General features: G+C 38.5%; 4 protein-coding genes, 1 long non-coding RNA gene and 1 other non-coding gene across 6 annotated transcripts; 2 read left to right on the top strand and 4 right to left on the bottom strand.

Moving 5' to 3' along the window:
• Nucleotides 1-634: 634 nt before the first annotated feature.
• Nucleotides 635-16,581, top strand: LOC140233404 (ribonuclease H2 subunit C-like). The gene is made up of 6 exons (XM_072313514.1): nt 635-745; nt 3,066-3,230; nt 4,792-4,860; nt 11,371-11,414; nt 11,891-12,010; nt 14,490-16,581. The coding sequence occupies exons 2-6, from the start codon at nt 3,074-3,076 to the stop codon at nt 14,556-14,558; spliced, it is 459 nt and encodes a 152-aa protein (XP_072169615.1). The 5' UTR covers nt 635-745; nt 3,066-3,073; the 3' UTR covers nt 14,559-16,581.
• A 3,533-nt stretch (nt 16,582-20,114) lies between these two features.
• LOC140246821 (2-oxoadipate dehydrogenase complex component E1-like) lies at nt 20,115-45,686 on the bottom strand. Its single transcript, XM_072326152.1, has 21 exons — nt 45,435-45,686; nt 43,749-43,866; nt 42,876-42,946; nt 41,929-42,032; nt 40,878-40,985; nt 37,545-37,656; nt 35,988-36,149; nt 33,741-33,814; nt 31,802-31,948; nt 30,676-30,867; nt 29,761-29,952; nt 29,088-29,265; nt 28,038-28,099; nt 27,532-27,652; nt 26,762-26,901; nt 25,922-26,078; nt 25,182-25,384; nt 24,635-24,780; nt 24,019-24,182; nt 23,135-23,220; nt 20,115-22,304 (listed from the first exon to the last, which is right to left on the bottom strand). Exons 1-21 carry the CDS (start codon nt 45,667-45,669, stop codon nt 22,200-22,202), a joined length of 2,877 nt encoding a protein of 958 aa, XP_072182253.1. The 5' UTR covers nt 45,670-45,686; the 3' UTR covers nt 20,115-22,199.
• Nucleotides 45,687-49,349: 3,663 nt separating this feature from the next.
• LOC140246815 (uncharacterized) lies at nt 49,350-60,673 on the bottom strand. The gene is made up of 6 exons (XR_011902565.1): nt 60,457-60,673; nt 58,998-59,022; nt 57,563-57,616; nt 56,407-56,481; nt 51,304-51,400; nt 49,350-50,382 (listed from the first exon to the last, which is right to left on the bottom strand). It is a non-coding gene; the product is annotated as an uncharacterized lncRNA (long non-coding RNA).
• Nucleotides 60,674-66,304: 5,631 nt separating this feature from the next.
• Nucleotides 66,305-79,442, top strand: LOC140246806 (uncharacterized). Its single transcript, XM_072326139.1, has 13 exons — nt 66,305-66,408; nt 68,024-68,263; nt 68,733-69,245; nt 70,102-70,810; nt 71,384-71,521; nt 71,798-71,948; nt 72,710-72,919; nt 73,889-74,201; nt 74,886-75,088; nt 75,573-75,704; nt 75,998-76,180; nt 76,680-76,805; nt 77,363-79,442. The coding sequence occupies exons 2-13, from the start codon at nt 68,059-68,061 to the stop codon at nt 77,531-77,533; spliced, it is 3,054 nt and encodes a 1,017-aa protein (XP_072182240.1). The 5' UTR covers nt 66,305-66,408; nt 68,024-68,058; the 3' UTR covers nt 77,534-79,442.
• A 31,494-nt stretch (nt 79,443-110,936) lies between these two features.
• Nucleotides 110,937-111,010, bottom strand: Trnat-agu (transfer RNA threonine (anticodon AGU)). The gene has a single exon. It is a non-coding gene; the product is annotated as a tRNA-Thr (tRNA).
• Nucleotides 111,011-111,918: 908 nt separating this feature from the next.
• On the bottom strand, nt 111,919-118,964 carry LOC140246795 (mediator of RNA polymerase II transcription subunit 6-like). Its single transcript, XM_072326130.1, has 6 exons — nt 118,938-118,964; nt 118,230-118,389; nt 117,360-117,534; nt 116,321-116,432; nt 115,943-116,055; nt 111,919-114,136 (listed from the first exon to the last, which is right to left on the bottom strand). The coding sequence occupies exons 1-6, from the start codon at nt 118,948-118,950 to the stop codon at nt 113,771-113,773; spliced, it is 939 nt and encodes a 312-aa protein (XP_072182231.1). The 5' UTR covers nt 118,951-118,964; the 3' UTR covers nt 111,919-113,770.
• Between the last annotated feature and the right edge of the window lie 2,932 nt (nt 118,965-121,896).

Below are 121,896 nucleotides of genomic sequence, written 5' to 3'. Positions count from 1 at the left end.
AATTTCGCGAATCTTCGCGAATCGCCTTTGAACCGCGAAAATAGCAACATGTGAAAATAACACGCAAATAAGTAAGTTCAGTTAGGCCCTCGCAACCGCGAAATCAACAACACGCGAAAATGTCCTCCAAGTAGCAATTCGCGAAAATATCTGTACGCGAAAATTTCAGCTCGTACAGTATAGGCCTACTATTGCCCAGTCATATTTTTAATCAGGTGTCACGTGTTATTACACAAAACTCTTGCCTACCGGTTTATAATTGTGAAAACGGTGAACAATGGCAGATCCAGGCGGGGGTTCACCTGGCACACGCCCCCTTACTTTTGTTTTAACAAATTTATTTAAAAAAAAAATTGAGGGGTGATGTGCGTGCACCCCCCCCCCCCTTTAATTTTGTAAAGGCACCCCCTCTTCATGGAATTCCTGGATCCGCCCCTGGTAATGTCAGCGGAACTACTCGTACTGTTGTTACTGATAAGAAGTTTACCTTATGCATATGCATGAACTATCGTGTGGCGCGCGCGCGAAATTTTGTATTCCCACCGTTGACTCCTACCTGTGGATGGGATTCACTTCCGGGACGAGCGAAGCAAAGTGAAGAGGACAATCCACGACAAAGTTCTGGTACGGTGAGCTCTCCGAGCCGAGCCCGCCCCACTGTACGTACCCCGCGCTCCGATCCGGCGAATGGATCCACGCTGAGCCTGGTTTTTAGCTTCTGCTCCGCTACTTTGATTTTGAAGAAGTAAGATTTTCGTGGAGAAACTTGAATGATTGTTGGTCAGTGTTAGTCTGTTACATGCCCGTGTACAATTTACTCCACTCTGTAGATGTCTAACATAGCTATGCCCATTGACCGAAAGATCGGTCTGTATTACAGTACAGTAGTAGTAGGCCTAAATTAGTTTTATTATGGTCGTCGGGGAAATGTTCCGCGGAGACTGCGTCTGGCTTCACGGATCCCTTCCTTAACATATACACGGAGGAGAGCGATAACGTCAAAAAAAATAAAAGACTCCTCTGGACAGACCTTTCTGTCTATGCCCATTATTGATTTTCAGTAAATTTTATTTTCAGTTGGTCTGCTAAGTTACTAGTATTTCTTCACCCGAGATGTCACTGTCGACTGATCGGCCGTGTGTCGACTTCTGAACTTGAAGTTCTGTGAGACTGTAATTTTACTTTTAGTACGTATGGTACTGGTAGTTTTATCAGTTACAGCGACAGGTGTATCTAGGTTCTAGTTAAATTTATATCATATTGTCTATGCATGACTGATGACTAAATAAACCGCAACAACAGTAACGTCAACTTTATTCTTCGTGCACTACGAGAAATTACTCAGTATGTTTTTTGTTGCTACAATTGTACAAACGGGTTGAATTCTATATGCTAAGCTGGGATAGGCACTTTGCAATTTCCCCATCGATCATCCATCGCATGCGCTAGAGATGACCGCAATTATCAGTCAGGGGTGGGGTGGGGTGGGGGGGGGGGGGCTCCCGCTCATAAGGTACTTCTGTCCCCATCATGAGGCCCTTGGCCTGTAATGCTCACACGGCCTGCTCCTCTTCACTTCTCATCCATCTCACATCTGACATATAATTTGTTGCAAGTTCGCAGAGTGATTTTTCTTTCTTTTTTGTTTTTGTGTTGTTACGCATGCCTACTCTCCATGATAAAAAAGTAGAACAAATTCTGTTTCTTCATTTTGATAAAAATCAAGTTTCAACAACCGAGATGTGCAGCAACCAGGCACCGCACGCCACAGGGCCCTGGGGCCAGCGGGTTCGCTCAATGCATGCAGGGCTGCCGTACATACCTATCACCATCAGCCTGATCGTACTGGGTACTAAAATTTTTGGTGCTCTTTTTTGCAGCTCTCGACTCCGCTCAGTAATCTCACTTCTCCATGCACAAATCTGCTCTTGAAACTGAAGTCTAACATCATTAACATTCGTAAAGAAAAAAATCAATAAAATCAGAACTATAAACATGATCTTGTGCATATTCCAAATTACTATTCCACACTGATACAAGTCGGTGGGTACTTGAATTTGTCAGCAAATTAAGCACTTCATACATTGGGTTCACTCTCTTCATGAATTCTGCTGTCCACCAGCCTTTGGGCACCTTTTGTGCAAGCGTCCCGTGCATCCAGCCTCTTGGGCCTATGCTTTGGTTGGTTGCTGCACATTGGTTGATAAGCACAAACAGAATTTTATTTTTCTTTTCATCATGAAGAGTGGCCATTTGTTTGAAAAAAAAAAATCACCATGCAAACTTCCAACAATTTTTACATACATGTATGTCAGATGTGAGATGGATGAGATCGAGAAGTGAAGAGGAGAGGGGATTGCCCAGATGGTGGACTGGTATGTGCATCACCATGATGATGCATTGTCTATACACAGCTCTGTAGCCGTCCAGAAATCACTGTGCTTTGCATGACATCTGGTCGGACAAGGTTGGTATCAGCAGTCCTAATATATGCCAGGGAGGCATCTCCCACCTCCCTGCCTGGTATCAGTAAGGTAGATATGTAACAAAGTTAGAAATCTAAATTATGTAAACCTTTGCTATTAATCTTTTGTGCTGCTTTTCTCTCTCCCTTGTGTTGATTTGCAGAGGTTGGAAGCTCTGAATAGAATATCTGATTCTGTACGTAAAATTAGATCTTAACCTAGTATAGCATGTTTGGAGGTAATTATGAGCTTTAAGTTAAAGATTGATCGGAATTAAAACCTTTTTGCTCTCCTGGGGCCTGTAGCATAAAAGTTACTATTATGGTAACTTTGCCATCCAATGGTAACTACCTTGGCAACAATACTGAACAGCCAATCACAATCAAGAATTCCATGGAAGTTACCATTGGATGGCAAAGTTACACACTAATAACTTTTATGCGACGGGCCCCAGGAACATGTTATTCCACAACTCAAGATATGTAGATTATGTGCATGTTGACATATTCAATCCTAGTTAATTCACACAGCTCTAAGTTAAAGGGCCTGAAACCATTTCTAAAAATCTTTCTGTGTTGATCTTCTTTCTCCACCCATTAGCATTCACCATGTCATTGTCCATCAGTGCAAAGTCCCTGTATACAGTGGAGCCGGCATCGCTTCATTTGATTCCATGTACAATCGAGGCCAACAGTGAGGCCAACGTGTCACATTACTTCACTCCAGCCATCCGGGATGATGAGAACCAGGGCCAGGGAAAAACAGGTTTGATTGAGAACTTCTTGCCACTTCATTTTACCGGCACTTAACATTACATGTATATTCATCAGCATCCAATGAGAATATGTTTGTCCAGTAATCATTAGAGATTTGAAATAATCCAGGACCAGGGGTACAGAAAAAAAAAGTATTGTAATTATTACTGAGCCTGACGATTTGTGTCACATGAAAAGTAATAACTACAGGTAGATTGTCACAAACAAATTGGACTAAATTTCAGTGTAAGCTGCAAGGAAAAGTTTTGATGGCCAAGTTCGATGTAGAAACGATGTTTACTTCATGACCGAGTAGATTCAGGTTAAGACAGATGGATGTTCACACATTAACTATCATAGTTTTTAAGCTTATTCAGTTTCCTGACCAAAAAAAAAAAATAAATAAATAAAAAAGATAAATAAATGAATAAAAAACATATAGTAACTTAGTAAAGCTAATGTTCAGTGTGGAAGTTTTTTAAACAAATATTGATCACTATGAGACACAGAGTGCAGGCTACCTACCCGAGGTGAATTTGGGACATTTGTGTTCAGGAAATGGTTTTGAGTAACAAGGTGAATCAGTGTTGAACTCTTGAAAGTCTTACTAGACTGATCCATGACATTTGCTCCTACTACAGTTGCTCCCATGATATCTGCATGATAAGCCAAACATAAATTCTACCCACAAACCTAATCCTAATCCTCACATCAAACCAAACCTAAAACCCTGTCACAACCCTAACCCGAATTCCTTGGAGAAAATAGGACCGCAGCAATTGTTGCATGAGCAAATGTCGTATCACCCTCACATAGCAGTTAACATTTGTTTTGTGTGCCAAAATATACCAGGAATCTAAACAAACAGAGACAAAGACATATTGAGTGGATTTCTACAGCTAACTGGCAAGCATCAGCACTGAGTGAAATTTACCAATTGTAAATTGGCTCATTCATGTATGCACCGAGTAATAACCTGTGCTGTAGAAGTGCTGTTCTGGCACAACAGATATTACAAAAGCTGTAAAAATGTCAGGAAGGAATATACAGTAAGTGACAAACAGTGAAAAAGAATTACCTTGTGATATCAACTTCCATGAGGTCAGGAGATGCATCTTACACTTTTACTTTGGTTGTTTTTATGAGATCTTGCATAGAATCGAGCATACTGCTTTCCATTTCAATTTTCAGCCAGATGAATGGCGTCTAGATCTAATATGCTGCTGATCAATAGGTTTTGATGAAGAGTATATGTATCAGTAAGTACACTTTATATACCCTCTTCACAGGGCATAATACACTGTGATATATGCTACATATTATTCGCTATGTATTATCATTATTTTTACAACAATCTGATATTCAGATATATGCCTGTATACCCCTGTATGTATGTTACATGACATTGTACTGTATATCGCAATTGTATGGCCAAATAAATAAATAATAATAATACATTGTAGTAATAATAATTCAAAGTGAGGATGTTGTTGTACTGAGTGTGGGTGCAGATATCATCATTGGTCACTATAGGAGTTAAGATTCACTGATTTCTATTCTTTGTGCTTCAGTTCTTCAGACATCATTACGTGGGAGACTTCTAAAGGGCCAGGAAATTCTGGTTCCGGATGGTTACAGAGGTGAGAAGCAGAAATGTATGACCATTGTATTTTTATGCCTCCGCCAACGAAGTGGCTGGAGGCATTATGTTTTCGGGTCGTCCGTCCGTCCGTCCCGTTTTGTTTTTGTCGATATCTCAAGAACCGTGTGGTGGTTTTACATCAAACTTGGTATGAGAGTATATCCTGGGGGGATAATACTTTGTTTGGATTTTAGGGTCACAGGGTCGAAGGTCAAAGGTCACAGGTTATTTTTTAAAATGTGATTTTCAGGGTATTGGTACACTTTAACATAAATGCACAGGAAGGATAGTACACTGTTAGCACAATTCCCGCCATGGTGTGACTCAATCTTATGGTAGTGCTCTGATCCAGCACCTTACAATGCAGCACATCTATATGAAGGTCTTGGTTTCACTTTATTCAGACTTCGGGAATTTGTGATGATGCATGCAAAGGAAACAAGCCAAATAGCTCTATCACACACACACACACACACACACACACACACACACACAAATACAAATCCAACTCAATAAATTGTTGATGGTTTTGCAAGCTCTGTTTGATAGCCAACTGTATGTTTTCCATCTGAAGAGGGCTGCATACCTCTACAGAGTTCATAATAACAAGCATTGAGTCACTGAACTGTACATGTCTTTCAAGTATTGTTCAATGGTGTGATCTTTCTCCATTGGCTGGTTCAATCAAGTAGCATACTGTACACATGAATGTATGCCATTTATACATGCATAAAATTTGCTATGTAATGACTGCAGATCTGACACCGTAACAGAATGCCTGATCACATTTATATATTCATATATAATAATATATATATTCACATACAATGTATATATTCATATATTCATACAATCAAATATTCATATATTCATATAGTCCTATATGTAGTATGGACCTGTTGATCATTTGTGATTATTTGTAAATATTTGTAATTATGCAGTTACGGACAAGCCTGATTTCACATAGACCATGTACAAAGTACAGCCGGGCCAAAGGCGGGGCCTAAGGCCGGACCCAAGGCCTTGTTGAACGAAGCTTTTTAGAAGCCTTTTAGAAACTCCCATAGACATTACATTGTGCTGTCATTACGATTCGGTGAAAATATTCATTCGAAATTTTGTCCTTGACTAAAACCATTAATGAACAGTGAATTATCGCGTTTTCCCACACCATCCTCATCTACATTCAAAGCCAATCCATTTTTATGTGCTTTGCGCGCAGAGAAGTGCGTACTAAGTGTTCAGTGCGCGAATTATACTCGGTCGGTTTAAAAGAAGGTGGTCGATATGTAGTAGGGCTACTATACACTAACTATACACAGTCATGACTTGCTGTGATAATGATGTGATAGGCCTGTGCATACACATATTATGTAAATACACTGTACAGGGCTGTGCATATTATGTAAATACACTGTACACTAACTATACACAGCCCAGTCGCTGTATAAATCGCGACAGGGCTAGGGCTGTACCTGAGCAGCCCACAACACAGAGCAAACACAAAGCAAATACAAAGCAAATTTTACGATAATTTTTTGTCACCTCAAACGCATCAAAGACAATCTTTATTAATGAGACTTCATACCGTACCTGTTTTCCTGGGGTTATTTGTGGGAATTCTGCGATCTGGGTACTATTCGCAAATCTAACAACATGTGAAAATATCAACTCCTGGGGGGTGTTTCACAAAGCCGTTCTTACAGTTAAGAAGGACTTAAGTGCGACTGGTGATCAGTTCTTGTGCTGAATTATTAAGATTCTGATAAGTATAGCACGCAAGAACTGATCACCAGTCACACTAAGTCCTTCTTAACTTTAAGAACCGCTTTGTGAAACACCCCCCCCCCCCCCCCCCGATCATGTAACGTGCATGTGTACATTTCTGTGTTCACTGCTGTATATTCCAATATTTCCATGAACATGAATTCAACAACTACCTGTACTGTTATATCCTGTAATATGAGCTGCCAGGACAAAACTCACATATGCTCTGATTCTGTATAGCAATCACTTTCAAAGCAATGTATTGATACATTTCTGCCAGCTAAAAATTCTTAAATGTTGGTTCACCCATGTGAACGGGTACAGAAACTGAAGCCTAGGTGGTGGGTTAAGCAGAATTGCTGCTGTCCTTACAGTCCCACTCATATGTTTTCATGTTAGTCTAATGCTAGTTTGTGGCAATATGAGAGTGTGCCAAGCAGTTTGCCAAGCAGGGATTCAGCTGGATGTTGAAAGTGATTAGCCATTCTGATACTTTAATTTAACAATACCATTTAACAATTCCATACCACCTAAAACCCCAATCCTATCAAATTCTTTAGAATTTCTGCTATCAAAACAATGATAGGATAGTCTGCAGACAAAGTAGATTTTTTTCTGTCACAAATCTGCTGTTACTGTGTTATTACCTCCGCCAAGGGGGAAGGTTATGTTTTTGTTACCGTTGGTTTGTTTGTTTATTTGTTTGTTTGTTTGTTTATTTGTTTATTTGTTAGTTAGTTAGTTTGTCTGTGTGCAAAATAACTCAAAAAGTAGGTAACAAATTTGGATGAAACTTGCAGGAAAAGTTTAGATTGATACAAGTAACAGATGATCAAATTTTGGTAGTGATCTGAGAATTTTTGAGGAATTTATGAAGGATTTTTGATATTTTGGCAGGTAGGGTCAATGAACTTGGGAGTTCAGGCTGCGTGTATTTGAGGTTTGCATGCGCACACTAAAGTGCGTGCTCTAGTTTCTGTTAGGGCGAGGCGCGCCGTGCAGCTGAGGGTTTATGATGTAACAAAGGCTTCTATATTAGGAAATTGGGCGACTTTCAGCACATAATGCTATAAGTATGGGTGCTGTTCGTTATTCCGAAGGTTCGATATTCCGAAGGTTTGTTAATCCGAAACACACAAATTCCCTATACCTAGAGGTTCGTTAATCCGAAAATGAAAAAGGGTTCGTTAATCCGAACATTTGTGGCGTTATTCCGAAGGTTCGTTATTCCGAAGATTTGTTCATCTAAAAATGAAATTCGGAAAAACGAACCTTCGGAATAACGAATCTTCGGACTGAAGAGCCTTCGGAATAACGAACCTTCGGAATAACGAGCTGTAACCATAAGTATATGTATGGGTGGAAATCACTTCTATGGAAGAACAAGATCAGTGATGGAAATGAGCTAGTAGGGCAGATATGTAACAAAATTTGGCCGAGATGCTCACATCCGGCGGAAAGTATGAAATTTTGCATACAGGGGTAATTTGGGGTGCTGATTTCAAATATTGCCGGATCCAAGAGATCAGACCACGGGGTCGGCCGCCATTTTGAATTCCAATATGGCCACTATCACAAAACAAATTTAAAGATCCCTATCTTCAGTTCTGAATGACCTGTGGCAACGAAATTTGGTACACATGAGCGTTTTGACATATTTAATTTGTGATGATGACAGATTGATTTGAAGTGTCTGACAAACATCGAATGGCCGCCATTTTGAATTCCAATATGGCCGCCTGGACAAAATATTCAAAATCCCTATCTCGATTTCTAAGTGGTGAGTGACGATGAAATTAGGTGTAAACAAGTATTTTAACATACTGAGTTAAAATATTAACTAATGTGATGTGTCTGACAAACGCAATGCCTGCTATTTTGAATTCCAATGTGGTTACGAAGACAAACACTACGACTAACATTCACGGGCATATCAAAAAGTGCAGCAAAAAGGAAGCATAATGCACCTTTCACTGACGTCACAATGTAAATACAGCAGCGCGCACCCAATCAGTTACAAACGCGCGCTCAATCAGGTAGCCTAATTTACAAACCCGAGATAGAGATTTTCAACACTCCAACATGACAACTTTGTATAAAAATTCATATTGGCTGCCGTGCAGCTTGTCAGACATATAGAATAAGTCTGTTATTGAAGTCATCATATCACCATGCTTTTATGTATCAAATTCCAATGGCTTGTGCCATTCAGAACTGAAGATAGGGATCATTGACGGCGGCCATATTGGAATTAAAAATGGCGGCCGACCCCATGGCCAGATCTCCTGGATCCGGCAATTTTTGAAATCAGCGCCCCAAAATACCCCTATATGCAAAATTTCATACTTTCCGCCGGATGTGAGCATCTTTTTCACATATCTGCCCCACTAAGCTGCATGCTTGGCGGAAGTCTGCGCTCTCAGAGTGTTTCAGTAGTTTTGAATGTCTTCCTCTGTGAAAAATGTGAAATCAATGAAAGGAAAAAATATGGTACCTGGTAAATATTAATAGCTGTGCACATTATTCACACATGTACTATACAATGTATGACAGTAGCATATATTCACTCACAAAAAAACACTGATACATGTAAAGGAGTTAAAGAATCAGCAGACATAGTTTTACAAGATGTATTGCAGAGTTCAATTAGTAATAGTATTAGTATTAGTAGTAGTATTAGTAGTAGTAGTAGTAATAGTAGTAGAAGTAGCAATGATAATAATAATGATAATAGTGGCTACTTGTATAGCGTACAGGTCAGCTTTTTAGTGCTCATGGCGCTTCATAAATGAAAAGATAGATATAACACATGTTCAAACATGACAACAGAGAAGAAAATGGCAAACAACAACAAACACATACCAGATAAAGAATACAATTGTTCCGAACATTATAGACTGCAATTATAGTCCTCAGTGTGAGAGGAATAGGTAACGTTTTGAAGTTTGGATTTGAATGTTTCTGTAGATGACAATTATAGCTGTACACACGGAGAAAATGTTCCAGTTAAAGAGGAACGTAGTCATACAAAGTGTATGTATTTCACATTTTTCAGTATTTTCAATCTTTCATATCCATATGCAATGGGCATAATGGACTCATTTGCATATCATTTGCATAGTATGCTATCATGGGGTGTGAAAGTATGCTGAGTGTTGACATATAGGTCATCCACTCATTGTATCCCCTGAACAGAGTTCGGAGGATACTATGGATTTGGCCTCGTTGCGCCGCGTCACAGAGATTTTCTTGTGAGCACTCTACTGGCTGCAGTTCTTCTTAGATCATCTTTAAATTTAGCATGAAGGTGTGTTACGGTAAAACGAAGATGCCTATTGTTTTTGGTGATGGTGCCCTCGCTTGTTCCGTCTTTATACATGAAAAAGTAAATTTAACAGGGTCTGTTTGAGTTTGCGACGCTGGCCTTGCTTCGCGACCGATTTTTTGTATGCCTCCGCCAACGAAGTGGCCGGAGGCATTATGTTTTCGGGTCGTCCGTCCGTCCGTAGGTACGTCCGTCCCATTTTGTTTTTGTCGATATCTCAAGAATTACCGTGTGGTGGTTTTACATCAAACTTGGTATGAGGGTATATCCTGGGGAGATAATACTTTGTTTGGATTTTAGGGTCACGAGGTCGAAGGTCAAAGGTCACAGGTTATTTTGTGAAAAAAAAGGTTGAAAATTCATGTTTTTTTTTTCTCCATATCTCGCAAATGGTTCAAGGTATCTTCATGGAACTTAGTATATATGCTTGTTCCAATGGGCAGTGATTATCTAGGGAAGTTGGGGGTCATGGTTCAAAGGTCAGGGGGTCAAAGGTCAAGGTCAACTCCTCAAAATATCACTACTTTCCTTATATTTATGCAATGCCTGAAGGTTTTTTTTTTTAACTTGATGTATGCATGTATTACCCGATATATATTCTGTGGGAAGTTTCTTGCCAAAAGGTCAAAGGTCAAGTGAAAGTGTTGAATTGCACTTTTTCCTCCATATCTCAAAAGTAACTCAAGTTATCATCATGAAACTTACATATTTATGCATGTTCAACCTAACAGTGATTCTCTTTGGAACTGTGAGGTCAAAGGTCAAAGGCCAGGTTTAGATAATGCTATTTTCCCATTTGATAATGAAATTATACTTTTTCTCAATACAGCTGTACCTTGAAAATTACTCAATGCATAAACTTATAAAAGGGTCAAAAGTCAAGTAAAAATCATCAGTTCCCCAAATACCTGCACTCTGACATTTTTAATCATTCATCCAATTGAACCTAGTTCTAGGAAAGTGAACATTCAGCACATTTGTGGCAAACCTGTCATTTTAATATTTTGCCAATTGTGTGAAATTGTCATCACACATTGTCAAGACATTGTACTATATAGCCCTATTAGGAGAACCATGCATTATGGCGGAGGCATATCAGTCGCCGTAGCGATATATCTAGTTTTATTTATTTATTTATTTATTTTTGTTGTTGTTGTTGCTTGTGTATTCTAGGATATATGTGTTTCATATCAATGGCCACATACAGCACATTGGTATATAGATAAATAGAGCTGTTACTCCCGAGGGTTTCATATTTGTTGTTTCATAGTTACAAAGTGCAATATTATGCATTGCAATTTGTTTAGCACTGTATGTGCAAAATTTAGGTTGTAAGTGTTCTGATGGAAATTGCTGATGTATACACATATTTCCGCATTGTCACATGATTAACATAATTTAAATTACTATCTGCAGGTGTTGTGCTGAAAGAACCAAGCAAGCCCTTTGTGGAAGAGGAGGCAAGTATTTTTCATTTAAAAAAAAGAAACAAATGTATATACATAGACAAGAAGTAAGGAGTGATTAAGACTAGAACCTGATGTGTATGATTTCCATTCAATCTCAACAGATAATCATTTAATATGAACAGAAAAGGATAATTTTGGAGTATAAAACAAAAACACCAATATTTACTGCTTAAATCTTTGTTGAATTTCACTCTACTTTGATCTGGAGGATCACTTACAGTTAACTGGTAAATGCTACTTCATTTTTGGCTGAGCAATCACTTAGTAAATTGGGGATAATATCTGCAAAAACAATGTCATATAGATTTTCACTACAATTTCTGGATGGTCCCTTTCACCTTAGATGTAAAATATGGAGATGAATTAGAAGTCACATGATATTTTGTGCAAATTGTTTCCATGCTTTCATCACAAAGGTGTGGACATGTATCACCATCCTATGCTCATTTTTCTTCTGATTGTATCAGGATCGTAGTCTGAGAGCTGCACAAAGCTTTGATAGATTTACTTACTGGAATCTGGAAACAGCGCCCTCTGTCAACGACCCTCTACAGCAGGCAATGGCTTGGACTCGTATTGCTGAAGCGGTATGTTTCAAATAAAGTGTAAAGCTTTTCCATCGATATGTTTGAAGTACATGTTTGAATGCTTGAGCATATAAAGGAAATACAGTGCACGCCCATTATAATGAACACGGTTTTTACGAAATTCCGGTTTCAACGAAGTAAAAATTTGGACCGCAAAATTATCTGCTCCTTTGTTTGTCTGTATTGTTTATTTGTTCGGTTATAACAAAATTTCGATATAATGAAAGAAAATTGGCGGTCCCGAGAACTTCGTTATAACAGGAGTCCACTGTACATGGATTACCGCAATATGCTTCAGGACGAGTTGATTTTCTTCATGATTATTCTGCCCTCACTGGATGAAATGTTACATTTTGTGTTAGTTTCAGCATATTAAATATTCTCATGCAACATTTCTCTCAGGCTATAAAATGCTAGAAACCTTGTGCTCCTGTGGTTCCCTTGTTATTATGTCTCCTATCCTTCAGTTTTTATTATGCCTCCGCCACAAAGTGGTGCCGGAGGCATTATGTTTTCGGGTTGTCCGTCCGTCCGTCCGTCCGTCCTTCCGTCCGTCCGTAATGAATTTTGTGGACAAGGTAACTATCAAAACCTGTTAAGGTATCCTAATGAAACTTGGCATGTATGTGTATTAGGGGGTGAAGTTGTGCCAAAGAGATTTTCCCCAGTGACTGCTAGAGTGCGGAGTCTTCATACGCCCTGTACTATTGTTTTGTGAGCGCAAGGGGAGCATTGGATGACAACGAGGCGGTACAACGGTAGGCTCACCCCTCGTGCTAACACGCTAGCAAAGGAGCAACCGAGGAGCAGCCAAAATCAAGTGCGTACTCGCGTAAAAGTTCAGAAGTTCGCGTAATACGCGCTGTAGAAATGTATACATAGTACGCAAAGTCCGCCATTGTTAAGTGAGCTATGGCGGCCCCCATGAAATCACTGACTCCATTGTAGAGTCCGCCCTCTAGTGGTGGGGAGGAGAAAAATCTCTTTGAGTTGTGCCTATCAACTTTTGGGTGCACATGCTCAAGGTCAAAGGTCAAAAGGTCAAGGTCAAATACATAAAATTTCACTATTTCCACCATATCTATTGAATGCCTGAAGATATTTTCTTGAAACTTAGTGTATACATGTATTAACCAATTAAGACTCTCTGGTGAACGTTTGGGTCATGAGGTCAAAGGTCAAAGGTCAAAAGGTCAGGGTCAAATACATAAAATTTCACTATTTCCACCATATCTATTGAATGCCTGAAGATATTTTTTTGAAACTTAGTGTATACATGTATTACCCAATTAAGATTCTAAGGTGAAAGTTTGGGTCATGAGGTCAAAGGTCAAAAGGTCAAGTAAAAATATTAAAACTTCTTTTTTTTTCCATACCTTGGAAAATTGTTCAAGGTATCTTCATGGAACATAGTATATACATATACTGACTGGAAGTGATTATCTAGAGAATGTAGGGTTCATGGGGTCAAAGGTCAGGGGTCAAAGGTCAAGTGCAACACTTCAAAATTTTACTATTTCCCTCCTATCATGCAATGCCAGCAGGGTTATTTTTTTTTTACACTTGGTGTATGCATACATGTGTAACCTAATAGAAATTCTCTGGAAAGTTTTTTTTTTTCTTCTTTTTTTGCCTCAAAGGTCAAAAGGTCAAAGATCAAGTGAAAGTGCTGAACTAACTTTTTCCTCCATATCTCGGAAGTGGGTCAAGTTATCTTGAAACTTAGTACATATTATGCATGTTCTACCTGAAAGTGATTATCTTATCAATTTTAGGGTCAAGGGCCAGATGAAAATGGTAACAATTTACTATTCAATTCAGAAATTGCACTTTTTCTCCACACCTGTACCTTGAAAATTACTCAATGCCTAAATGTATGAATGGGTCAAAGTCGAGTTAAAGTCCTTAAATCCCTAGATACATGCTCTCCTATTCATCCAATTAAACCTAGGTCAAGGAAGGTGAACATTCAACATATTTGTGACAAACTTGTCATTTCAATATTTTGCCAATTTTGTGAAAATGTAATCACACATTGTCCACATGTACTACCTAGACCTATTGGGAAAATCATACATTATGGCGGAGGCATACCAGTCGCCAAAGCGACATTTCTAGTTTGCTTTTGATATTCAAACAGGAAACTTGTATTTATCATGAATGTCACAACATAGCCTGACAGTGAATGGTATATTTTGATGAACATGGGGCTTGCTGTTGCGTTATGTCATATTGATGTTCTGGTCTCCCTATGTAGGTTAATATGGTAGGTCTATGGTAGACAATAGTACAGTCAGATGAGCTTTATGTATGACTGATATGGTATGGTATCTTTTATACGTCCAGTAAGTTCCAACTTATCATTATGCCATACTTTTGTCTGATCCCAACCTGCAGCCTAAAGATATTTTTCAGTAGGAGAGCTATTGCAGTAGTTTAAAAAACTGTCCTTCCTCCTTTTCCATTATGTGCCTTGCAGCTGCATAGTCCTGTTCCTAGCGGAGGTTGCTCCCTGGCATCACAGGGTAGCGTCGCTGGATGCAGATGAAGAGGAGGAGCCATGCAAGATTGGAACCGTAGAGACGATATTGTTGCAAGCTTGTCATCAATCTGTATGCCTGAGCTTACACAGACCGAATTGAAGAAGTGCTTACTAGTACTTGGCCCTTGTGCCCTTCATGCCTCCTGGGACTTACCCATAGGCTGTTGCCATATTTTCTCCCGTCACACTTGAACCCAGCTATACCCTTCATCCGAGGTCAGCCTCTGCATTCCAACATCAGGTGTTCCTTTCCTTCCTTTTTACTGGTGCTCTGCTGCGGTGGGCTTGTCCTTGGTTGCCAATCATGCTTACCTCTTTGTTGACACCCTATGATGGGTGCCAAAGTGTAGTACATTTGTGCTGAACAATTTGAGGGACTGCATGGTGCCAGATCTGACCAGGAGGATTGGAGGATCACATCAGAACTATGCTCATCCCTCCCCCCCCCCCCTCATCAAATTTGTGACTTCACTTTGACAATGGAGCAAACGAATTTTGAATCAACTTACCAACAGTCCACTCTGTCTGAAAAATGTGCTGAAAACATATTCACTGGATTTTGAATGTGTACATACTACTCACTTCTATATTTTGCACAAAATGTTATAAAATGGAAGCAAGGAATTAGTTTCAGTCAAGGGCAAATGATGCTTAGCTGAAAGGCTGCCGCTATGTGCATTTGTTTGTCATAGGAATACTGAATTTAGGGCATTCTTTTCAAGGAAAGAGGAATGTAACAGTAACATCTGACAATAGCCAAGTTATATAGCCAAATATCAGCTGTAGTGACTCGTGTATTCCTGTCTGTGTTTGTAGGTATGCTTATATGAATTTGAGATTGTTTTTGTTTTTGTTTTTGTTTTTTTTTTTGAGGGGGGGGGGAAGACTTGGACATTATAATTATACGTACATGTAGTTATTAGTAACAAACTTTCACTGTGTGCAAAAACTGGTTTAAAAGCCAGACTTTGTCACAGGGTAAGCACACACAAAAATGCACCCTCTCATTTCATATTAATCAATATACACAATAGCTAATGGCATGAACTTTTCTCTTTTACTCAAACTTAGGTGTAAACATTGAGAAATTGATGAATGCTCCCTGTTTTTGTTTTATGTATCAATTTTGATAACAAAGAGGTATGGCCTATTAGCTTATATTGTAGCTGCAATTACTTGAAGTTTTGCCCTCAAGTGCTGATAGTGCACGTAGACCCACGAGTACGTTCTGGTATGTATGTTAGTTAATTGTTGGTGCTACTACACTGTATTAAGATATCCTATGAAGCTAAGAAAATTGATGCTGCCTGAACATCATTACATTAAGTTTTACCACTACTGTAAAAATGGATATTTTCGCATAGATAAATTTTCGCACTCTGCCGCGCAAGACAAGTTTTGCATGTTTTGAATTCCAGGTCTTCTATACATCTAAGTACTAGAGCATATGGAAAGCATAATCATTCATTTGCTTTTATTTTCTTGCTGGTTTTTAGTAGCACAAAATGCTTGAAAATTTCAACACTGCGAAAATGTCTGTTTTCACAATGTACCATTTGCAAAGACCTCATCAGTAAAATCTCAAAATAATGAGAATAAATATACAGGGTGAAGGCTTGGCCAAGTTTACCCCATGCTTTATACCAACCCGCAAACATCATTTATTCCAGATTGCAAGGTTAGAAGCATTAGCGTGACAGAAATGTATTTATGAATAAAAACGGCAATCCACTGCATGGTGCATAAATGGGATGATGTGAAATGAGTTCACTCACAAACATTCAGAATAGGGCAGTGCTTAAAAAATGTAAACTAAGGATTTGCGTGTTTTAAGGGAGAGGAGCAGTACTAAATGATTTGGGTGATGCCGAAGTGTCTAAAGTCAAAGCCACCAGTATTTCTGATAATGCTATAAAACTGCAGTTTAAGCAAGTGCTGATTAAACAAAGAACACTGTGTACATGTTGACTCTCTTATTGCTTGACGGCCATAGAGCACCAATAAACTGAACAGGACATTGTGTTTCAAAGCATATTTCCAAATGATGGATGATTGGAGAATTAAATAGTTTTCAAACATTACTTGGAAGCATTTTTCACGCCATTATTAAGCGTGTACCCTTCAGTTTTGAAAAAGTCATCACACTTTAACTCTATAAAAATATGCCATTTACAGAGTTTTGCACAAGGCACATTAAAAAGCAAGACAATGTTTAAAATTCAGATTCCTCTATATTTTCACCAGTGCATTGTATGCATGTAGACTTTTCAGAACAATCAATTTCAACAGGACATTGCTGTTGCTGATAACTTAGTGTTGTACATTACATCATTCATATTATAGTGCATCGACTACTTCAACTACTGTAACCTCAAAACATGAAACTGTATAAAAATATGTAATTATCTAGTTAAAGACTTGTGATCTGCAATTCATTTTTCACTTGCATACCAAAAGCCAGCCACCTGCTACTCTGCACGTCACCAGCACAAATTATGTCAAGCCAACATACAGATACTGTACTTGAAGTGCAGAGTTGTGGATTATTGCTCTTTGCACTGTCGTGATTTCCTCAGCAGTGGAAATCTGCATCTATCTTTTCGGATCATGTACATTGTACATGTACACTGTAGGCCTACATCCACATGCATAAAAAAAAAACAAAACAAAACAAAAAAAAAAAAAAAACTATGATCACAATCAGTTTTAAGAATACCTGTTATGTTATCTGAACTCTAAGCCTGAGCTTAATATGCAGGTTAGTACTTCAATAGCTGCCGATACAACAATTACATGTTTTTAAATAAAATTTTTAAAAATCCATTGGTTAAACAGGCGCGGAGGAGCACCCCAATTTGCATCTCATTATCGCCCCGTTCTATTTGAATTTCCAACGGGCATCCACGGCTGCCCGAAACTGTGTGCATGAAAAAGTCAAATCTTTACCTTCTCCTTGTGCCGCTATGCGTGCCGCCAGTAAACTCAAACTTCCCACACTATCTAAGTTTTTAAAAACCTTCCTTTTGATGAAAAAATTATGAAATTTGCTGCACTAGAACTTGAGATATTAAAGCGTTTTGAAAATCACCTCTCGCAAAACATGCTCTCTGTTTTTTTCCGACTGGACTATGGCCGGGCTCCAATGAGTCCGAAATTGACAACATAAGTTTATCAGGCCTCAATCCATATATGGTGAAAGTTTTCGCTTGATTCCACCTGTACTTTTTGAGAAATCAACATGTTTCTACAGGGTTTGGAATAGAAAATTGTAGTAAGCGAAACAATTGAAAATGACATCATTTCTTTTCCCGTAATATTGAGCAGTGCGTGGTACGTGAGATTCAGGATTTCGTGCTCAATGTTGGTTTGCATGTGACGCAGTCAATTTTGCTGAGTGTCGCACGGCGGTGACTGCTGAGCTGCTGCCGCGCACGTACGCTGCATGCAGCAAAGCGTTGTGTGCTGTGACATGCAACGCTACAGTCACGCGATTATATATACATGGGACCGACCTGTACGCTTTGCGTTCGTGTCATTTTTGACATCACCTTCTGGTTTTTTCCGACACAACCATGGCCGGGAATATTACGGTATGACATTTAAAATGCAAGCAGATAAATAAATTTCGGTGTACTTTGTTTGAATGGCGCTTTTGTTCCACAATCACACTTCGTGAATTTTAGGATGATTTTTGAGGCATATTTTTGGTAATTTTGCTCGCCAGGTTTTCGCTAAAATTTCACATTTTATCATTGTCAAATCCTATAATATGTTATATGTGCATATTCGGACATGTTTTCAAATTCAAACTAACTCAATTTTAATCCGAAAATAGGTTTCCTTAAATTGTTATTAGCTTGAGAAGTTGTTTACTTTTTCTCAACTACGCGAGTACATGTTGTTTACTTTATGCAAATGAGGCTCGGCTGCCGATGGATTTCTGCTAGATAATTGGGGTGCTCCACCGCGCCTGTAAACTGCAGCATTTTTACATCTTGTCACATTAATTGACATATGGCATATTACATCAGGAATTGCTTTCACACTCTAATTAAGTTCAGAGCCATTTTCTGTCTCTAGTGGTACCAGTAAACCCAGCAAACCATAGATAACACTTCTGCATGGAGAATGTAATGCTACATTGTAACATGGATATGGTGAAATCTGATTTACATACATAGTGCAAATACAATGTATATGTAGGCTAGCAGCATGCAGAAGTCATGATAAAGGCATTAGAATGATTATTATTCCAGTGCTTGATATCCTTTCCTGTTTGTTCTGCCAAATGTTGCTCTCTCAACATCTAATGAAAGATTACAACTCGACTGCTGTGACTTCTACAGCTTTGTACATCAGATAGAAAAGCACTACTACAGTAATTTGCACTGCCCTGATACATTTACAGTATATTGCAGACTCTATAAAGGCTCACATTTTTCACTTACTATAAAAATGTCGGTGCATAAAATTTGACAAGAAAAAGCATACCCACACTGCAAGCGGCATACTGACTAAATTTTAAAGGAGACCTGACCTGTAGATGCTTTTCAGACTTTTACATTTGAACAACTACAAATTGGTTACACTGGGTAAAGAATTTCAGAACTTATAGTGATTGGGATGAGGAATAAGAATGTTTTCAAAATTTCTAACAAATCGCAATGAACAATGATGATGACATGGCAACCTCATTATAAGAACGCATGAGTAGGAGCTCAAGGAAGCAGAACAAAAGAAGAAGGCATGCATAAATTCCACACAGATAAAGCATGTGTATTGTAATGGAATTACATTGCTTTATTTCTGAAATATGTGAGCCCCCTATGTCATCATCCTTGTTCAATGCAATTTGTTTTGCGGTTTCCAGGGTAATGGGTTTTTCTGTGCAAGAACCACAATAAAATCCACAAATCTTTATATGAAGCTGTCAACTTATATACTACCTGATGTGAAATTATGAAAATCATCTCGACTTGCTCTTTAGCTATGATACTTGAAGAGGGGGATACAACATTTATTGCCTGAACTAGAATTGTATTATGATTCTAATGAATACAATTCTAGTGAGGGCAATTGATGTTGTATTCCAAAAAAGTGGCAAGTCCTTGTTATTATTCTCAAAACAAACAAATAAAAACAAACAAACAAACAAACAAACAAATATCAGCTATATCACACGCAAAGAACAAGCATTACTGAAAACAAGTGACCTGGGGGTCTTGCGCTCACCCATGTATTCTTCCACACATTCTTACTGAATATTACCCAAGAAAAACACATCAAAACTTGGAGCTTTGGGGACCTCAAGGAGAGCATGATTTTGATTTGTATATTCTATCACACTGACAATAAGATGATAAAATTTGATCTTGCATTTTCAAAAGAGTATAAAGCTGTGAAAACTGGCACCCAATTTGGTTGTGGCCCTAAGAGGGCCAACCCTGGATCTACCATACACAATCTTGAAAGTACTTTCACTATTTTAACATTTCAAAGATTCTCTAATGTTGGGGTTCTGGGCCCCTTACCCCCCCCCCCCCCCCCCCCCCCCAAGTCGGTAGGGTGCCCATTTGTACACGTGCATTTTCTATTGTCCTACCAAAAGTTTCTGCCAAGTTTGGTAAAAATTTGACCAGGTATTTTCACAAGAAAGTGAAAACTGAGTTCCAATTTGCACAGATGTATTTCATTATGTAAGGCTTATATTCTCATCACTTTGTACTGCAAAGGGTGTATGCAAATGAGCCACAATTATGTTCTGTTTGAGACAAATTCACCATAACAGAAATATTGTACAATTTAATAAAACTAAGAAAATGTCAGGTAAATTACTTCTAAATACGCATAGCACAAAAATTTACCAGTAAATGCCATGGCATGCACATTCAGCACACATTGCACTATGCCAGCATTCATTTCAGCATTAAACAGATAAGCTAATTGCACCTAACTTGAATTAAGTAGTCCCATCTACAATGGGCGGTGCATCCTAAATCTGAATAGCCAGTCTATTGAAATGGCTTTCATAAACTTGGCGTGGATGCATGCTCTCATTTCTTCAAAGGGATCATTAGAACAGAAGTGGAAATCTAGTGTATCCTAGTTGACTAACATCTCAAAATGGAAAGATAGGTCTGACTAATCCAGTTAAATCAAACCTGCATAGACTAAACACAATGCCTTCAAGGGCACAGCAAATTTACTGATTATCTTCTTGCATCAGGGCCCTGTTTTATGAAGTTAAAATCGATTATAAAGTTGATTTCAACTGTAAGTCTATGGCAGACTATGTGGTAAGGAAATTTAAAATCGATTTTATCTTTTGATAAAACGGGGCCCAGGTCACACAATTCATCAAATGTTAAATTTTCAACAACACCATGAGGTAGCAAAAATGAGTGTTTGTATAGATCTCCATGTGTATGACGGGATATTATAATCAAAGCTCAATGTAAGACGAGATTCTTCTGAAAGCTCATAAATACAGCAAGTAATCTTGTCACAGTAAGCCATGACAAAGTACACTTTTTTTAAAATGCCAAACACAGGTTTTTGTTGTTTTCTGGTCCTCAAGTAACATTACATTACCATATCTCTCTAATGTTGCATGAACATAATCACCTTATACAACATTATTGAAAGATGCAAATAAAGATTCCATGAAACAAAGCACAGCAGCATGGATTTGGCAGATCAACTTTGGCTAAAATGACATTGGCTTCTCACTGGATAAATTACTCAATTTCAGACAATGTAAAATATTTACTTTGCCCCTAGCCGACTGATTACCCACATGTGCATGCTACTCATTTCCAATGGCTTTGAAAATTCTTGATAATACAAGAACATTTTGTCATTCTAACACAAGGAATTACCTGTTATAAAAGTTAAGCCTCTGAAGTGTTGACATTAATCGAAACAAAAGGCACTGCAATCGCAGCTGCCCCGGCAGGGCCATGTATCTGCATCAAGATGGACAATGCAGGCAAAATACCCTGTCCAAAGAGATCCTAGGTTTGATAGTGCATCATGTGAAATCAAAGCCAGGATCTCTTGCTTGAGAGTAAAGAGCCATATCACATCATTATACTCATTTATCATATAGTAACTATGTGAATTATTCGTGATATACAGGCCTTCATTTTAATTGAACCTGATTTTGAATGGCTCACTATCATTCAGGTATAGCATTGAGAGATAATAGAGATTCTTTGAACTGACTGCAGGTGGCTGATTGCAACATACAATACACAGACATCAAATCATTTGTTTCCCTCTCTCAATAGATGTATGTTTTGTCATGAGAAATTTAATGCAATCATGATTACATATCTAAAATTGATAAAAGACACCCACTCCATCGCATTCTCACCATTTAAATTGAGCAAGTACAAAAAGTCCCAAACCACACTCCTGCACATAATCATATATACACATACACTCACAATATCAACAGATAAGTCTTTACTAGTTTGACATATTCAATCTAAAACTTCAGCCCACTTCTTGTCGCATTCCACATAAATCAAAAGATATCAATTCACAGTCCACTGCCTGGGCAACCACCACTGACAATCTTGCTACACAGAAGCAGTACATGTCAGGTTTAGTTTGCAGTTATTTTCCATTAGAGTCTGCAGCTATCTACATCTGAAATGTCCGTGCCATGACTGCCTGGACCTCCTCCTGGTGGAGTATACTAGTCCCCACTGCAGGAACTCCAAGGAAATCTCGTCCAGCATAGACCAACTGCCAAGGAACAAATGGAGCAAAGAATAGATGAAAATACCAGGGCAAGGACAGGATATGGAATTAAGTTAGAGTATGGCAGCTTTGAACTTAACCCGCGCTGAATGGAACAGCAGCAGCGCACTTCATACTGTTCGAGCTGAAATTTTCACGTACAGATATTTTCGCGAATTGCTACACGGAGGACATTTTCGCGAATTGCTACATGGAGGACATTTTTGTGTGTTGTTAATTTCACTGTTGCGAGGGTCTAACTGAACTTACTTATTTGCGCGTTGTTATTTTCGCAGTTCAAAGGCGATATATATTGTGAGGTTTCTATTTTCGCGAATTTTGCGAGTCAGGTGCTATTCGCGAAATTAAAGACATGCGAAAATGATTCTGATCCTGATATGAATGTGACGCACACCATGGACACGTATACATTTTTCTGTTCAATACAGCAATCCACGTAGCGAATTTGGCCACTCGCAAAATCGTCAGGAAGTCTCGATTCGCGAAAATTTAGACTTGCTATTAGTATATATGGCGTATACAGTGTGTGTATGAAAACTTTCAACAACAACAACAACAAAATGTCAGTAGAAAATCAGAGGGGTTGCAGATGTATGCTATGTAGGATACCTCATAGAGAATGAATTTTAATATAATGCTACACTGCAAATTTTCTGTGTTAGGGCACAAGCAAATAAGTTTTTGCTACAAAGAAACGTTGCACATTGCTTTATTTGACCAAGTGTGTAGTAAAGGTAGGTTGGGTCACCAGGCGGGATTTACAAGGGCTTGTGAGACCATGACATGAGCCTGGCTACCAAACGGAGAGCACTCACCCTGCGGCCCACGAGATTCTCAAATCTTGGAGCCACAAAGGACCAGGCTCCCATGTTCTTGTGCTCCTCCTGACTCCAGATGAATTCTGTGCGACAGATAAACATAAATTGATGAAATGTATAAAGTTACACATCTCGAGTAATGTCAAGATCATATTATGGAACTGAACAAGATTAGCAGAGAGCATGCACTGACTGAACACCTTGTGCAGACACAGAAATGCATTATGGATGTGAATCTCCTGTCTTCTTGAGCAAACATGGCTGTGAAGACAAGATAGAAGAGCCTTCTCTGCAGCCCTAGCTAGTAACCTGGAAAGCAAATCATTAACCTTTGAGCAACAAAGTCTTGCAATCTTTTCATTGACCACAGTAAGGACTTTTGCTAACTTTCTTGCAGAGATGCTTTCTAAACTGAAAGGAGTGACATGAAAAGATATTTTCTATATGTTAATATTGCGGGATTATATATTGGGAAAAAGAGATGGTAGGTAGGCTCATCACTTAACCATCATGAGAAGACGTCAGAGGCAGAAGTACATATCTTAGTCTGTGGTTAATTTCACTGATTATGAAGATTGGAAAATGTAGTAATGTTTCACAAAGAAAGCCAGAACACCGATTACACAAAGTAACCGATTTCCCATATTCCAAATACACGTAAAACATGTGGTAGACTGAGGTGCCTAACACACTGCAAAGTTGGCTACTAACATCACCTATATGTACTCCAGCAATGCCCCAAATAGTAACTGCCAATTATGATTGCAGCTAGTAATTCACTATGGTGTAAACTTAAGCAGACTAATTGCTGCATCTATTGGATCCCCACTTTGTATATTCTCACATCATCAATTCTGAGCGATGATGCTAAACATCCTCACCTTTAGCATCGGTGTATCTTGCGAGGGCGCTCTGAAGGGCGTCGGCTGGGAACGGACATAGAGACTCTACCCTGATGATGGCCATGTGATTGGCCTGCCTCGCTTCTCTCTCCTTGACCAAAGCATAGTAATGCTTGCCACAACACAGCACCACTTTCTGGATGCTGTGTGAGAGTGAGAAATAATGAAAACGCATGTTTATCTCTGGCAATGGCTCAGGCGGTCACAGTATTTATTGCAACAAGTATCACTAGGTGTAGAGGTATTATCTATATCATCTAGCATATCACGGCATTTTTACTTGATGAACGTGATTTGGTAGGCTTTTCTTTGTTTTGTCACTTGATATGGAGCATGAATCTTTCATCGAACTTCAATCCAATGAGCTGTTGGTTAAAGTTACGATCACAGTTAAGATATGGGCATAATCAATTGTCTTCATCTAACAACTTCGTAATGCAGAGAATGATGCTTACTACTGTAAGGGTGCTTATCATCAAGATTTTCAATGCAAGTTTGAATATATCAATACAAAAGTGTCTTTGGTAACTAGTTAACCTCCATGTCATTTTCACAAATAGTGCAGGGACAGATAAACTGAGGTTAGTAACTTTACCTTTGAGGGTTTGTGGTTGTGTCATCAATGACTGATTCAAAGCTGGTTCCAGGTCCCATTTCGCCAAGGTCTGACATGGCTGCTGGGAGGCGAAGGAGGATCTTTGGTGCAGCAACAATCAGAGGCTTGCGGTAGTTACGAACCATCTAACGGAGACATACATAGTATCAGAGCTCTGAGTATTCCACATTTTGGATTACAATGCTAATCAGTGAAAGAAGTGGGTGCCACGGTATACCAGGTAAATTCTATCATATTTACCTCAAGATAGTGATGCAACTTTATGGAAATGGGGAAACCTCTACATGAGGCAAGAGGTACTTGCCATATTTCTTTGATTATAAAAGATTATCTTGCTATGATCATCCACATGATTTTTTTTTTTTTTTTTTTTTGTGTGAGAATGCAAACATATTAGCATGGATGATGGGAAGCTGAAGTATTCTTAAATCTCTAATTCTATGACAGGAACACTTCTCTCCCTTGTAATATTACATATTAAGACAATGAAGAAAAAGAGAGAGAGAGAGAGTGAATGAGATTTTACCTGTCTTCTGAGAAGATGGAAGTACTGAGCTGGTGTAGTAGGGTTGGCGATCTGCACATTGACATTCTCTCCGTCAACACGCTCGTCGCTGCTGTCACAGGCCTGCAGGAAACGCTCTAGGCGACATGAGGAGTGTTCAGGCCCCGCACCATCAAAACCGTGAGGTAGGAGCATGACCAGTCCACTCTGCATCTGCCATTTCACTATGGAAATAGAATTTCAGACAAACAGACAAAAATGAGACCACGCACATGTCATTGTTGTCAGCCAGTCCAGTATTGTATACAACAGAGCACTATTGAAAATTGAACAAGGCTCTGTACGATTATGCTTGAGATCACAAGTTTGAATCCTGCTCTGCGCACACGGTGCTTTACCTTCTACTTATCTCTTCAACCAGGTGCTCATACTGCTACCTTGCAATGTTAGAGTGATGATAATGATGGCGGTTCCCTAATGAAGAACAGCTTTTTACAGTGAAGAGGCCACACCAGGTAAAAACAACCGAACATTATGATTATGCACTTGACATACAAACTCCTGAGAACAATACCAATTTCATGAAATCAGACAGCCCACTGGAGCAACAGGTTGGTTCAGTCAGCATCCCTCCCCTTTCCTTCTCTTAGCCCTTTCTGCACCAGGGACTTCTGCACCAGGGACAGTGTGTACTTGAGTGTACTAAGGGATTTTCTGTGCCAATAGGCGCTCAAAATACGCAAAGGGTTAAATCAACTCACATTCTCCTGGCATGACGTAGGTGTCAATGATGGTCTGAGCAGCATTAAAGAAGTCCCCAAACTGTGCCTCCCATATCACCAATGTCTGTGGGCTCTCAATGCTCATGCCATACTCAAAGCCCAGCACAGCTTCCTCAGACAAGGGGCTATTTGCCACCTGAACGAACAGAGGAGAACAAAAAGACACAAGTGTACAACTAGTCATTAGAACAAAAACACAAATAAACAAAACAAGACCAAAAAAAAGATATGGTGCAAAAGACCATGAGAAATGAAATTGTTCCATCTGAACATGGGTGAAAGATACATTTTTTGGTACATAGAAAAAAGTGCAAATATTTGTAAATGAATGTTGACAAATACTCAGCTACAACAAATGCAAAAGTTAAGGTAAGACAATGGAGAAGATTGGCAAGACGGCAACATCCACTGCTTCTATGGTGGGATGCTAGTAATTAAAGTGGCCCAAATAAGGGTCCCATCACTCCTACTAGGTTGTAGCCATCACCTTCAAGATGAGGTGTGTTTGCAAAAAGGTATTGAGAGGATTTTCCATGGGAGAACATATGAAGTTTGGATGCCTCAGGGTTATTTCCTATCCAATATACACACATCTTTTGAATGAGATTGGGCCCCATGGCATTTTCTGTAAGATAAATCTTACCACAACATTAACCATAATTGGAAACGGTACTATTCCTGAAAGGGGTAACTGGCTATCTGTTCAACTAAATGCTGATGTAGTTGGTTACTATTCTGACATTCTTGTATTGTGTCAGAGGATCCATTAAATTCCTCTATGATAATGTATTGGAGGGTAACTTGGCCTTGGTGCCGTACCTCAATAAAGCCCTGATGGGGCTGATGGATGTAGTTGAGGGGGATGTGCATGCCATCATTCTCCTGGTCCACCAGCATCACATGCCGATGGCTGAACGTGCCCCGCCCAACATCCTGGCCACTCAGTCTCACGTTGAACCCTAGGAAGAAATTGATGATCACAATGACTATTGGTTGGGACAAGATGGCAATGAGTGGTTACATGAACCAATACTTACTCTGATCTACAGACAGCTGAAACACTTGTAATGGGAGGAAAATTTACACCATATGAGATGACATAAACACTATTCAATCAGCATCATTCCATTGAAATGGAATAATCTTGCACAAACTGCTTATATGAGCTTCTGATTTCAGATGCTAAGTCCTACAAATCCTTAACCTGCCAACAAAATACGAAAATAGTCAAAGAAGGCTGAACATGTACAGATGAAACATGAACCACGTACTGAAATGAGTCACTATTTTGAATGTGCACTAACCGTACACATCTCAAGGTACTGAATATATTTGAGAGTGTTAGTCCTTTTTTTTTGTGTGTGTGGATCCACCACACCTTTATTGCAATATACCATGTTCAAAGGGGGGAGGGGGGAATCTGTAGTAGTCACTTCTGTTGAATCCTATCCTAGCAGTATGTAGTAGACCTATAGTAAACAAATGAAACTCGCATACAGTTGTGCACCTCTGGGTCAATTCATGAGCTGGTTTGTCTGCTCAAAACTTCCATACCTTGCTTTGTTTAGATCATGATGGTTTGATCATACCTTGGTAGAGGAGAGATCCAAAGGCCAAGCTTTCCGCCGTAGCCCAGTCTATCCTAGCTCCATCCTCCAGCTTCTTAAGTCTGGCATCCACAAATGTCTTCTTCAGGTGTGCATGTGGGATCTGTGGGGGGTTAACATTTGAAATATCATTAATGAAACACAAAGACAGCCGTTGAGATTTGCTCTTCATGACTGTTCAATGCTGTAACATTACAAACTTTAAATACAAAATGATGTTCATTAAACATTATGCACTGAGAACATTTCAACAACTGTTTTTTCAGAAATGCCCTACATTAATCAATATGATGCGAGATATCAAGTCCACATGTCACTTCAACTTCAATTTTGATATCATATTTATGACACGGGAAACTCCAGTTTAATACCTATTTCACTGACACCAGACTTAAAATAATGATTGACATGTCTACGCTGAATCATTACAATGTGCATCAATGTTTACTTGAAAGAAGAGTATATTGTTTTCCAGTGACGATACTCACAAATCCTTCCGGCACTTCCACTGACTTTGCTCCAATGAACTTGAGTAATTCTGTATCGGTGCCTGTTCAAACGACAAACATAAATTGTTCATAAACCCACACTGATGTAGGAAGAATGACCACACTAAAAATGATAATAACAAAAATAATAAAATATAATAAAAATAATAAAATAATAAAAAATAATAATAAAGAGTTAATAAAATGATGACACAGATAGATATGACACAATCCTCCACACACAACTGTCTGGTGCATTAACCAACAAGTGTGAAAACATTCACTGCGCATCAGCATTCTGCTACACTTTTCCACATGTCCAGTTATGTAAAAATAAGTTTGTATACCACTGAATTTTGTTACCATTCCAAGTAATCATGAAAACATAAATCAAGCTTTTAGAATCATGAAGCACAAGCTCTAAATATAGTATGCCTAGATATTCCAAGGCTGTTGTGCTTGTTATCTGATACAAGATGAGCTTGGTGGTAAGTATAGCAGGATGTATGAAATTCTTGCTGACATTTTTCTGTCACAAGAGACTTCAAACCAAAGATTTCCTGCCTCCTTGTACCAGGATGAAAAAATCCAGTACACCTGATGGATGAATACTTTCATGTTGCCTTTAAAGTCAACTTGACTTTCTGCTTTCTATCATAAAAGACTTCAAGCACCTCTTGCTAAATTCATCACCTTGGGATAATTTCAATTTTTCCCTGCAAGAATTCAAATCAGGTTTTGTGTAGAATGAAGACATAATTTATCACACACACAAAAAAAGAATGTATGTAGTTTAAAAATACATGACATCAGATTTGCATTTACAAGATGTCCCAGTTCTCTACATTTTTATAAAATACAAGGCACAGCTAGAAAAATAAGTGCTGACATGAAACATACATCTTCTCCTTATTTAGTTTCTTTTCTTTGTCTGTATATTTGCTTTTCATTGTTGTTGGTTTTATTTTTTTCCGAGGGGGGATTGTTTTGTTTTGTTTTTTGTTTCTCAATCTTCCCTCCTCACATCTTCATTATCTACCAGCCACTTACCTGTATTCCATGATTCTATATGGGATGGGGCTGGTACACAGGATGACCAGCGCCCTGTGCGAATAGAATGGTAGGCGTGGTCTTCAGTCTTATCCACCTGCCCAAGACACTGGTTCCACTCCTGAATCTTGTCAACAACGTTTCTCTTGATTTCCTCTTGATCTACCCCACCCTCGCCCTGCAAGTTCAAACACAACAAAATACACAATACGCTCATGCTTCAATAGTATTGCAGAATACCTCAGGATGTTTTTAACCACATACATATCAAACAGACATATTAACCAGTTTATGGGAAAACAAGAACCTGCAATTCACCTCTGTTCAAATTCCCAACATCATTTTATGATTTTGGGTTCTTCATTTCTTTTTTTTTTTCTATGAAGAAAAGATGCATAATAGCTTCATCATTGCCATAATAAGCATTTTCATTAACATTTCCATCATCTTTACATTTCATAATTTTACCCCTTCATGTTAAACTTCTTCATCTTCTTCATCTCAAATAGCATCCTAAACTGAATTCACCTTATTTCATTTTTTTTTCATTTTTTTTTTTTTTTTTTTGGGGGGGGGGGGGGGTCCATGGAAAATTCCTCCTTGAGTGACAAAGATATCATAAAGTATAAATGCCTTGCTGGCTGCAAGTGCTCTATCATGTTGCATTACTCACTGTGGCTCTCTTGATGTAGTTGTCAGGGATGCTTTGCCGACTCCTGATGGCCTCGTACATGATTGGCTGTGTGAAGGATGGATCATCCAGCTCATTGTGACCTAGCTTCCGGAAGCACATCAGATCAACGAGGACATCCTTCCGGAATCGCTGCCGGTAGCTAACAGCTAGCCGACAGGCTTTCAAAACAGCCTGGCAGGCGTGGTGGAAAATAGAAATGTATTGAACTGACTACCAATAAACTGCTGCTGATATTGTTTTTATATCATGCTTCTAAGACTTTGCATTATCAGTGTCGCCTTCAGTAGATATGTGCGTTGTGCAAATATATAGTCACTATGATTATTACTATCAATTAGTACTATTAATTGATTCACAGACCAGCCACTTTGGCTGACTGCTGACTCCCCTACACCTACCTTTTCCAACACATGCATACCATTTTAATTTTATTTAAAATCACTTTTATCTATTCATATCATGTTTGTAAGTGACACAGTTGAGGAGATTGTGGAGGTACAACAGCGACTGGATTAAAAATAGTGTAGATGGCCTGATTCCACACACGTTTAGCAATGAGTAATACAGATCAGTTTGAGACTTTCCTGAAACATAACAGGTAGATTTGACTCCATCTTCATTGCATATTTGTGCTTCAATATGGCAAGCTTAATGGAAGGGTATGGTATGCTCCTTAGTCCACTATTTCTCAGGCTTGACTTTAATAGACAATAGACAATAAGTACAATGAATATATGCTAGGTAGCTGCCTGTAATTGCAAATTTATATCTTACTTCCATTTCCAACTTGAAAGAAAAATCAAGTTTGAGAAAAAGAGGAAAACTTTGAAACTAATTTCACTTTTCAAAATGTTGTGCGAAAATCCTTCTTCCACCGACTACATCTCAGCATACCTCTGGATCCTCCCCATTCACATGTATGACAGGGTTCCCATTCATCTTGGCGATGTCGCTGACATACGGTGAAGAGCGCCCTCGCTCTCCTGGAGTTGTAAATCCCAGCTGATTGTTGATGATGAGGTGCACAGACCCACCCACAGTGAAGTGGGGTAAATTGGCCATGGCAAAACATTCAGCTATGACTCCCTGCAAGAAGATCACATGATTGCACAAATGGCTCAAAACAACAGAAGGTAATAATAATAAAAATGTGAAAAATCCTTGTTCTAAGGGAGCACATGCCTCAGCTGTCTTGGTGGCAATTGTAACAAGAATACTAATCACTTATTTTAATCATCACTGGTGATTTGTTATACATGTCTCACCCCCTTCCCAATATTGTACATGCTATCAATAACTAATCACAATTTTGCATTTTTCATTCATTAATGGTATGTGATGCAAGAATTTTTGAAAGAAATGTTTTGTCCTTAATAACTTTTGTACGCATTCCCCAAAGTTTTGTTTCAAAGAAACAGAACTTACATCCCATCTTTTTTTACAATGCCATGTCTCCCCTCTCCTTCCACATGAAATCAACTTAATATCACCAAATATCTGTGGGACGTGATGCAAGTACCAATCACTGAAGATGTGATTGCTGTACAGTGCGCTTCAAAATGTGCTATTCCCCTTTTTCACATCATTATCAAGGTGATTACGAAAAAAAAGAAAGAAGTGTTACATGCTACAATGTTCATTTCATTCTGGTTTTCACAGGGCCCTTGACATGCAATTCAATGCTGACTTCTGCTAATGTAAGTTGGTGCACCTGAATACGGCAAGGTTCATACCATTAGGTAAATGCTCACATGAACTGACTCTACTGTTGAAGACAACACAAGAGGCAAGAAGTTTTTTTTTTTCAGGGATGGTGAAAGAGAAAAGAAAACTAAATGTTATAAATATTTGATATCTATTTCAATAAAATGATTTATGAATTGTAATGTGAAGACCTTTTTACATCAGCAGAAATTAAATCAAGCAATGGAATTTCACTAGACTGGAATTGGATGTCAGGAGGTCTCTGACAGATAATTGCGGTCCACATGAAGCAAAAATCGCAGACAGTAGATGTTACCTGTGCCACGAACGCTGCATCCCCATGGAGAAGGACATTCAGGACCTTGTCCCCGATACAACTTGTAGAGTCCTCTGGCCTGTAGTCTCCTTCCTGCTTGGTCTGTTGCCTTGCCCTGGCCTTGCCGATGCCCACCGGAATGTTGGCCTGCGTGTGAAAGGACACAAGTCTGGATTAGACACAGACACTTTTGTCTCTTCGCAGTCTGAATCATGAGTGCGCTAACTTCATGTGACGTTCTTGAAAACAACAGTAACTGGACTGCAATATACTGATGAAGTATGGTTCAATGTGTGTAGCAGCAGCACTAGCTGTCTTCTCTCTGCTTCAGACAGGTCTTATTCATTTGCTGGATTGCGAGTACTTTAGAATATACCAGTTATGTAAATTGATTTTTGTTTTTGTTTTTAATGATGACTCTATGAACTATATGATTCCCAGGTAATGCATGAACTAGGCAAGAACTGTACTCCAGTACAGGAATATGATGTGAAATGAGATCATAACTGAAACATACAGAAGATGATCAACAACAGATAGAATGAAACAAACACACAACAGTGGCCACATATATCATGTCCATGTGCATTTCTGCAGCAGGAAATATGAGGACAATATGGCATTTCATGTATCATAATGCAAGTTTCAACATTCCCTTTTAAAGATCATTACACGAGTGTTGATACACAATATTCATGACTGAATGTTCTCAGAATTTGCAGGATTTTGCCCACACATGAATCTGTGACAGAAACAAATATACGTTCCCACTATCTCACCAAAGTACATGTATCTTGGTAAACCCATACCTCCATCCACCAAAGTGTACGATAAACATATGAAAGTAATCAATCAAACTCTCATGATCAAAATTAACATTTGGCACATGTTTGACATGTGCTTTTACTTCACAAAGTGAATTTTTCACCAGTCACTAATTGACTGTTCAAAATAAACAATCATAACAAAAGAGAATAATCTAATGCTATATATCTTTTCTCCACTAAAGTACCTTACAAATCACATTTTTTCACCAAAGGCGGAGATCCATTGCAGCGTCAATTTTGTTGAACTCACACAAGGGTATAATGAAACCAAATATCATTACCTCAGAATTTAACTGTCCCAGATTTGGGCCATTGACTGACAATGCCATGATTTTCAAGTGAACATTTGCTCATATATCATTATTTTAGGACAAAGACATTTAATCTGCCTCTTTCTGATTGTGCAACTAAGTCATTTGACCATGTCTTTGTCAGCATTAACTATCTATAAACAAAACATATCAACTGAGTTTCATATACAAGACATCATAGTTGGCACATTTTTTTTTTCTAATGAATTGGAAACTTTGACTTTAACACCCAGTTTATTTCTCTCACTGATATCATTGCTAAAACACATAAAATAATTTCAAGCACAAATGTCTTTCAGACTGTTTCTTACATATGACATCTTGCAAATATCGTTTTTACTAAAACTTGAATTTTGATAATTCAGAGACATGAAATTACAATCAGTCAAATGAAGGAATTGCTAAAGCATGTGATGCATGCACTTTAAAATGCAATAATGAAAATTGATAAAATATAATTTGACAATGGATGTTTTTCAGTTGTTTTACATCTGGGCCATAGGGGGAAAATGTAGCAGATATATCTCTGGTATCACATACAAACACTTTTTTTTTTTTTTTTTCACTCGAAAACCACATCACAGTTGAGCACAGCAAATACAAAGAGAAAAGCCTTTAACACTGAACTTAAATTTGCTCTTGGAGAAAATTATGAAACTAAATGAAATTTTCTTGTATAGAATAAAGCATCAAGGGAAGAAAAAAAGAAAATACGCCACAGAAAATTTCACGCCTGTCATTGACTAGGCAACTGGTATAGGTTTGTGAGAAAGAACGACTCCACAGCATCCAGAGTCATACCTCCAGATGGGATGGATTAGGAATGAGAGAAAGATGGAGCGGTTTGCCGTCCACATCCAAGTCCACTGTCGTCCCTGTGTGAACACACCAATGACACAACACATCGTGATTGAGGCCAACCCATTCCGCAGAGGGAATGGGTTGCATTTACACTCACCCTATATTTCTCCATCACCCAGGTCAAAAGTCAAATTACATTGTTTTCACATTTATGTCTCATTCATCGACACAATTCAAAATCTCAGAAAAGAGAGTGTAGTAGCTGATGAATAACCTTTGTAAATTCCAAAATAAAATGACAAGGTCAATGCTGTATGTCGCTAGACAGGAAGCAGCATATTTTGCCTTGTTTGTCTATCATAGTACAATGCACTTGGTATAAAGAGCTGGTTTAAACAACACAGAGCAATTTAAAGAAAAAAAAGTCTGAGCTACCTGAAATAATTATGTGATTAATCACACAGTGACTGTTCAGTTTCACATTAAATTGTGAGCCATGCTGAATTTTATTCCAAAGTTGCAGGCATCCTGATAGAATTAATTATAGTTTGTGAGATGAAAGAAATAGGCATGCCTAACAGCCTGTATAGGGTAGCTTGTGGAAGACCCCATGCCCCCATCCAATCACATTTTAGCACATTTTCTTCTCTTGATAATGTATGGCATTTACATTCTGGGAAAAGATTTTATGACTTCATGACTTAGAAGGGCTTACAACTGAAAGAAAGTATTCCAGAGATTGAACAACTCTGTATTTTGAAATAAAAATTTGTGGAAAAGCTCCTATTATTGGTGGCAAATGACTGAGATGCTTTCCGTTGGTCAATCACTACATTGAAGCATTGCCATTAGGGACTTTGCTCTATCAGTAGATCAGACTGCAATACTGTATATTCAAAATGTCACAGCCATGCTTCATGGAGCATTTTACAACAGCAGCACCTTATAGTGGAAAAGACTTTTGATAAAATAAGAATTGCATTTCAGAAACTTGTCTAAAAAGCAACTGAAACTAATCTTCTCATGGAAGTGTGATGAAACTGCATCACTGCTTTCTGGTACAATTTACAGTCACCACACCACCAAGAAAACAGAAAAATTGAGCGCAAAGAAACCAGAACATTTCATGTCTTGCTGGCATGAAACAAAGCAAATACATCAATACAAGATGCCTTTATAATTGAGGTGTCAAGGGAGGAAAACAAAATGTGATACCCACAGATTACACATGTAAGAGCACATTGATTGAATGACTACCATTACATATTTCCTTGTAGTGGATAACAATTAAGTCATACAGTGCTGTTAAATGGATGTAATGATTTGATTTAATGCCCTCAAAGGGATCTTGTGTTCATATCATCACTGCAAATTACCATAGCAATAAGTCTAGAGTTTTGAGAACCTAATAAGCTTTTAAAAGTAGTTGTCCATATTCTTAGAAAACAAAAAGGGAAGAAGAAAAAGGCAAAGAAGTTCGGGGAGGGTTGCTTTTTAAATTTATATCTTTGCAAATTATCAATACAGATGTCTGGATACTACATACCATATTATTCTGGGTTATTTATGCACACTGAGCATAGCAATTCAAATTCTTTCCAGCAAAGAAAAGTAGTTTACATGTAGTCAATCTTCAACTGAAGGCCAAAGAAAGGCTAAAGAAATATGTTCATTACATATACAATATGACCATTCCTTCAGGTAAATCCCATTGAAACATTGCAGCACTTCTTTTTTATTTTTGGCAGAAGCCACAATGCCCCTGGTAAATTTTTGCAGAAGTGGTCTTCTGCATGTACATGTAGATGGGATTTTACAATTATTATTTTTTACAGGTTCATTTTTTTTCCTCAAAATGAAACCTGCATTTATATTTCATTGCATAAACCTTACATGATTTTATTGACATTCAGAAGCAAAGACAAGAAACATATGTATGATTTGTGGTCACAAAGTTACATCTATGGCAGACATAACACTTTCCTTCAAAAGACAAAGGAATGATCTAGTTTCTAGTTTTTGTTGTACTCCCATCATATAAGTGGATTTAAAAGTTGATCCACTGTAACCAATAACTTCAAAATGAACCTATCAACAACAATAGCAGTGATAAATGTCAACAAGATAGTCAAATCCTAATTTCTTAAATGACATACAAAAACAGTCTGCAAAGATCAAAAAGGGAGTTTAATAATCAAATAATATACATCAGTGCAAGAGGAAAACACGTCCATAAAAATCACTTACACAGGTGAGTGGGTATATCTCCACTGCACTGCATACCAGGAGCAAACTCAGGCCTCCCTTTCAGCTTCTTCAAGAGAACGGTGGGGGGAAATCCCAGTGGCCCCATCAGCAGATTCAAGCGCCCTCTATGGGCCATCGCAAGAATGATATCTTCCACTCCGTCTGTACAGAGATTGGTCATGGTCAAATGGTGACAATAGAGTCTGACTGACCAAGGAGAAACCTTATCAGAGTGTTTACAATAGTCTTCCACAGGGCCAGCCATCATGATTATCACAACCTTACCAAATAAAGATTTGTATACCTGGGTCAAGATGGATATTATGGATAAGATATCTTGTTGAGAAGGATGTACTGTATTCGCCGGTGACAAGGCCGCACTATTTTTCACAAAAATAAAGCAGTAAAGTCGGGGTGAGGCAAGCAAATTATTGTCTTTCCGAAGTATAAAAAAGAAAGCACAGCGCGACTGCAGGATGGTGTGCATAACCACTGCAGCAATTGCAATCCTGCACATATCACACAATAGCACTATCTCTGCAATAATCTGCTATATAATAGTATCTATGTGTGTGAATGAAGACACCAGACTATTGAATAGTGTGTGTGTGTGTGTGTGTGTGTGTGTGTGTGTGTGTGTGAGTGTGTGTGTGTGTGTGTGTGTGTGAGTGTACACATGCTTAGTCATTCCTCACTAATATTAGAGTCCTACACACAGAAATAATCATTCAAAATCCTGACACAAAGTTTGCATCAACCAGAAACACAAACATATTAGAAAGGCCTTGGAAAGATGGAGAATTTAAAAAAATTCTCAGAAATATAATGTAGAGAAGTATTGAAATTTTGATAAGAATGAAACCCCTTCAACTTTTTTTTTTCTGTTTTTCATCACCAAAGTCGGAATGCGGCTTATCCGGCGCTTATCCGGCCTTATCGCCAGAGAATATGGTACTTATGTCCTAGGCAAGACTGGAACTCCAGATCTTTCATTACATCATCACAGATGTTAGCTATCAGAAATAATTATGGAAAGCCTTTACAGTAAATGAACAATGCATGAAATATTGCATGAAATGCATCAGAAACATTCTAGTGCTCCTATTACCACCAATGTTAAGAGACAAACAAAGAAACCGAATAAAAAATTATCACGGACAAAATAAGCCATCACTGAAACATAATCAACATATTCTAACAACTGGCTGGAAACAATTCAGGAAGTTGAACAGTATTTCAATAATACAGACTTTATGTTCTGAGCTAGCTGTTTTTACCCTATTAAACCTCCTGTGTGAAGTTTAGGATTTGTAGTGATTGAATATCTGGAAATATCACAGTAGAGAATTCTTTTTTTTCTCTCTCTCTCATTTTAAAGCTTCTCTACGTACAATGTATCGGCAAATAGTTTTTGAGTCCTTACTCTTACCAATATGCCCGATTCTGGAGCTAGTAACACAATTAAGCTACATGGAAACACAGATACATGAAGTGTACACAGAGATGTTTTCTTCTAATTCATGACATTTGAACGTAAAGCACTTTCCTTTTTCTCACCTTCCACAGCCTGAGAGAAGAGCTGATGAAAGAATGCCATCATACTCTCTGCTCCTTCTCCTCCGTATCTCTTCACAGTCGCAAACTTGATGGTCAAGAACTGATCAAACGCCTGTAAGTGAACACATTTTATGTGCACAGTGAATAGAAATTCACCAGGTGAGGTGACACACCCTCAGCAAACTTGAAAAATTGCATACAAATCTTCTTGAATTTTATACACACTTTATTCTGTTTGCTTCAATAATACAACATACTTTGTATACAAAATCTGTGCTGTTTTTATCTTCTTCTCTGCAAACATACAAGTTTCAACTTTAAGTTCTATGGCCCGTAACATATACTGCTGATAGTATAATACATGTTATAGCTATATATATTCAAAATGTTTAAGATGCTTACCAGTCAAAGACGACATTTCATATGATAACTAGAAATGTCGCTTTGGCGACTGGTATGCCTCCGCCATAATGCATGATTTTCCCAATAGGTCTAGATAGTACATGTGGACACTGTGTGATTACATTTTCACAAAATTGGCAAAATATTGAAATGACAAGTTTGTCACAAATGTGTTGAATGTTCACCTTCCTTGACGTAGGTTTAATTGGATGAATAGGAGAGCATGTATCTAGGGATTTAAGGACTTTAACTTGACTTTGACCCATTCATACATTTAGGCACTGAGTAATTTTCAAGGTACAGGTGTGGAGAAAAAGTGCAATTTCTGAATTGAATAGTAAATTGTTACCATTTTCATCTGGCCCTTGACCCTGAAATTCATAAGATAATTACTTTCAGGTAGAACATGCATAATATGTACTAAGTTTCAAGGTAACTTGAGTCACTTCCGAGATATGGAGTAAAAAGTTAGTTCAGCACTTTCACTTGATCTTTGACCTTTTGACCTTTGAGGCAAAAAGAGAAAACTAGAAATGTCGCTTTGGCGACTGGTATGCCTCCGCCATAATGCATGATTTTCCCAATAGGTCTAGATAGTACATGTGGACACTGTGTGATTATATTTTCACAAAATTGGCAAAATATTGAAATGACAAGTTTGTCACAAATGTGTTGAATGTTCACCTTCCTTGACCTAGGTTTAATTAGATGAATAGGAGAGCATGTATCTAGGGATTTAAGGACTTTAACTTGACTTTGACCCATTCATACATTTAGGCATTGAGTAATTTTCAAGGTACAGGTGTGGAGAAAAAGTGCAATTTCTGAATTGAATAGTAAATTGTTACCATTTTCATCTGGCCCTTGACCCTAAAATTCATAAGATAATTACTTTCAGGTAGAACATGCATAATATGTACTAAGTTTCAAGGTAACTTGAGTCACTTCCGAGATATGGAGGAAAAAGTTAGTTCAGCACTTTCACTTGATCTTTGACCTTTTGACCTTTGAGGCAAAAAGAGAAAACTAGAAATGTCGCTTTGGCGACTGGTATGCCTCCGCCATAATGCATGATTTTCCCAATAGGTCTAGATAGTACATGTGGACACTGTGTGATTATATTTTCACAAAATTGGCAAAATATTGAAATGACAAGTTTGTCACAAATGTGTTGAATGTTCACCTTCCTTGACCTAGGTTTAATTAGATGAATAGGAGAGCATGTATCTAGGGATTTAAGGACTTTAACTTGACTTTGACCCATTCATACATTTAGGCATTGAGTAATTTTCAAGGTACAGGTGTGGAGAAAAAGTGCAATTTCTGAATTGAATAGTAAATTGTTACCATTTTCATCTGGCCCTTGACCCTAAAATTCATAAGATAATTACTTTCAGGTAGAACATGCATAATATGTACTAAGTTTCAAGGTAACTTGAGTCACTTCCGAGATATGGAGGAAAAAGTTAGTTCAGCACTTTCACTTGATCTTTGACCTTTTGACCTTTGAGGCAAAAAGAGAAAACTAGAAATGTCGCTTTGGCGACTGGTATGCCTCCGCCATAATGCATGATTTTCCCAATAGGTCTAGATAGTACATGTGGACACTGTGTGATTATATTTTCACAAAATTGGCAAAATATTGAAATGACAAGTTTGTCACAAATGTGTTGAATGTTCACCTTCCTTGACCTAGGTTTAATTAGATGAATAGGAGAGCATGTATCTAGGGATTTAAGGACTTTAACTTGACTTTGACCCATTCATACATTTAGGCATTGAGTAATTTTCAAGGTACAGGTGTGGAGAAAAAGTGCAATTTCTGAATTGAATAGTAAATTGTTACCATTTTTATCTGGCCCTTGACCCTAAAATTCATAAGATAATTACTTTCAGGTAGAACATGCATAATATGTACTCAAAGTTTCAAGGTAACTTGAGCCACTTCCGAGATATGGAGGAAAAAGTTAGTTCAGCACTTTCACTTGATCTTTGACCTTTTGACCTTTGAGGCAAAAAAAGAAAAGAAAAAAACCTTCCAGAGAATTTCTATTAGGTTACACACGCATACACCAAATGTAAAAAAATAACCCTGCTGGCATTGCATAAATATGAGGGTAATAGTAAAATTTTGAAGTCTTGCACTTGACCTTTGACCCCTGACCTTTGACCCCATGAACCCTACATTCACTTCCAGTCAGTACATGTATATACTATGTTCCATGAAGATACCTTGAACAATTTTCCAAGGTACACAGAAAAAAAAGATTTTTACTTGACCTTTTGACCTTTGACCTTTGACCTCATGACCCAAACTTTCACCAGAGAATCGTAATTGGGTAATACATGTATACACTAAGTTTCAAGAAAATCTCTTCAGGCATTCAATAGATATGGTGGAAATAGTGAAATTTTATGTATTTGACCCTGACCTTTTGACCTTTGACCTTTGACCTCATGACCCAAACTTTCACCAGAGAATCTTAATTGGGTAATACATGTATACACTAAGTTTCAAGAAAATATCTTCAGGCATTCAATAGATATGGTGGAAATAGTGACATTTTATGTATTTGACCTTGACCTTTTGACCTTTGACCTTGAGCATGTGCACCCAAAAGTTGATAGACACAACTTCACCCCCTAATACACATACATGCCAAGTTTCATTAGGATACCTCAACAGGTTTCGATAGTTACCTTGTCCACAAAATTCATTACGGACAGACGGAAGGACGGACGGACGGACGGACGGAAGGACGGACGGACGGACAACCCGAAAACATAATGCCTCCGGCACCACTTCGTGGCGGAGGCATAAAAACACATGACATGAATGCCCTCATATACATGGCCCTCCAATTACAATTTATTACAAATTAGTGTTTATTCTATTTGAACAATGAACAATGAATGCAATCAAAAACATACCTGAGCTTCAGCCATACTCTGTGCTATTTTCTGCTTGGTACCATTTGACACAGTCCACTGTACACTCTGCTCCACTTCATCAGCAAACCATTCCTTCTCTTCACTTGTCTGTTTCAACAGAATGATAAACATTTAAAACATGCAAACAGTCTTCTCTTCACAATCTCCATATGTCATGCCTCACAGTGAAAAAAACCCCCCAAACTCAGTATTTTTTCAGGACTTAATAATGCAGATTGGGAAGAATAAATTCTTGAGTACCGTAAGTGCAGATTCCATTCTGCCTCCATAATGGTTTAAAGGCGAGGCATCTTTCAATATGTATCTTTCTACCTACTACCAAGTCGTGGTAGCTCTACATAAATGCAGATACTGTGGACTCCCATAATAACAAAGTCCTTGGGACTGGCAATTTTCTTTCGTTATATCAAAAATTTTGTTATAATAGATCAAATAAACAATAAAAATAATACCACGGATAATGTTGCAGTCTGAATTTCTACCTCATTGTACCTGGAATTTTGTTATAACTGTGTCCATTATAATGGGAGTGCATTGTATACATATTCCCCCCCCCCCCCCAACAGCATGATGCTCTTCATATTTAATCATTTCTAATCATGTAAAAAGTTCTTTATTGCTTGGCCTTCAAAGAATTATTCACCAAAAGATATGATTTATAATTTTGATCTGTAAATGAGATGTTTCTATCAGTACAGTACCCAGTGTCCAAACGAATATGAGGCTTTATGATTTCAAACTATGATTGTCACAATGTTCATGGAAGTAAAGACAAAAAGCTTTTCAAAAGAATGAAATAATGCCGACAGTCACATTTCCTACCCGAAGCATAAAACAACTCAATTACAGTGCGGCAACTGTTAGGTCTATCAAAACCTGTGTGAACCAAAATCATTAAGATAAAGGGTAAAAACTGTGACTTAAGATTTAAACACATGACTCACCATTTTTAACATACTTTTATGGCAATCATTTTGGGTTCTATTCCATGCTCTTTGCAAGAAATACTCAAATACAGAATAGTGCTTACCAGTAGGTGAGAATATTCTACAGCCAAAGTGCCACAGTATGTCTTTTCAAGGTGATCAAGAATTTCTTGGAGCATTGCTGTTTCCTTTCCAATGTTCAATATACCTGCAACAACGAAAATATTAAAAACAGAATGCCATCTTATTTTTGAAAAAGAAGATGTACTCTTGAAAATAATGTTCTAAAACTCCTTCAGCATAGGTTCTCTTCAGTTAATTTCTGGTCTTTAATTGGGTGTCAGACTCTTATTTTTTTTTGCAAGTCTCTTGGCATGCAACACACATTCCCATTTCTGTTCTCTAAATTACATTTCAAAATCAGAGTTTTGTTTTTCACACACAGGCACTAAAAGAGCAATTTGAACAGAATCACATAATATTTTGAATGATATTCAGATATGCTTTTGTTTTCTATCTTTTTTTGTTTGTTTGAGGGGGAGGGGTGATTTCATGAAGAGAGCACTGTTCACTTTTGGTATGTGCCAGATAAGTTTGTGCGGTTATCAAAATGATTAAATGTAATCAATGAAGTGAAAAATAATGATACATTTGAGCCAATTTGTCTGTCTGCCTTGGAAGAGAATTCCACATGGTTTTTAACCACCAGACTGAAAGACACAAGAAACATTCATAGCAATTTAAAAATCAAGCGAACAAAAGGTGAGAAAAAAACAAACAAACAAACAGACCAAAAATCCACACTGTTGTCAGGTTTCACATTTTGTTATCAGCTTCATCTGTTGCAAACCAAATAGGAATTAACACATTGTGTAGTCTTTGGAATAATATCCTCATTTTGATTCAATGATTCCACAACATTTAAATTCACATTCACTACGAGGTACCATGCAAACAATAACCCACTCAAATTATGCTCTTCTCATACAACTGTTACAACAATTATCATCAAGATGGGCATCATGATGATACCCAAGATAGTATATAGTACCTGTTACATTGTATGTTTCACTGCTGTCAGCTGAAAAACCATACAAGCTTGGGTCCAACTCAGGAACAGCTCTGAAAAGATAGGATATAATCATGGTTACACAAGCCCTTTCTCCCAGACTCCTGTTGCTAAAGTTGGCAGCTAAAATCACTAGTGATTGCCAAAATCCTCAACGCAGCTGCAACCAAGGCAACAAACCAGCAATTGTTCTGGTCTGAAAAGCCTGACATGTATTTGCAAGTCAACCATTTCTTTCAATCAAATACAGACATGCACACATGTCTATTTAATCATGCCAAAGTAAAAACTAGAGTATTATGAAGGGTTTAACTGCAATGCATCAAGGCGCATCTAAAGAAAGGAAAGAATATGGAACAGAAATATACCCAGTACTTGTTACTGCTTTTGTTTTTCAATTTCTCAAACCAATTGGTCAAAGTACTACAGGTAACATCATGGGGCAATCAAAATATATGTGCTTCCAAATAATACCTTTCAGTTGCCCTGGGCTTCAGAAGATCATAAATTTCTAAACCTGGCTATCAATGTATCATAATACCATCACTCTTGTTTTTTTAAGGCAAACATGAGTTGTAAAAGATCCAGAAGACAATCTATACCTGAACAAACTCTTCATTTGAACCTTCAAAGATCACCACAAAGATTCTTCAGTGTTTGTCAATTATTTTTTACTCTTTGAACCACATCAGCAAGAGTTAAACATATACTTGACCAATGGATGGCAAAGAGCATTTTTATTGAAAGTATGTATGAAATGTCAACATATCAAATGTTCCAAGCATTCATGGGAAACTGCACAGAGGCATTGAAACTTTAGTTTAGTGATCATTTATGACAGCATAAGATCAGTACCTGGCTGTCTGTAAACCCAGTGGGTCCAAGGTGGCTCTTTTGTGTCCATGTTCTCTGTAAGCTGAAACCAGGCGCAGGAGGTTGGCATTGCTAATTCTGTTCTGGATCACTGTTGAATCTAGACAGATGATTAAGCAGTATAGTACATTAATCATACTGGTAATGCATTGTGTGTGCAACAGTTCCACAATCCAAGCAAAAGAACTGTAGATAGTATAGAAAGGGTTTTGAATACTTAACATTACAGACAGTACAGGAAAACCTTCACAGGTGAAGAAAGCAATGATGAGACTGGCATCAAACTTTGAGGCAGTATATTGCATTTTGCTAAGCTCTTTCAACAATTCCACACCTTTAAAATATCTTACAAGCTATACAAAGCAACTTGGTGTTTCTCCACTTCAAGATAGAAGGAACTTTCTGATGTGTTGAAGTATTTTGAGTGGTTAAAAAACATATTTGCAGGTTTTTGAATTTGCGCTGCACAACTGCTTTTAATTAAGAATCAAGCAAATAAAAAATACAAGGGGTCTAGAGCAGTTAATGTTGCAGCTTGAATTTTTACTTCTTCTTCTTCTTCTTCTGATTAAGTCTGCCTCCTTCAATAGACTGAAGATTCTTGCAGACTGGTGCTATTTACATTATAATACAATTTATTTACAGATATTTACAAGCACATAGAAAAGTTGACGAAAAAACTAGCCATTGTGATCAACCGTTAGACGGTTTCGAAATGATCCCACAGATGGCGCTGAAACAATTTCTGACGACAGGGAATTCCAGTTCCTGACAGTTCTTGGGAAGAACGAATGGTGATGCGATTCAGTTCTTGAATATGGTACATGATAGGAGTGTGGTTGCGAGGCTCTCGTTAACTGAGTAGCCTGTTTGATAATATAGTCCTGTGCTGAAAGAGGAGTGAGATTAATGTGTATTTTGTACATCATAATTAGCCTGTCATTTTCTCTGCGCTGTTCCAGAGTGGTCCAATCAAGTTCTTGTAGCATTTTGGTGACACTCGAGGTGTTATGGTAGCGATTTAAAGTGAATCGCGCAGCTCTTCTCTGGACCATTTCCACTTGGTGGATTAGGTTCTTGGTAGATGGGTCCCAAACTGTGGAAGCATACTCAACAATTGGTCGAACCAACGTTTTGTAAGCTGTGGCTTACAAAACGTAAGCTTACTTCGTTGCTTACTTCGTTGTAACCCAAATTTCATTAGAACCCTATAGTATAATCGTGTTCATTATAGAGTGCAATAAAAATGTAAAAATTTCATTTTGGCCTTGGGTGTGTTGTGCGTTGTTTTTATTTGGGACACCCTACTGTACTCGAATACTCGTGTGCCAGTACAATGGCAGTATAAAACTAAAAGTTTATGGAGTAAATTTAGGCCTAATGGTAGGTTAGTGGGAAAGTTGACCGAAAGATCGGTCTGTATCTGGTCGTTGGGGAAATGTTCCGCGGAGACTATGTCTGGCTTCACGGATCCGGAAGAGAGCGATAACGTCAAAAAAATAAAAGACTACCTCCTCCGGATAGACGGATCTTTCTGTCTAGTGTGGGAAAGGTACTGTGACTGGAATCTAATTAGTTTACTAAACTGCACATGAATCAATTAGATAAATATGTTTTAACTAAGTTCATATCCAAAAAGAAACCCAGGATAGCCCTCTGTAGTGTTACCTAAAGTTGGTGAGGTGTTGGACACCTCATTTTCTTCCTCTCGGTGCTGCAAACCACCAAGATTGTTGGGCTTCCAAGCGGCGGCACAAAACCCATACACATCCCGACAGGCACGGTATCTCCGGCGGCTCACCACGGTCGATGGAACGTGACGTGCTAGTTGGATGTACCTTGCGGCTGGTTGGCTCAGCGCTAAAGACAACCGCGCCGAATGACGAAGGACGTGATACGACATGACGATGGGAAAACGGAGTCAACGTGTTGTAGTAGGCCCTTTACAGTACTTAGTAGTAGCCTAGTATTTGTACTAGAATGTCACTCCCATCCTAAGTACACTCACTGTTACTGTCACCTGTAACTGTATGGCCTGTGCAGCGCCTGACATGGAGGAGCCTGAGTTAATGAAATGATTATGTAGAGTTTCGGTTACAACGATCGTTCCTCTTTGTAGATTCTTGATCTCAGCCTTGGCCTTGTTGAACTGCCACCTTGACCTGCTGTAGCTGCGCGTATGATGCGAGATATGGGCAAAGATCGTACGTACGGTCAACGATGATACGGGGATCGGATGAGATGGCTGAGCGTGAGAAACATCGACAGCTATCAAAACAACACGCGAGTACAACCCATGTACCACTGTGCATCGCATTTCCGGCCGCGCGCGCGCCGCATTGATCATTGCATGCATGCTCGTGGTTGTCATATGACCACGCACTAATCCCTAGTCTTAGCGTAAGGCATCAGTGCATGGACTCTGTTGTAAACTTGAATGTAAACAGGCAACAGGACGGTTTCTATTCAATCTACTTAATCATATCGAATATATGTTACATCATAAGCAAAATTACAAGTCAACGGCAAATCAAGACAATAAATTTTGAGAACAACATAACATGACAACTTGCCTCAGTCTGAAACAGAGTCTGGCAAAAGCGAGGGTGTGTTGGGGGTGTGTCGAGTAAAAGCTAAAGAGGACTGAACCACGGAGGTGGTTACTATTACTAGTATTGTTGCTGTTGTTTTTGGTATCGCATGTTTATTCATGATCATCGGATACTAGTACTAGTACTAGTATATCATTAATCAATATCACGGCGGACGTGGAATGGGGTGGCATGGGCGGCATCCCTCGCATTTTTGGCTTGAAAAAAAAAAAAAAAAACAATTTGGCATATTGTTATATAAAGAAACTTTTTTTTTCTTTTTTTTTAACTGTTAATCGTGAGATCTGCATATTGCTTTTGTGTATGAAAGGAACTTCCGAGTGATGCCAAAAAAGCTTGAATCAATTCAGAGGAGAGCAACAAAGTTGGTAGGGGCCTATCTGAAGTTAAATCGCTGTCATATTCTGAGAGACATCAAGTCGGTGGAGATTCCATCCCTAGGCCTATAGCGTATCAACAAGAACGCTCAGATAATATGATTGAAGTGTTCAAGATTTTGCATGATATGGAAGACTTTGATCCAGCTGTTCTCTTTGTTATCAATGATCACATTGCATGTGGTCATAAGTTTTAGTTGTATAAAGGAATGTGTAAAACTAGTACCGGTAAGAGGTTAAGCTCTTTTATCCAGAGAGTAGCAAATTCTTGGAAGTCTTTGAGTGGAAGCTGACGAGTTAAAGCCTAAGCACAGTGATCACGACATGACAAATTCAACCCAGAATTCATGAACCGATCATCCTGTGGATATATCACATGGAACTCCTCAGGCTCAGGATTGCATCCTTTGAATGGCCCTCTACAAGTCTTTGACTTACTGCAAGGGCATCCCCTTAGGTAATTCAGTTAGTTCAAGTAATGCAGTCAATAACAGATGGGAGCAGCTGAATTTTGCTTACAAGTATGATCTAGGTTCTTTGGAAGATACAGACAGACAAACAGACTGGAGTTTGAGACAAGCAGTCACCACTGAAGTCATAGGCGCCGGAAGTGGGGGGGCAGGGGGGGGGGGGGGCGGCCGCCCCCCAATACAAAAAGTGGGGGGGCAAAACGCATTTTTGCCCCCCCCCCCAAAAAAAAGCCCCCCCCAAAAAAAAAAAAAATAAAAAAAAATAAATAAATAGAACAAATAAATGAAAATAGATAAAATAAGATACATCATAGAGTATATATAAATGAATAAACGCGAAAAAACATAGCTACAAATGGCAGTTTTTGGACTGTAAAATGTCAAAATTTCCAAGCTCGCTCGCTCCGCTCGCTCGCATTCAATCGCTATGCCATTCTCCTAATGTTGCTGCCAGTAATTGCCAGCAGTTGTGCCTGGGCCGCCCCCCCCCCCTTAATTTCCAAAGCTAAAAAATATATATATATATAGCTACAAACGGCAGTTTGGGGACTGTAAAATGTCAAAATTAATCGTCAAATTTATTCGTTATGCCATTTTCCTAACGTTGCAGCAATTGCCAGCAGTTGAGCCCGGTGCGCCTCCCCCTTAATTTCCAAAGCGAAAAACATAGCTACAACGGCAGTTTTTGGACTGTAGAATGTCAAAATTTATTGAATGGTTATGCCATTCTCCTAATGTTGCTGCCAGTAATTGCCAGCAGTTGCGCCCGACGCCCCCCCCTTAATTTCCAAAGCGAAAGATATAGCTACAAACGCCAGTTTGGGGACTGTAGAATGTCAAAATTTTCAAGCTCGCTCGCTTCGCTCGCTCGCATTGAATGGTTATGCCATTCTCCTAATGTTGCCGCCAGTAATTGCCAGCAGTTGCGCCCGATGCCCCCCCCCCCTTAATTTCCAAAGCGAAAGATATAGCTACAAACGGCAGTTTGGGGACTGTAAAATGTCAAAATTTTCAAGCTCTCTCGCTCCGCTCGCTCGCATTTTATTGTTATGCAATTCTCCTGATGTTGCTGACAGTATATAATTTATCGTTTCACACCGTCATTCCATAATCCATGTAAGGAAAACTTACAATGTTGCTAATGACTGCGTTGTTGAATGTATCACATTCCGTAATGTATTGTAGTCCCATTATTGCGCACGCACATGCATACACACCGTCAAAATTACTTTTCCACAAGGTGCCCACCCCCAATGTTTCGACCCACCGTACGCCACTTTACATATATACACACACACACACACACACATATGTATATATATATATATAGATGTGTGTGTGTGTGTGTGTGTGTGTGTGTGTATTGTGTAACATATGTATGGTCTATCGTGAGCCCCCTCCAATATTTGCCCCCCCAATCCAAAACTGCTTCCGGCGCGCCTGACTGAAGTTACCATGTAATGATATTGGGACTTCAAAATGACCAGTTAATGACCAATAACGTAATGAACAAAGGCTGAAAAAGTACTGTTGAGTTCCAGTGAAAAGTTCTTGGATTGGCTACTTGAAGACCTCAAATTCATTGTAGTTCACTGAAATGCATCATGTTACTCTATTCATATACAGAATAAAGAAGTTGATTGGAATTATTTGGGGGGATTGAAATCTTGGTCTTTAATATTACACAAAAATACTTTTTTTATTCCCTTGTATGAATCTCTGATGTCTTCAATCGTTCAAGTTAAACACACACACACACACACACAATTATTTTACAGACAGGTATAAGGTTAATTGTCTCCACATCAGGTGTACTGAACATTCACCCTACACACTCAGGGGCGGATCCAGGAATTCTGTAAAGGGGGGGGGGCGCAACTAATATTTCTTGTGCCACTTCCAGGTTTCATTTCATTTTTTTACTTTCTATTTCTTTTTCTTTTAACGAAAAAATAAAGGGGGACGTGCGCCCGGTTGCGCCCCCCTCTGGATCTGCCATCGATACTGGTATAGTTTCTACACAGCACATAATTGAAGAGCCCATATTTATCACAGGTTATCTACTGGTATCTGCAGACCAAACCATAGTTTCATCACAAGAACCATTCAGTTTCACATCTGATATCATGGGTTTTGTCTTCTCTCATGTTCACTTTATTACATGCTGACAAAAGAGCTGCATCACAAACAGAAAAGTTAAATGTCTAAATCACAGCTACTGCAGTACATGATATCTACTGGCATCTACTTGTACAAGTATGTCTGCACACATGACATGCAGAAGTCTATAAATAAGGCAAGGTCAGCTACACTGTATAGTTCTTATTCATCCTACATTTGCTGCTTTGAATGAACAGCTGAATCAGATTTTATTTCAACGCTTTGTGGGGGCATTCACACACACAAAAAAACAACAACAACAAAACAAATGTAAAATGCATAAAAGCTAGTAAACATGAGGCATTATGCAGAGCACAAATCAACATTCTTCTACATGTAACAGGAATGAACATAGTTGTGCTCTAAAGCATGTTCTAATAATTCAAATTTCAAAGTAATTCATATTGAGAAAGCTCTCCAGTCTTAGAATTCCTTGTATCCACATTTCCATGACTTTATATCTATTGTAGTAGTGAAGTTGTAGGTGGGCTAAAACAGAGGGGAAAAAGGCAGCTAACACTAAAATGAAAAGAAAAACCCAAACAAACAAATAAACAACAAACAAACAACACTATTAGTGTATGACTACAACATTCAGGTCTGTTCACTACATAAAAGTAGCATGTCTCTCCAGCTTACACTGGATTTTGGGTCCATGCTTATTTAGTTTTCAATCATTTATTTTTCCCCCTTTATTTCAAAGCATCCAGGTGCAAGGTACAATTAACTTCTTCAGTGATGTGTACCGGAACAATACAAAAGTGATGCACTGCATTACTGTCATCACAAGTTGTCACGTTGCCAAACTTCAAGAAACATTAAAGGAAGAAAAATCTGAAATGACATGAGAAGTGATGTACAGCTGAAATCCATCAAGCTTGGGCAGTCTGGTGTCTCCTTCTGGAATATTCGAGATGAAACCGAGCAGCTGGAACTACTTTTGAGTTGCATCCGTCATGATAAGGATAGCCACAATGCACGAGCTGGAGCTGTTCAGCTGTAAAATGCAAGGAAATAAAGAAAACAAGCAAAATAAAATATCATGCTGAGCACATTCATACATCTTCGCAATGTTGTGGTTTATGCTTTATCATTCACATGAGCTAAGTTTGACAGATTATCGATATAACATCAAAGTGAAACAAAATAAAACAACATCTTCTGCTATATGAAACCTTTTGCAGCTAATCGCAGAAGCGGATCTAGAGGGGGGTTGGGGGGGTTGCAACCCCCCCCCCAAAAAAAAAAAAAAAAAAAATCCGGGGACCATTTTTTTTTTTTTTATCTTATCTTTCTTTTTAAACTTGTAATTCTATTTTTTTCTATTTATGGCAATGACCTCTATACCAAAAATAGTGGCGTTTTAGATGCAAGAAAACGCCATTTTCACACACAGATTTTCAAAAATTCTCCCTACTGTGGGAGGGGGGAAACCCCCCTCCCACAGTAGGAGGGAGGGGGGAAACCCCCCTCCCACACCCTCCCCCCCTCGCTCGCTCCGCTCGCTCGGGCTCGGTCGCTACACTCCCTCGCATACCGCCCCCAACCCCCTCCTTTATAAAAAGCTAGATCCGCCCCTGAATCATAAGAGCTTAAAAAGAAATCCTACCTCCATTTTACTTATCAAACTAATTTCCAGGAAAACAGTTTGTAAAATAAGCTGAAACCATGCATACAGAATCAATATATAGACTAAAGTATGGGAATCTTTGAAGCTTTCAGGAGTTGACTTCCTTATAAAACAAAACAAAACAAAACAAAATATAAAAGAAAGAATTTTGGGCTCATCACTGCAATCATTGAAACTGCATGAAAAGCAGCATCATTCACATGCAATAATAAAACAAAGGAAAAGCAACATTGAATATCTATATCTAAGAGCAAATTGATATTATAAAAACATATCCTCCAAATGTACCTGCATAGATGAACTGAAACATTAATCACAGAGCTGCTGCTACAGCATCAATAATCCTTTTCAGTTTTGCCTCACTGTCGACATAGCCATCCCCTCCCTAAGTGGAAAAAAGGTGAAATGAAGTAATGTACAAACAGTTAGATTTGACTTTGGTGAAAGAGCTGTGCCAGGTGACATTGTGGAGAGTTTTACTGAAACTCTCACTATAAATTTCAGTTGACTTTAATAATGAATAAAAACAAAGGAAACAAACAAAACAAAACAACAAGTCTTATAACAAATACATGTATACATAATTGGGAGCTTCACATTACTTGTTTGCTGTTCAACAGTTGCAAAAGGTTAGCGCAACGTCCATCTGGCGCTGCTCAGTGGCTGCCGGGCCCACGATCAATTGGGCAAAAAGAATTTCCATTCTTGGACAATAAAATTTGGAGTTTATATCCAAAACAGTGATACTGGTGACTGTTGCATATCGATATGTAGATTCAATGTGGTGATAAGGTTATACTCTAGTTGCCCGAGAATTCTCTTATCAAATCTAACAGAATTGAAAATAATAGAGAGACTGGAATTAATACAGAGAGGGGGACAGCAGTTTTTTTTTTTTCTTTGTGTCTGTATTAAGAAGATAATAATAAATGTAAAAATCCAGGGGCAGTAAATCACACCACCCATATTTTCCAAAGGTATCATCCTTAGATTCTCCCTGTTTACACAGAGGAAGGGGGAATCATTACCCCACAGCCCACTTTTTTTTAGGTGATACGCTATCAGCGTATCACCTATTGTGATTGTCAAAATCTCTCTTTATTTCTTTTTATTCTTCTTTCTTTCTGGACAATTTTGTGTCATCAATATCTCAAGAATGACATTACGGAATAACATGACATTTTCAGGGAACATGTCTCATGACAATATCTAGCCACAATAAGGTTTTCATGACAGTAACATATCTATGACGTCGTCTAGGCGCCATTTTGTGATTTTTGGACCATGTTACATGATCGATCATAACTTCATAACTAAAGGTCATTTCTGTATCATTTTTTGTGGACATAAAGTTCAGGTCACGTTCTATCTTACTTCTTTTGATGCTAATTACCTAGGACATCATTAAGTGCGCGTAAGCGCGCGTCAAAATTTTAAAAGGCTCAAAACAACTTTCCAATGGGAAATCTCGAAGTTTCAGACAATTTTATGCGTTTCAAACAATTTTGCGCGTGCGCGTCCGTCCGCGCATTTTCGCGCGCACAGCGCGTCAGCAACATGAAAATACACTTTTTTTGACAGATTTGGATTCCTGATACTTTGAGCAACAATATCCATTGATTTCTAATCGATTCCTACAAATAACAAAGCAATGCACTTGCGTCAAAGTTCAAATTTCGCGTGCGCGTCTATGTGCAAATATAGTGAAAAAACATGTCTTTGTTTATTTCGCCATAGCTCTTTAAAACGTCAGGTGACCCTATGTTTTTATTGCATATTACAAAAGCATATAAATTGGACATGACGTTTCAAGTATCATTATTTCCATAATTACATTATGACGTCATCATATCGTCATCTGAAATCAAAAAAGTGGAATTAATTTTTTTGAGGTACTGTTTCTGACATTCATTTGCTCGTATCTCTGTTGTTTAAGCTCAATATTATCCCAAATTCAGATATGTTGTACTTTGAACATTTGCCTTTCAAGTCCATGTCATGGTTTTGAAATTTGATGACGTCATCATGCTTTAAATTGTGTTTAAAGGTAAAGACGCAAAATCGGACAAGTTTACGTGTTATGTCTATGGGAGGTGATTTTTTTAGAAACCATGCATTGACTTGACAACGTTTAAGCACCTTTATCTCAGCTGATTTTGCTTCATTTCCTCTGAAACTTATTTATGTTGTAGCTGTGACAATAAGCTGCAGTAATCATGCATTTTATTCTTTGAAATCTCCTCATGAGGTTGACAATTTTGCAATTTAAAACTGAAAATGAGAATGGAATGCGGACCAAACGATTCCTGATTCATCTTTCACGTACATAAGCTTACGTTCCTCTAATTTTCTCGTCGAGACGTATGGCTGAGTGGTTAGAGGCGTCGTCTTAGAAACGTGAGGTTGCACACGTACGGGTTCGATCCTCACAAGAGCACGAAAGAAAATAATAATTTTTTTTTTACTTTTTTTCTTCAATGGAGTACTACACCTTCGTCCATGTAGAAATCACGTTTGCATGTAAACACACCTATACGCACACACTCACACAGTATACCTTTGTTTTGCGTTGGAGACAGCATTACTTCGACTGCTGCAAAATTGTAGTTTTGCAGGTTGGGCTTTTCAAACTGATATAGTATACTGTAACAAAATGAAATTTGTTCATATCAATTCAGTAACACAATGTAGTCGTGGTTACTTTGTGCTGATTTATACATGTAACAAGCTATACATTGTAAAAAAGGTATTCAGTCTTCTGTATTGATGATTATTTGTCAATTAGTGGTTTTTGTGGAGTTTCAGATAGTGATAAAAAGTATGGATGATAAGTGCAGCGATAATTCCTATAGTTAGTTCAAAGCTGCGTTACAGATGTTTGATACATACATTTAGCATTGTGTGTGTGTATATACGTGTGTATACAGGTTGGCCATATGACACATTCTAGACAATTACTCTTAATTGATTAGCAAACGTGATCAGCTATGGAACTGAATATGGTACTAATGTATGATGTTAATGATTCTAATTAAACTGTGACGAGTTTAAAGGGATAGCGTAAATGTGTGTAAAAATAAGGCAATTATAAGGATATTTTAGGGCAATTTGATAACCATCCCTATAATAATTTCATACAGGTACTAATACCTGCCTCTTAGTCTGTGACGGATCGTCATGTCAATAGCAAACTGACAACGTACGTTGAATGTGTTATATATCGACCAACTGTCCTTCAAGTCCATAACGTTCCCCATACTTCCTCGTCGAGACGTATGGCCGAGTTGTTAAAGGCAACGTCTCAGAGACGTGAGGCTGCGGGTTCGAACCCCACAAGATCACGAAACAAAATACATAGCTATTTTACTTTTTTTCTTCAATTTTGTATTACATATTCGTCCATGTAGAAATCACGTTCGTATATAAACGCACCTATACACACACACAGACACACACACACGCCATATCCCTCTTTTATGTGTGTTGGAGACCACATTGATTCGACTGCAGCAAAATTTTGCAGGTTGACTTTGTCAAACCGATCATAGTATGTAATGACGACGACTGAGGTGTTGTACTTTGAACAATTGTCTTTCAAGACGATGTCATTGTTTTGTAATTTGATGACGTCATTACACTGAAAATTGTGATTAAAGGCAAGGTATCAAAACCAGCCGATTATAGGTTTTATGTCTGCGGGACGTATTTTTCCCAAGTTGCCAGAAATGGCATAGCGACCTCAGTCGTTACAAGGCCGCTTTTCCGTCTAGCAATGCAATAGATGTTCACACGGCCACCTTAGTTGAGTGGGCATTGACTTTCCCCCTGTTATATCTATACATTGTTGGTTTTTTTTTTGTCTTACCATTTCCGTGGATGACCCGTGGCCGAGTGGTTATAGAAACGGTTTCGCATGCACGCTCAATATAACTTCAAGGTGCCTATATCACATTCTTTTCTTGTCGATCACAGATGACCGTCATCTGGTGACCACAAGCGTATCACCTAACTCGTCCTCAATGTGACGAGTTTTCATGTCTCGTTTTCTTTGTGTCTGTATTACGAAGATAATAATAAATGTAAAAATCCGGGGGCAGTAAATCACACCACCCATATTTTCCAAAGGTATCATCCTTAGATTCTTCCTGTTTACACAGAGGAAGGGGGAATCATTGCCCCACAGCCCCCCCCCCCCCCCCACATTAAAACCAAACACACAAAGAACCAAACATGCCATGGCCCCTGTGTTGTTTGTGACTGATCTTGAGTTTTACAATAATTCAAGTACAAATCTATGCAACAATTGTGTTTTCCAATTTTTACATTATTCTAGTTGAAACCAATAATACTGTAAAAAAAGTCATGTGACACCATTAATTTCCACACATTTCTAATCTAATTCAGCTTCCACTGTTTTGTTTACATGCATTGCCTATACCATATTTTGTAATGTCAACATGCACATATGTACATTGACTTCTAAAGTGAAGACTGATCGAGGTGGAGTAGTTCAACACTACTGGACACTGCAAACTCCTCTGTGTTTTCATTCCTCCATGTAGATTGCTGCACATCAGGCTGCAGAATGACTCATATGATTAATGAGCAAGTTGGGTGCATCTTTAAAGATACTGAGGCTTTTCTCTGGGTTAAAGTACAACAAGGACACTCTCCTCATTATCTCATAGATCACTTGTAGATGAAGTCATATGTCCGTTTCCTCTCCCTACCCAAACAACAACATCACAAACCTGGAATAATAACAATAGTGGTCACTAATGAAGCACTGAAGCTCATTAGGAATGATGCTCATGGTGCTGTTACCAGACCTCCCAACCTTTCTGACTGAAAAATAGGGATGATTTGGCTCAAAAGTAGGAAAGAAAGAACAATTCCCATAGGAGTGTGTAGTACAATTATCAAGAAAAATAGGAAAATCCTATGGCAACAAGAACTACAGTCAATCTCGCCCAAGTCAAATCTGTTTGGACTGAAGAACTAGCTTCGACTTAGAGAAAATTCAACTTATGAGGGGTTAAAATCAATATAATAAAAAGAGACGGGGACTTGAAAAGAACTTTGACTTCAGCGATTATCCGACTTATGTGAGGTCGACTCTATGTGGACTTCAGGTGGGCTGTACATGTACTCATCCAAACAGAAACTGAAGAAGAAGAACAGTGGGATTAGGACAGAGTGCATACAATAAATACCCACTAAGGGTGTATTCAATTCTTTCTACCTTTTCAAGAATCTGAAACTGAGTACTTCGCTGTCCAAGCTAAGATGATCATCTCCTGTTCAATATATTTCTGCATGTTTCTATATCACATTACCAGTACATCTGTCTGTAATAACTTGGCACTCACAGATTATTTAAATGAACATTACCTTCTTGGAGTGGACGAGCTTGCCATTGACAAACACCTCTAGCTTCCCCGTCACTTCTGGGGTTCCTTCTCCAATCTGTAGGGTGGAACAAATGAAATACACAATGAGCATAGATTCAAAGATCCCTTTTCAATAAATGAATGAATGTATTGATGTACCAGTGTGCATGCAGTCTTTCATTTGGGTGAAATACTCATGGTATATAAGTAGCAATATTTTTGTGATGAATGTGGCTTTTTCTGATATTTGTCATTTGAAAAAAAAAAATTCTGGAGGACTGTTTGTATTGGTTTGTTTGTTTCATCATCATCTTCTTCTTCTTCTTTTTTTTTTTTAATGGTGCACTGACATGAAGCTGGTTGTATTTCCAGGCACATGTAACAGGCAAAAGTGGGGTCATCCACAAGATTTGAAGCCATCAGTCAAACACTCCCTATGCACCAGCATGTGAAAACTACACTCTTGAACAGCTTTAAATAATCTAGTCTTCCTCAAAGAAGTCACCAAAAGAGCAGCTTGACCAAAACTTACCATTTTCAATACGTTTGTGCTTCCGTTTGTGTGTTGTTGTTTGTTTGTTTTTTCAATTCAGAAGGCACACATACTCGCACATCAACTCATATTTTTCTTTCAATTCATTAAATTCAACCACAATAAATATACAGAAGACAAAGTCAAGGCACATTGTTCAAATAAAAGACAGAGAGAGAAAAAAAAAGACCATAGCATTATTTGCTCCATTTTCAGGGGCCATACTGACAGGTAAGTTTAAATTTACAGGGCGGTGAGTTGGCTCAGTCGGTAGCGCGTCTGCCTCATGATCCCAAGGGCCCGGGTTCGAACCCGAGTCTGGACTGAGCAATGTTGTGTGTAATCATACTGTCCCCTCTAGCAAGAGGCAAAACACTCTGTCCCTTGGACAGGACATAAAATGGAGGTCCCGTATACGAGAGAGAGTCACAACTCATGCACGTAAAAGATCCCACTTCATTCATTAGAATCGCAAAGGGCAGGGTGTTTAACCTGGTGAAGTGGTCCCACCTCACATCCAATTGGACCCCATGGAAGACCAGCTTAATGTAGCTGAATATGGGCTATCCAGCCATCTTCTTAAATGGAAGTGAACAAACAATTTGAAATTTAGACTGGAACTTACCATTTCTACATCATCCCCAAATTCATCCTCCAGCTGTCCAGCCAGCCGTTGAAACTGGGACCAATGAAAAAGAAAGAAAGAAAAAAAGGCATGGTCACAATAGTAAATCAACTTGTTGAATGCTTTAAAATTCACAATCAGTTGTTTAAAAATTGAAGTGCACATGCATAGGCCCAAATACTATCTCTCTAGACTTTTATGGGTTATTACCAAACAACATAACACACCAAGAGACAATAATTTCATTCACTTTCTGTCCATTCAGGGCAAAACATCAATAAAGACAAAGGGTGCTTAGCAGCCATAACACAATCAGTATTCTAATGAATTAGAACTTCATCAGCTATGGATTTTTCATACAATTATAGTCATTACAACCATTTAATTATGGATCCTTGGGCCACAAAATAATGTGCACACACAGTCATCTTGAATAGGATACAAAATCTAGAACTGAATACTTATGCATATTGATACACAGTGTTCAACATCTGCCAATTAGCATACAGATTGCACTAAGTACTGTAGTCAATAAAATCTGTTCCTACAATATGTACCAGTATATACAGTATATATGTACCCTTTATCTGATACATGCTTGTACACCCTCATGTCATCTTACAACATACAGTTCGACCTCGATTATCCGACCTCCTTTTATCCAGAAATCTCTATTATCCGGACGCGTTCACGCATTGAAGGACTTTTTTTTTTTCATCCAAAAAATTGAGAAAAAACAGTGACTTTCATGGATCTATTTCACTAATTTCATAAGATGTGCATGATAGGTTTCTCAATATCTAATGAGGTAAAACATGTATGATTTTCACATAAAGATATACTTTATTTTTGTGAAGAAGGGACTACAATATTGCGCAAGCTAGCATGGATTACACCACCGTTGCGGGGTACGCTACCTGCAGCTGCCAGTGCACTGGGACGGCAGCTTGGACGGCAGCTACATTAACATTGTGTCTCCCATATCCGGCCAATTCGCTTATCCGGATGAGCGCCGGTCCCGACATGGCCGGATAATCGAGGTCGAACTGTAGTCAAGATATTTTCAATGCATGTTTGCCTGAAATTTCAATTTCAATACATGTGACTTATTACTGTGTTGATAAAATCCATGAGGGAAAAGCTAAGGACTAATCTTATCTTCATAAATATGTAGCACAGAGATAATATTAGCATACATCACAGGCTAGTATAACAGCATTTCAAGTAAGCAATCTCCAAAAATATCTGTCATCCTTTCAAACAAAAAGATAAACTACCATTAACCCCCCTCCCTAAAAAGAAAAAAGAAAAAAGAAGAAGAAGCTGCCAAATAAACACATGTCATTCTTCATCAATTGAAGACATCAGAAATTTTTAGTAATTTAATATGCTCATAAAAGTTCGGAACAGATTAAAGAAAAAAAGGTTAGTTTACCTTGGGGCGATACCCTCATGCTCCACTGGAAGGAAAGACAGTGAGAATAACGTTTATTAATCAAATGTTGCATGAAAAAGGGGTTCCCAGTGTGCTGACATAATATATCAAAACATATAGCTGGAGATAGCTCCATGAAAGTCAGCTGGATGCAATGAATTTACTACTAATTGTACTTCTAAAAACATTGGGCATATCAAATTGATAAAAACAAGTGGGTTCAATTTTACATAAAAGTAGGCCCCCTATAATAGACAACTTCACTTTTTTGTTTATTTTTTTTTCTCAATTGCAAATTTTTGTAAAGCTGCAAAAGGTAGCATAGTCATTTAATAACTGTACATAGCACTGTCGCAAAGAGACGCTGTGCTTTGCACAGCATCTGGTCGGTGGTGTGCTATATTGATGGAATTCTGTGTGATACATGTAGCTCAACCAAACGCCGTGTAACACTAGTGTACAGCAACAGGGCTGTGTTTAGTAGTTACACGTTTGTATCTGTGTGATTGCCGCACACACTGAGGCCATCAATATAGCACACCCTGAGGCCAACAATAGAGCACACCCTTTCCAAACTGACAAAATGCAATGTCACCAATGTGTGCCTAACATAAATGGGCAAACAAGGTCACTCCATCTGCACAGAGAGAGAGAGAGGGAGAGAGAGAGAGAGCAATGTCAATGTTGCAGAAGGATCGAGAGAGATAGAGAAAACAAACAGGAGTGGCTCATAGTATGTGTGAATACACATGCATGCATGCACTGGGGAAGTAAAGTCCCTTTTTGAGGCAAGTTGGGTGCAGGTGGACAAGACAAAAGAGCAGAATCAACCAATAAATAAATAAATGAATATATATATATATATATATATATATATATATATATATATATTATACATATATAACATATATTACGTGTCGGTCCATTGTTGATTGGTGAGGGAGAGAAAGGAAAGAAAAGGTACGGTATGGGGGGGGGGGGCGGAGAAAGATAGTACAGTAGGATTGTGAAGGTACTGTAAATTTACATTCACATGCAACATATAAATTACCTAGAGTCTAGAGAATCTACTTAGTTATTGAATATACGGTACGTATAGAAGCATGAAAGCGTACCGTAGGCCTTTTTTTTTTTTTTATGCCTGATCGCCATCTGAACCACATCCAATATATTATTCACTGTGTTCACACACAAGTACGTCTTACGTCAATCACCAGTTAAATTCCTATAACTATTTGCTACAGTACTCATGCAGGACGTAAATCATCATAGAGAGCAACCTATCCATTGCTATTTTCATATCAAAGTCGTTAATATTCTGCATCCTTATACTAAGTATACATCTCCATCGATCACACATGATAAAAATGTCTGGAGGAGGGCTGCTACGCCTATACGGATATCAAACCAACCGTCATGATCAACAGCGGTGTCGCTTGCAAAGTTGCAGTGTCCTTACCAATAAATCACTTTAACCTTGACCGTCATGTTGCCGAACGTCGATCGCTTGACAGAATTCTTGAACGGAGAAACCCAATCTTCAAAATGCCTCTTTTCTGTCTGGTACCCAAAGTTACTACGACCTCGCAAGTCGCTGCACAGCAAGTCGCTTTCTGGCTAGGAGAAGATGCGGTCTTTTATCCTGACAACATCCACACATCACACGGCACTGGTTTTTATGGCATTGCACTGACTTGCAGTACGTAAAGCGTGCTAGTGCACCACTCTTGAGAAGGTCGTTTTATGCCAGCGCCTAGCCGAAGCGAAGGCGCACGCGCACTCTCTCGCATTATCCGTGGTCAGCAAAGTGCAATGAGCATAATGACTTCTTGAGGAGCGGGGATTGAAGGCCAGTGAAGAGGAACAATATTATTACTTAGTACATCATGTATTTGCTTTGGAGAAAAACAAAATGTGGGTTTCCGGCATCCTTTAGAGTTAGACCTCACAAAATAATGCATATAAACTGATACTTGGCCGATTGTCACTTAAATTTCGATCTATAAGAAAACTTTATCTCTAACATTTGAATGATCAGTTCGCCTCCCTAGTTCAGATGGGCACCACCGCCACCACCCCCCCCCCCCCATCCCCCCAACCCCCACCTTCCCGGCGCGGTGCCCAATCATGCGGTGTAGTATTCTTCATTAACTTTTATTCTCTAGAACCAGACGCGATAGAGCAGTACATCATATATTTCAGGAGTGTTCATGGCAAATTCGGGGGTGCCTCCCTTGGGGCCGGCCCGGGGGAGGCAAATCTGGGCCCAATTTTCACATTTCAGCTTTTCCTTAAAGGCATAATTTACCATTTGCAGATGAAAGCATTAGTGCTTTAAAATAGTTCTAAAATGTGAGTTAGGGATAGAAACAACCACTGTCAAAATTTGAATCCGTATAATCGATGTTAAGTGTTGTTAAATACACAAAATGTGAACAATAGTTATAATAAAAAATGTTTCCAGACTAAACCGTATACAGTTACGGTTTACTGAGAAAAACCCTGATATCTCCTTATATTTTAGGTTTTATTGCAAATATTTCATATGGTAGGATGTTTTATGATACAACAGATCTACACGTATGCATCAAATGTGATATCTTGAACATTTTTTAAATCACTGCTCCCAAAGGTAAACTGGACCTTTAAAGGGATCGTATAGTTTTGGTTGAGACTTAAAGGAGACCTTCGGATGATTTTCAGGTTTTGACATTTGAACAACTATAAATTAGTTATACTGAGGACAGAGTTTCAGAATTTGTGATAATTGGGATGAAGAATAAGAATATTTTCAAAATTTAGAACAAATTGCAATGAACAAGGATGATGACATGGCAGAGTCACCATAAGAATGCATGAGTTGGGGTTCAAGGAAGCAGAATAAAAGAAGAAGGCATGCATAGATTATACACAGGTGAACTCGCAAGCAAGCGGTATTGTAATGGAATTACACTGCTACATTTCTGAAATATGTGAACCTCCTATGTCATCATCCTTGTTCAGTGTAATGTGTTTAAGGTTTTTCAAAGTATTGTTTCTCAGCTGAAGAACCACAATAAATTCCACAAATCTATACATGGAGTTGTCGATTTATGTACTACATGATGTGAAATTATGAAAATCGTCTGGAATATCCCTTTAACTTCAGGTTTTTATCATTTCTGGTGAGATAGTGAGAAACCTCTTATGAAATATGAAAGAGCATGTAATTCCATGATGATTTCAACGTTATTGATGAAAATTGATTTTGAAATGGCTGAGATTTCCAAAACAGAGTGATCCTAATAAAGTGTGGGACTCACATTTTACTACGATCGTTTTGTTTTACTTTGTTTTTGGATGTTTCAGCTATTCTAAACTCGATTTTCATCGAATAAACTTTGAATTCCTCTTAAAATGTTATGCTCTGTACTATTTCATAGGAGCTTTCTTTCTATCTCGCAAAAAAAAGTTAAAGCCCAATTTTCATCTCCACCAATACTGTACCATCCTTTTAAAACCCCTTGATGTATTTTCACCAAACTTTGCAGGTAGCAGCCCTAGAGTGATAGAATCTTAATTTGTTCAAATGGGCACCATGACCTCTCCCCACCCCGTGGTGGGGGGGGGGGGGGGTGCAAGGTGGGAGGGGTTAGAGGCCACAGGTGCCAAGTTGGGGCCCATATTATGTCACATTTTTATCTTTATAGTTCTTTTTGAAAACCTTATGATGGATTTCCACCAAACTTGACAGGCATCCTTCGGGTGATATAGGATCTGAGCGTTACGGGCCCGAAAGCCCCCCCCCCCCCCAATGAAAGAATCTTTAAAAATCTTCTCTCGAATCAGAAGTGAAAGAGCTTATTATTACAGCTATGCTTGTACATTGGTGACTGTTGTTGCAAGGGGGGGGGCAGACCAAATTGGGGCCGATTTTTCACATAATCACTTTCTTTTTTTTTCTCGGCTATATGCGGAAGGAATGCACTTGGGGATCTTCTTTTCGAAACCAGAAATACCATGGGTAAATACAATATATAGGCTCTCCATAATATTTAAGTGATGGCCAGGAGTGATCCCCTGACCTCGACCACTGGGGTCGAGGACCAATCCACCATTGCGAGCTAGTATGATACTAAACCAGGTTCTCATTCTGATCTTCTTTTAATTTGAAAACGGATGGTCAAAAGTTCTCAAAATTTCTCAGGTATCGTTGCCAGTGACACGAATAGAATACGTATGCAAATAGACACCCTGCCCTCCCGAAGATCCCCTAACCCCCCCCCCCCCCCCCATAAATTGTCATGTTCTCCTTCCAATAGTATGTAAGAATGTGTGGTGAGCTTGGGATACTCAGGTGAACACGAGACCCCCCCCCCCCCCGGCACTTCTCTTGTTTAAAATCCCCGATATACATTCCCCATTGTCGGTGTTCCAAGTCCCGTGTGACTCATGACTATCTGTGAATCATGATTCTACTTGCTGAAGACACTTTTTTTTAAATTCTTTATTCGAATTTCGTTCAATTTCATATCACAGAAACTGAAACGTTCACAGAAACAAAAACAAAACATTATACAAAGACAAACTGCATCATACACGAACATTGTACAAAATAATGTCAATCTTACACTATAAAGACAAAATGCAGTAACACAAACATTGTGCAAACTAATGTCAAACTTACATTGTAACTCTTTTAACCAAGGAAACGAAATCCGCTTTTTTTTTTTTAAGCACACATTCTCGCAAAATGCCCGCAAAACGGGGATATAATAGATAATTTGCTCAAAAAAGGGGCATATTCCATTGCTTCTCAAAAGAAAAACAAGAAATCGAGGCCGTTTGCCAGAAAACACACACGCACATGCACACACACACACACACACAAACGCCAACATGCACCCCCACCCACCCCTATGCCTTCAGCCCTCAGGTTTTATTAACACTGGAATAACTCTGACGTGTAAATTACCATTTTTCTCATACAATAAAATACGTCCTAATCATAATGTGGAAATGATGTGGAAATGGTAGAAGCAATAGAGGGAAAAAATGACAACGATGTGACAATAACTCGCAGATACGGCAAAATCAAGACAGAAAAAGAAAATCACATCTCATCCTCGCTATACATCATATATTTCCTTTTTAACAAATGCATTCCAACTGTTCCTCTTTTAATCGCTGTCTTATTTTCTTCTTCTTTACACATTCTAAAATACTTCATAACATCATTAGACTTTGGTACCTCCCCTTCTGATCTCGCTAAATATAAAATATATTTAATCATCAATATAATTGTATTCCATTCTTTGACTTTTAACGAGTTTCCGGATATACCTGTATAAACAACTTTCCAATTCATATTTCCCAGTTCTTATAAATTCAATTTCTGAATGATAATTTGCCACAATTCCTGCACTTTAATACACTCTCAAAATAAATGTGAATATGTCTCAGTGTGAATATGTGAATATGTCACACACACACACACACACACAAACACACACACACACTCAGCTCACAGGAAGTCCAGAGGAACAGGGAAGTGAGACAACCCCCTGAGAGGACACGGTATGAAACTGGACAAATGGTATCCTTGGCTTGATGTTAGGAAAAACGTTTTCAGCAATAGAGTTGTCGATTTGTGGAATAGGCTTCCTAAATGTGTCATCTCGATCAGCAACGCCTGTAAATAATTTCAAGAACAGATCGGACAAATACTGGTTTAAAACAAAACAAAACAAAACAAAACTTGATCTTGTCTAGGTCTAGGTTGTATATTTTTAATGAGCACCTCTCCTTTCCCACACACTCAACTTGACAAGTCCTCAGACCAAATTTTGAACGATTAACAGGCATGTTGTCCTACATCATCGTTAGATTAAAGTAAAGTAAATTAAAACACAGACAAACATACGATCAAGCGACGACTTTCCAGAACGTTCTTTTGGCACATTTGCAAAATGCCCTTTTGCTGGTGCAATTGCAATCAACGCTTCGGCTAGCTTTGCTATTCGTTGTCGGTTCAACAGCATGTGAACCATGCAGTATTCGTCAAGAAATTCGCCTAAAAAAAAAAAACAACAACAACAACAACAGCAGCACCTCCTGCATGTCTGTACATGGCCGTGTGTAGTGTAGTGTAGTGGCAACGTGTACTTCCGTGTTATGGTTTGGAGATGATCACAACATTGCGCAATGGGGCATGTATCTATGGATCGCAAAGTGATTCTAAATTGAATATTAAAGTTTTAGCTTTCACATGGGGACCGTTTCATGAAAGTTGTCAGCCCTGACAAGTTGTCAAGCCCTGACAAGTTGTCAGTCTCTGACACTCACCATGGTAACAGTCAGTGACCAGAGCTTCTCAGCCAATCAAATCCACAGATTTTGCTGAAATTGTCTGAGACTCACAACTTGTCAGGGCTGACTAAATTGATGAAACACCCCCTGATCGCTCACCAGACCCTTTCAACTCATGCAGTATCACATCATGCACAGTGTCATGTAGTCATCCTCTGCATGGTGCCTCTTCCGGGTTTCATCACCTAACAAGCAAAAAAAAAAAAAAAAAAAAAAAAAAAAAAAGGGGGTCTACAGCACAACTTCTCTAGGGTGCCACTTTCGGTTTTTTTTTTTTTTTTTTTCAGCTGACAAGCACACACACACACACACACACACACAAAAAAAAAACACCACTTCAAAGTTTCTATCTATTTCTTTCTAGTGCCACTTACACACTTCCGGGGTAAAAAAAATAAATACATATATATATATATATATATATATATATATATATATATATATAATGAGTGGGGGGGGGGGGGGGGGACCCAAAGTGGGTGACACCGCGTATTCCTTTTGTAAAAGCCCCTTGGCCTTTTCCCAGCTAGAAATTACAAAGCAGTGTAAAATTTGAATGGACGTAATTGTATGTATCGACAATAACAGTTCCATGTTTTATTCTTATGTAGAAGAACAATTTAAGATATGAAGTTAAATATTAGTTTGTGGTGTCTGTTGGATTTTATAGTTTGTTTGTTTGTTTGTTTTTTAATTTAACGATTTGCTTTGTCCTCTGCTGTAGCTAAAGTGTGGATTTTTTATAGTGACTTTCTTGGCGTTCCATATGAAGTTCTTGTTTTGGACACAAATAGAAACGTACGTATGATTAGTGGTAGTCGCGTATAAACGAGGTAAGCGGCATTGCGCCACAGCGAGAAAGTTTAGTTCAATTTTGAGGGAACACCGGTGCACCGCAAAGATATAAACACTGATGATACCATGTATTTCCCGACACTTTTTACCCAGCCCCAGGCTGTGGAGCACGCGAATGCACGAAGAAGTAACTGGATTGATTGCTAGGGCTCATTTGTGTGGCACCAGCAGGCCGAGAATTACAACTTTTACAAGTACTGTACTACAAGTAAGTTAATTCTTATTTCTTCGTAGTAATCATTATTAAAGGCGATGGTAAATTACATTAACAGACTGATCAAACGACTTTAATAATTTTGCATAGACTAATTATATCTAGTCTAGTCTAGACTATACGTAACTAAACAAATTAGGCACGTGTCATGTTAATGTTCGGGTTCATATAGCCCTAACTTTAAATAACTTAAACAAGAGTCGATAGCATAAGAAAAAAAAAAAAAAAAAAACTGCTCCACCATCGTACAGCCATACAGCCAGATCCGGAGGAGTAGCTCGAACCTGGGAGAATCCAAATACAGCATGACGTAACAGTTAGTTAACATACTAATACTACTTACTAACTATCTTAGCGATATTCTGTTGACAAGTCTGCATAAGGGGTTCATGTGAGTATGAAGCCTGACTTGTTGGGGGAACATCCCTCAAAGCACAGCCTGCAGGCTGAAATATTTGGACTTGACGATAGGAGAATGCATCCTTCATTCATCTATGTATGACAGTGGGTCAGTGACAGTGTGTTGCATTGGTCCAGATATAGAAGCTTCAGCCTGCACCTGCTTCCTGGCCCTGGGAGATATTTCACTAAAAGTTAATGTGTATGACTACTTTGACCAGTCTTTGTAAAAATGTTTAATGGGCATTGGGTGCTTTCAAGTTGGGTGCTAGTGCTAGTGTTAGTGCTAGCTCCAAAAAACAGTGTTAAATTGAGCTCAAACACCGACGGTCAGATTAACAGCGTATGATTACAGTCAAATATTAAAAGATGTAGCCAGAACTGCTTAGTTTAAGACACATAGAACTTCTAGTGAGGAAGACAAATTAAAATGCCACAAATTTTATCCATTCCCCAAAATACAACTATCTTGATTTTGCTCCCAGGCTCAGATTTATATAGCCATATCTGGAGTGTTCGTGTTCTTTACGTGGGCGACCACTGCATTAGCATAGAATTTGCATGTAAAACGTGCATCTATTATAGAAGTGAATACGGGTCTCGCAGAGCAACGCTAAACACCAGCACCGAACTTGAAATGAAGAAAATGATAATCCCTAGGGGCTAGTGTTAGTCAATGGGGAAAAAAGCACATAAATCGCTAACACAAACGGCAGAGCTCGGTTCAGCAGACGACATTCAACACCGAGCCCAGCACCAACTACCGGAAATACGTCATAATTTTGAGGTCAACTCCCAACACCGATGTGATTTCAAGTTCGGTTTTATCGCCAGTGCTAGTGCTGAGATAGCACTAGCACTAGCACCGAACTTGAAATCGCCCATTGTACGTACACAATAGACTCTTTGAGTCTTATTTACTGAACTGCCAGATAATGTGACCATACACCCAATGGTGAATTGTACATTTGCAATTTAGAGATGAAGAAGAAGCGAGGGTGGGTGGAACCAGAATTTTCAGTAGAACGTCTAAAACTTTTCCAAAGATGCTCGTTGAAATTTTCAGACTATGACGTTAGGATGAGAATCCAATTTTCAATTGTTCGATTATCCCCATCCCCCACCTCTACAGACTGTACTACACCCTCCCTGCCATTAAAAATGTTACAGATACTGTTTCCAACTCCCAACAACTCATTTTCTTTTTCAGTTTAGGTAACGAGACTGTGACATCGTTTGGCCAAAATGGTGCAGCGTCGGGGGAAAAAATTAGGTGTTGCAACAGGGCAAACAATGCGGAACTGGTTGTGCGTCCGCCGGAAGTGTTGCCCTCGCCTCAACCTTAAAGACCAAAATGTCATCTTGAAGTCCCTCAATTTTGGGTCTAATAGTGTGTTGAAGGATTATGCCACAGCAGTTGATGATGGGGGTTTGGAGACAACCAGGGAAGGTGAGTATTTTCCTCCCTTTGACTAAATGCCCGAAATCACCTGAATGAGCAATAATACTGCAAGAACTTGGTAATAAATGGAATTACATTTAAGAAAAAGTAACAAGGTATGATTGTTTGGGGGGGGGGGAGTGAATATCGTAGCTTTTTTGTGCATTTCACAGGATATCTTTGGAAATGAGCCACTGAAAATCAAGTGATTGTCACAGATTTCCAGTTTGTGTAATTTTGCACTAAGATTTGATTGCTTGTTTTGCTTCAGATAGCCTTCAGATAACTTTCTCTACTTGAGGAAGCTCTGCTTCATATTCAAATGAATGTAAATGCATTATTTTAATATTGTCTAGTATTGTCATGAGGTGAAATATATACAATTCAGGCTTTCATTTTAGACACACATGAACAAAGATATAACATATATAATGTGACTTTTGATTGATGTGAGTTCTTTTATTGATTTCCATGCCAGATGTCTGGACCAGAGAGGAATTAGTCTTGTACTCTATGAATAAGCGCAAGAGATGGCTCCTGCCCGACATCATTGCAGAGAATATTGCGGATGAGGCATTTCATGAGGACTGCAATTACAGAGTTGTCTTGGTTGAGCGGCACCTCTACTCCCGCTTCAGCAGCAGCACAGTGGCAGATTGCAAAGCTGTCCACAACTCGCGTGCCTCACAGAAGTGCAGGAAGGCTCGGGGAAACAGGTTCTCTTATGAAGACGACCTTCGGATTAGCCAGGCAGCAATACGTAATAGAAGAGCAGAACTGAGAGAGCGGCGTCTGGAGCGGGTGCGCACGGGAAGGAGGATAGAGGTTGAGGGCAGGACCCCACGATGGCGCAGACACCAGCCAGGGCTGATGGAACCGGGAGAAGCAGAGATACGATATGAAGTTATTACACCAAGGCGCAAATATCAGTACCCTTGGAACACTGAGAAGGAACAGAACCTGGAAGATTTAACAAGTCCTGGATGGTTTCGTAAGTAGTTCTGCATTGCATTTTTCCTTTGCCAGTCTAAGCAAAGAAATTTAATGTTTTCATTTTAAGTAAATGTGAATAATATATATTTACTTGTGATGGTAATGCACACAAAAATAAAATTAAATATGTAATCATAATTTCTACTTTCTATGTAATCATTATTCTACTTAAATGTATGGAGTGAATAAACATAGCGCATACATACCTGTTAGGTCTATAGAATCATCTAAAGATAATGTCAAGTGATCAACAAAATAATTTCCAGACCTGGAGTTTAGGTTTGTTTGTTTTTTGTTTGTTTGTTTGTTTGTTGTTTTTTTTTTGGAGGGGGGGGGGTTCAAGGGAAAATGGCAAAAAAACATGCACAAACACACACAAATTTCAAAACAGAAGTTAAAACTGTAGTGCACACACACAGCAGAATGTAAATGGGTTGGTATTGCATGCAGTTTGCATTCATACATTCTACACAAAAGTTGTATGTGGCAGCCATTGTGGTGAAGGTACAGTTTGTCCTTACTTTATTTTTTTTATTTCACATGTCTAGTAAACAAGTGATTCTTATGTACGGAAGAGAAATGAGATGACAAAGTCAGATGGAAAATGAACCATATCTAGGCATTTCAACCAAACATAGCCATACCTCCAAGTGGATATACAGTATATTTACAAATATGAAAATGTCATCAAAAGGTAGCCACATTCTAGTACTGTGTATTGTTCTTATTGCAGTTATATTGCAAGTTCTGAGCAATCACTGTTTTCTTGAAGCATTCTAACACTGAAACATGCATATATGACTTCAGCTGATTTGTATGAGGTTTATATTTTTGTGGTTTGGTATTTCTACCAGGATGGTACAGAAGACGTGAAGCAGACCTCGTAGCACATCCGCATGTCAAAAGGAAAAAAACAAATCTGTGGGATGACCCAAAATGGGACGGAGAAGTCTCTGACAATGGTTATGTTAATGAGGAAGATGAAGTACTATTTTCAGCCAGTGATACAGACGAATGCAACGAGTACATCACACATGGAGAAGACCTAAAGACATTTCTTGGTTCATTCATCACGCAAGGATGTCGTAACAAATGGAGAAATGGTGCAGGCAGGAGGAAATCGAGACTGCCAAAAAGAAGCGGAGAGTCTGAGTTTGTAGACTGTTCAAACACTGCCACGTCGCATCCGACAATGCAGTATGGCAAGGGCAGTGCAATCTATGCGCCCAAGGAAGTGTTCACTGTGGACACTGTTGACTCTGAGGACGAGGCGAAGCGTAGCACCTCAGATGCGTCTGACAGTGGCTTCGACTCTGATGGTTCTCTGCCCACAAACCTGCTGGAGGATCCTGTTGTCTCCTGGATAGACCTTGGCAGGGTTCCTTCAGGCGCAGTGCTTCCCAACTCGCTGAAAAGGGACTTTGCGAATGGCTACGTGGAAGGAATGGCTGACCCAAGGAGGTTTTCTGTGGCTGTCAAAGGAAGCAGCATTGGGTACATCACAGCTGTGTTTACAGTTCAGGAAGACCTCTCCAAAAAGCCTTCTGATGCTGTTAATCTGAGGTAGCTGCAGACAATTTGTGATAATTTGTGTTGTATGGTATAAGATATGATTTTTAAGTAAGCAGTCCTATACAGGTGACTCCCATTAAAACAAAGCTCTTGAGACCAGCAGTCTTTTGTTATATGTGAGATTTGTTATTCACAAGCAAATAAAGTTTATAAAGATATGTAGATAATTGATTGTTACTTCTTTGTAATGAAATTTCTTAAAACTATGTTTGTTATAACAGGAATGCTCACTTTATACAGGTTTAAGAGTACATGTATGAGGATTTTTTTTCTTCTATCTTTTATGTACTTTATGCCATCTCACTGTTATTTCGTCTTCTTTTTTTCGTCTATGTATCTATTATCACTCATGTTATCATTATGAGGAGTATCATTACTGCATATTAATGCACTTATGAAAAATGAATCCTGCAATACTATGTGACAACTCTGTTTAGAAATTAGACTGCACGTGAGACAGTCAACTTGATAGAATACAGTGAATGTGACTGATATGAGAAACAATCTTCGTTGAAGACATGTCTCCTGATAACCTATCTCCCCTTCCCCCATCCCTTCTTCCAGGATGCGGCTTTGCAATGCAAACATTCCACTGGATGAGCTACACTCTGCAGGACAGGGTCTGTCATGTCCAGAAACTGACCCTTCGTCTCTTGTGCCCTTATTGCAGGAGGTGCAAAAAGCTGTGTCCTCTCTTGAGCGGTAAGCTGCCATTTTTTTGACCTTCTTCTGTGTTGTGGATTCAGAGGAGTCATTGTGTGTGGGTTTTTTTTTTTTGGGTTGTTTCTTTGAAAAATTATGCTTATGCAGTCATTGTAATGAATAAATTAATCAGAGATAATTTATTTTGGCATGTACTCTTGCAGAATAGATGACAAAATTATTTGACTTTTGCAAGATTTATAAGATTTTATTTACAGTTACTCAGTGTGGGGTGTGACATAACTTGTATTATTGGTCATTTATATTGCACAACAGGAAAGGAAAAGAGAACTGTGTTTTTCCAGCAATAGTGAAACCAGGCATGACATGGAACATATCACAGTCTTTTATGGGATGGACTACAGACTTTGGCACAACTGAGGATGTCCATTTACAACTTGAGGCGGAAGCTGTCTCACAAGAATTGGTAAGGACGAAATAGAAACCGTTCAAAAGTAATGACAGGCTTATCAAATACTTCTTCTATCAGCAGCAATCACCTGAATGTATAGATTAAAAAGACTAAATAGACTGAAAGACTAAAAATGCAAGTACATTGAATTTTACATACTGTGATGATTTTCATACACTGATCCCTTCTAGCCCATAAGTCTGTGAAATAACTCATCACTCTCTGAAAGTAAACAACAATAACAGCAACAATTTGACACACTGTGGCCAAAAGAGGAGAGGGTTAGTTGCTATTAGAAGACAATCAATTATTATGCCAGAGTTTCCTACTAATTGACCAACTGCAGAATGAATAAATATGGAGTAAAGGAACATTTTCAAATGCACCTTGTACCCTGTAAATAACAATAAGAGACACATTACCATCATAATTTGGATGTGAGGTCACTTTCCATGTTTGACCACACTATCTGGATATCAAGTATTCACAAAGTGCAGAATTTCCAGTAGTTTATACAAGGAATTAATAGCTATCATGTGCAAAGTACTTAGATACTGCCTGAGTATGCATACAACTCAATACTCACATGTGTGCAAAAGAAACAGCGCTGTCTAATTGTTTCGACAAAAATTTGTGTTCATGTAATACCATGACATGTCCAATTTAAGTAGCCAAAATATTTGGAACATGGAATTGTCTGTCATTTGCGAATCAGCTTGTAGGGGCATTCAGCACTCGGGTGGGAACTGATATGTGCCATCTTTATATTCATATAGGACTCCACAGTGTTGGAAAACAACTGCACCTCTGAGGGTTCAAGAGAGGACTTCTGTGGAATCTGCTATGAGAGTCGATCAGCTCCCTCTTGCCTTGGTTGTGATGGAGGATTGGCCCTGTTGCCGTGCCAACACTGGTTCTGTGAAGAATGCTGGGTGCAGCATATTGTGAGCAGGGTCCAGATGACTGAGACGGTCATTCACTGTCCAGTGAGTTTCAGAGTAATTTTTTCTTTATATGATACACTTGGATTAGACCCTTCTTTTGGGTCATAAACAAGAAATTGTGATAGAGGTTCATTGTTATGCACTGTCATTCATTTGTCTTTGTTTATCTAAACACTACCCAACAGCAGCTTGCATGGAATGGACAAATTTTGATCATGTCTTAATCATTAATGCATTTCTGCCGAGGAAGCTAAATTTAATAGTAATGACCTAAACAAGAGAGCATTAGTATTGACAAAATGCTAAAAAAAAAAAATAATAGTAATATCTGCTGTATATACTTCATGTGTGAATGACACATGTAATATGTATGTGCTATAAGTTTTGGAAAACAAAAAGTACCTGAGAAATTAAGATTTAGGTAATGGCATATCCTTGATGTCACAAGAGAGAAGTTACATTGAAATCAAATTTATCTTAAAGCTGTGATGAACATCAAGCCCCTCTACCTTTGTTTTCAAAATGCAGTTCTTAATATTTTGTTGCTTATACAAGGGAGATTTTTGGCAGTAGTGTTACATGTATTTTGTGTGCTATATTGTGTAGGGTTTGTGAGCTTTTCTTCATCATCATCATGCATGTCCTCATCAGTCATGTCCTCATTAGTCAAGACATTTGTATATAAGCATCCATTATATGAAGTATTGGGATTGTATGTTTCTGCCCATAAGTACAATTGTGTTTGATAATTTTTACATTTTTCTGTATTAGATGTAAGATGTAAGATGTAATTATTATTATTACCTCTCTCAGATCTTTGTATAAGTTTTTGGTACTGTGTATGGACCATAAACATGGGCCCATTCTTTTAGGGTCTGTGAAAGCTGAGAAGATCACATTGAAGATGGTTTTGTCTTGTTTTGGTTTGTTTTGTCTTGTTTTTTTAAGTCTATGACAGATGAAGTAACGTTTCTTTGCTGACCCTCATGATAACTTTTCCTTTGGTTATAGGCGTACAAGTGCCAGACAGTGGTGGACAGGACCACATTGCTCTCGGTGCTGCCAGACAGTCTTGTCAGCCTCCACCTTGCTCGTCTCCAGGACAACCGCATCAGCCTCCACAAGCAGTGGAAGTGGTGCCCAAACTCCCGCTGTGGTCGCCTCGTCAAGGTTGGAGTCCCAAAGTTGGGTTCAGCCAGCGTTGTAGGGGTGCCAGTCCTCTGTGAGTGTGGATTGAGGTGGTGCTCCTTGTGTCAGAAGGAGGCACACTGGCCGGCAAGCTGCAGGCAAGCTGCTAAGCACTGGGAGGCTCTGGATGTAAAAGGTAAGAACTGCTCCATCTCTTCCTTAGTGGTGACAGACTGAGAAATGCATGTAGGAAATTATATTTGAAGGTTTAGACTCATCTGGTCAGACTTGTTTTCTTGTAATATAACTGTGGTACATTATACACTCTCAAAAGTTGGGTGAGAATACATTTGCTTCATATCATAAATGGATTATCTAAATGTGTTTATTTATGAAATTTTTCTCAATTTACCACTTGCCACTTTTTGCATATTTACTGTATGGAAAAAGAGAGACTGTTACAGTTAGAAAACAGATGTGTTACTATGAATAAGTTATGAAAACCATACATCGAAGAGAGGTTTCACATTGAAACTGAACATGTGGAATCCCTCATATTTGGAAGCCCACATACTTTGTGAAATTACTGTTTAGTAGATGACATTTATTGATTGTATTTTTGTACCAGTTTAGAGTGTAAACACTCATAAACCCAAACCTTTGGAGAAACTAGACCTTAAAGAAATATCAATTGACTTGTTCTGTGTTTTGAAAAAATTACAAAATAAAATGACCAAATACGGTTGCAAGAGGGCAGTGGGCTTCTTTGATTTTACAGCTAATTGGACCCTTGCAGACATGAATGAAAACACCCTTTAAATGAAATCTTTTGCTTGAGATACTAAGTTGTTGGTCACCATTGGTTGTACATCCTTTACAGCTGAAGAAGACAGTGAGCTGGTCAGGAGTGTAGATGTGAAGAGATGTACCAAGTGCCAGTACCCCATAGAGAAGTTCCATGGCTGTTCTCACATGATGTGCAGGTGTGGCTTCAGCTTCTGCTGGGAGTGTCTGTGTGCGTGGGAAGAACATAGATGGGATAGGGCTGGCAGTCCGTGTCCCAAGAGTGCCGAAAATTTGGAGGTGAGTTCCTTTTTCTTTGCCGCTGTGAATTCAGGTATCTTACAGCAGTTGTTGCATGAGATGTTCAAATGTCCTGGCACTTTATGCTCATGTTGGGTTGGGCCAGTTTCATTGAATATAGATATATATGTAAATATATTATGTTATATCAATTTTTCTGTTATTATTTTCACACCAGTTCAGTGGAGAGTAAAATTTGCAAAAGTTCCTGTATTGAAATATTCCACATTTTCAGTGCTGGACGTAATCTAATTGCAAAATGATAACACAACAACAAATTTTGTATTTGACCAGAAGTGGGTAAGCAAGAAATTGTTCACTTTCAACTTCTTTAGGGAAGTCTTTTTTTTCTGTAAGAGAGTCCTTCAGAACGGGTATCATAGTGAGTGAATGTAGAGTAATCTGATGCATGAATCATATAATTGTTCACCAGTCTCAATGTACACTTCACATTCTTTTTGTGTGTGTCCATTTACCCTTTCAGACGATATGGCTCTTCCATCGGCGCCGATCTGCAGCCATCTTCAGTGAATATGCCATTGAGAACCGGTTAAAAGTGAAGCGCAAGGTCATCGTTCGGAAGCACAGAGTCGCCAGGGCTCTTGCCACGAAAATGGTAAGCCTGATTGGTGTGCTTGTGTGTTTGTGAGCTGTAAGCAGAGGGTTTGATAGAGATTGTTGTTGGAAAGTGTCCATAGTTCTTGTGAGGAAAGTGTTCATGTGTCCAGCACTTGATGTGAGCTTTGAAAAGCAAATGGCCATCTAGCCTAAAAGAATTTCACCTAAAAGTTGAAATTTGACACATCTTTTTTTCTTTGTGCTTGTGTCTCGGAGAGTTTGATGATCCAGTTAAAATTTCTCCATTCATACCACTCATACTCATCTCTTACTCTGTGTTGTCTCCTCCAGTTTTTGAACTCGGACTGCAAGCCATCTCCCGGACTTCAGGATGACCTCAGGGTCATCACAAGTGGTCACTTCAGAGGTGATGGACAGGAAAGTCTGATGACATGGTGCAACAGTGAAGAGGAGCAGCACAGATTGAAAGAGCTCCTCGCTGAAGCGTATAACATCGTCATCTTCTCAGTGGAGGTAAGAGCCAGTTTTTTGTACTTGCTTCCATTCTTGTTTACTGTAAAAGTAGATATTTTCACACAACTAATTTTTCACGCTTGGCTGGGTATGAAGAGTTTTGCGTGTTTTTAATTCTGTGGAATCAAGACATCAACGACTGGAACATATGGCAATCAAAAATATTTGTGTGCTTTTATTTTCACGCTAGCTTCTGGTTGCGCGAAATGTGCAGAAATTTCAACACAGCCAAAATTTCAACTTCTACAGCAATGTGTGGAGCACACATCAGTAGAAGTGTGTCAACTTTTTGTATAGACGCTGAGCTTCATTTTGAAAGGTCATTTTTGTTATAAAGCTGTTGCCATTTATGCTCCATTATGTGTAGAATATCTTTTTAAAAACTTGAAATACAAAAGTAAAAGCACTCTTTATGCAGTCATAATTGTTATGTTGTCATGATTGTTATGTTCAGTTATTAATTGTGAGTTTCAACGTTGCTATCTGATTTCAAATGCAGATCCGAGGACTGTTGGAGTACCTGTGTGTCTTGCTGTGGAAAGGCCCAGTGAAGCTGAGATTCGGGCAGAGTGGGTGGAGACAAATGGTGACGAGACTGATGTTCATTATAGCCCAGATTGAGGAGGTGAGTGCAGTGACCTAACCTGGTGTACTTTTCATGAACTTGATAACTATGGTCAGGTGTCATACCATCCAAGACAATCTACCACTGAATTTAATTATATATGTTCATTTTCCATTCATGGGTTTGATTGACCTTTGAACCAACATTTGTTTTTGTTTTTTTAATCTAAAGTGGCATTAGGTTGTGTTTGAAAGACACTATTAATGGACATGAAGGTAGGATCATCAAGTTCATTTCAAAGTTTAGCCTCATAATTTGTTTGGGATTTAATAATGTTTGTTGGTTTTGAGCCCGTATTTTTCATGCTTAACAATACCTAAACCTAATGCCTTAGACTATGTGCTGTGTTTGTGCTCAGGATGCATAGCTTGGTGGAAGAAATTGTACAGGATGGGCTTCATATCTGTATTCCTCACAAGTCGGAAGAGTTCCAGTTGTCAAGGATATGGGCATGGTGATAGCAGTTTATATCACAGAATCATAGAGTATCATCCAAACTCACCCATGGCATGAAAGATCTTACCCTATCACATGACCCATCTTTACCCCTATTGCAGCTGCTTGATGGGCAGCAAGATCTCCACCTACCACCAGAGCAGATCTGGAGGAGACTGGGCCTGCTGGTCAGGAATGGTTTGTCCTGTGTAAAAGACATTGCCAGAGCCATGCCCCTGGTGCACAAAAGACTGGAGGGCAAAGGGCAAAGGTCGAAGGTGACACAGGAGTAAAGAGGAAGCAGCAGCCATCATCTCAGGGAGAATTGATGCCTCCTCAAACAAACCCAGGCAGAAGGAGAGAGTGCTGTGAAGTAGCAGTGCATGATAGTCACATTCATATGAATTGCAACATTTTCTCCCCCGTGTTGAAGAGGGGAGGCAATGTTTAGGGCTGGGCATTTTTTTGTGACTGAAATCTGCTTGGATGAAAGTGCAATAGATTTATTTTCCATCAATATGTTGAGAGTGGAATCGAGTGAATGTTGAGAAGTAATGTGATATCTGAACTCGACAGGAAGTTGTTTTCAGTATAACACTTACAATATACAAGTGTATTTTACAGGATGTTTTTACTGTGCAAGATCTCATACCATAATTGTGATGATCTATCCAGAGCATTCAACTTCATATGGCAGTCAACATTTTTAATGTAATTTTCTCATCAAAAATAAGAAAGTGTATGTGGACCCCTCTGAAAACCAGCCTTTAGCTGTTCCGCCCCATGAGTGGAAAATGAAAATTGAATTTAATTCATATGCAAATCATGGTGTGTCTTTAGTATGGTTTAGTATTGTGTGCATTATGCACAAATTTCCCATCTTTAAACCCAAATGTATTTGTTTATTTCTTCCACAATATGTCTTTTTTCTCAAGCACAGCTGCTGACTAGCATATTGGTTGTTGGTTTTTTTTTCAATATTCAGTTTTATTCTCTCAAGAAAGTATAAAAAGATACACTTTTTGGATTTTTTTTTCCTGAGATTTCATTGTGCCTGATGGATATGTGCAATTTTCCCTTTTTTTTTGTTTTTTGTTTTACCAAAGTGTGATATTGTCTTCAAAAGAAAATAATATATATTAATTTATTTCTTCAAAAGAAAATAATATATATATTTCTTCAAAAGAAAATAACATATATAAATATCTTATATGTTTCATTTTACCCTGCAAGATCATATTTCTGTTGGTCTGCAGAGATTATCAACTCTGGTTGAGTACCAAATGCACTTTCTACTTTGTTGTTATCTGATTTTTATAGGCTTGCATCTATTATATTGCATCAAAACAAACAGAAAAATAATGCTAGTTAAATTTTTAGGGGATTTGAACTGATGTCGGACCTTTGTCTTATGTTTGCCTGATGCAAATGTCCCCTAGAGTGCATAATTTAGTACTTACTGTTTAAAGTGTTTGGTGGTGCCCTACAAAGTGTCATGATTGCTGTTACTGCGTTCATGAAAAATATATATATAAATATATAAATTTGCTTCCTTCAATGGCAGTGTCTTACGTTGTGCACTTCTACAAAATTGTGCCTACAGATATGCCTGGATATCTGTAGAGTGTGTGCCAAAATTCCGCTCAAATTCCCCATGATTTCATTAGCTGGAAATTAAATTAGAGTCTCAAGTGATTCTCTGAAATGTTTAAGGAGCTTATTTAGGGCGCAGCAGGGCTTAAGGGGATTCCCGTACTTGAGGGTTGCCTTATCAAGCGTGATACCATAGCATTGCTATGAACTGCATGATGGGTGTATACCCACCAAACAACATCAATTCATCTATTGTGAGACCATGTCTGTGGGAGACCCCTCATAATCATATGTAACAGAGTGGTGCTACTTTTTTTCTTTCTTTTTTTTTTACGAGTACAGTATCTATGATCTTAATAAAGGCATCATGTTTTTCGTGCTCATGCTCAAAATATTTATGTCATAGGAATTCAGGAAACTACTAGTATACCAAATGTACTTTGTATTTGAGTTGAGCTCATTTTTTTTTCTCTTTTTATGTGAGAATGTTGTTATTTTTTCCATCACTACTGGGCAGACACATTTCTGAAATTTATGCAACATTTCACAGCTCATCATGCAGTGTATGTGCATCCTGAGGAAGACAAAGGATGAAATAAATGTTGTGAACAATAGTATAAATTAAAATTCACTCCAGTGCAATACTTGAGTTTGATGCTTATGTGCAAGCCAGTATACAATTTTTCACCTGATGTTTGTATGCTCATGTAGAAGATGTATGTGTGTATATTTCTGTGTGTGTGTATGTGTGTGCGTGTGTGTGTGTCTCTGTGTGTCAGTGTGCATGCATGCTTGTGGTAGAGAGATGAGATGCTACATTGCTTCAATCAATTAAGCTTGATAGGTTTCAGTTTTAGTCTTGATCAGAGACTTTCAAAGAAGTTAACATGGCGAATGAAGAACGTCTGTGTCCACTTTGGTTGCTTCAGTAGTCAGCAGGCATTATGGAGCACAGCAAGAGCAAGGCTCAACAACCTGTTTATAACGCTCCTCTCTTTTTGGTTTTCATCCTCACATGATGGAGTCATAAGCTTGACACTGAAATATCGCCCTCACTGTACATTATCATGCCTCCGCCACGAAGTGGTGCCGGAGGCATTATGTTTTCGGGTTGTCCGTCCGTCCGTCCTTCCGTCCGTCCGTAATGAATTTTGTGGACAAGGTAACTATCGAAACCTGTTGAGGTATCCTAATGAAACTTGGCATGTATGTGTATTAGGGGGTGAAGTTGTGCCTATCAACTTTTGGGTGCACATGCTCAAGGTCAAAGGTCAAAAGGTCAAGGTCAAATATATAAAATTTCACTATTTCCACCATATCTAGTGAATGCCTGAAGATATTTTCTTGAAACTTAGTGTATACATGTATTACCCAATTGAGATTCTCTGGTGAAAGTTTGGGTCATGAGATCAAAGGTCAAAGGTCAAAAGGTCAGGGTCAAATACATAAAATTTCACTATTTCCACCATATCTATTGAATGCCTGAAGAGATTTTCTTGAAACTTAGTGTATACATGTATTACCCAATTAAGATTCTCTGGTGAAAGTTTGGGTCATGAGGTCAAAGGTCAAAGGTCAAAAGGTCAGGGTCAAATACATAAAATTTCACTGTTTCCACCATATCTATTGAATGCCTGAAGAGATTTTCTTGAAACTTAGTGTATACATGTATTACCCAATTAAGATTCTCTGGTGAAAGTTTGAGTCATGAGGTCAAAGGTCAAAGGTCAAAAGGTAAAGTAGAAATATTAAAACTTCTTTTTTTTTCTCCGTGCCTTGGAAAATTGTTCAAGGTATCTTCATGGAACATAGTATATACATGTACTGACTGGAAGTGATTATCTACAGAATGTAGGGTTCATGGGGATCAAAGGTCAGGGGTCAAAGGTCAAGTGCAAGACTTCAAAATTTTACTATTACCCTCATATTTATGCAATGCCAGCAGGGTTATTTTTTTACACTTGGTGTATGCGTGTGTAACCTAATAGAAATTCTCTGGAAAGTTTTTTTTTTCTCTCTCTTTTTGCCTCAAAGGTCAAAAGGTCAAAGATCAAGTGAAAGTGCTGAACTAACTTTTTCCTCCATATCTTGGAAGTGGCTCAAGTTACCTTGAAACTTAGTACATATTATGCATGTTCTACCTGAAAGTAATTACAGTGCCGACCGCGGGAAACGTCACGAAAACCCCTAGGGCAAATGCGGGAAGCCCTTTCGTCCGGGCGTACTAGGTAATACGCGGGCGTTTGGACGCGTACAGACGAGGGAAGTCGCCCGCACTTTCACGCTCGTCTAAACACCCGCATTTGCCCGAGCGCTCCAGCGCGGAATTAATGATATGAACTCTCCCTTCAACCATCGGCTACATGAAGGAAATTAGCTGAAATCGATCCGCGAAAATCTTTTGAAAAGTATCAGTAATTTGCCGGATGTTTGCTTTTACGTTCGAAAGTAAAATAATAACCATAACATTCAGCTCCCGAATATGCTAAAGCAAATGTCGAATGATCCCTTTGACGTTTGGAAATGAATAACAATAATACATGTACTCCGTACGATGATTAAATAAATGTCGGATGTTTGCTTTTACTTTCGGAAGTAAATAGCAATAACATTCATCTCCGGAAGATGCTAAAATAAATGTCGGATCTTTGCTTTGACGTTCGGAAATGTATAACAATAATATTCAACTCTGTACGATGATAAAAATAAATGCCGGATGTTTGCTTTTACGTTCAAAAGTAAATAACAGTAACATTCAGCTCCGGAAGATGCTAAAATAAATGTCGAATGATCCCTTTGATGTTCGGAAATTAATAACACTAATATTCAACTCCGTATGATGATTAAACAGATGCCGGGTGTTTGCTTTTACTTTCGAAAGTAAATAGCAATAACATTTGGCTCCGGAAGATGCCCAGAAAATGGCAGATGATTGCTTGTTACGTTTGGAGGTGAATAGCAGTAACAGTCTGCTCCATATAATAAAATAAATGTCGGATATTTGCTATTACATTTCGAAATGAAGAACAGTAACATTCAGCTGCGTTTGATGGTAAAGTAAATGTCTGATGTCTGCCTTGGCGTTCAAAATGAAAAAACAGTAACATTCGGCTCCGTACGATGCTAAAATGATTGTCGGATGTTTGCTTTTAAATTTGGAAATGAATAACGGTAATGTTCTGCTCCGAACGATGCTAAAATAAATAACAGATTGTTGCTTATACATTTGGAAATGATTAACGGTATCAATCGGCTCAGTTAGATGCTAAAATAAATAGCGGATGCTTGCTTTCACGTTTGGAAATGAAAAAGGATAACATTCAGCTCCGTAAGATGCTAAAATGAATGTCGGTTGTTTGCTTGAACATTTGAAAATGATTAACGGTAACATTCGGCTCCGTAAGGTGTCAAAATACTAGTAAATGTTGGATGATTGCTTTTGCGATCAGAAATGAATAACGGTAACTTTAGCCTCTTTACAATGCTAAAACAAATGTCGGATAAATCAGATAAATTTGCTTAACATTCGACGTTGTGCGATACCAAGTTGATTGCATAAACCTTCGACACTTCGTTGCTGCTCAATTTTATTTGATCTCGACATTATGGACGCTATACCTATTTGATTTAATTGTCCTTATTTTATCAACCTTCGACATCAGCCGCTACTTTATAGTTTTCTCGATCACTAACGTCGGACGGTATGACCTAATCAACTTTGGACATTGTTCGCTATTTAATAATTTCATCAACCTTACACATCGGTAGCTATTATTCCGATGTTCGTTATTCCGAAGGCTCTCTAGTCCGAAGATTCGTTATTCAGAAGGTATATTGTTCCGTTAATTTCATTTTCGGATTCATGAATCTTCGGAATAACGAACCTTCGGAATAACGCCACAAACGTTCGAATTAACGAACCTGTAGGTTTAGGGAATTTGTGTGTTTCGAATTTAACGACCCTTCGGAATTACGAACCTTCGGAATATTACGAACAGCACCCATCCGATTATCAACCTTCGACATCGATCGCTGCTTACTGATTTTATCAACCTTCGACGTCGACCGTAAATAACGTATTTGATTGACACTTTCGACGTCGATCGCTGCACATTAGATTGGCAAACCGTCGAAGTGTCGATCGCTGCCTATTTATTTACTGGTTCCCCAATTTCTGACTTAGTTACTGATTTAATCTACCTTCGACATCGGTCGGTCATTATATTGTAATTGGCCACTTATTGTCTCGAGCTTGATATTTCCCAATGGCGTCCACGTCTACACACACACACATAAAAAGAAAGAAAAAGATCTGAGTCTTAAAGGTCTAACGAGGCGTGAAAGTCCTTGTGTGATGCTTTTAATTGTGTCATTCACAATAGTGTCACGGTCCCTAAGATGGATGCAAGAGGCGCAGATCTTAAGAAGCCACTTGAGTTGAAGTTTAACACCGTCTGTCTATTCTTAAAGTACACGATTTGTAGGGGAAAAAAAGAAAAAGACAAAGAGAGGGAGAAAACAAAGAAAACGTAGGAGAGAGAGAAGGGTATGGCGAAACCACCAGAGTGGCATTATGTAATCAACAAAGCTGCGTTTAACTTCACTCGAGTCCCCGAGAAGTGGTACTACACGTGCATGCATAATGTTTATCTTGGATACATGTACTGTAGGTACCCTTCTCTCCTTTCATGATAAATTGTTTATACGTATCACATAACTATGTCAATGCATGTTTACGTCGCAATTTGTCCAATCGTGGTTTTCCCTCTTTAAGGAGTGCTTGCTTTCCAAGAAAAAAAAGAAGGATGAAATTAATGATTATGAGCAAAACTGAATGCATTTAAGCAGCGGAATCGCGCTACATCAATAGCACTGCAAAATCTTCGAGTGATCCCGGAGGTCACTCCGAGTGAAAATGAACATTTTCACTCAAAATTCATTCCAATTTCACTCTAAATTGACTCCGTTTTAAATGTATCCACCCCTTCAAGTGTGAATGTTTTCATTTTTTTTTTTTAGAGAGAGAGAGATCGAAAGAGAGTAGGCCTACTGTGCATTGGAATACGAATCTCTGTTGTGCAGCAATATTATGATCGCTATAAAAACGATCAGTTCGATGAGCAAAGCACGTGCTTGCCCTGCCAGCAGTGAGTGCGCCATGTGGTTCCAACATACTCATCTTGTGTGCCCAGCGTGTTTTTATCACAAAACTCTTGTGTGTAGAGCTCTGTCGTTTTTACGTTATGGTCAATTCATGACGTGTGAGTGCTTCGACTTGATGCCTGTGAGATTGACAGGTGCCGTTTACGAGAATAAAAACTGTCAGTAGTGACTATCAATCCCAAAATCAGTTGCTATATAATAATCAGACTAATTACTTAAATGTAGAGTTACATGTAGTTACATGTATTTCGAATGACAATGCGCACATCCCCTTTATCATCACACTTTTGATACGGCGGACAGAAGGCCGTTAAATTTCATTGCTCTCAATGATTCGATACAATCATAGCTTTTAAAAGGTCCAATTAAACAAATTGGATATGAAATCACGGTTACAGCTCGTTATTCCGAAGGTTCGTTAGTAAGGTTCTTTAGTCCGAAGGTTTGTTAATCCGAAAATGAAATAAGGTTCGTTATTCCGAAGGTTCGTTAATCCGAAAATGAAACAAAGCTCGACTTACTTCGAAGGTTCGTTACGGACCCTATATCATTTCGGATCCTATATCACTTCGGATCAACGAACCTTCGAGATAACGAACCCTATTTCATTTTCGGATTAACGAACCTTCGGAATGACGAACCCTATGTCATTTTTGGATTAACGAACCTTCGAAATAACGCCGCAAATGTTCGAATTAACGAACCTTTTTTCGTTTTCGGATTAACGAACCTCTATGGTTTAGGGAATTTATGTGTTTCGGATAAACGAACCTTCGGAATAACGAACCTTCGGAATAACGAACAGCACCCGAAATCACAACGTCTTTATCTTGTTAAGATATAAGACCAAAAAAAGGTCCCTCAGTTCATGAACTTGCGATGTTTCTTTATTGCGTGTGTTTCTAGCTTGTATTTGGCACTCACGGAATGAATGCGCGTACAGTAAGTATATGGTAGGCTACATACTCGTGCCCTTGTTGTTGCTGAACATTTCCCCTTCACTATGAGCGTGTTTATACAGAGAAGCAAAATACGCGCTCATGCCGGCTCATGCCGGCTCATGCGAGAGGACCTCGCGAATTTTGTTCTGTATAAACACGGCGTATGCCGGTGTAGTAGGCGATTATGTCCCCCCTGGAGAAACACTCCGGGGGACCAAATCTCCGTGTCAGGTTTCAGGATTTAATGTCTTAGGATGTGATATCCTGATTTCAACCGGCGATATGGTCCTAGGTCTTTTCAACACTGACGGAAATAGTGTCCCTACTCCCACACACAGTAACTCTGCCAGCAGCGATAGCGCCAGTGGCCGATGTGTACTGCGACAGTACAGGACACTGGGTCGAAATTTAATCATTTTAAATCTACATTTCAAGTTGTGTCTGTTTGGTACCATGACCGTATCTATTAATAGTTGAGTGGAAGTTCTGATGTGATTTGGATAGCAAAATTGCACTTCATATCCGAATATTAGTGTTTGATTCCAGACTTACGTGGTGACTAAGTCGCTGCGTTCTACATAACACTCAGTCCCACACATTCCTATTTTTGCTGGGCAAGAAAATCGTCCTATTATTGGTATGTACACGTTGTATCACTTGAGTATGTTTCTGTTTTATTTAGTGGTGTTTACACTGTGGTGGTGGTGGTGGTGGTGGTGGTGGGGGGGGGGGGGTTCAAAGTTAACCCCATCCCCATTACCATGCAACGTTTCACAAGTTCTACGTCTGCATTCTGAATGCCACCATGGGTACGACTTTCGTGAAATTCATTTTGGAAAAAATAATAATGATAATACACCTGCAGTCACTACGTGTATTCTGTATGGCGCACATATTCAATGTTGGTGCCAAAGGCGCTTTGAAAAGGAAGGAAGAAAGAAAAATATACACACATTATCTAGGCCTACAGTACATGTACAAAACATGACAACAGGGAAGTAAATGACAAAAAAAAAAGGAAACATAATCCCTGACAAGATTTTTTTTTAAAATATATATATCATGGATTGCAGTTATATGTAATCCTCAACACGTAATACGTCCCTAGTTTAGATTTGAATGTTCCTGTAGATGGAAGTTGGCGCAGTGGAATATGTTACAGTTTGCATGATCCTATGACCGAGAGAGAGAGAGAGAGAGAGCGATCCCCATCCATGTTAATTTCTTGGTATTAGAATGGACAGTGCATCTCACATGAAGAACGTGTAGGCTTCGTCTCCGCTTCAATGTGTATTTGGGAATCGTACAGAGACTTGCAAGTATGCGGGGAAAGAGAGTGAACTGAATGATGTACTAATAACAGAATCTTGAAAATGATATTTTTTTTTTCAACGTACAACTGTAAAGAACGGAAGATTGGTGATATGTTATCAAACTTTTCTTTTGTGACAGGCGGGAGGAATAATTTTGGTATTGTTGAAGTTTTATAACATCTCCCTGTGGAGATTACATAGCAGCAAATTGGAAAAAAAAATCCAAATGAGAAAATATAAAAAGGAAAAAAAGAAATAGCATTCATTTTGCGGATTTAGAGAATATATTTTTTATGAAACTTAAATTATGCAACTGCATGATATCTAATACTCCGCTGAACTTGAATAATATGATTTGGAAAAGACATTTCCTGGACCCCTATAACACCTATAACGGACTGTTTTTGATGGAATGATGTAAAATTGCTAGCAATGTGAACATACTTACTTAGCATGTCATTTGAATCTAATAGTATGTAAGGGGAGTGTTATTGTATATGTGTATGTTGTAGTAAAGTCACTTGTCAGGATGGCTTATTCTCACCCCGAATACATAATTTCATCCAAATGGATATATCACACAGAAACATTAAACAAACTAAATATGTGGGCGTCAAAGCAGTGACAAAGACAATGTAGTACACATTGGATTACATTAATCACCTTGTTGGTGTTGAGATTTATTCAAAGTCAGGCATCAGAACAACCAGTTTGATCTCTTTTAACCATGAAAAAATAAAAAGAGTTATTATACAATGACAGAGATAAGAATGCACTCACATATAAGTCCACTCTGATATTCAATGAAGGGGATTGAGTCTCTACCATTCAATATTCGCGCAAAATGCTCACAAATACAGTCCTCGCGGTCGACTTAACATGTTAACTGATGGCGAATCTCGTTGGAGCGCTCAGTTCATGAAGTGAAGAGGAGCCACGAATGATGACTTTATACATCTCTGCGATGAGTTGACTCACACATACAGTTGGGGGGGGGGGTCCATGTCCGAATGAAAGTTACTTCGGGATTGCTGCACATTCTGAAAGCTGCATGTCTGGTCCTCAAAACACTAAGTAGTCATTTGACTCCTCCTTAGATCGACCAACATAATTATAACAGACCGTTTCGAATGTCCAGCAAAGCGTCCATAAAATATCATTCGAAACATCTATACAGTTGGGGGGGGGGGGGGTCCTTGTCCAAATGAAAGTTACTTCGGGATTGTTGCACATTCCGAAAGCTGCATGTCTGGTCCTCAAAACACTAAGTAGTCATTTGACTCCTCCTTAGATTGACCAACATAATTATAACAGACCGTTTCGAATGTCCAGCAAAGCGTCCATAAAATATCATTCGAAACATCTATACAGTTGGGGGGGGGGGGGTCCTTGTCCAAATGAAAGTTACTTCGGGATTGTTGCACATTCCGAAAGCTGCATGTCTGGTCCTCAAAACACTAAGTAGTCATTTGACTCCTCCTTAGATTGACCAACAAACAGACCGTTTCGAATGTCCAGCAAAGCGTCCATAAAATATCATTCGAAACATCTATACAGTTGGGGGGGGGGGGGGGTCCTTGTCCAAATGAAAGTTACTTCGGGATTGCTGCACATTCTAAAAGCTGCATGTCTGGTCCTCAAAACACTAAGTGGTCATTTGACTCCTCCTTAGATCGACCAACATAATTATAACAGACCGTTTCGAATGTACAGCAAAGCGTCCGTAAAATATCATCTGAAACATCTTATCAACTTTGAACTGATGTACAATGACGTAGTTATGTCGGGACGGAATTGGGTGCATAGATGCCAAAGGTTGAGTTTCTCCACTAAAACATTTAAGTATAACAGCTCGGTCTTGGAGAAACTGGAACACGTCCTTCCACTTCACAGGGCTTGGGGAGGAGAGCAGGGAGGTGGTAATCCACCTCCCTGGGGAGAGAGACTGACCCAGTATCAACTCCAATATATACTATATATACTTTCCTGTTCCTACTATCCCATAATACTTATCTCTGGTATCGTACCCAAGCTTTCCTGACTAACCCTTCTCAAAGAAACTTTATACAAAAACTTTATACAAAAACTGACCATGAATGGTAAGGGAGAGAGAGAGAGAGAGACAAAGAGGCAGAGGGAGAGATAGGAGAGGGAGAGAGGGAGGTTGAGAAAGAAACTTAATACAAAGAATTCTACATGCATGCTGTACTCTGGTTCTTTGTACGGCATCACGAGGTGGCAAACTTCAAAGTAACATAGAACAACACCAGCCACTTTTTTGTGGTTTTCTATCTCTAAGTCACTGTCCAGTCATTGCCACTGTCCAGTCATTGCCACTAAATCCACTATTCAAGTTGGGTGGCTGTACCTCTTTTGTTTCATAAACTCATTCAACCTTTAGGTTGCGTGGTGGCACTATATAATACACTGTGTACCAAGCAGCTATTGTATCTTGGTAATGAATAGATTTCAGCTTTCTGGTTCTACAAACACTATGTACAGTAAAATGGGCAAGTTGCTCCATAACCTTATATTACATGTCTTGGCATGAAAGCTACTATATTCCAGCCTTCCGCCATTACAATCTCTACAGTAAAGTGGGCTTGTTACTCCACCACTTTACAGTAAATAAGAAAAATTAAGCTTTACTATTAGTCAGCTTAAGGTCATTGGATGCAAACTAGATTTTCAGGTCTGGGAAACATTCTTCAAGACAGTTTTGCATTGGCGGATGACACGGTAAACGTAGTATAGGTTTTAAGACACAAAGAGTTTTATATCATCTGCATAACAATGATAACTACTACAATGTTAGCGAAATACACTTCACTGATTGTCAATTCTGAGAAAACAACAACTTTCAAGCAGTTTACTCAAAAAGAATAAAAGTGAGATTAGACGGTAGTCTCAGAGAAACTCCAAACCTATTGTTATTTCTTAAATTTTGATGAATAGCAACTCTTTTACAATCCTGTGGGAATACACCTTATCTCAGGCTGGCATGTTTGTGATTCTTATAATAACGGGTATAATACCAAAACTGTGCTACAATTCTTAACCAAATCAGTTGTCAGTGGCGTATCTAGGGAAAACGGCGCCCTGGGCAAGCGCGAAAATCTGCGCCCCTAATTTCTGAAAAAGTGTTCAACCTAAACCCCATCCCGATAGAGACTTTATGCTTTTTCATATCATATGCTTTTGAGGTCTTTTGAGGGTGATTTAAATGTAATAAATTTTGGCGATTGAACGCAACGAGCGAGGCGAAAATGTTTGTATTTCAGCTTATAAAACATGGAATTCTTGTCATTTCAGCTTATTTAATCTTACAAGAGACCAGTTCGTAATTACACTCTGCGCATGAGCAGAAAAAGGTCATTTTTACCAACAGGCATTTTGGTTTGTAAATTCATTGAGATAAGCATCCGTGATGCAATAATTATTCATGTGATCCTTATATAAATGAGGCTTGCCAGCACATCCACCTGACAACAAGACTGTTATTTCGCAATCATCGCTATAAGGAAATAGGCTGTTATTGCATTCAAATACAAAACATGAATTCCATAAATTGTTACGTCGGGCACGCTTATGCATTATGCCCCCTTTGAAAACGAGTGAAGTGCCTAACCAGCAGAGAAAAAAGAAAGGTCATTTCTACCAATGTGTAAATGAGATAATTACGAACTGGCTTATTCTAATCAAGATATAGTGACGGCCTTATAGATAACGATTTATACCAATAAACTGAGGTCTTGAAAAAATACTCCATCTTAGTACGCGCGAGTGAGCTGAAATTTGCATAGGCCCTATTTCCGCGTCATCATCACCTTTTGTTCTTATATTTTTTATGACAGATATTAGGCGAGCGAGCCGAAAATTTTTGTTTTCCAGCTTACAAAACATGGAATTCTTGTCATTTATGCTTGTTAAATCTTACAATTCTAGTCAAAATAATAATAGTGACGGCGTTATAGATAACGATTTATACCAACAAACAGAGGACTTGAAAAAATCCTCCGAATTAGTACGAGCGAGTGAGCCGAAATTTGTATATTTCTGCGTCATCATTACGTTTTGTTCTTATTTTGTTTTGTTTTTTGCCCCTCCCCCCCCCCCCCATTGTTCGAAACAGTTGGCGCCCTCCTTTGATCCAATCGGCGATCTCTTCAGAATAAAAGAAATTGCAGCCGCTGCTACGTGAAACATTTTGCCTGTTAAATATAAAATGACATGTGTGAACACAATATACATTGTCATTTTGTCCGCGTCATCATCATGTTTTGTTTTTATCTTATTTGATTTGGTTTACTGCCCCGCCCCCCCCCCCCCCCCGGTCGGGTCGAGGTTTTTTTTTTTTTCTTCTTCTTCTTCGTTTTTTTTTTTTTTTTTTCTTTTTTCGTTTTTTGGCGCCCCGAAGAAGTGGCGCCCGGGGCAAGTGCCCCCCTTGCCCCCCACACCGATACGCCACTGTCTGTTGGGATTGTATTTAGTTCACGTGATTTGTTTGGTGAGTTCTTGATTAATAAGTTAATGTTCTATACCATCTAGATTTATAGTGACATACTGTAACTCACTCAATTCTTACTTGGCCTCACAGACAATGTCATCTGACTGTACGATGGAAGTTTGGAAAGACTGTTGAATTGCCAGGATTCTACCAACAAAATTCTGATTAAAACAATTTTCAAGCTCAGTCTGATCACCATGAGTGAGGTATTTTGGTAAAAGTTAAAGCAATAACAGCTTTATACAGTTTCTTTGTGTCTTTCCCACAATCCGTAATACTTTTGAATGGTAATTTGATGAAGACTTAATGAAGGCATTTACATATTGCTTTTGAGTACAATATCTGCTTGTGAAATTCCCGTTTTATGGACCTTAAATTTCGTTTTATTTGTCAGCGAAGATTTGCTCGAGCTATTTCTTGGGTATGGTACCATAAAGCGTTGGGGTGAATAAACCTTGAGCCGTTTCTTATGTGCTAATATTTATCAACCTTCCGCTGCCCGCCTTGTTACACTTGCCAAGAAACGTGAACACATAATCCTTCAAGATCTGCACTGGCTTCCTATAAGATATCGTATTCAATACAAGATCCTCCTCATTACTTTCAAGGCACTACACGGAACAGCCCCGCACTACATTACAGAACTCATAACCCCATATAAGCCTACTAGATGTCTCCGATCCTCTGCTCGAAACTTGCTTGTTGTACCTACCATTCGAACGAAGTCTTATGGGGACAGGGTTTTTTCTTTTGTTGCACCTACTCTATGGAATTCTCTGCCAGACCCACTTATAGAAGTCAGATGCCAATAGACAATTTCAAACAAAAACTCAAAACCTATCTTTACGAAATAGCCTATGATTGTTAAACTTGAAGTCATTTTTCAGTAGTACTGGCAGCTCTGACCTTTAATGTACGTATATTTAAGAAATAGTGATTGTAGGGTTATATATTGTGCTTGGTAAATTGTAATTTTGTTGCTACATTTTCTATTATGGTATAATTTGTCTGTTTGTTTGTAAAGCGCATTGAAATTCTTTTCAAGTCTGAAATGCGCTATATAAGAGCTTGTTATTATTATTATTATTATTATTATTATTATTATTATTATTATTATTATCATCATCATCATCAAGGGCAGAAGTGAAAAAGATGCATGTTGTAAATTCATGTATTCACTTATTGAATTCTTCATCAACACTATAATAGTTAGGTCAGGGAGGTGAGACACCTCCCTGGTTAAGTTCATATTCTTAGGGTCTTAGGTTAACAATATTTACAAGAACAATGAATTTTCTTAACCAATTCTCAATTTGGGTTTCGTCAGAAACACAGCACCGTTCATGTCCATTTGAAGTTTATTGACCACACACCGCGCATACTATTTATAATCATTCTTATCTTATTGGTATCTTCCTGAACTTCTCCAAGGCCTTCGATACAATTAATCATGATATTTTACTTCACAAAATATTGTCTTATTATTGAATACGGGGGAAGGCCTTGGAGTGATTCAGGAATTACCTACAACATCGAAAACAATACATAACTCTGAACGAGAACAACTCAAGTCTATTATAGGATTCATTGTGGCGTCCCACAGGGTAGCTTGTTAGAGGACCTTTACTTTTTGTTATTTACATGAATGGCTTTTGCAGATCATGTGACATACTCTCATTTATACTCTTTGCTGATGACTCAAATATTTTCTTTTCTCGCCAAAATCCAGATACTCTCGTTCGAATCGTTAATTCCGAATTGAAGAAAAAGTGTTTCAGTGGATAAGAGCTACTGAATTATCACTTAATCTCCAGAAAACCGAGTAATATGCTTTTTAGCAATTCCAGAAGCTTTACGCATAGGTTATTTCTGATGACTCTGCACGTATCACGATGGACGATAAACTTTAGTGGAGGCCGCATAATTTCGACTAATATTGATATCATTGATAGACTCAAGTTTCATATCAAATTACCCTGTTTGTTGCGGTTGTATTTTCTCTAATTTTAATTTATCTTGATTACGGACTCCTAGCATGGGGTAGTGCCCATCAAACTATACTAGATAAACTACTGTTACAAAAGAAAAAAAAAACGAGCACTTCGTATTATTTGTGGCATCCCGCCACGTTCTTATTCAGATCCATTATTCACTAAATGTAAGATTTTGAAAATCAAAGATTTGTACCTTTATTTTTTCATCTTGGCAAGTTTTGTGTTTAATTACAACACAAATGCACTTTCCAATATTTTCAATTCAATGTTCCCACGGAACCAGTTTTTTCATGAATATCCCACTAGGCAATCGATGAGTTTCATTTACCCCTCCTGAGAACTTTATTGGCTCAGAATACATTTTATTTACACCGGTCCCAGATTTTGGTATTCATTAAGCTGTGAAGCAAAAAAAAAAAATATTCATCTTTGTATTATTTTAAGTGCAAGTTGAAATTCTTTCTGTTAAATCCTCTCTGATATCTTTTTTCTTTATTAGCTAGGTCTCATCAACCTCAGGGTTCAATACACCATCAATCAGTCAGTCACTAAATTCATTATTTCGCAATGATTTAGCTATAATGATACTTCCACAGCTGTGAGCTGTGAGCTCTGAAGCACCCCAATTCCCTGTTCCATTTCCCTTGTTCAGCGTGTATAGGCATTCTCTTTTTTCTTTTTTTCCTTCCGTTCTTTCCATCTATTCTGTCAAGACGTCTTGTGTTTATCCTGTTTTGTTCCGTCCTGTCGTAAATTATATTTGTGATAAGTATTTGTAAATAAGTAATTCATAAGATTCTTTGAGTGGTTAACAGTATACAAGCTTGTTAGTGGACCTCTCAATTTGTTTTCTTAACTAAAACATAACTTTGCATTTTTGCCAGTATGCATTCTTATGTTAAACTGTATCATTTTATCTCTTGCAGAGGCGAATGTTTATGTTCATGATGTAATTCCTGATTTACTCTGTTTTATGTTTGTTGGAAAAAGAAGAATGAAAATAAATGAATTGAATCAAATTGAATTGAATAATCCTTTGTTCATGATCTGATTCGTCCAGATTATGCGGTAAAAGATATCATACCGTATATATGATCAGGAGCATGCAGAGAAGGGAAACCTATTTGCAAATACTTTACAAATTTCCTACTTCGTTGACTTCTACACCTGATAATCAGTTTGTTCCCTGTACGATGAAGTGCAAAAAAAAATAATAAAAATAGTGAAAACATTCATGGACAATATGATATTTATACTGCCCTTAGAAGTAGGTCCCTACATGGCAGCTCCTTCTTTGCATATTTTGCCCATAATTTGTATGTCATTCAAAGTTCATTTCGTCTTTCGACAAAAACATAGTATGTACATTTCAATTTCTCAGGCAACAGAGAATGAGGTAGATATAACATTGTATATAGAATATAAGACAATATGATAACAGGCCTATATTGTGAGATGATTTCGACAAAGGATTGAATAGCATCAACTTCTTTTCTGCGGCCCCTGGTATTACCTTCTTGTTAGTGCAGGATGTTATTAGTGTTATTGGATTTGTCATTTCTGTTGAGAAACAGCTGATAGATTGCATGTATGGAGGAAAGGTGATGATTTCCCTTTTTTATGCCAATAATTGGTCTTGCACTGAGAATCATACTAGTTTGGGGGGGGGGGGGGGTGTTGTTATTAAGCGTACCTAACCTTATGCCAAAAGAGCCCAATTCCCAACATTAACTGTAAAGTAGCCTACTGCTAGGAATCACATTTGTCAATAACCCCACCATGAAGGGACTATTATGGAACAGTTATATTATTATTTCTTGAATCCACTAAACAAATCAAATAACAACACCTCAGCGGCAAATCATCCTTCTGACCTGCTGATTTAAGTCCCTTGCACTTTGACGTTAGCGAATACTACAGTATAATAGTAGGCTTGTTCTTCTAAACCCACCGATCAAGTCCTTTCTCGGCGGCGATTTGGTCCCCCCGAATTTGCGTATAAATCCGCCCATTCGACCCCCTCAGCCTCAGCGGCGATTTGGTCCCCCGAATAGGCTTCTTCGTACAAACCCGGCGATTCGATCCCCCTCGGCGGCGATTAGGTCCTTGCGAAACGGATATTTGGTCCTAGGATACTATTTCCTAAATTCGAACCCGGAAATAAGGTCCCCCGGAGTCTTTTTCTGGACGGACATTACTTCCTACCACACCGGCATACGCCGCCAAATGCAGGCTCATGCGAGAGGTTCCGTCCGCCACCTTTTGAGGTGGCCGATGCGAGAGGAGCCTCGCGTAGTTTGCTGGGTGTTTATACAGACGACCGAAATTCGAGAGGTAACCGGAAAGCGTGTATTTTAATATCTGTCATGATCGAACCACGTCTTCTCCTTCTTACTGAAAAACTGGATTTCAATTGATCATTTGGCCGGGTGGTTGTCAAGAGGAACGTTACAAGAATGACCTTAAAGCTTGGTGGTCCTGATGACTTTGCCGGTGCCATCTTGATTTTTTTCATATTTTCCCATCATGCAATAAACTGCACTGCGAACGTGACCTATGCTTGACCCCAAAATTCGAGAGGTCCTGTTCAGCTGAGGTCCTGTTCAGCTGCGGTCCGCTCGCATCGGCTCGCATCGGCTCGCATGAGCCGGTATTTTGACTTCTGTATAAACACGAGAAATAAGCGCTCATGCGGGAGGTAAAATACCGGCTCATGCGCGCCGATGCGAGAGGCTCCTGTATAAACACGCACAGTGATTGTGTGGCATGATCGTTGAGTATGTTCAGATGGTGTTAGTGCGTTGATTAAAATGTTACCACAATAGATGCACGTGTGCTATAACAACGATCTGAGGTCTTTGCTACGCGCTGCTTTCTTGTTTACAAACATTGAATCTTGGTGAACTTAATTCACTATCGTCCCCATGCTAACATGCAAAAGAAGAAAACGCTTTTGTTCTTGTTTATGTGTACCATGCAGTGAACAGAAGGTAGACCTGTAAACTGTGCCGCTAGGCCCTAGCTGTAGTTTGCACTTTGACGGATTGTCACTGCTCGTCTACTATTCGAAGCGAAATGAAAATCAAACTAGAGATCTCGTGCTGTATACTTTCTCGTACTGTGTACTATATACCATATTTGAAATGCAATTTGTGGTAGTACTTGTCAACGCTGTGTTTTTGGCTCAAACTTTTCTCTCTCAAACTTACTTGGTTACGCAGGGGCGGATCCAGGGAGGACCGCAACCGGCGCCCGCCCCCCCCCCCCTTTATTTATTTTTTTTTGTTGAAACAAAAGAAATGTAAAAAAAAAAAAAAAAAAATGGGGGAGGGGTGCGTGCGCCCCCCTTTAATTTTGTAAACGCGCCCCCACTTTACGGAATTCCTGGATCCGCCCCTGTTACGGGATAATACCTATAGTGATTTTGGTGCAAGCTGCATGGCAGTATTGATTTTGAGACACTTCTATGGTCCGTCAGCACCTGATTCTCTTTATGTGACGATGTGCACGTGAAAAGCATTCAAACTTTCCCATGTTTTTGCTCTTGCATTAAAGGCGTATTAATTCACCACGTACATGAAACAAAACCCCCATAGTTCTGAAATGTGAGTTATAGGGATAGAAACAACCGCTGGAAAAAAAAATGAATCCGTATGATCGAAAATACAGTACACTATGTGAACGGTTACAGTTCGCTATTCCGAAGGTTCGTTAATCCGAAAATATGAGGTTTGTAACTTGTTATTCCAAAGGTTCATTTATCAAAAAAATGAAATAAGGTTCGTTATGCCGAAGGTTCGTTAATCCGAAAATGAAACAAAGGTCCTAATTCCGAAGGTTCTTTACAATCTATAAGAGAAAATACTGATATTCTAGGCTTTATTACAAAAAATTATGTAGGATGCTTTGCACAACGGACCTATTATGCATCACATGTGATATCTAAAACATCTTTTAAATCACTGCTCCCAAAGGTAAACATATGACCTTTGTGTATCTACTCGTTTGTGTGTATGTGTGTGTGCGTGTGTGTGTGTGTGGGGGGGAATAGTTTCCTTCTTCTTCTTCTTTTTTGTTAGAGTTTATCTTAGTTGATCTTGATACAGTGTACCTCTTTCGGTGCGCCCTTTCTCTTGTTATGTCACTTCATCTGTTTCTACATTTTGAAGCAAAGTAATTTGTTCAAGCATTGTGTATGTCCTCGTAACCGTAATGTGTCATTTTGCTGCGATGAGTTGGTTCTAGTAGGCCCTATTATCGCTGTGAGATGTAATTTTTGTAATAACGTGTTGAGAATAACAGATTTTTGTTTCTGAACGAAAGGAAAATGACGGAATTGTTTTGATAACCAATGTGGATGACGTGTTGAGAATTCTGATTCCTGTTTCTGAACGAAAGGAAAATGACGGAATCATTATTTTGATAACCAGTGTGGATGACTACCTTCTATAAGTGATTTTGGTGTGAAAAGAGAGTTTGCTCAAAGAAACGCTTCTCATGAATGGTCAACGAAACAAAATACATCATACAATGCAACGTGACTCGCGTGCATTTAGCAAACGAAATGTCTAGACCTTTAAGTTCAAGTAAAATGCATAAAACACAGAATAAGAAAGCAGACAAACTAACAAATATGGAATTAATGACCGCAGACGTAACGTAGGAAAACCTGACACCTATGCTTGAAGAAATTCCCACAAAAGCAGAGCGCAAGATAAAAGAATACATGTGCGTAGTCCATACAGGTCGTGATGCGCTCGGTCGAAATGCGTATGTCGCAGTAAACGAAATTTTAGGCATGTCTACCCATGTATATATAAATACTTGAATTCTACATACATTGTATAGTTTTATCTTTACAATAATATATGAAACAACCCCTTTCCGCATCCCTAGAAGTCATAAAAGAAAAAAAAGAAAAGAAAATCGCCCTTAAAGTTCAGGTTATGTTCAAGCTCACAACCCGTTCCTCCCCCCCCCCCCCCCATGATGCAACAGTCCTGCTTAGCGACGGCGTTAACGCTTCATCGCACACACATAAATGGCGACAGCTTGGGTGTGTGAGAAAATTCATTCTTAAATGGATGCACCCCCATGGCACTCAGGATTATCACTGACCCTCCTATGCCTTTTGTCTATCCACCCTCCTGCTTTAATCCCCCTCCCTTCACCTGTTGGCCTCCTTGCCCATGACCTCCCATCCTCTCCTTTTGTTTTCTTTGTTCCGTGTCCCTAGCCTGTCCCTGACTGTTCGTGTTGTGTGAACTTCTTTATAATGTGATTGCTTTCCCTGCCTGATTATCATTTTGCCTCTGACGAAGATTCTTCTGGAATCAAAAGCTCAGGCCCCTTTAGAGTATAGACTCCATTTTACTCCTTTGGCACGCCACTGATATTCGATAAGCAGTTTTCAGCATTTTTGTTTTTGTTTCGTTTTGTTTTGTTTTGTTTTTGCTACAGATAATTAGCCAATCACAAGACAGATATAATTCGATTCTAACCAATACCAAAATACGGTTGCCTGAATGTAAACTTTGGTGTGTTTGTGTTGTGTGTCGGCTGCAGTATAGTTTGAAACAACAGAAACAGAAAAAAGAAAGAGGCACGCAATGTGTGCTATATGCGAAAAGCCTCATTTACCGAGAAAGTTGATCGCTTCCATTCTCCTCCCATGTTGTTGTCAATGGAAGCTAAAGAGAATGCTTTTAGCAAGTATACCAGTACCTAAAGAGGACCTGAGGAACCCGCTGTTTTGAATGCTGTGCTCGGTACGAGTTCAAAACGCAGTCGAAGTTATCAGAATGCCATTATAATAGAACTGATAGCTCTATAGAAAACTTGTTTAGGTCAGTAAAGGTTGCCGTAATGCAATCTTTGTGGAATTGACTCATTACAATTTTGAGCATTTTGAAAAACGTGTAGAGTACTTTCGTTTTGCATATAAATGTTAAGAAATAGTTTGAACTATGAAAATAAAAAAGTATGGTTACTTCAACGATGTTGAATAGTTCGATTAGCCGTGATGCATAAAGTGAATTCATGAATTCATCTGACTAATCCTTACCGATTGATGATCACTTCTATAAGTCAACAGTTAAGCTGAACTGCTTTGGAGTGATAAGACAGGTAAACGATGAAAACTTGGTACATGTTGTATGCTATTATAATTATTATAAAATCCTGTAGCCAGAACTGATTTTACGATCATCTTTAACCTTTCAGAAAGTTCCAGTTTTCAACATAAATAGTAGCGATAGCTTGTAAGACTTGTCTGACTATTTTTGGTCAATATGCATACTCTTAACCCTATTCTAACTGGGGGGGGGGGGGTCAAATGGGTCAAATTGACCCCCCTCCCCCCCCCCCCACGTTTCGCGTCACGATTCTGCAACGCGCAAAGATTTTGCCGCGTCGTTTCACAACTTTTTTCATTGAAGTCTTCCGCATATTTTGAGACCAAATTTGCGGCGTCTGAGTACACCGTTCTGAAGTTACGTAATGTTATGCAAATGCATGTCAACCGGAAAACAGCTCAAATTCATGATATCGTGTGCAAATTGAATGTAAATTGTGTTTTGGGGGTTAAATTGATATAAATTATAGTATTTCATCTCTGAACCATTGAAATTAATCAATTCTATATAGTGTAGATAAGCCTGAAAAAGTGCCTGCAACAAATTTTGAAAAACAACAGAAAACACAAGGTCGAACAATCAATAAAATACATAAGAAATTAACAAAACAATAAAAAACAAAATAAATTGGTTTTGACTGTGCTTTATCTTTAAATGAAAATTGGTTTATATGTCTTGAGGAATTTTGACACAAAAATTTAGCAATACTTCAGTCTTTTTTATGGAGTTATAGGTGAAAATATGATTTCATGCACAACTTTGCATAATCAATTTATTAAAAATAGAAAGGCAATATTTTTCTATTGTATGACCATGTAATCTTGTAGTTGACATCCAGCTCTATCTTCAGGAAAAATTTCGCAGCGATCGCGCGATCGGTGGCCGAGATCTGAAGGGGGGGGGGGGGGGTCACCCCCAGTAAAAACTCCTCCCAGTTAGAATAGGGTTAAGCCAGCTGGACAGAGCGATCAATGGGCGCGATTATCACCACGCGTGGTTGACCTAAACAATGCTCGGCCGGCTTGTTCGGTTTCAGTGTTGTTTTTTGTTTCTATTTCCCCCTTTTAAAAACGAAGGTTCCTTAGTCCAGCCATTGTTTTCGCTTCCTGCTCAAGACATTGAACAGTTCAGCAAAGCTGAAGTTTAGATCACTAAACGGCGACATGAACTCATGATGATAATAGGACTTAGATCACAGCCGAAAGTGCGCTCCTTCATTACTCTAGAATGAGAAAGAATACCCTGTCTGTGTTCAAAGTTGGGTTACGGACGATGAAAAAAAAAAGGTTTGAATCATGAATTGTCGGATGACGTCGGCAGATTGATGATATAAATATTAGCGTATCATGGGAAAGATTAAGTAATGATGAGCCCAATGATATCGCAGGGCTCCACACTAATTTTTATTTTTGACCATCAAAATCATTGATTTCTATTTTTTTTTTGGTGGCCAAAAAAAAAAATCAAGAAAAACATAGGAAAAACTAAATCGGTCCTACTAAAAACAATTATTAAGCATTACTGACGTGACAGGTACCCATGTCTAAAATAAATGAATACAGAAGTAGATCATCTTATCACCATTATTCTGAATTCTAAGATTTAGCAAATAGGCTTATAGATAATTATAAAAGTTGATGCCTATGCTATTAGGTGGTCATAGCTTACTTTTGGGATGAGAAAGTGGGAGCATTTCCAGATTTTTTGTTTTAGCATTGTAAAGAGCCGAAAGTTACCGCTATTCATTTCTGATTGTAAAAGCAATCATCCAACATTTACTATAGTATGTTAGAACCTTACGGAGCCGAATATTACCGTTAATCATTTTCAAATACACTGTATAAAAGCAAACAACCGACATTCATTTTAGCATCTTATGGAGCTGAATGTTACCCTTATTGATTTCCGAATGGGAAGCAAACATCCTCTATTTATTTAAGCATCATACTGAGCCTATATACCATTAATCATTATCAAATGTGAAAGCAATGATCTGTTATTTATGTTAGCATTGTACCAGAGCTGCCAACCGTTCCGAAAAATTCGTATACGAAAAATCGAAGGGAATACGACAATATGAAAACGTCCTTAGAAAGTACGAATTCACAGTGGGGGAAAATAATGGGTAAAAATATAGCAAACGCACGTCGCATGTGCCATGTTATCTGTATTCAGCTGGGATATCGATGCAACGCGTACGCACCGTATGTGGAAAGCGCTGAATAGAAAAATGTGCGCACACGCATATCGCTGCTTGCGTACTGTGTACACCGAACAGAACTTCGCGCGCGTGAATCCCTGTCGCCTACGGACCCTGGATGTTTACATGGATCGCCGTGGTATCCCAATGTGTGGCCGGCCGGCTGGGGAGTGTCTACACACTGTAGCCAGCTGCCACTACAGTACCGTATGAGGCGGGGTGAAAGCGTCCCGTTGTGCAATGTCTGCTTCTTTTTCTCTTCTTTTCATCCTCTTGTCCCTTGCCTCCCAAGTACGAAATGATTTTTAGAGTGTTGTGTGTTTTTTTTATAACGCTATTGCATCATTTTCTGCGAGGAAGTTGTAGAGGTGAGTTTCTGTTCGTGTATTGATGACTGATGTGCACTGCCCTCTGCAGTATGTATAATTATGTGCAGGTGAAAAGCGTTCGAACTTTCTTTCCAGAGTATCGTGGAAACTCGATTATTTCTAGGCCTATTAAAGGATATCTCAAATAACAGAATACTTATAACAAACTATTTTCCCCGTCAAAATGAATCAATTTCCTTTGTTTTGTATCGTTTATTGACTTGATCCCATAGGATCTCGTCGCAATACCGAGTTTTATATGTGTGTTTATTTTCGCGTAGCTTTCGGCGCTGCAAAACTTTTGCTAGGGCCTAAGCTTACTACTAAACTTCGTTTTATTTCCGTCGTTTCTCACACCTCGTTTAGCACGATTTCTTACATTTAATATCACTTTATCTGTTCCCTTTATACTTTGAAGTATTTAAACGTAATTCTCTTAGTGTCTCGCACTGTTATTTTCGTAACGGCGATTTCTCCGCTTCGCTGCAATCGCAGCGACGGAGTTTGATCCCAGCCGCTTAGATGTGCTATTTGTTGTCTTTTCTAAATGTTTGTGTTGTTGGGAGGTGTTGATACTTTGTATTTATTATTGAGTTTCCTAGGTATTTATCTCGAGGGATTATGCGTGTTTCTTAATGTTGATCATAGGAAAAGGCTAAAATGATCTTGAGTGATGTCTGATAGTGATGATAACTATGCTGGTGACTGGTGTAAAAAGACGGCTTCCTGTGAATGCTTAGCATACGTGACGTTTGTTTTATTTCCCTTTCCCTCTAGTCTTCTTTCCCCCTTACTCTTCTTTCCCCTTTCAAGAATGATTAAAAAAAAAAAAGAAATTACGTACACCTCACAACAAAACGAACCATGTGCTATAGCAACTTTCGTAAAGTTAAATCTAAATGTTCAATATCAGCAAAGAATAAGGCGAAAACACGAATGACAATAAATAAAAGCGAAGAGATTGTGTATGCAGTCTCTTCGGCTCGAAGAAACTTGACACCCCACCCCTCTCCCTTGTGGAAATTTCCACAAAAGCAGGTGCCACACCCAGGTGCGTGCCAGACGAAAGAATGCGCGCATTGGAATAAACAGCGTGTAAGTATCCTGGAAATATCGATGGAAGAACCAGCTCATTAGTTGAATTAAAGGAATAATTCCAAAGATATCATGATTCTATGTCTATAGCCTTTCTTTTGGCGCATAGTAGGGAGCATCGAAGAGTCGATTATAGTGTACTTGATCGAATATCTAATGTTCCCTGAACAATAACAAAAGGATTGATTATTTAGTCAATTAAAAATGCAATCACAGAAATACATGAAAGGTCTCGTATGCCCAGACAAATTCACTACGAGAAGGTCCAATGAGATGCAGTCATCACCTGGTTAGACAGCAAAATACAACGTGTAATGACAATTAATTTCAGTTCACGCGCATCAAAACTGCTTATTACTTTTCAAAGTTTTGGCTATCAACATTCGTTCGTGGGTGTATTTTGTTTGTTTGTTTGTTTGTTTTGTGTGTTTTTCCCTCGTGAAAGACGTAATGATTTCTTCATATCGAACGTAAATTGCATGTTTACCGTAAACAAGCCATTCAGCTCAGCTCAGCTATGGCGCATTCGATCCATCGAACTTGCAGTAACCTCTAATATAGGCAGGAGCACATGGCGCATTCATTTAAACTTGAAAATGAAGCCACGTGTTTGCACCACATCGGCGCTTCCACACACAGCGCGGCATTTTGCGATCATCGTTATAGCAGACTTTCCGATTCCAGTAAGGGAAAAGGAATTGGAATACTTCGAAAAATACTGATGTTTAAAATCCAATAAAATGAAAAAAGCTTGAAAACAACGCATGATTATGTTTTGATAGTACATAATTGGAAACACAGAACAGAGTTTTGCATCCGCTCACACAGAAGCTCTCTTGAGAAGATCAAGCATTCCCCGTCCCCTGCTAGAAAATGGAAGCTTCCATAATCAGCCCAGAAAGATTTTGGAGGTACAAACTTGCACTTGTACACATTGCGAGAAAGCAATCAATCAACGCTGAACATTGCGTAGTTTAGAATCTTTATCGTGCTGGTGACCAGCTGGATGCTTCGGCATGTGTCATAACGTTATGTTTAGAGCCTGTAGGCCTCATAGCAAAAAGAGGGAGATTGAAAAAAATACGAATTCTGGTGGAAAATACGAATTTTGGAGCTGCTGAGTACTAATTTGTGCTTCGAAAGGTTGGCAGCTCTGTCGTATACGGAGCAGAATTTAACAGTTAGTCATTTCCAATTATAAAAGCAAACATCCGACATCTATTTTATCATCGTACGGAGCCGAATGTCACTGTTGTCCACTTGCGAAAGTGAAATGAGTCATCTGACAATTATTTCATCATATCGTACGGGGCCGAATTTTGAACGTCAAGGCAGACATCAGACAGTTTTTTTTTTTTTTGTGTGTGTGTGTGTGTGTTTTGTTTTGTTTTGTTTTTGTTTTGTTTTTTACCATCAAACGCAGCCGAATGTTACTATTCATTTCGAAATGTAATACACATGTAGCAAATATCCGACATTTATTTTAGCATAGTACGGAACAGAACGTAACTGCTATTCACTTCCAAACGTAAAAGCAATCATGTGACATTAATCATTTTGGCATCTTCCGGAGCCGAATGTTATTGCTATTTATTTGCGAAAGTACATAGCAATATAAATTATAAGCAAGCATCCGACATTTATTTAAACATCGTACGGAGTTGAATATTATTATCATTCATTTCCGAAAGTCGAAGGGAGCTGATTGTTATTGTTATATTTCGAACGTAAAACCGAATATCAGACATTTATTTTATCATCGTATATACGGAGTTATTTTGGTTATTCATTTCCGAACGTCACAACAAACATGCGTTATTTATTTTAGCATCTTCCGGAGCTGAATATTATTGCTATTTACTCTTGAACATAAAAGCAAACATCAGACATTTATGTTATCATATACACGGAGTTGAATATTATTGTGTTCATTTCCGAACCATCGAACGCAGCTGAATGTATACTGTTATTCATTTCGAAATTTAAAAGTTAACATCCGACAGTTATTTTAGCATCGTATGGAGCAGAATATTACTGCTATTCACTTCCGAACGCAAAATCGTATATACGGAGTTGAATATTTTTGTTATTAATTTCCGAACGTCACAGCAAACATTCGACATTTATTTTAGCATCTTCCGGAGCTGAATGTTATTGCCATTTACTCTTGAACATAAAGGCAAACATCAGACATTTATGTTATCATCGTATACACGGAGTTGAATATTATTGTGTTCATTTCCGAACCATCGAACGCAGGTGAATGTTACTGTTATTCATTTCGAAATTTAAAAGCGAACATCCGACAGTTATTTTAGCATCGTATAATGGAGCAGAATATTACTGCTATTCACTTCCGAACGTAAAAGCAATCATCTGACATCTATTTTGTCATCTTCCGGAGCCGAATGCTATTGCTATTTACTTTCGAAAGTACAGGCAATCATCCGTCATTCATTTTATTATCGTAAGAAGTTGAATATTTTTGTTATTTATTTCCGAACGTCAAAGGGATCATTCGACATTTACTTTAGCATCTTCGAGAGCTGAATGTTATTGCTATTTACTTCCGAACGTACAAGCAAACATCAGATATACATTGTATATTTTATAAACGTATATACGGAGTTGAATGTCATTGTTATTCATTTCCGAACATCAAAGCAATCATTGAACATTAATTTTACCACCGAACGCACCTGAATGTTACTGTTATTCATTTCGAAATCTAAAAGCAAACATCCAACAGTTATTTTAGCATCGTATGGAGCAGAATATTACTGCTATTCACTTCCGAACGTAAAAGCAATCATCTGACATTTATGTTAGCATTTTCCGAAGCCGAATGTTATTGCTATTTATTTTCGAAAGTAAAAGCAAATATCCGTCTTTTATTTTATCATCGTACGGAGTTGAATATTTTTGTTATTTATTTCCGAACGTCAAAGGGATCATTCGACATATAGCCTACTCAAGCATCTTCCGGAGCTGAATGTTATTGCTATTTACTTTCGAACGTAAGAGCAAACATCCGGCATTTATCTTATCGTCTTACGGAGTTGAATATTATCATTCACTTCCGAACGCCAAAGCAAACATTCGGTATTTATTCCAGTATCATACGGAGTCAAATGTCACCGTGATTCATTTCTAAAATCAAAAGTAAACATGCGACATTCATTTTTGCGTCTTACGGAGCCGACTGTTACCGCTGTTCATTTTCAAAAGTAAAGGCAAACATCCGACTTTTTTTGTAGCCCGATTGGGCCACCGAATTTTCAGCAATGAAATTTTGGTGGCGCAGGTTGTTAAAAGTCGTGAATAGCGAGATGATCGTAACCGATGTCGATATGTTCTAATAATTATTGATACTTGAGTGATGAACGCATGTGCACAACTTCCGCAGGTGTACTTCTTTAGAAAGTAGCGAACAATCAAGGCAGTGGACATCAGAGTGTGATTAAATCGAAAAGAAGCCCCTGAAATCGGAATTTGATGAAAATGGGCAAAGTCGGAACTCCATGAAATGTATTTTGATTGAGCGGTCAAAATAAAGCTTAACGGGAATGTGCCCTTGAATACCCTCGTCCACCCTCGTCCACCCTCGTCCAACCCGCGTCAATCGAGACGCAAATTCCCGAGGATGGATTATCCGTGCGGGCGGATGGACTCGTCCACTGAACGCGTATACCCGCGGGTACCCGCGGGGATACGCGTCAGTGGCCTCGTCCAGATCTCGGAAAAGTGTGACGTTTCCCGCGGTCGGCACTGTATCTTATGAATTTTAGGGTCAAGGGCCAGATGAAAATGGTAACAATTTACTATTCAATTCAGAAATTGCACTTTTTCTCCACACCTTTACCTTGAAAATTACTCAATGCCTAAATGTATGAATGGGTCAAAGTCAAGTTAAAGTCCTTAAATCCCTAGATACATGCTCTCCTATTCATCCAATTAAACCTACGTCAAGGAAGGTGAACATTCAACACATTTGTGACAAACTTGACATTCCAATATTTTACCAATTTTGTGAAAATGTAATCACACAGTGTCCACATGTACTATCTAGACCTATTGGGAAAATCATGCATTATGGCGGAGGCATACCAGTCGCCAAAGCGACATTTCTAGTTCACTCTAATGCATGACCTCGCCAAACCTCCAATTGTGTTTTCACATCAGTTTTGCTTTACCAGGAAAATGTTTCTCCAAATTGTCCATAACAACTGTACGGAAAGGTGTACAGTAGAATGATTATACTTTTAATCTCGGTCTCCTTACTAGTAAGACTTTAACATCTGCATATATTACAAGCACTAAAATATCAACCAAGTGAACCCCAAGTCACCCACAAGAATAAGGCGTAACGAAATCGGTGTCTTAATACGTTGAAACAATCCCAAAACAGAATATGTTGGGGCCTATAATTCACGGGAAGTATTAAAAAGTAAATGTAAAGAAATCGTCAAAGCAAACGATCGAGGATTGGGCACAATACACCCGACACAAAACGGCTGTTGGTTTTTGTTTGTTTGTTTTTTGTTGTTGTTGGTTTGTTTGTTTTTTTTTTTGGGGGGGGGCGGTCGCGGGGGGGGGTTGTTTTGTTGTTATTGTTGTTTTGATTGTTTAGTTAGGTTTGTTTTGTTTTTTCTCTTGGGGGATTTTTCATTCTAGATTAATTTACAGAAGAAAACATCAAATTATAAATTTCTCCAGTGGTTTATGCTAGGCCTTTAGGCCTATGTTAGTTATGTGTATTAATATATTTTGCTGGAAGTATCATGCGTTATATTCATCAGTGGACATGCTCTACACCGTAAAACGCAGACCACGCTTTTACATGGCTCAGTGAGCACTTTGACTTCCACGTATGGGGCATTTTTAAAAGAGCTTATTTACATGACAAGATCAAAATCAGTATGTAGTGGAAAGACAGTAGAACCAAAATACGATACAGTGTATGGACTAATAGACCATAATTAACCCCTGTGGAGTTAAAAGCATAGGATTCAGGGGGAGCGCACCGGGCGCCCCCCCCCCTCCCTTTATTTTTTTTTCTTAAAACGAAAGAAATAAAAAGAAAAAAGATGGGGGCGTGTGCCCCATCCCCTCCTTTACGGGATTCCTGGATCCGCCCCTGAAAAGATGACCAGAAATAGGGTAAAGGTGAAAAGAAAGACAATACATTACCAGTATGTTATTTCATTTACGCAAAACTACAATTCCATTTAAAACTTAATTGAAATTGTCTTACAGAAAGTAACAATCATTCTTCACAGCAATATTGTCGTTATATCATTGACTCTAATTAATAATCAAAATTATTGCTGCATTCCGGCTTAAAGGGGCATTCCAGACGATTTTCATAATTTCACATCATGTAGTACATAAATCAACAGCTCCATGTGTAGATTTGTGGAATTTATTGTGGTCCTTGAGCAGAGAAAAAATACTTTGAAAAACCTTAAACAAATTACACTGAACAATGATGATGACATAGGAGCCTCACATATTTCAGAAATGTAGCAGTGTAATTCCCATTACAATACTGCCAGTTTACAAGTTCACCTGTGGATAATGTATGCATGCCTTCTTCTTTTGTTCTGCTTCCTTGAGCCCCAACTTGTACATTCCTTTAGTGAGGCTGTCATGTCATCATCCTTGTTCATAGTGATTTGTTATAAATTTTGAAAACATTCTTTTTCCTCATCCCAATCACTATAAATTCTGAAACTCTGTACCCGGTATAACCAATTTATAGTTGTTCATATGTAAAAGTCTGAAAATCATCTGGAGGTCTCCTTTAACAATTTGTAAATAAAACCGATACAATTACTTTTTACAGCTTGTTTAACATGCTTTTTCGTACTGTTTATAAAACCAACAAGATACAAAACGAGTTCATATAGTCTGTCAAAGAGTAATTTGACTACAACGAAATACTGAGGCATTCTCACTCACCCAACGCCCCCCCCCCACACACACACACACAAACATTTAATTGGTTACCGGATGTGTCTCATGGTGAGGGATAGTTGGATGAGAAAAAAAATGACACAATCACATTACATGTACAAAGTCAAAGACAGCCTTAGCCATCCGTGAAATGACGTTAGCCGCCGGGAAACGACGTGTCGAAAGTCCCCGTCATACAACAGAATGTTCAATTTGTGTATCGTCTGTGATACAGAGCCCCCTCGTGTGCATGTCGCAATACACATCCAAGAAAACGCTTCTTTGTCGATGCTTAGAAATTAAATCATACAGTGAAAAAAACAACAAACAACAATAGGAAAACGTCAAACTCAAAGAGGGGTAGAGGCTTATTCTAAATACGAAAATGAATCCAGGATGACGTTCGTGGCTTCATAGTTCAGTAAAGCTCAAATGAAAGTTATCTGCCATAATAAGGCGGTAATCTTCTTTCCACGCTCTGTCAGTCTTATTATCATGGGCTTACAACTGACGAAACAATGCATTTCAACTTAACATGGATAAAGGGGATTACTGAAAAAAAAAGAGGAAATGACGCAAATCGTGCACGCCCAACATAATAATTCCAAGAACATTATATACGTGTGAGAGAAATGGTTTCCCTTTTACTTGAGAACATTAGTTGAAGGTATTGAGGGGGGGGGGGGGGGGACAACAGCCTACCTCACCTACAAGTCCTACGAGGAGGTGAAAGACAGATCTCTTTCCACCTCCCTGGCCCCCGCCTAGCCATCGACATTATAGTCCGTTGTGGAACATGACCGATATCTTGACGGTGTATATACGATACATTTCTCTTATATCACAGTTCCGATAGCCTGCCAAACAACTGAACCCCCCCCCCCCCCACACACACACACACACACACACACACTCACACACACACACACACACACACACACACACACACACACACACACACACACACACACACTCACACACACACACACACACACACACAAACAAACAAACATAAAATCAAACAAACTGAAACGAATATAATGCACAAGCTATTATAATCAACCCAGCTTAAGGAAAGTTGATTGATATACCTATATCAAGAAATGTTTTATAAGATTTTTAGTGTACATCAACAAACGTTTTATATTCTGATCCCGATAGAGGAAATCAGAGGACATATAACAATCGACCGCCAGACGACATCTAGGCCTTTTCACATTAAGTAAAAAAAAAAAAAAAAGGAAAGAAATGAAATAAAAAAAATCATGTTGAATATGTGTTTCAAAGTGTGCAAAATTTGTATTTTACCGGAAGGACCAAAGGGTTGCCATCCTGATTTGGAAAAGGTTGCAAGTTCGTTGGTAGTAAAACAAAATCAAAATGAAAAGGAATAACTTTCTAAATGGTTTCACATGCGGCAGTGAGAAATCTTTTTTTTTTCTTCTTCTTTTTTGGTAATCGCCTTTATACGACATGCATGGATCGTGAGGAATCGCAGATTAGGAAATAATGAACAAAATGAACGAAGTAGCACCGAAAACCGACTGCAATGTGATATAGATTATGTTGTACAGAATATTCAAACCCTATAAGTATAGTATTACTTGTTGTCAAAAATATTCGTTGTTAATCTTCCCATGGACCTACTACACATGGACTATGAACGGAGGTCTTTCTTTGATCCAATGTTCACCACCGCCACCTGATTATGTGCATCTTAATGAGTACATTCAGGTGTCTGGACAATAACAATTTTGTATCATGTATCATCACTAAAAAAAGAATCGCTTACCTCATTTCAGTCTTGTTTCGCTGATGTGCCTTTTTCAGACGGAAATGTCTTTGAATAAATACAGATGATGACTAGCAGCAAAACCTGAGAACATGACAAATTTTGTGTCTAAAGATGGGTAATTGCTGATTCGCACATTTTCGCACACGCATAAGACCTTGCCTAATGGCAAGATATACCTGTTCTCTACCATTACCATCCCTCTTTGCTCTGGAATAAGCTGCGGAAAAGTGAAATATTGAGATCACAAATGACGATCATTCTGTCAAAATGTTAGCTTTCTTTTAAAAAACTGCCTGCTTCTCCCAAGCGAAATTGTTTGAGGCATGATTTCCTAACATACACCACAAATGCACATTCACTTAACTTGATTTTTGCGAGTTACAGTGTATTTTCTTCTGCGCATACAGATTTCTCGAATCTCCGTCTTGTTCTTCTCCCGGCTTGCTGGCGGTGACGATGATGGGATCAAAACAGTGAAGCATGTTCAAAATGTCTTGTGGCGCTTTTGAGATGTGCGTGAATTAATTAGCGATACGATGGATGTCCTTGTAAATTAGGTCCATATGCTCATAGGTACACATAAAACGTCAGAACTCGGAAAAAAGTAAAATACAGCGTAGCAACAACCTTGCATGTATAGGCACTGCCCGGATTCGAACCGGGGATCTCCTGTTTACTAGACAGGCGCTTTAACCGACTAAGCCACAGCGCCGCTGGTAGTGATCACTCATGCTGAGCTTAATTGTTATCAATGCCATTAGAACTGATTAAAATTGATTGTATGTGTTTGCGTTACGACTTCAATATTGATTGAACTAGTATTTTGTTGTGTGCAGCTATAAATGTCCAATTTTAAGCGTAACCAAGAGCGTCTTGATGAGACATTTCAGTAATGTTTGTATGCTTAGCTGGGAGATAGTGAAAATCTCAGCTGCATCTTCACCAAGTTAGGGTGAAACTTTTTTTTTTTTTTTTTAATGGGGATCAAGGAAGATTCTATCCTTTTAATCTTTTCATTTTATTCTTTGACTGTCTTTTTATCTTTCCAACATGTCGAAAATATGTCATGGAATTACACAGGACAAAAACATACAAATAAACATTGAACACACACAACACATACACACCACCACACTCGTGTAAAGAAGTGCAATGTATAATTGTCCAACGATAACATTTCGAGCCCTCTATACAACCAGTAATGACCCCATTGTATGACTTCATATAGTTTGCTTATGTTTTTTTTTTTCAGTTTTGTTTTGTTTCACAAATGCAAATTACTGAAGAGTTATGGTAACTACAGAGATTACAACAATTACTGCTTGTAATTACGCTTGTCGTTTCAATATTTAGGTTAGGTTATGTAAAAGAAAACTTGCAACACCTTCTCTTGCTTGCTATTCAATCCCTCTGCTGCATCAAACTCTTTTTTATATAAAAACGTTTGGAGAAAAGAACAATCACGTTCTTGAAATCAAATGCATAACTACATTGTATTTCCTTATTTATGTGGTAAAATGCATTTAACCTCTACAACACAAATCATGATGATGAAATTTTCCATTCCCATCAGCAAAGACAAACACATCAAATGAACACGCAGAGACATGTTGTGCGTACGAAATGACAATTTATTTCAGCCAGGTATGTTCTGAAATGCTGTGGATATTTCTAGAAGGCTATGTGGCTCTCATTTTGCATTGTTATAGTTGGAATTCCCCAACCATTCTGCAATACACGCACTATGTTCTGTGAGTGGCATTCCCTAAAAAACATATCATCAATGTTTCTTGAATGACATCTACTTAAACCTGTTGAGGACAAGTCCCGAGTATACTTGTGTAGATGTCTATGGGAAATGCATGTTGTAGCAAAATCAGCCCGTCCTCAATGGGTTAAGAGGTCACAAGTAGCTTTTCCATATCTTGCATACAGTGAAACTTGCATGAGTTGACATCGCATAAGTCGACAAATCAAGTTGATTGACGCTAAGTAAAAATTTTGGCTATTTCTTTGCTCTATACATGTATTTGTTATTTGTTGACATCTGTATAAATCAATATTCTCGTCGACAGATTTTTCCAGTCCCATGCATATTTACTTAATCAGAGTTTACTGTATTTCCATGCCTCATCATCTGATAACTGCCAGGTAGTGCCATCTTCAAAGACCCACTGCAGAGATTCATCTGCTCTAATGCAGAATTGTTCATGAGAGAACAAGACTGTAAAGACTTCTATTTTAGAATCTAAGTGATGATATGTCTCTGGAATTTTTACAGCACTGTGAACTCATTGGGTATGACCAAAGTTTAAAAGTTTGTGGCCAAGTCAATCGAAAATCCTTGAAAAACCTTTTTTGATTACCGTTCAGCAAACATATGGAACAGCAACTGTAAATTCCTGTTCTACTTAAAAAAAAAAAAAAATTAATAATAATATCTCGTGAGGCAAATAAAATAACTGCCCTTGAATATTTCTTCCATTTTAATTTCAATTATAAAGCAGCTATGGAATGCCTGGCTTGATCTTTAACACTATTCATAATTGTTTTCTTTGCATCAAGTATACAAACAAGTTCATATAAAATTAATGACACGACTTTAATGGTCAACATCGACTTCATGGCTCAGTGACGTTCGTTTAAGAGAACATTTTTTCTTTTGTATTTATGTAAGAGCACATTTTTTAACGCTGGTTATGTACTTTTATGGAGTTGGGCAGTTTACATTCAGTGCTCAATGGGTCATGACACAGAAAATTTTGGAGAGTCTGCACGTAGGAAATTGGTCAGGGTTGTTTAGGCTGAACTGGGGATTTCTGTATACCACAAGTCCAAATACATGTACAAAATTTCCACTTTAGTGTCATGCATATATTGACCACGTGCACTACCCCTTCCAAAAAAGAATGAAAAACACACACAGGAACCATAAAACAGAATGGCAAACAAGCCAACCGGAGAAAGAAACACAATTTGAGGCTCATCTTTTATGGACTTCCGTTTATGACCGTGAGTGCGTAGGTAAAACCACAATTGTTATGTCAATGTAACCTCAAAGTGATCGTACATCCCTAAATTAACTTTTTAGATGCACCTACATATGAGTAATTATTTCCTACCATATTTTACGAAAGTGAATCAAATCTATTCTACCTGACTACCTGACAATGGAGTCAATGAAAGAGATATCAACACAGCACCAACGACCAATCAGTTAAACCTTTCAAGACCAACATTTCAGAATACCATAAATATCACATACAGTTCAGTTGCACTTGGATATGACAGACATTACCTGCCATTGGCCAAACCTCTAAGAAAGTTTTTCAGACTCCAGCAGGTGGCATCGGCATGGGGTAGTCTGGCTGAAATATTGTATTTTTGTTTTGCCTCACACTCTTCCGAAGTGTCACTAATTGGAAAGCTTGGATGCTCCCTGGCCAGCAGTCTCACATACTTCCAGCTTCCATCATTTGCCCATGAGCTTCCTCTTCTTAGCCATGGATGGTTTCATGCCTGAGGGTCCTCCACTGGTGAAGAAACTGCCCGCTCCACCCCCAATACTCCCTGCTCCTCCCAGCCCACTACTACTGCCACCACCTCCACCACCACCACCAGCCCCTGGAATTCCCCCACCAACACTGCTAACGTTTGCCCCCACTGCTCCACTCATCCCACTCGTTGGTCCCGGCATGCTGGCACCCACTGTGGCACTGTTTGCATTGTTCTGAGACTGGTTGTTCTCCTCCTTCACTTCCTCTTTGGGGATCACTCTAGAGGAGGGTGCTTCCATGGCTGAACCATCGACGGGCACCGGCCTGTCCCCAGGTTTGGGCTGTGGTGTTGGGAGAGAATGGGAGAAGCTATTTTTAGTTACCTGTTTGTCTTGTTTGATTTCAATGAATCAATAAATAATACGAAATACAATCATCACTCATGTGCACAGCAGAAAAAGACAAACAAACAAACAAACAAACAAACAAACACAAATTGGCCAGCACTCAGTTATCTGTTGCACATAAACATCAGTGCAAAGATGCATTCATGACAACTATGTTGCTATAATGACCAATAACAACCACCCCCACAACAAATAAACAAATAAAAGCCTGCGACTCCGCTACCACAGTAAATAGTTGACATTTCCCCTAAGTGCTTCCTACATATTGACACTCCAAACAATAGATGCATGTTATCATTCATATTCCCCAGATGACAATCATATACTGTACTATGTACAAAAACGTTTTGCACAGAAATATTTTTTAGATCCAAGAGCATTGTTGTCAGTTGCAGCTGGACATAAAGAAGAAGTGATTAGAAAATATTGTAATGCATAATTTACACAAATTGGTTTACACATTAGAATCTGAAAAAGTTGGTTTTGCCATGATACTTGACATGCCTGTGTTCTTTCATTTGATTTTGCTCCATTATTTTTAGGTGCTAAGCATAAAACGAGCATTTACTCCTAGCCCTTATCAATCCAAACAAGCAAAATATTTCTGGAAATAAACCTCTTATGCTCCCATTGGCTACTACGTACAAAACACTCAACTAAATGAATCATATCATCTGCATTCCCAAGTGATTCATACAAATACTTTTTATTCAAATCATCTGTTTTAGAGTTGCCAGATAACTTCAGTAAGTGCCAAAAAAATGATGCCTGGTTTTCCCCACAAGTTCATGCATGGGAATTCCATCAGTTCAAGAAGATAAAAGAAAGATTTGCACCACAGCCACAGACCGAGGGGAATCCCCATTCCAAACACTTGGAAAACAATCTCTGCATTTCAGAGCTTTCAAAACAATATTTACACACCACTAAACATGATGCGGCAGTTCTCCATCTCTTTAGGGTGTGACTTCACAAAAAATATTCCCCCCCACATCATTTCCTCATACCATTTTTTGTCACATCATTTACCCTCTGTAAAGAGCAAGCAGTAATGGCATCAGCAGAAGTGGAAAGACAGAAGATTGCTAAGTTCTCAGTACACAGGCTCAGCTTTGACAGAACATGGAATGACAAACGGCCAATAAAGTTAATTGCACAGAAGACAGAGCATTCTGCATGCCTTATTGTTTTGATTACTTGCAGTGTGCTCTGGCCTCCTGCCACAAGCCAAAATTCTTGCTTCATCTACTATGTGTACTCTGTAGTCATATCACAAGTATCCAGTTTCACTTCGAATAAAACAAAAATCTGCGCAACAATACATACAGACACAAATGAATGTACGGTACCACAAATATCACACTGCCAAAACAAAAACAAAACAAAAAACAATAGAAAAATTGCATTGCAAAAGTGAGCATGTGTGAAGTGTCTCTTTTTTTTCTTCTTAAAATACAAGAACTTTTGTTGTTGTTGAAAGCATTACCTTCAACAAAGGAATTTAGTGTTAGATTGCAATCACACAATTGTAGTCTCATACTGAGGTGACAAGAATTTGTGTCCCGATACCTATGCTGACTAATTGATGAAATGAACATGAAAAAGTCTCATTATATCTTTAAGCATCAGAAGAGGAGGAGAAAGAAGAGGAGAGGGAAGAGGAAGAACAGGATGACAAGGAAAAGAATGAATACAAGGAGGGAGATGACATAAAGGAGTAGGGAGAGAAAACAAAATTACCTGAATGACTTTGAAAGGAAACTTGCGGGAGAGGTCTCCCAGCAGGACATCTACTCTCTTCCGCTGAAACACCGAGCTCAGCTCTTCTTTGGGTTTCTTCCGCTTCTTTGTCTCTGAAAGATTAAAGAGCATCCCCAAAAAAGCCCACTTGAGAATAAAATAAGAGCAGTGTAATGTCAGGTTATTTTACCTTCCTTAAAATTTCATCTTACCTCAGAGTAGACGATCCCAAGACATACTTTTGATGTAGAAATTATGCCAAAAACTATGAAATGTATGGAAATTACAAATCAATGTCTTTCCTTGCTATACAAACCTATACAACAATTTATCAACAATGGGAAGCTTCCATAATTTTTCATGAATGTATGAACTTACCTGTTTCATTGTCCTTTTCCTTGAATTCCCACCAATATCCTTTACTTGGGTGATATCTCGAGTAAGATATACATTCCTCAAAAGCTGTCTGAATGTTGTGGACTGCGGTGGTCTGTATTAAAATAATCAAGTCATCATTGGTAACTAAAAAAAAAAAAAAAAAACTCTCACTGACATAGAAAATTTCTTTAAAACAATAAAGATGAATTACATACAAACTGGCACCAGAGCAACATACATACATGTACATGTATCACACATTTTGATGTCATTATCATGACCTTCTAACATCTATTGTTTGAGTCATGTTAAAGTTTACCTGCAGTTTTCACAACCTGAAAGAGAATACATGTACATTAAAAACAAACAAACAAACAAACAAACTTCTGTTTTACTTTCCCAATCCAGTAAAAGAATGTGGTCTATTAACACTCATTTGAAAAGAATCACATATTGACAAAATGTCTATTCACTAATTTTTAGTACATTGTACCATCATCACTTTTCAGATGTAATTAGAATTGTTCCACACATCTGAATGCAGCATGATGCTTCTTATTATCATTTTTAAGGGCTTATTATTGTGGTCTCTACCAAGTTTTCGCAAGTATGTTGGGTTCTGGACTTCATGTATTCAGTTCAGCTATAAATGCGGCCACTTTTCCTAAAACTGTATTTTCATATCCTAAAGTGTGGCTGTAAGGCAGAGCTATGGTGTGGAAATTCCCATTTGGAAAGCTCAGGAACAGGAAAAAGAAAAGGCTTACAACATAACAATGGTATAAGCTGCTCAAAATGATGACTTATCTTGTAAACAGCAAATAACTTTTGAAAAGTGCTCAAAATAAAACACTAACATTAGATTGTAAGCCTTCTGACTGTGTGTGTGTGTGGTGTTTTTTTTTTTTTTTTGTAACATGCAAGAAGCACTAAAAGATATCACAGGACTTTCAATATTGTAGTCATTTCCCATAAACAAAAGAAGGCAACGGTACAAGGGTTCGATAGGTAAAATTTTATTGCCTACACAACAGCATACCATTCTGGCATTGATTACAGAGCACAGGTCAGGGGCCTGGTAGATCCTGCCAGCGATGATGTAATAGTCTGCCAGAGGTGTTGTCTCCTCTGGGGAATGTCGATGTTGCTTCCTCACAACATATAAGATTGGCTTCTGTACATGGAGCAGCTCATACTCCAGACCCGTCATGGATCTGATTTTAAACAAAAATGGAGAAAAATAACTTGGGAAAGACACAAAACTGGATCTATTTTTTTTTAACACCACCTACATTAACTTCAAAGTCAGACAGGAAAGGGGCAATTTGTGGCATTGGAAATTCTAACTCCAAAACATTCATAAGCATAATTCATATTTGACAAACAAAGAACACAAATGGAAGAGGTTTTGGCCACGCACCTATAATTTAGGGCCGTAAACACTGTGGTAAAGTGCACAATTGCTGAGGTTTTATCTACCCTCGAAAACTCCAACCAAGTATCGATTGCGACAATTAGAATTAGAGTTTCTAAAAGCTACTTTACTGAACAACAGAAATTTGGTTTCTGGGTCTTGATTGGTTATGGAAGCAAGTCTCAATGAAATACTACCTTCAAGGCTTTAATTCATATTATACAGTCAACCTTGCCTACGTCGAATGTACAGTGTATTTGGACTGAAGAACCCAAATAGTGCAGCTTCAACTTAGCAAAAATTTTAATAATGAGAAATTAAAATCAATAAAACATAGAGAGAAGAGGAATACAGAAGTCCTTCGACTTAGACAATCATTTGACTTTTAAAAGCAAGGTTGACTGTATTTCAATTTTCCTAAGTCCCCAAGCAATCTATGGATGCAATTAAAAAAAAAAAAAAAAAATCTGAAGCAGAATGAGTTTACAAACTAACTTGAGTTGCTCTGGGTTGACCCTCTGCATTTTAATGATCTCATTGTTGCAGGTGCGGTCATAAAAGGGATTACTCCGGTTGGAGAAGTACTCCAAAACATTGGCTTCATTCAAGTGAGGGATCCAAGCCGAGTCGTGCCAGGAAATATGGAGTGGGTTGTCTGTGAGGATTAAAAAAAAAAGAGAGACAAAAACACATTGTAAATTCGTATATTGTATTTATTTTTGTAGTAACAATTGCCTATCTCATCATGCCTTGATTTGAACTTTGTTGAACGACGTGATGTTGCAATGCGGGGCATTACAGAGAAAAATGAATTATGGGTTGTCATCTAGGTTTAACGCTATCTTTCTCATCGATCTAACTATACCCAGCCCAGTCGATGTTAATTAATACGCGCTCCGCACGCACGGCGTCTGGTCGGGCCAACACGTTATATAGACCATTCTAATCCGAACACAGCACAGGGGGGAAATGAGAACAGTTGTCATCACCACATTCAATACGAACGAATGGGACTAGCCCACCAACACAGCAGACTGATACTAGTATTCGACAGACAGGCTAGCCGATATCGAGAGGATGGGTTGAAAGGAGAGCAATTGCATAAGATTCTTCCTAGATAAAAACAAAATAATCTGGGGTATGCTATATGAACAACTGTACACGAGACTGTGTTAAATAGCAATAATTTGTGAGTATTCTCACCGTCAGAAGACATTTTGTCACGGTCACACCGAATGGTTGCATCATATGAAGTGATAGAGGGCGTTTTCCAACGATGCTCGCGCGCGGCGCTACCTACCGCGCGCTGCGCAGCAGCATGCAGCCTGTCAGATGCAGACAGCTGCTTCAGGTACGAAACCTTTATGTCCTCTGTGTTTTTTTTTTTTTTTTTTTTCCTGATTTTTTTTCTCCCCCCCCCCCCGTTTTTTTAAAAGTCGTGATCAATGCCAGAGACTCCAACCCCAAGCAACTTCTGATCTGGAGATTCTCCCGCCTGAAACCCATAGCAAACAGGAGACTCCAACTTGATGTGCGCGAAGCGCTTATTACGAGCGGCAGTAGAAGCGCTCTGTCAATGCTTTTCTCGACTCTCTGTCACGGATGTGGTAGGAGTCGCCATATTCATGGGAACAGTACCTTGCGTTCATCAGGAGAAGTATCATTTTGTGTTCCTAATGGACACAATTACTTATTACTGTCTTTCTGTATTAATCTGTCTTTTTTATTTTTATTTATTTATTTTTTTTAAAGCAAGATGGGAGGGGGCAGTGGAGGGGAAGGGATGGTGCTTAGAGTACACTGTATGCAAGGATTTCACGATGTCTGTAGAATAACACATGGGGATTTGCAAGTACATGTAAGTTGCAATGCTTATAGCTACAATGATTGTCACCTGTACTAAAGCTGCAGAAACAGCTGACAGAATTCAGTTGTTATTTGCAACTTAAAAATATTGAAACGTGCTGTTTCGGCATTATGGAACGATACCAAGTTAAAGCCCCGCTCGTATAGAATTCGTTCCATAAGGAAACTGTCGGTATATAAACTGTTAATCCGATAACCCCCCCCCCCCCCGCTTTTTGTCAAAAGTACAAGATGTCCATGTGTGTAATCTATAGTCAATAGACAATGGACCAGTTCGTTAATATGGCACATTTACGGATGTTTTCCTTTAAGGGACTAACAAACATCTATGTAATTTGCCCTTTCCCCTATAAATCTATTATAGATTTAAATACTTCCGGTCAGCATTATATTCAAATTCAAAGTTTCAAATTTCTTTATTTCACCAAAGCAAAAAACAAACACATACATCAACATTAGAATACAATTACAAACATATCAGATAAACAGTGTAAAAGGAAATGCTATGGTAGGCAGCAGGCAGAAAGGAAATGTCCCTTATTTTCGGCTGGGACCTATATAATATAAACATTCATTAAATTTCTATTACTAATGTGTTCGAAGCAAGTAAAACATAAGAGCAGGACAAGACAAAGACAAAACAATCAACATACAATGGCAAATAACAAAATGATGTCTCATAACATAAGGGATAAAAATTGATACTCTTAACTTAATGAGTTTGGGTGTAATTATTGAGGAGAATCTTTTCATAACCAGATTTAAATATATTCAAAGAGTTAGCATTACGTATTACAAGGGGGAGAGAATTCCACAGAGTAGGACCACTGTAAAGAATAGATCGTTGATACAGAGATGTACGAGATAAAGGTACATCTCAGTATATGCCTGCATTGACTGTTGCTATGGCGCTGGTAATCATACTATGTAAACTTTCTGGTTGCCATGACAACTTTTGTTACATGATATTGTGCACTGAATTCAATTAATATCATTTACTAATAAATTTATCTACGAGACGGGTAGATGATCTCTTGTAAATATATCTTTGTTAATAAATTTGTTTCTTCAGAAATACTGCCCGTCGCAGCAGCTGTCTTATCACATGCAAAATTGTGTCCCATGTACTTAAAATTACAGTATTCAGTAGGAATATGTGGACTAAATAACTCGTCACTACCTTAGATCATGACAGAAACCAAATTATGTCTATAATGCTGATTACATAATAGAAGCGTAAACCGGCCCATACTAAACTTCATGGCACTAAATTCGGAAGGCACGTGAAGGTAATGACAGATGTCTTTTCCAAACTTCAGCAATTCAGACTTTACTCATCGGTTCGACTTACGGTAAAAAATCTCAGTCTTGTCTCACTTTTGTGATTTATTTCATTATCAGTATTGACAGGATATTTTCTGTCACAATGATGACCTCATGAACAGCAACTCACAAAAATACCTCTTTGACCCTTTTGGATTATTTTTCTCTTTTTTTTTTAATCGTGCATGAAGATTGATAACGGTAAGTCAAGCAGAAGGATCTAAAGAAAACATAACAATGTAACATATGAATAAATAAGAGGTGGAAAAGAAGTCCTTCACACAGTATCTGAAAGGATACAAACCAATAAAAACAAAAGGTGGTGTCCAGTGATCGGCGCGTATTGTTATAAAGGAGGTCTCATTTCGGTTAATATCAAACGTAATAATCAAAAAGGGTATAATGTATTGTTGTGTTGGTTTGTCATGCGGTTTGTTCAAGGTTTGACCTGATTCCAATTTAACCTCTACCCTACGTGAGGTATGATACTATAAATACCACTATAAAGATAAAAATAAATATACGCATTCAATATACCCTCTTATGACTGATATACATGCGTGACTCATTAAAGGGAACGCAAACCCAAAAGAGTAATGTGGATTGAGTGAAAGCAGCAACATTAGTAGAACACATCAGTGAAAGTTTGAAGAAAATCGGACAATCGATGCAAAAGTTATGAATTTTTAAAGTTTCGGTGATGGAACCGCTGGATGAGGAGACTACTAGAGGTTATGACGTATGAGTGGACAACAATACAAAGAAACTATAAAAAAAATTCAACAAAAATTCACTTTTCTAGCATTATGAAAGAGCACTTGACTAGCCGCTTTCAGAAAGCAGGGGGAATAATTGCTACCCTTAACATATGTCAGTATCAAGTTGATGGAATTTGTCATTTTCATGAAAAATGAATTTTTGTGGAATTTTCTTTATATTTTCTTTATATTGTTGTCCACTCATACGTCATAAG

This window comes from Diadema setosum, chromosome 1 (assembly GCF_964275005.1).
Source record: "Diadema setosum chromosome 1, eeDiaSeto1, whole genome shotgun sequence".
Taxonomy (NCBI): Eukaryota; Metazoa; Echinodermata; class Echinoidea; order Diadematoida; family Diadematidae; genus Diadema; species Diadema setosum.
The sequence above is the reverse complement of the archived record's forward strand: the minus strand, read 5'-3'. Positions and strand labels throughout refer to the sequence as shown.

Excerpts from the sequence above, each read along its gene's own strand:
- LOC140246795 (XM_072326130.1), bottom strand. Across the intron at positions 116,433-117,359 it reads CTGTAATCAATGCCAGAATG|ACCACCGCAGTCCACAACAT; the intron begins GTATGCTGTTGT and ends ATTTTAATACAG. Across the intron at positions 116,056-116,320 it reads GGAAAAGGACAATGAAACAG|AGACAAAGAAGCGGAAGAAA; the intron begins GTAAGTTCATAC and ends TTAATCTTTCAG.
- LOC140233404 (XM_072313514.1), top strand. The coding sequence starts at position 3,074 with ATGTCATTGTCCATCAGTGCAAAGTCCCTGTATACAGTGGAGCCGGCA. Across the intron at positions 4,861-11,370 it reads GGTTCCGGATGGTTACAGAG|GTGTTGTGCTGAAAGAACCA; the intron begins GTGAGAAGCAGA and ends TACTATCTGCAG. Across the intron at positions 11,415-11,890 it reads AGCCCTTTGTGGAAGAGGAG|GATCGTAGTCTGAGAGCTGC; the intron begins GCAAGTATTTTT and ends TGATTGTATCAG.
- LOC140246821 (XM_072326152.1), bottom strand. The coding sequence starts at position 45,669 with ATGTCGTATCACGTCCTTCGTCATTCGGCGCGGTTGTCTTTAGCGCTG. Across the intron at positions 25,385-25,921 it reads CTACGTCATGCCAGGAGAAT|TGAAATGGCAGATGCAGAGT; the intron begins GTGAGTTGATTT and ends CTATTTCCATAG. Across the intron at positions 24,781-25,181 it reads TCCATCTTCTCAGAAGACAG|ATGGTTCGTAACTACCGCAA; the intron begins GTAAAATCTCAT and ends TGTCTCCGTTAG.
- LOC140246806 (XM_072326139.1), top strand. The coding sequence starts at position 68,059 with ATGGTGCAGCGTCGGGGGAAAAAATTAGGTGTTGCAACAGGGCAAACA. Across the intron at positions 74,202-74,885 it reads GGAGGCTCTGGATGTAAAAG|CTGAAGAAGACAGTGAGCTG; the intron begins GTAAGAACTGCT and ends CATCCTTTACAG. Across the intron at positions 75,089-75,572 it reads AGAGTGCCGAAAATTTGGAG|ACGATATGGCTCTTCCATCG; the intron begins GTGAGTTCCTTT and ends TTACCCTTTCAG.